This window comes from Oryzias latipes, chromosome 6 (assembly GCF_002234675.1).
Source record: "Oryzias latipes chromosome 6, ASM223467v1".
In the NCBI taxonomy this organism is placed as follows: Eukaryota; Metazoa; Chordata; class Actinopteri; order Beloniformes; family Adrianichthyidae; genus Oryzias; species Oryzias latipes.
Window position 1 is genome coordinate 14,623,614 of NC_019864.2, and position 123,717 is coordinate 14,747,330.

At 38.9% G+C, this 123,717-nt stretch overlaps 2 protein-coding genes across 6 annotated transcripts; both read left to right on the forward strand.

Annotated features, from left to right (window-relative positions):
- Positions 1 to 712: 712 nt before the first annotated feature.
- On the forward strand, positions 713 to 58,149 carry tp53i11 (tumor protein p53 inducible protein 11). Of its 3 annotated transcripts, XM_020703927.2 has the most exons (8): positions 713 to 863; positions 956 to 1,087; positions 39,538 to 39,675; positions 50,962 to 51,020; positions 51,158 to 51,206; positions 51,493 to 51,589; positions 54,939 to 55,040; positions 55,713 to 55,961. In XM_020703927.2, the coding sequence occupies exons 3-8, from the start codon at positions 39,547 to 39,549 to the stop codon at positions 55,844 to 55,846; spliced, it is 570 nt and encodes a 189-aa protein (XP_020559586.1). In that variant the 5' UTR covers positions 713 to 863; positions 956 to 1,087; positions 39,538 to 39,546; the 3' UTR covers positions 55,847 to 55,961. The 3 variants fall into 3 exon arrangements, with proteins under 3 accessions (XP_020559586.1, XP_004069599.1, XP_023811472.1); XM_004069551.4 differs by lacking the exon at positions 956 to 1,087 and having other exon boundaries at positions 743 to 863; positions 55,713 to 58,149; XM_023955704.1 differs by lacking the exons at positions 713 to 863; positions 956 to 1,087 and adding an exon at positions 3,103 to 3,199.
- A 2,881-nt stretch (positions 58,150 to 61,030) lies between these two features.
- Positions 61,031 to 80,007, forward strand: cd82 (CD82 molecule). 3 transcript variants are annotated; one of them, XM_004069552.4, is made up of 9 exons: positions 61,031 to 61,163; positions 64,845 to 64,953; positions 65,963 to 66,035; positions 71,268 to 71,392; positions 72,739 to 72,813; positions 74,178 to 74,276; positions 75,330 to 75,503; positions 78,200 to 78,283; positions 78,489 to 80,007. In XM_004069552.4, exons 2-9 carry the CDS (start codon positions 64,891 to 64,893, stop codon positions 78,564 to 78,566), a joined length of 771 nt encoding a protein of 256 aa, XP_004069600.1. In that variant the 5' UTR covers positions 61,031 to 61,163; positions 64,845 to 64,890; the 3' UTR covers positions 78,567 to 80,007. The 3 variants fall into 3 exon arrangements, with proteins under 3 accessions (XP_004069600.1, XP_004069601.1, XP_020559588.1); XM_004069553.4 differs by having other exon boundaries at positions 64,881 to 64,953; XM_020703929.2 differs by lacking the exon at positions 61,031 to 61,163 and having other exon boundaries at positions 64,885 to 64,954.
- Positions 80,008 to 123,717: the final 43,710 nt, after the last annotated feature.

The window sequence follows — 123,717 nt, forward strand, 5'->3', positions numbered from 1 at the left end:
GACCACGAACTTTTATTGAGGCATCTGATTGGCCAGTCTAAAACTTGAATAATTTGCACTACAGAAAAAAACATGGAAAGAAAATTGAAATTAGCAAGAACATGTTGAAAAAAATGTAGTAGAGCAATGGTTAATCTTACATACAAAATAACTGAGTAGTAGCTGTTTATTTCTCAATATAAGTTTATGGGATTTTGGCTTCTTGGAACCAGCAGGTTCTTCGTATTTGGAAAGCCAGGGGAAGGGCCACACAATCCAGTTACTCTGTTAATGGTTACATCTCTTTCGAGGTCACCTCTAGCATCATCAGAACTTCTCTCATAGAAACCCAGGGGGAAAGAGAAGATGTGGATACAGTTCTGTTTGCCTGCATTCAACTGGAAAATTAATTAAATGCTTTTTGAGACTTTAACCCTGGGGAAACCACAGGGGGGAACAAATAAAAAAATACAAATCTTATTTTATTTATTTTTATTTTCATTTCCATTGTTATTACCCGGCCGGAAATGTCAAGTTAACTTTTAACTTTAAAAGCCCAGAAGAAATGTGTTAGTGGGTTCTCCAGGGTTTAAAATGACTTATACTAATGTAAGAAAACCCGGAAATATCTACTATCTTTTATTTTGAATTATCGACTCAAAAAATATTGGTTTTCCCGTTAGTGGAAGTATTACGGTAGGAACATTTGCGGCTGCGTCGCACAACGGGCGCCTGTTTTTACGGTAGCACATTGTTCACTACTCCCGGGTCTGCCGCGCGGAGCTCTGTGATGAGCCTGCCCATTACCGCTGCGCCCACTCCCGGGAACCACGGCTAATATTCCGCTCTGAAGCCAAACTCTGGACACCGCGCCGCTTCCCGCCGTAAGTTTTGACACAAACCCTTTGCTTCCACCACAGACTCGCTCACGAACGACACTTCTACTTTACTAGGCTCCGTTTTTTTCTTGCTTTAGGATGTCAAACGTCTGTTGGAGTTAATTATTCACGGCTGGCTGAAATATAACTCAATGAGCGCGCGCGCGGGGGAGAAGCTTTCTGATGCCGCGCTGTGCGGGGCGCTGAAGTTATTACTTGAAACATAACTGGTTGGTGTTTTATTTTCTTTTTTAAGCACAAATAACAGTGATGCGGTGAGGTTGAGCTCGGTCCAAACGTGCCTTTTTATAATTGTCTCTCAAAGCAACCGCTTATTTTCTCTGTTCAAAAACGACTCTTCATTTTATGAGTCAGTGTGTTTTCTGACCATTTCCACCTTTAAAAAATAATTAGAATATTTGTAGTTTATCCGAACAATTTAGTATCATTTCAAAAATTCTAAGACGTCACTACACTTAAAAAATATGTAGGGTTTGTGCTTTTATTCCTGAAAAAAAGAGAATGATCTGTCTCTGTACACTTTTCCGTTCTGATAAAGTAGCCTTGCTAAAATCCAGTAGGTGTTGTAACGTCTGTTCAGTCCTGCGAGGGATAAATCATTTATCTCATTGACCCATGTGGTTTGTCAGGACTTGTCTAAGTGTTCAGCAATTCTCCAGCACCATCCTGGCTCCATGTGGGGCTGGAACAGGTTAAACATCTCTCAAATCTCCTTTTCATGGAGATCTATCTCTCAGATCTTGAAGCTCAACTTGTTTTTCTTACCAGAATATCGCTCTAAGGGTTTGGTTTGCATGAAAAGACAATCATCTATTGTGATTTTACCTTTAAAGTCATGCTGGCTAGGCTTTGACATGCCTATATTTGCAAAGCTGAATGAAGTTGAACTCGCAACCGTTTCTGACTGGCTGAGCTGTCAGCCATATAGATGTTTTTTTTTTCCTTATAACGTGAGCTTTATTGCCATGGCAGCAGTAAAACTCTTTCCCTCAAACTAGCAGTGGTCATCAGATCTCTGTGTGTGTGTCCCAAGGGTTTACTAATTGGCAGAAGAAATACACAGTTAAAAAGCGCTTCAGTTGTTTTCTCCCCATAGATTTTTGAAAAAAGTCCATCAGATACTAGCCGAGCATCCATTTCTATTTTAGGTAACTCTATCCTCTTAACCGATCCTATCTTTCCATGTGAAATGCTGCTCTGACAATTCTTTGAATAAAAAATAATTCACAGGTTTACCAGTGCCCTACCTGACTTGTATTCTCTCACATGAATGGCTCTTACAACACATTTTTTTTAGCCTTGTTAGTTTTTTCATGCTAGTTTTTCCACTAATGGGTGTGAGGTATGAACTCTACGCTCACTGTCATCTAGAAGTAGTAATGTGTAGTCGTACAACTTTGCTTTATATTTGTGCAAAACAAAACAAAAAAAAAAACAGAGCTGCACCGTGACCTCAGATTGGCTGCACAGCAGAGCTGCTGCGTCGGGATGTTTTGTCTGCACGTGTGCAGAAGCCCCCTCTGGATTCAGAGCTGAAGCAGTCTCAGTGGAGATGGGTGGTGAGGCTGAAATGCTCCTGTGAGAGTTGTTGCAAGCATCAGCATCTGTGGAGGATTAGGTATCTGCATAGTTTAGTCTGAAGACCCGGAGATGGACCGGATCACATCTTTGGAAGTTTCACAGGCTCTTGGACACTACAACATGCTGTGGAAGATTTTGTAGTGAAATATTTTTCCAATCATCTCTGGTTATTGTAGTTTGGTGATAATTATGAAAGAGAATTTAGTGCAAAATCATGCAAACATCTTTTTAAATGTACAATTTTTCTCAATAACTCCTCCATACTCAGTGGCTGCATGCCCTGCCGGTTTAGCTCGTGCTGGTCTGCGGCGCCTTCCGTCCGTGAAACCCGGGTTCGACTCCAGGCTGTTCTTTGTTCCCTTCTCTACCTCTGTGCCGGTCCCAAGCCCGGTTTGAGAAGGTTGCGTCAGGAAGGGCATCCGGCGTAAAACATTGCCAAGTTTCCCATGCGACTTGTTCGCTGTGGCGACCCCTGATGGGGAAAGCCGAAAGAGAAACAACAACACTCAGTGGCTGCATCTGGGCAAAGCAGAAAAGCAGTTTTATTGTGGAGGCCTGGCAAAACACTAGTGGTTATTTTCTTGTGTATATTTGGGAGATGATTTCACTCTGCCTGCTCTAACTGCCTGCATAAACTGGCTAATTGAATTCTCAGTTGATTATCTTTGATCAGCACTTCACATCAGCAGTCATCTGGATGGTGTGGCCTGCAACATCCCAAAGTCATAACAATCTTGAAGGTAATGTGGCTGAATTGCACTTACATAACTTAAAGTTTATGTCTTGTTAAATTCTTGCTCTTTAGAAGATGTGCAGCAGAGACGGGTTGTGTTGAGCCTGTTTAACGTTCGCAGTGAGAGATGGTGAATGTTTTAGCTGCTTCTATGTGAGGTACAGAAATAATATCTTTTTTTTTAGTTCAGTTTCACCTTTCCTGTTTACCTCCTGGATAGAGTGGTGTTTTCCTTTGCAGTGCGTGTATTTTATTTCTACCAATTTTACGTTCTGTCCAGGTTGACTTTTAGTAGTATTGAAATGTTGAACATGAGTACACAAACCATTCAAATATCTTAAGTTCTAAATGCTTTCATTTATTTCTTTTTTTCCAAATCCCTCACATCCTCCTTCCTATTATAGATTTACAATTCTGTCTTTGTAAAAATCTGTTATTTAAATAGAACTGCTGATTTTTAAAGGCTAAAGTGGTGTAATGTTGCGCGTTCTTGACTCAGCCGGTGAGTCACAGTCGAGTCAGTTTAGTTTTACACTTATCAGCTTTTTTTATTTTTTATTTTTTCTGTGCATATACTGAGATGCTGGAGGAACCTCTGGCTTCACACTTATCTTGCTCTTTTTTAACAAACAGATGATGTCAGGTGAAATACAGATCTATGTTTCTGATGATGAAACAGAAATGTTGAGACTGCATTCAGAGTTTCAGAGTTTGGCTTCACAAAGTGTTGTTGTTTTTCCTGTAAAGGCCCGTACACAACGGGACGAATATTCGCCAGGTGTTATTCGCCAGCGTTTTTCACCACGTTTTTTGTGTTCTCACCCAGACGATTTTCGCTGACGATGAGCCGAGCGAACATGCAATTTCATTCCCTGAAATTAGATAGCGCTTAATGTAAAACAGAAATACTCCTGTACACAAGGTGGCGCTGCACAACTTTACGCTTCTTAAAGTCGCTTTTCACTCAGAAGAAGAGAGCAAGTATTTACGCGCTTGTCAGAATCATACAAAGAAAACATGAATATTTCAAGCACCAGTTGCTCCAACTGGTGCTTGGTTCAGGGATATTTTAGAATGTCCGTCATTATTTCTTCACGGCTGTGTAGATGCAACTCGGCGTCTATCTTCTTCGCTGGTATGTGTGCTCAGCAAGGCAGTTTTGTGTTTGAGCGCCCCCAAGTTGTGTTTTACTGTTAATTCAGAGGCTCCAGACACGTGTGCAAAAGCGCCGTTCTCATTGGTCGAATAGATTTCGACGCGACGCGTCAAACCAAAAAAACGAACCCGAGGCGTTTTTTAAAAAGTGACGCTTTGACGCGTGGCGTTTTTTTCGCGTCGGTGTGCACACTCATATTGGTGCCCTTAGTTTAGTCACGAGGCGTTAAACGTCGGCGAAAATCGCAGGCGAAATTCGTCCCGGTGTGAACAGGCCTTGAGTTGTTTGCTTGTGAGCGTAACAGATACGCTTGTGAAGTAAGCCATCTGTTGGGCTGGGGTCACTGGGGGATACGACCTTCTCCCTGACCTGAAATTTTTGAAAGACATGCTCGGCCTTTCGGCGTGCTATTGGCTGCCCATCCATCGGAGCTCCGCTCTCTATAAAGACTCACTTCAAACATCTTTAATCTATTTTCAAAGCGTTTCTAGTGGTCTTGTATTTATGGATATGCCCCTTTTAGCTAAAACATAAAAATCTGTCATTTTCTAGGACAGTTTTTGCAGCAGTAGTTCATTAGAAATTTGCTTTTGAGTTTTGGGGACTGTTGTGGCTGAGCACGCCAGTCCCCACTTCCCATCACCTCTCTGTTTACTTGCTTTCCTGCTAGCTTACAGCCGCTCACAACCCCAAACTAACACTAGCAGTGCAACAAAAATGACGAGCAATATTGGAGCTATCCAGCCATACAATTTTGAGCCAAATGTCAGCTCAGACGAGCTGAATCTAGTCGTCTACAAGTGGATGTGTAGGAATAGAGCAGAGCAGGGAGCTTATCTCCCTCTCATTGTAGTTTCTACATCATAACTACAAACTGGTTCAAACAGGATTTTTTTTGTCTGCTCCTGATTCACAATGATTTGAATAAAGACATATTCAGAAATGCAATTTTAAGATTGATAAGAAAAATTCCACAAAAACATGTTAAGAGCGGCCAAAGCGAAATATTCATCAAAGCGTGTCTTAAAATGCTACTTTCCTCACTGACCCTTTATTTCAATGCCCTCTTAAGGATTTCTTGTCACAGAGCTTCTGTTGCTATGTCTGTTTAAGAAAAATGCTGTCTTCCTGCTTTGTGCTCTGTTCTTACCATTTTTGATCTTTTAATTCAAGGCTTATTGTTACAAAAACACTACTGTTTTCAAGGGGGATGCTCCTCACACAAGTTGATGTAATCTGTTATGAACACTTAAATGGTACTGAAGTCCTCTCCGTGTGACTCGGTGTTTGTCCAAGAGTGTGGTCTAAAGCAGCTCAAGAGTTTTTTCAGCTTCCTGTATGAACACACCGTTTTTTTTGTGGATGAGTACAGTTGGGTTTGGTTGATAGAAATAAAAGCAAAACTGATTTCTCAACATATGTTGCAATTTTTTTCCTGATATGACGAAACTAGCCAACTGTTGACAGTTGACAGCCTAGCAGAGGGTAAGGCGTGGTCTAAGTCACTCTTTTATTGTTGGTAACCTGTCATGACTGAAACAATGACATCAGATGCTGTGTCAGCAAAGGCTGACAATGGAATATAAACCATCAACTGCAGCCGACACATGAGCTCTCTTTGTAGATAACCTTGACAAAACTCCACTCCAAACAGTTTAAACTCAGTATTGCAGAATTTACTGCAGATGCTTTATTTATCAGCAAACACTTCAGAAATGGGATTGAAGACTTTCTTACAACCTTTAAAGCTCAGATTTGTCGCTGCAAGCTTTTTTTTTCTTGTTGGTGTGAATTCAAAGAAAAAACTCTTTTAGAATATCCAGACAACTTCAACCATAAAAGAAGAATTCTTAATAAGCATATCTTAATGACAAATGTATAGTTAGAAATGTGGGGATTCAGTTGTTGGATTCCAGTACATCTAAACAAAAAACTTTTACTTTTTTTTCTTCTCTTTAGTGACATACTACAGAGATGTGAGCATATAAGCATTACCAACATATCCTCGTTGTAAAACACATCCCAAGCAAACAGCTTTATTGCTGTTAATTATGACAATAGAAAAACTGAGATTTTGGGGGGGATTTAAGTACACAAAAGGGCTTTTTTTATTTTAAAACAGACGAGAGTCCTAATCATCTCAGTCAAAACAGAATTTTGGGTGCAAATGTCAGACTGTCCTCTAGCTAGAGCAGATTGATGCAACAGACTACATAAATGTCAATCTTATATGCTCTGCCTCACCTGGAGCTGTCAAGCTTTGTCTTAACACAGTGAGAAGCTTCTGCTTTTCTTTGATTCAGTGATTTGTATTTTATCTATGGATTTATTTGTCATTATTTTGGTTTAGTCTCAGTTCAGATCTTTGTCTAAAGACAGCTGAAATATTCTTTCGTGAACTCCTGGAACCCTGATTAGGAAGTAGTGGTAATATTTACTAAGTAAATGGTTTCAGTGGAACCCACAGCAATAAACAGTAATACATCTATACAATTTTGATAGAGATTGCGTTTTTTTTCTCTTTCCTGAGTTTTCCCTCAAGTACTAGAGCAAAATGCTTTCACACTGATGTCAGTGTACAGTAGGCAGACTTCTCTCCTGGGTAACATTCACTCTGTGCTGATTGGTCCAGCAGGGCTAACTTCTTTGGGTAGTCCGCCTGTATTTTGCAAATATGAAAGTTTCCCTGATTCTTGTAGATACCAAACAGGGGAATACTGGGAATACCAGAAATGAATCATGGTATGGTTCAGCAGCTGTGTGAAAACAAAGATGGATCAAAGAGAAAAAGTTAATTAAATAGGAATTTTCAGGAAAACTTGAATCACCAAAATAAAAATCACAAGAAGATCTGGTAAGCATAGATAGTAGAGCAAAGAGGTGATGATTAAGCGAACTATCTGGTTCCTTCTGTGTGCTTTTTTTCCTTTTTCTTTCCAGCCATATCTTTTTTCAGACGATACCACACCTGGTTGAATGGTAGAAGTGTGGTCTGCTTTTACATCTGCTTCATTCTCAAGAATACAGTGTTACAGTTTTTCTCAGTCGCTTTAGTACAATTCTCAGATCAGAATGAAATTCCCAAAACTATTTGTTCAATCTTCACATCATGATGTCACTTGTGCACATCATATAAGCAGTTTCTCACTTCTTTGAACAAGTTGCAATTGCTTTGGTACATCCATGCAAATGATTATGTACAATTCTCTGCTCTTTGCTACATTATCAATTGTTTATGTCATGTTGATCAAAATGTATTATATAGTTCACTGTGCAATAGTCTTACTCCTCAAAACACCTAGTCATTAGTTCATCGTATAAGTCATTAACGGCAAAATTGTTGACCAAGTTGTCATAATGTGACAAACATATTTTGCTGCATTGCAAGAGAGGATATTCGCTGTGATGTGGATGAGAATTTGTGGCCTAACAGGGCTCCAGACTAACTTTTTTCACTAGGAGCACAGTGGCCCCTAACTGAAAATTTTAGGGGCACAACCAGAAAATTTAGGGGCGCATCCCGTAAATCAACATTCTAACCAAATCTACTAATTTCCACTGTATTACTAATAAGTGCTTTAATAATAGATGCAGAAATTACAATGTGCTGTTTCAAATTCAGTGTCACATTTTATTCTGCACTTTTGAAGATGCAACAAGAAGGTAATCTGACATCGCTGTCATGACAGTACAAATAGTAAACAAAATACCATACATTTATAATTTAAAAAAAGGTTTAATAACAAAGTAATTACTGTAGTAACCTTTCGGTCATTTCACAGTTACAAACAATACTTAAATGTATGTAAACATTCGGGGATGGAAATTTATCTTGGTGACACCAAATCGGTGCAGCCAAGATGCACAATAAGCGTGTTTGAGATCACCCAGGTGAACTCAACGCTGCGCAGATCACCTGGTGTGTGACATATATTTTTGTTTTTGCTCCAACATCAACTGTCAATCATCACAAAAATATCGCAAGAAAGGGGCGGAGCAAGGGGCAAACCTACCCGGACACAGCTGGAAACTGAACTGACTGAAAGCTGCCCTACAGACTACAAAACAATGCATTATGGGACATGTGCCCTGATGGTTTTTGTAGTTGAGTGATTAAATAAAATAATTTAAAATACCAATTCATTAAAAAAGGCCACATACATCACAAAACATTAAAATAATCATAAAATATATAATAACACAGATCATACTAAGGGGGAGAGGAATATTAAAACTAAATTGAATGTTATGGACAACTCCATCTTCCTGTCCTCCTTCAGTCTTGCTGCAGATTCGCCTTCATCTCACAGCCCCCCCCCCCCCCCCCCCCCCCCCCCCCCCGGTTCATCTCAAACACGTCTATCGTTGCATTTTCCCCACGTATTTTCAGTGAGTCTAAAACCAATGTTGTTTTTGCTCGAGCGTGTTTAAAGTTCAAGCCCCGTTAGCTGTCACGCATGTAGGTGTGGGACATTTATTCTCCTCAGCTGACCCGACTCCCGCGGGACGGGAGCGGTGTGCTGCCGTAACAGCCGTGCATAAACCGTTTGATGCGCCGCCGTAACCGTAACCAAAACCTAAACCTTCCTCCGGGTCTGTGCGGCCCATAGAAAAGTTCAGGACGGACTGCATGTATTTAGAAAAGCACGAGCGAATAAATACGTTCTAAAGGAAGGTAAGGAACTCCTTAATGTGGTCCGGGGAGGGGGCTGTCAGGTGTCCTGCTTTCAAGCCCGGTCATTGTCCCGCCCCCAAGAGTCGTATACCCCACTGTGATTGGTTGGTCAGCTCCGTGCACGACGATGAAAAAGTGTCATTCATACAAACTGGCGTGCTGCAGTAACATTAAACTTTCATATTAAGGCGGGGACCGCAAAATATCATCTTGGGGGCCGCAAATAGCCTGCGGGCCGCGAGTTTGAGACCCCTGCTGTACACTCTGGCACTGGTACACTAGCCGCAGGTCGGAAGAATGAATCAATAGTTCACTTACCCATAGTTCAGACGCACATATGAGGTTGTAATGATATTTGTCTCCGTTTCCATCCCACAGAGCGCGCTCGATTATCTCTAGGCCCCTCCCCCTCCACGCATTTTAGCCACTTACAGTGGCATTCCCTATTCTTCTCACACGCAGTGGCCGCCTCACAGACAGGCATCACGCGAGAGTGTACGTGCTCGCGTTCCATGAGTATGTGCGCGAGTGTGTGTGTCTGCCTGCGTGCGTGTGCGCTCGAGTCTCATTGATTATTTCATTGATCATTGACGTGCCCCTTCCACGTTTAATGTATAAAAAATCACGGAGGGTGGGGGAGGCAAATTTACTGGTAGCACATGTGCGAATGGATGTAAAATTCAGTCGCACACTCTCAAATTTTGGTCGCAAAATGCGACCAATTGGTCGCAGTCTGGAGCCCTGCCTAACATACAGGAACGACAAGAGGTGTAGGAAGACCACACCAATTCCTACTGCACTGCCTGCACTGTTGTACAGAATATTGTCCTATCTTTTTTTTCCCTTTGTGTTACTGTTTGCAGTGGGTTTTTTCTATGTTGGTATGAAATGGTCTGTCAACAAATTACAATATGAACAATAAAAGTGTAAATGTGAATCTTGTCCAGTCTCTTGCAATCAAACAGAAAAGGTGTAACTTGCATTTTACAATAATTGTCATCAAAACTTTAGCCATAGTTTACATCAGAACCTCCCTCTAAAGTACACAGTTATATTGACAACATGACTAAGTCATTTGACTGTCTTGTTCGTAGACAATGACAGAAGGACGTGACATTCTGATGGCACTGACATGTTCAATGACATAAAGACTTAGTTTTGAGAGATGAACTAAAGATTTTGAGCAAGTTACAGGCTTTTGCAAGAAATCCATAGTGTTTTGCTGTTTGTACAAATTGTTTTGAGAAATGCACACACGTATTTGCAAACTTCAATTCTGATCTGAGAATTGTACTAAAGCGACTGAGAAAAACTGTAACTTAGACCAAACCAAATGACAGTGTGCCCTTTTTCTATACTGCTAATCCTAACTCAACTGATTCACATAACTAGACTATCCTAGTCTGAAAGCAACCTCACTCATGCTCTGCCTTTGTTTCCACGTTTCTATGTTTCCTGTGTTGCACTGTCTGGAATCTGGGAATTTGCTCACAAAGTCACAAACTAATGTTAATTTCTTCTCAAAAATGTTTCTTTCATTTCTAATGCTTGAGGTTTGAAATTTTCATTTTAGAGTTTTCATTTTTTTAAAAAAAACAAAAACAAAAAAACATTTTAGAGTTTTCAAAAAGCCTCTTTCTTGGTGCTGATCAGAGCTAGATGTATTTTGTTGAAAGTTAAATAAAATGTTTGTTTTATTAAGCTGAGTATAGTTTAACAAAAAGTCAATGTTTTGTCCAGGTTTAAAAGCATTCTAAGGAAGTCCAGTAAGTTAATTGTTTTACAATATAAAACATGCAAATATTCATCTGTCAACAGAGAAACGCCTAAGAAAATATTTGTCCTGTATTATTGAAGACTTTCTAAATGGTAGACTTCTGTTATGAACCCTTTTTCTGTTCTCCTAACAAGTTGGTGTTGCTTGTTTGTGTCCCTGTCATCCAGAATTTCTCCTCTGGCAGGATTGTTTGTCTCCTCATGTCTCACATCTTCCCTCTGGTTTTGAGATAGAAGGCTTGCAATAAAGCCCCTATCTTAGATTTTCAGCTTCAAAGGCTCTTTATTTCTGTCTTTAATGTACTTTATGCTGTATGGTTGTTGGGGAAAAAACCACATTAAAACAAGATAAAAAGAAACTGTCTAAAGTTAGGGAGTGTGAAAAGCATGCTTCCCCAACATGGAAATGAATATTGAAGGAAAAACAAAAGCTTTAACTTCACTTAAAACCAATGCTGACATGCTAATATATCTGGAACGCATATATATTTTTTTGTTATTGTTTTTTGTTTCTTTATCAATATATGGGTTTGTGTTTTATAGCGAAGAATCACAGAATTTATAATGAAGACAAATGATTTTATATTATCAGTGGATTTGAACATCAATCAAAGTGGTTCTTTGTGGCGGGTTGATCTGAAACCTATTTCCTGTTTCAATGTGTTCTTGTCAGTTTTTGTTGAAACATTTTTGTTTGGAAAATTGATAGAATTAATTAAAACACTTACAGAAAAAAACTGCATTCATCCATTTTTAAATACACTGTTTTTTCAAAAGGCAGTTGTACGGTTGGAGTCAGAAACTTGTTTCCTCTGCTATCTGTCAGATAGGTGTAAAACATACATCTGCTCAAAAAGTCACGTCATACATGTGGAAACACTTTCACTGCTAATTCAACACAGAAGTAAAGATGTTGAAACAAACTACTGAAGAAGCACATGCAGTTTTTCTTATTTAGTCTGTGTTCATGGCTGTTCAAAAACAAATTCAGGTCTTTTCCTCAGTGATTCTTAACTTACTAGTTAGTTTCTCCAGTGTTTCATAGTACAAGCAATTCTTTTTTTTAAATGACTGACTAGAGCAGGCGTGGGCAAACTACGGCCCCCGTGCTGGATCTGGCCCACCTCCATGTTTGATCCGGCCCACTGAACAAAATAAGAGACCCATGTATTTTTCTTATTTTTATCTGGGCACATGATCAAGACCCGCATAGAACGTGACATTTGATTCCACTCTTCTGCAGTCTGTACTCCAACCTGAAACCCTCTAAAATCCCTGTCAAATGGAACAGAAGACAGGGAGAAGACACAGTCTAACCTTTCTACGTCGCAGTTCATCTTCCACAGTTTAGCTCATTCTTTTAGAGCGATTATGCTGCTTTTTTTTTTTAAACGGCGCACCCTGTTCTGTGTCCTGATTGGCTGGAGACCTTGTCAATCAATCTCCTCCGTGTCCTGTCTCCTGTACAGAAACGGGGAGCTCTTCAGATCTGCAGAAATCTTTGATCACGATCAGATCTTTGTTTTCATTCTCAGACCTAAGACCCAATTTCTGTAAAGGATTGAGAATTTTAACAAGAGAAAAAGGGTGAAAATGTTCATGTCTGTCTGAGAAAAGTGTATTAAAGGTGCAGTGAGGAGTTTTACTGCCATAAATGTCTGTAATCATACTCCGTGGATTTCACCGATCACGGGTTATTTTTAAATTGCAGTAAACGAGGGAACCGTGTACTGGTGAAAAGTTAACAGAGATATATGCGGCGCTGCAGCAGAAGACATATAAATGTGCTTTTTTCATTATTACTGGATGAAAAACAGCTGCAGCGCTCAAAGTCTCAGCGGGACAATGATGGGAGAGGATCCACTATTTATTGGTTTTTCTTTTTAATGTATCATAATATTTTTTCCTGACATTTTGTCTTTGAAAATCACAGAGAGTTACTTGGTCATTTTTTATTTCATTTATAGTGTTATTTATTTTATCAAAAGGATCATGAATTAATAAAACTTTATTATAGGGCTTTACAATAAAAGGAAGATAAAAGAAGTTTAAAGTTTTAAAGAAAGAGTTATTATGGCCCTCACAAGAAAAACTTTGGGGACTCTGCTCTAGCATCCATGTGGTGTTTGTAGATTTGTTGTTTTTCATTCTTTTGATCATTCGAACACCACATGAACGCAGCATTCCTCCAAGTTTAACTCGAGGTACAATTGGTGCAATTGGCTCTAAAATGAGAACAAAAGTTTTAACCAAAAAACTCTAAAATTCTCCGTTTTAAAATATAATTTTCAATCCAAATGTTTTCATCTAGATTCCATGGTATTTGCCCATCCCTGGACTAGAGTTTTAAGCTCTGACCTACAAATGGCTTTACTTCTCAGACAAACATTTTTGTCTACCCAATTTACCTTAATTTAATCTAGCAGTACATTGGGATAAACTTTTAACACAATATGAACAGTTTAGTATTTGGATATGTTATTCAAACTGACAGAGCTGTTTAATAAATTGTAGATAATGACTCTGACACTGGATGAACTTGTGGCTATTTCTTTTTTTTAATTTAGAAAGGGACCGTTCTTCAAATTCAAGATGAATTATATTATTTTATTTTTTTAAGTTAATCCGTAAACTTTCATATTAATTTGTCATTTCAAAGCAGCATTCAGCTTAACAGTTTGACACTGATTACAACGTTGCCAACTGCATAAGAATGGGAGCTCATCTATATCCTTTCAAAATCAATAGAACTAAGGTAAACTGGACCAGGAGACAACAGCCAACCTGTGCAGGCATTGATTTGCTGCTGCCTGAGGTTGATTGCCTTATTTGTTTCTGTATAAACTCCGCTAAGCCTGCACTACGCCTGTGCTTGCTAGTCAAAAACCAGACTAACAGGCTGCACAGGTGATCACATGTTTAATGGGAGACAGTAATGGCATTTGGAAATAATATTGATTTAAGAAAAATATCATTATTAAGACCTCAAGAAGTTTAAAACTTTATCTGTTAAAAATAATGCTACTACAATACATTAATTTCAGTTTCCTTTTGTCTGTGAAACCCCCACCCGCACAATTGTTCTCATTTAAAAAAGAACCTTGTCTTGAGAGATGCTATTGCATCAACCGCCCCCTTTTTTACAGCTGCCTTTCTCATCTCTTATCTACTTAAATCCTTCTTTTAACAGCATCCATTTTGATTTGATGCCTGCTGGGTAATGGAAAATAAGACCCTTAAGTCTTGCTTTCAGTTGCCCCTGCAATTCTCCTACATATTTGTATATCTTGTTCAATAAAGTGAAGTTATTTTTAACCACTGAAAATGTACCCAACTTTTCCCTTTTAGTAGTATCTATGCTTCCACATTTGTTGTTGTGCAGAAGAGAAAAAAAAGCAATGTCAGTTTGTAAATTCATAAACACCAATGGCAAGATTTACCATGTAAGTACAGTTATTGCTACATTGTTACATTTTTGGAGAACATATCTTTTATCATTTATGTATTCTAAACATTTATCTTACACTGATTTACTATTTAACAGCAACCTTTAGTTGTCATTGAGATTTTATAAAATGAAGATCAGCTATGAATAAGCTCAATAAGGCGGGCAGTGATTGTAATAGCACACAGAGATGAAAGATTACATGAGTTGAGTGGAGTTTTGCTCTGGAATGTGTTTTATAATGGAGAAACGTCAAAGGTATGACAGAATCCAGATTTCTTCTCCACAAAACAAAATAGTTTTTGTGCTCTGCCTTGGCTGGGAGCTCCATCAGTTTTTGACATTGATTGGTGATTTTTAACACTGTTTTTCTCTGCAGAATGTCATCTTTCAGACGAGCTCAGGTTTGTTTTTGTTACATGAGTTCTTTAAAAATCCTTTTTAATATTTTTAGATCTGTTGTTAAGCTGCTCTGCATTTTAAACTTAAATGGTGCGTTTCAGTTCTGCCGCTCAACAGAATGCAGCATTTTATCGTCTAACTCATGGTAGGTGCAGCTCATTTAAAATAACCCTTTAATGGTCATCTTAGGAACTCTAATATATGAAATTTGGGGACTTGATTGCAATTAGACAACCTTTGGGTTCCACTTATTTTGTGATTTTCTTTTTTTTTTTTTTTTTTTTTTTTGAAACCCCTCAAAATTTTGTGCTGCTAATTGTGGGTTTACTAAACATTATAAAGATCCACTCTGATGAAAATTGTGTCTTTTGGTGTTTAATGTCTTGTGTTTGTCATATTTCGGATGATGAAGGAAAATTATAAAGACTTTTTAGTTTAAATTTGCGTTTCTGCGTATTTCTTTATTCAAATCATTGTAAAATTGGGAGCAGACCAAAAAATGCCGTACAGTTTTTATTACATAGAAAATTCGATTTCGGGCTACAAGCTCCCTTGTCTTTTCCATTCTGATGCATCAATTTGTAGACTAGACTAGATCCAAGTATGCCTTCATTTTCCTGGTCTGAGCTGACATCTGGCTCAAGACTATACGGCTGGATAGTTCCGATATTGCTCCCCATTTTTGTCACACCATGATTGTTAGGTTGGAGGTGTGTGATAAGGTATCGGGAAGGCATGTAAACAGAGCGCTCAGTTATGGGTGATGGGAAGGGAGGGGTGTTGATCCGGACCAACAGTTACCAACACAATTTGAAGATGAATTTCTAATGAACATACTGACGCTCTGCAGAAACTGTCCTAGAAAGAGACGCAGGTGTTTTGATTTTGGCTACAAATGGCAGAATCATAATTAAAAAAACAGTGGGAGCTCTTTGAAAACAGATCAGAAGGTGATCGGAGAGACTTTAAAAGGATGAATGTAGTGGTACTGACCTGTGTGATATTTGGAGAAACTTGACTTTAATCAAAAGCTGTAAATTAGTTTGACTTAAAAAGATCAAAACCATGTGTACATGTTTACCCATTGAAGATGATGAATGACTCTTCACATTTATTATTTGTGCATTCATAGGTCAGTAAAGCAGAAAAGTTCAATTTTTCTTGGGTTTTCACACATGTCTGTTGTTGAATCAACCTTAAATGAAGCAACTGTTCTTTATCTGACACTTTTAGAATATGTCTTGGCTAAATACTGAATTTCCAACATTATGAAAATACATGCACCCTATAATGGGGCAACGTGGTTTAGAGGCATTTTTAAGATTGATAGCTGGAAGGGGTTTTATACTACAAACAACAAATGTTTATCTCTGTAACAAAGATTGTATTTATTCATGTGTTTGCTTGAAAAGTGGGCTGTGTCCATTATCTGTGGAATGCTGAAGGCCGAGTTCCATTTCCTGTGCTTTTGACCTTGCATTTTCAAAAATGAAATTCAGAAGAAATGATTCTATGGTGCATTATTCAGCAGCTGTGTAACAAATTTTACTCTGTGTTGAGCTAAATTGTCTTTGTTTGGCAGCATGCTGACTTGCACATGACATTTGAAATGGCTCTGTTTTATTTTCTACAGACAGCCGGGGGAAGTTGGGGTTTTGAGCTGGTGGTAATATGGATGCTTCCAACTATTGATTTCCTGTCACAGGGAACGTGCATTATTATTTTCGGCTTGTCTTCTGTGAGGGAGCACACAAGGGAACTTGAGTCAAAATAGTAAAAGAAATAGTGTGAATCTTGTTGACATGGGTCCAGATACTGTATGAATATACAATTATTGGTCCCAGGCTCTTTTGTTTGTTGATGAGAAAATTGGTCAAGTGTCAGACATGATAAAAGCTTTAATGTTGCAGAAAAAGAAGTGAAATGAGGCATGGTTATGAGAAAGCTGTATGCAATTTGAATCCATTTAGAAAAAATACTCCATGTATGGTATGCTCCCTAATTTTATTTTTCTCTCAAAATGCTCGGATACTTGCATAACTGCATAAAATGTTTAGTGTGGAAAATTTGATATGGGTCATTTAAAATGGTTATCTTGATTTGGACTGAGCACAGTTGTTAGTGTTACAGAGTTTTAGCCAATCTTTCTGTGTTTAGACCCTTAAATATCTGTGTGTAAACATGGCTAAAGACAGTAATCTATGCTTAGTTTATACATGTAAGTGGTTGGTGCATTATGAAAATATATTCTGCCACCAGATAGGCTGCTGAGAAAGAGCTTTAAAAATAAGAGTAGATGTCTTTTTTTCTTCTTCTGATGATTGCATCTCTGATTGCAATCTCTTCTGGTCATGGCGCCAGCAGTGTGAGTGGTATGCCATCTCTTGTATCGCCTTCCCTCTTAATAATTTTTTTTGATAGTGTTTGATTTGATATTGTCCCTGCTGAACTGTTGTCTGGTTGCCAGTCACTCAGTATTCAGATGGTTTCTGAGTGATTATTAAAGCATTATTTAGAAAATATTAGTATATGTCCTCCTCTTCCATCATCTTCACTTCTATCAGCAGTTCCGGCTTACCTGCGTCGCAGGAAGCTCGCCAAAAAAGGAGCGAGCATGGGTGGTGTTTTGGCTCAGAGTTCACCTGTATTCCTACCACGAAGCTCTTTGACACAAACTGTGTAATATCTTTACCATCCGTCAGACTGATTAGTTTGGACCCTGTAGTTCCTGTTCTTCTGCCAGGGAGGCATCTGGTCACCGTTGTGGCGGCTCCTTGTTTCCGCTGGCACATGGTTCACAATTCATTTTCTAATCTTCAGAAACTTGCTGATAGGAATTTAGGGGTGAATAGGGTGTTGTTACTGACCTGGCATTTGCCAATGCAAGATCACTGACAAAGAAAACGTTCTAGCTCAGAGATTTCTTTGAATTCCAGAAAATTAGATTTTATTTTTAGTAGGAGTTCTACATCTGGGCATCATGATGTTGAGTCTGCTGGTTTTTCTGAGCTGCTCTTTCTTTGCATCCCTCGGATCATTGGCAAAAGTGGAGGGCTACCCTTAAAAAAAGCCACAAGAAATGTGTACCATACCAAACAGGATGCATGCCATTACAGTATGATTCATCCCTCTGCTGTGTGGGAGAAAATTTAGACAAAGTCTTAAGTTTGTGGGTTGGTACAGTTGCAACTATGATACCACATGTTATGGTTTTCTGGCATTTTGCCTTGAAAACCTTGTTCTTCAGTTTTATTTAGTGTTGGCTTCTCTGCAACAATAGCTGCTAAATGGTGACATTGTTACAGTGTCTTGGTATTAGATGAAAAATCAACAATATCGATCCTCAGATAACTAAAGCCTTGAATGATTGCTTAGTAAAACATAATTAAATCTCCTTTTTTTTTTTTTTTTTTTTTACTAAGAACATGACACGCACAAAATGTAGATGTCTTCTAACAAAGATACATAAACCTTTGAATGGATTTGTATTGGGAAGATGCGTATTCAAGCAACAAGTTAATTATTTTTCACTTTTAAATTCCTTAATTGTTAGAAACCATATTGTAAGTAAAAGGTATAAGTTCTGCACAATACCAAAACATTCAATGTTATTAAATGTCATAAAGGTGACTTGGACATGATATTACTCCTTTCCAACCTCTATAAAGCACCAGGAAATTGAGGTTTTGCTGGAAATAACTTTAAACCAAAGGTGAGTGGAGTTTGGGATCATGAATGAGTAGCACAAAAATATCAAATTTTGCAGCTGTCTAAACATTCTGAGAGAATGTTTTTCAAAAACATTGACATATAGGGGAAATTGTACCAGGTCAAACAAACAAATTAATGGGTTTGGGTGAAAAAAATACTTTAACAGTAGGGTTTCCCTCCCTTTATCAAAAATAAATACGTTCATAAGTATGGAATACTACAAATGAATGTAAATTCCAGCTTTTATTGTCAACCAATAATGAAAAACAAAAAACTTACCTTTTACAATTTTTTTGGTTTATATTAATTTAAGTATGCATTGTTCATACACGTAAAAAAGTTTATTTTTTGTCATTAAAATTATGTCACTTGTCATCAAACAATTGTATCCCTTGTTGGAAAACAGAATTCAGAGAAGGTGTCTCAACTCTCCCACAGGGATGTAATAGTCTACAGAGAAACACTAAATTAGCTTAACCCACGTTTGTACTATGGCTGAAAGGCCAAACTGATTTGTTTAAGGTCAGCCAGCATACTTAAGTAATTTTATCTGGCTGTCGAGACGGCATTCATTTGTAAGAACGGGAAGTTCGCAAAGGAGCTGAAACGGACTAGAATTCAATCTGGCTGACAAATGAGCAACTCAATTTTTTAAAATGAAATACTGAAAAAAGGTAATGTACCTTGTTCTTTAGGAAAACCAAATTGACACCAGACCAATTAAAAAAAAGAATCTCCTTGCATTTCAACTTATAACTTTTATCCCTATATTTTTTTTACAAACCTGGCTAAACAGCCATGAGGATATAAACTGAGAAACGAGGAGAAATGTTGTCCTGTTTTCTATGTTACTGGTTGAGAAATTTCCAGTTGTTTTGTCTGTGTGCACTTTAATTGTCTGCAGAAACTATACATGTGTAAGTCCGCATCACTAATCCAACCCCCACGTGAAATTGTAATTGGATATCTTTTCCAAGAGCAAAAATAAGATGGCAAAACACAGCGCAAAGCACTACATGTTGTTAAATTGTTACAAACAAGAAAAAATACAATCTAAGTGGATATTTTAAGAATTATTTTTGACCTTTAAAAAGCAATTAGTTCTAGCAGAAAGGTGACGTGAGCCAAGCCCTCAAGTGTCCACTCTGATATCGCTGCTTAGCAACCAGGTAGTACTTTAGCAAACAGGCCAAACTGGAAAATGATCATAGTAGGCTTGAAAGTAAGGCTTGAAATAGTTATACTGTGAAAATTCTTGAGTTTGTGCTCAACACAGTCTCCTTGGTCTAATTTACTTCAAAAGTCATACAGCAAAGTTTTTCAAAAGATGACTATCAGTTTTTTAGATAAAAAACAACTTTTTTCAGAGAAGTTGCCAAAACAAATGGCACCATTGTTTGTGTATTTTGAAAGCCAATATGATGGTGTTTTTTGAAAGAAAAAAAACTAAAAAGAGGGAAAGCCAGGAATATTTTCTCAACTTTTCAAATTAGTGTTCCTTCCCTTTCATTTTTGACCACAACTTTTTTCCTCTCAATTTTCATATCATTTGTAGTGACTGTTCCCCCCCCCCCCCAAAAAAAAAGTATTTATTTATACATATATATATATATATATATATATATATATATATATATATATATATATATATATATATATAAATATATAAATTTTTATTTTATTTTCCATGACAAAAAAGACCTACGACCTTTACTGTATACCTGAATTAATGCTGGAACCCACTGTGGTACCAAACCCCTTTGAGCCTCAGTTAAACAGTATTGTACTGCTTAGGGTTGGAGGGGGGAGGGGGGTGGTGGTAATTTTTTCTTTATAATTATTATTCGTTATTTTACTTTATTACTTCGTTTATTTTATTTCCCAATCAATGACTCATCCGCGATGATCCAGTATAAACTGAGGGAAGTGACAAAAATATAGAAGAGAAGAAGTCCGCTTTTGCACTTGATTAGTCAAGTGGATCGAGCGACTGTGTCTCTGAGCAGAGCAGACGGACTTTGTGTTTGAGGGGAAGGAAGGATGCTTTGTTACGTGTGTGCTATGTGTGGGGTCTTGGGACTGCGATCTGTCCCGCAGCTCTAGGTGAACCAGCTGCTAAACTTAGGAGAACCGGGTCTTCTGGTAAAAGTGTGTGTCGGGCAGAGCTCGGACTGCCAGCACACACAGTGGCTTTGGGGCGGTGTTAGCCTCTCTTAGCCCTGGCTTCTTCCGGCTCCGTTCTTCCACACAAAAAAGCACTGACCACACAGATTAAAATTAAAATGATGAGCGAACAGGCGCTTCATAATAACCGTAACATTAATAAAAGCACGTTCAGAAGATCATCTCGTATATTACGGAGCTGCCAGATATCTATGTTTGTAGCCTCGCAGGGGAACTAATTTCCTCTTCCGGTATTTCAAACACTACTGCGCATGTACGAATGATTTCTTCCGACCGAAAGTGTGACCCATGTGAAAGTTTATAATCGGAAAAAGTTTTTCTGGGCCCATGAACACGGTTGAATTCTAATCCCGACCATTGATCCGATCGAGATATTTTACACATGTAACCGCAGCTTATGGTGTCGACTCGCAGCGTGGCGGGGGCGTGGCATCACGATGCTGTCTCTCCATCGTGATGTCAGTCAGCCATCACGAAGATGGTATTGTCCATCGGCACAACCGTAGTACTGCTGAAAGTTTAAAAAAATTCTGGAAAAAGGCAGCTATATTTCAAATTCAGCCAGTCTCAGTTTTAACTGTGGAGGGAAGACAATGAGCTGGAATGTTGACATGAGTTATAGCAAGAGTCTTGGCTGAGTGAGGGATAATCACTACTGGACTACTGAAGACTGGCTAGTCACCTGTACAGCGTGAGGCATCCTGAACCAGGGCATGACGATGACCCTAACCACAAGTCTAAACTACGACACGACGTTTTATATATACTGCTGCAAGCATGAGCTGTTAAATATTTTAACGGTGGCTACCGTAATGAATATAAAGTTTTAAGTACCGTAATTTCCGGGTAATAGAGCGCTCAATTTCAGGAGGTTCGACCACTATTTCCATACATGAGCCACAGCAGTGTATAAGCTGCATGTTGTTACCAACACGATCAGCCCGTCAAGCTTCGGTCTCACTGAGGAAGGAGTCAACATTGTGTCAGCCCATGTATTTGAACATACCCACATAAGCCAAACAGCATGCACTTGACTTCTGTTCACAGGTTCCTCAGTTATGTTTTTTTTATTTATTTTTTTTACTTATTGACAATTGAGGGTATCATATATAAAATAACAAACAGTAACCATATAATCAACATTACATCCCTCAGTTATCGTGAGGAAATTTACTCGCGCGATTCCCCACTTCCCATTAGTTTTAGGGGCTTAAGGCGAGGCTAACCCCCAGGCAAAATGCCGCTCAGTCCTTAGAAACCGTTCAAACAATCACGTGGATTTGTGTTTCCAGGTGTGTCCTGACAAAATAAAGGCTGATGTTATTCCCACATATTTACGTGCAGCCAAGCTGAAGATTGCGGCATTTCCCGCATAAATTTATGTTCATCCAGGCTAAATGTTGTTGTTAGCGCATGTTAGCCTTCACCTAACTAACCCTTCTTCCGGCTTCGTTCTGCCACAAAAAAGCACTGACCACACAGATTAAAAATAAAATGATGAGCGAAAAGGCGCTTCATAATCACCATAACAATAATAAAAGCACGTTTAAAAGATCATCTCGTATATTACAGAGTTGCTAAATAGATGGGGTCGTGTCACTCTGAGGTAAATTCACTCCTGAGCATGCGCTGTATTTTAGTGGCGGTCACGTGCACGTTGGCTCTAATGGCACCAAAGGAGTGTGGGATGCGGCTGGGCATGGGTGTTTCTTTTTGTTGAACCATGACTGAAGTGTGTAAGACCTGAAGTGAGGGCCATGCTGTTTGGTTGCTTAGAGGTGTGTTGAAAAATAAATGGCTTGCTGCTGGAAGTTGGATCATGCATTCAGTCTCCGCTTTGAGATCGAAAGAGCGTTCAAGGCGGCCGTCAAATAAATCCTTAAATTAGCCGCGTCACTGAATAAGCCGTAGGGCTATAAGCGCATGACAAAAGTAGCGGCTTATAGTCCGGAAATAATTGTAAATTTTTTGCTCTAAATTTCAGAATTTCTAAACTCCAGTTGCTTATTTATACCATCATGTATTTCATAGTGAAACAAAACATTACACTGAATACTTTATAATATAAAACTGGAGATTTAATCATTTTTTACAACTTTTGACAGGAAGTGTATACAAAGTTTGGACAGTTCCGACTTGCTCTTTCATTCAAATATTCTGGCTGTTATTCTATTCCTATGTTGAACTAAGCACAGTTGATCAGCTCTTCACTGTAAAATAAATGAATAATTTCTGTCTTCAAATGCCACATCTGTTCGTTTAAAGCTTTGAAAATGCACATTCTTTATAGTGTTCACATATAAGGATGCAAATGTCAGACCATATTTTGTAAACAGGGTTCCATGTGAAGTGCACTCTGTAATGTTGTGTAACCATTGCTGGTTGTGTGCTTGAGCCGGAACCTGCAGCCCTTAAATGGCTTTTTTAAATATGTTAATGGTTCCATTATTTAAGCAATTGACTCAGGTAACTTTGTAGATTTTTTGTTTTCTTTTAAAATCATTTTTGCTACAGTCCTAAGCAGAAAATTTAGGATTTAAAATTTAGAAAATTTAGGTTTTTGGATGTAGCTTTTTGATGGCTGAAAAGTGACACAAACACATTCAATTCAAGTTTGAAAACTGATACAGTCCAAATTCAGTTGTGCTGATGCCTTGTTGTGCGTCAGTATTTTTATTTTTTTATTGGCAAATGGTTTAGTGCTTTACTATATTGCTCCTATTTTGTGTTAGATTATGGCCCATTTTAGCATTTTGCTATTTTGGAAAGTTTCTATGACAGGACAATTAACACTTTGTTTTTTACAAATTGATTCGCTGTCCATCGGTGAACTGGAAAACATTTCAATGCCCTTGCATTTGTTTTTTCATTTCTTTTTTGAAAGGTTTTATGAATGATTTGAATGTATGTTATCTCCTCTAGTTATTCAGTTGTTCCCATCTTTATCTGTGACTTCAAGGCCAAAGCACGTTTGGTGTAAGCTTTCAACTTCAGATAAACGTCTGTTCTCAAAGTTATGGACAATAATGGGAAATGACAAGAGTTGGTCAGTTTTGAACAAAAGGCTGATTTGAATGACGTCAACATTATATTGGTATGCTAGTCTGACTGTAAGTCCGTCTGGGAGTGTTGGTATGCAGTGAAATTTTATTGAAATTATATAAAGATATGCTTTAAAGTCCCACTTCGATCATGTTATGATCCATTTTAAAAGTGTTCCCAGCTGTGTTTTAATTATGATTATGTTGTTTTAAGGCAAAACCTTAAGGCAAAACCTAGGACATAGTTTATGCAGAGTATCAGGACTCTATCAGAAATTTGCCTCCAAGTTGTGGACGGGAACTGTCGGCGCGGAGTAAGCCTCTCCTCATTTCCCATCATTTCTTTACACTCTCTCTTGCTACCTTACAGCCGCTCACAACCCCAACCTAATATTATTAGTGCAACAAAAATGGCGATCAATATTGGAGCTATCCGACTGTAGAGTTTTGATCCAGAAGCAAGCTCAAATGAGGAAAACAAAGACAGAAAACAAAGTGGATGCATCAGAATGGAGCAGAGCAGGGAGCTTGTGGGCCCACTGACAGTAGCACCTATGTCATAGCTAAAGGCTTTTTACACAAAGGCACTTCTTTGTCTGCTCTTGATTCACAATGATTTGAATAAAGAAATACTCAGAAGTGCAATTTTAATATTTTATGCCCTTCATCATAAAAAAATGCCCCGAAAACATGTTAAAAACATGTTCATGTTCATTAGATTAAAGGGTAAGAAATCAAATCACTGTTTCTGTCATATCTTTTCTGATGACTTTACAAAAATCTTTTATCAGATATAAAATTGCTGAACATTGCCATTTTAATTTTCCACTTTTCTCTCTATAAGACTGAAACTTTTAGCAGGCAGTTATACATTTGCTTGGTTTTCTCCCGGCATTCATTGAATTACAACAAATGAGGTGCAATCGCAGTAACACCAGGGATTATTGTACATTTTCTTTGACAAATAGTTTTTTTAATCTATATTTTTTTAAAGCCTGATCTCAAAGAGCAAAGCCCTTTTACCCCAAGTTAAGCATCATACCTTTTTTGTTAAGCGGATGTTTGTAATAAAGAGGATATAGATGCTAGAATATAGCATGCCAGTGGCTTAAAAGCGGAAGTAATTGTATTGCAGAATTTTATATGCTTATAACCATTTGTTGTATGTCATTAACGTCTGCTTCATTAGACGATTTAATTAGTTTTAGCTAATGGTTACCCTGGACAACAAGCATCTCCATCTGGTACTTCGAGCTACCTGTGGCTGCACTGCACCAACAGGGCTTCACTTCCAGTCACATCCAATGCTGCCTAACCTTTGGCTGCTACTTTATTAGGAGTCTGAAGCAGTTGTATACAATATTATTTTGATGAAGTGCTGCTGCAGCATTTGGAAATAAGCAAAGTAAATACAATATGCACGTGCAAGTAATAATAATTTCTAGTTTGTTATTTTTCCTGTCATCCAGACAAAGAGGTATGAACGTGCCACTATTGTTTAACTGCAGATAAAGGTGGGAGCTAAGTCTTTTGTTTCTTCTCTCTTTGTGCTAAATCCCTGATGACTTGTGGTGGTTTTGCTGCTTAAGAGATTGTTTACCTCCCAGCTGTGCATGTGTGCAAAGTGTCAGCTCTGTTCTACCTCACAGCATCTTTAGTGCTGCTGCGTAGGCTTCACAGTGAGCCTGCTGGGTCAAGATGTTTCCAGAGATAGACACACCACACAACAGCTGGGAGGCCTCTTAAACTTAATACCTTTGCAGCCTCTCCTCAATCCTTACTAAATGTGAGCTAAGTGTTGCATAGTATAAAAATAAACTGTTTCATCAAACAATAGGGTTTTTCTTTTGTTTGTTTTTGTCATAAGGATTTTTCTCCTGTCTTGCTGATGCTGTAGGTTTTATGTTAAACAAAGACTTTGGTGAGTGTATGGCCACTGTAAAATAAGTTACCCAAATTTGCTTGTAGATGTCTAGATTAGTTCCAAAATGCAGATTTAATGTTGTTCAATTTCCAATTTCACTATAGTAATTTTGATTTGTCTAAAATTTATTCTTAAACTAGTTTACTTTTTTTAACTGCCCTAGCCATCACATAAGTGTCTTTTTGATCAAGATTTTTGTATCACATACTAAGGTTTTCCAAAATGCAGACCCCGTTTTTCTATTCATGTATTTCTTTCCAGTCACTCACAGCTTTGATTTACTTCTCAAGGGATCTTATAAACATTTCCCTCTGAAAGTATTCAGTCTTCCAGAACTTCGATTGCCCTCTGCTATTCCTTTCAAGTCCCACTTCTTAATTACATTACAGGCTTGTGGAAATGGTGACCTTAAAAGCTTTGCTCTTGTGGCATTTCCTGTTTTTTTTTTTTTTTTTTTTGTGCAACGATTAATTTAGGATTCAAAATACCAAACAGATCTTATTGAAGGAGACCATAAGCTTTCATATTGGTGTTTGAGTATTTCTAAAGCTTTATGATGCAATATATCTATAAATTGTATTGGAACCGCCCTCTGCAGTATTTGGGTTACTTCCTGAGAACTACGGATGGTTCATACTGCTCAAAGCTCTATATAGTTTAACATTTTCTGTAGTTTAGTTCATACACTTTTAGACATAATCTTCAAAAGTATGCACTAGGACACTTATTCTGCTTGTTGTGTGCTTATATGGAAGCAAAAAGACTCATTCACACAGAGTACTGGTGTGGTGCAGTTGCAGGGTGCAGCTTAAGCAGCCATGAATAGAACTCATTCTAGTGCATGAGTGTAGCTACTGGAGGCGCGTGTTTCTGGGGTGTCCCGAAACCAGCACTGCACGTGGGTGCACTCAACATTAAAATAGTCTATTGTGTCACTCTGCTGGAGCTGAATTATAGACCCCCAATGTATGGAGGGCACTGCACTGGACTTGTAATCAGAAAGTTGCTGGTTGGAGTGCAGATTCAAAGATCTGATTATGTCAAGAAGAGCATCAGTGTAAAACCCTCCGCCTTATTCTTGTGCAAATAACTGTGGTGACTTAAAACTTTAAAATTGTAAACGAGTTGATTCAGTTTAAATAAATGAATTGGACAGGAGACCTTTTGTGAGTAAAAATGAAAAGATTAAAAATGAGAAAATCTTCGTTTTCTGTAAATAATTACCAAATGTAGCTTTGCTTGTTTTTTCAAGATTCCATGAGTCCTGCAAGATGGATGGTCATTGGTGTTGCTCTTCTAAAACATGCCCAGTAGGACTTTTGGCTGGAGCAAAACCTCTTTGCACATGCCATGTATTCCCATCTAAAAGCATTGGCAAACTTCCCGAAGGTCCATATCTTAGAAAAAAAAAGGCATTTCATTCAGTCACACATACATTTGTGCCTAGTGAGCTAATACGCAATCACATCTACCACCCAGACCAGGACCAGCAGGACCACCACAGGGGCCCCCCAATGCCAAAGACCAAAGAGTACAAACTCCAGCCTAGCCAGAAAAATACCCCTCCCCCGCTGCGCCCTTGTGCCCAGAGCCGGGCTCCACCCTGGAAAGACACCCCAGCCCCAGACAAGCAGCCCACCACCACCCAGGAGTTCTGAGCATCCCCCCCTCCCCAACTCCAGGCACGAGCCAGGGCCCCTCAAGGTAGACCCAGCCCATGCTCCAGGCAGCCACCCTTCCACTCCACAGGAGGTCCAGGAGAGTGCAAGGCAGAGGCCGCCGAGGATGAGGACGCCCAAGAGAAGTGTAAACACAGCCTGACCAGGCTCACCGACTGTTGGAATTTTGGCACTCGAGGGCAAGGACCAGAACCCTCACCACAGGGACACGGACACCCCCAGGCTCAAATGTGATGTGATCCTCAGCTCATGTTCTTGCCAGGGAACTCAGGGATTCCTCTCCCTGCGTGGAGAGAGGGCCGCCGGGCCCAGGAAGCCAGCACCCAAGGGACACGGCCGCCGTTGCCAAGGGTTCTGCTACCCTCATCAAGGATGGAGTATGGGACAGAAGGTCAGAGGCCCCAGCTTCCTTGCATGGTGTGTGTGTTTGTGTGTGTGTTTTGGAGTGTATGTTGTTGCGGAGTGAAGGGCTCAGTTAAGATTGGTGGGTAAGACACTGAGAGGACATGTCCAGTTTGCTGGAAGTGATGTCCAAGCACCCCACCCCCACCACCAACAAGGCTCCTACATGTCTAAGGTGCAATTAAAACCAAGAGGGGAGGGGTCCAAAGTAGCATCGCAAGCTGACCCCCCTCCCTCAGTTTGGATTTTTGTCAGTTCAAAGGTGTTTAGACAACTTTCCTGTGCTGTTTGCTGCAAGTTTAGGTTTACCCGTGTCTTACAACAACAGAAATACATTTCCATTTCTGATTTAATTTGTTTTGCGCCTGTCAATTGCATTTGGATACTTTATTGTATATACAAAGTTGCTGCATAACTTTCCTGTGCTGTTTGCTGCAAGTTTAGGTTTACCCGTGTCTTACAACAACAGAAATACATTTCCATTTCTGATTTAATTTGTTTTGCGCCTGTCAATTGCATTTGGATACTTTATTGTATATACAAAGTTGCTGCATAAAAAATATCCAGTAATAAAACAAAAAACACCACCATTGAAAGATTGTAAAATATCACGGTAAAATAACTGCGGTGTGGAGAAATGAGACTGCTCTTTGTCAAGATAGGGAGTCTGCAATGTTTCTTGTTATTTTTTTCAATTTATGCATAATTTTCTTTGCAGCTGAATGAACAAAGGAAATCTCCAGCATTTATTTATTATTTAAATTCATTATATATATAAAGAATTATACAATAAATAATCCACTAAATTAAACAATTCAAAATAAATAAAAACATCAAAACTTTTAGCACAACATTTTTATTTACATTCGGTAAGAAGCTTCTCATTACCCTTCCTGTTGCCATCTTGTTGAAACTTATTTAAAGGTTTGGAGTCACCGATCAAGGAATACCAAAACAAGACCTTACATCCCTCTTGCAGAAAAATGATGCAATATTTGAAGATTAGGCAAACTCCAAATCTTTGCAGTTGTCATCCTCGTTCAATCTGTGTGTAGATTATCTAACCTCTTAATCTGTATTGCTCAACACTATAATCCATTGAGAAAGGAGGAGTTGACTACTCATTTTGCATCACTGTTGTTTGCTTGATTTCTCTGTAAAAAAAAACTGAGTCTTATCTTTATTCTGTAAGGTTCTTGACAACTTATTTATTAGAAAAAACCTTTTTGGTTATATTGAATAGGGTTGGATTTGCTGCAGTGTTATTGGGCATATAGTGAATGAAAATCTTGCCCTGAGTTTCTGGTTCTCCAGAATGAGATGTACCATGATTTTCTACAAGAAAAGCCCTATTTATATGTACTTACGAGTGTTAATCTTCCAGTTGTTTGAGGTCTTTTAAGATACTCAATTTATGATACTTACGTTTTTCTTTGATCCTCTGTCTGTTTTCAAAGCCGTTGTTATCCTCAGCTTTTTTTTTCTTATTGTTAAGAAGTTTATGTAATTAGTTCATTCTAGTCCTACGTCCATTTTAATTCCATGCTATCTCACTGCAGTTGTTTTCTGTTCACTGCACTACATCAATTGATCAGTTGATGAGAAGTGAGGAACAGTTTTCACTTAATCAACTGTTTAATAAAGATCCTCTTTGTTTTGCAAAGCCAAGATTTTCTACAGTGTGCATTGGTGGCTTGATTCGTGTCAGGGGAAGACTATACTATCTTTGTTGTCCATTGTTCAACACAATTGTTAGACCTTTTTTCTATGTCCATGTGTTCTTCTGTTTTTTTTCTACATGACTGATCCCTGTCTGTCATATGCTCAAAACCAAGACAGTCTGATTGGCAGATTGGTTCGGGTGACTTCAGACCTCCAAGTTTTAGCACCTTTGATGGCTTTGTATATCAACAATTTTTCCATTCACACAATACAAGGGACCTGTCGTGTGCTGCTAATGCCCTGTCTTGACTTAAATCGTGGAGGGGAGGGGGGGGGGGGGGTTCTTCTTTTGTATCCATTGCACAACTTTTAATGATTAAAGACTAAATTAGTTTTTTTCTAAAATTACACTTACTTGATTTGAACTTCTTCGAACATTCTGATCGGACTGTTTGCTTTCATTAATTAGGAATAAAACTACAAATTAAATTGACTCTGAAAATGACTCAAAACTTCTCTAAATAATTGAGTAAAACCTGATTTAACAGCAAAACAAGAAGGCTGTTAATTTTCAAATAAATGGTTATTCCTGTTGAAAGCTTTGTTCAGTTTCACCTAAAAAGAAAAAAAAATTTTTAATAAAATGAAATTAAAAATATATATATATACTGTATATATTACTATAGCTTTACACTGTTGGGCAGTCCTCACTATCAAATAATTGAAAACAGGCTGGGTTTTGGGTTTGTTTATCGTAGAAGACCTTTGATGTCTTAGATGTCGAAGAACTCTGAACTGTTGTCATTTTAACTGCTATGGATTTTCTTTAGCTTTCAGCACTTCTGCTGTAATCTTGCAGTTGTCAGTGGGCAGAATTCTGAAAAACACCAGGAACTCTGAGTGATTGTCAGAACTAGTGTTGGCTTTTGGTGGTTTCTGAAAGAAAAGGAAAAGAAGCTGTGTTTTAGAGATGGTGCAAACGGACAGGAAACTGGATGGCTGTCACAACATGGCTAACAAAACTGTTGAAATTTGTTACAGACTGCTCAGCCATCATGACCTGAACAAAAAAACACACCTGGAATAAAAGTTACCACTGACTGAGCCCGTTTATGTTGATGAAGGTGAAGTTTAAGATCTTTGTCAATATTCAAATGCAAAGTATGACGCAGAAAAAAAGAACCATAAGACTTAACAAGGGTGGAGGGATATCCATTTGCAGTAACTTCTAAACTGCGTCTTCCTATTTCAGAGATGATCGCTGCCATTCTCAATCTCTGCTTGATCTCTGTCTTTTTCAAATCTCCATGTTCAGCTTTTCTGAGAGCGTTCACAGCTGATCTCTTTACAGGTATTTTGTCCTAGGTGTGTGTGTGAAAAGGCACACTCAAAGATTGAAACATTTCCTCTGGAGTGCAGTAGCAATCACAGTGTTCTTGAAATGTTCAAAGTTTTTCCTAATTTGATTTTTTTTTTCTTGCTCAAAAGCTATGTAAATGTGGGTGCCTGATAGATGAGCTGTAATTTCCTTACTATATTCCATTTTTCCATTATTCATTAAACCTGTGCTAAAGATAGACACTAAAGTTTTCTGACTTATAAGATGTTCCTAATTCTTTTTGTCTGAAACTTGAATTGACAGTGATTGGAGAGAAAAGTATACCTGCGGTATATTGGACAAAAACAGATTCCGAATCAGATGAACTAGTAAATAGGAAATTGCAAAAGTTGACTTTGTCTTACTGATTGCGTAAATGTAAAAGTCCTGAAAAATGAATGTTTCCCCAGTAGGTTCTTCCTGGTAATCTGCTTTGTGCTTAAAAACAATGCATAATGGTAGACTGTGGCAAATGTCTATTTCTATGCACAAACATGCTTGATGCGCTCCAAATGAAGACAGGAAGGCTTTTTGTCTGAAATAAAGAAAAATGCGTTAAGAAAAGGAAGAATTCTGTCAATTTCTCAAATAATAAAACGTCATGTGGGGGACTCCTTCTTTTCCTCTGGGTAAAGTCGTGATCTCACGAGTCTTGACAAGAGAAGAACACTTGGTTCCACTGCACATCTGTTACATGCCCAGCGGGGCATAAACACAGAGCAAAAGACCTCCTCAATAGCACCACTAGTTTTTATTACAAAAGTCATATATACTGTTTATGTGGCAAAAACACAGAATAATGCAGAAATGTAAGTTTGAATTCTGAAGAGCAAAAAAGGAAATATGCATGATGGCAAGAAACATATTTCTGGTGGCATAGATCAGTGTTTTTCAACCTTTTTTTGAGCCACGGCACACTATCCTTGAAAAAAATACCGCGGCACACCATCATCCAAAAATTAAAAAGAAAAAAAGGAGAAACTCATAGTCTGTATTGATCTACAGCCCCTTCACAATCTCACATGCATTTTTGTGATATTTGTGGGAGAAAAAGATGGAAGTTGCAGCTGTTTTTACTAAAAGATGGAATAAAAGTTAACTTAAAAGACTTAAAAACTGTTTGTGTGTTCGTTGTGGTTTCAAGACGTCAAAGGAAGACTCATTGTGTGCTGAGATGGTGTCACTTTAACCCAATGCCTCATGGGAGATGCAGTGCAAACAGCCGCCAAATGCAAACAGACTCGCTTCTCTGAGCTTTATTGTTTTGATCACGTTCCACGATTTGATTCCGGATTCTGTGGAAAGCTACACCGCTAAAGACGAGCTGGTATTTTTGTTAGAGTGACTTTATGAGCAGAATCAGAACAAGGAAGTGAGGACTTTAACCACTTCTGATTGGTCAGACTGATGACGTAGGATTAAGCATCCAAGAATGATTGGTGGAGACAGTTAAAGGGACGGAAAACAGCTGATGCTACGGCTAAATCGCGGTACCATCATTCTCATCAAAATGTATTTAATAGAATCAAATAAACACACAGAAAAAAGTATTTTATGATCTTTCATATTCCTAACTACTCAGTGTTTTATCAGGGCCTGTTTGGATGAACACAAAGCTGATATCCTGGAGATGGAAAATGTTTTTAGATCAGTTAATGAGGGCCATTTTCCATGGCACACTGGTTGAAAAACACTGGCATAGACATTTATCATTTAAAAAAAGTATATTTGCCATGGACTTGAAAGAATCGCACATCTAGACTGTCATTGAGATTGTGAAACCTGAATCCCCAGATTGAAGTAGATTATAGGTGGTCTTGTATGTCTTCCATTTCCTAAAAATTGCTCCCACAGTTGATTTCTTCATCCCAAGCTGCTTACCTATTACAGGTTCAGTCTTTCCAGTGTTGTACAGATCAACAATTTTGTTTCTGGTGTCCTCAGACAGCTCTTTGGTCTTGGCCACAGTGGAGTTTGGAGTGTGGCTGCTTGAGGTTGCGGACAGGTGTGTGTTTATATGAAAGTCAGACAATGTGATTGTCTGGATTTTTTTTTCTCATTTTGTCTCTCATTGTTGAGGTATTCCTATGATGAAAATTACAGGCCTCTCTCATCTTTTTAAGTGGGAGAACTTGCACAATTGGTGGCTGACAGGGCTCCAGACTAACTTTTTTCACTAGGAGCACTGTGGCCCCCAACTGAAAATTTTAGGGGCTCAACCAGAAAATTTAGGGGCGCATACCGTAAATCAACATTCTAACCAAATCTAATAATTTCCACTGTAATACGAATAAATACTTTAATAATAGTTGCAGAAATTACAATGTGCTGTTTCAAACAATACTTAAATGTATGTAAATATTAGGGGATGGAAATTCATGTTGGCGACACCAAATAGGTGCAGCTAAGATGCACAATAATTTGAGATCACCCAGATGGACGCAACGCTGCACAGATCACCTGGTGTGAGACATATTTTTGTTTTTGCTCTAACATCACCTGTCAATCAAAACAAAAATATCACCAGAAAGGGGTGGAGGCAAGACCCCAACCTGAGCGAACACAGCTGGAAATTTAGTACTGAACTGACTGAAAGCTGCACTACAGACTACAAAACAATGCATTATGGGACATGTGTCCTGATGGGTTTTTTGTAGTTCACTGATCAATTAAAATAATTTAAAATACCAACTGATTAAAAAAGGCTACATCAATTACAAAACATTAAAACAATTATAAAAGATTGAATAAATTGAATGTTAAGGACAACTCCTAATTCCTGTTCTCCTTCAGTCTCGCTGCAGCTTCGCCTTCATGCCCCCCACCCCCACCCCCAGGGCGCTGGTTCATCTTAAACACGTCTATGGTTGTATTTTCCCCACGTGTTTTAAGACTAAATGTTGTTGTCGCTCACACGTGTTTAATGTTAAAGCCCCGTTAGCTGTCACGCATGTAGGTGTGGGACATATATTCTCCTCGGCCGGCCCACCTCCCGCGGGAGCGGTGTGCTGCCATGCATGAGAACAGTGGTTTGCTTCGCGAGTTTGAGACCCCTGCTGTAGACTCTGGCACTGGTACACTAGCCGCAGGTCGGAAGAACGAATCAATAGTTCACTTACTCATAGCTCAGATGCACAAATCAGGTTGTGATGATATTTGTCTCCGTTTCCTTCCCACAGATGTTTACGCGCACTCGATTATCTTTAGGCCCCGCCCCCTCCACATATTTTAGCCACTTGCAGTGACCTATTCTTCTCACACGCATTGGCCGCCTCAGGCATCACTCAATGACACGCGAGTGTGCGCTCGCGCGTGCTCCAGTCTCATTAGTATTCGCGCGAGTGTGTGTGTCTGTCTGCGTGCGTGTGCGCTCGCGTCTCATTGATTATTTCATTGATCATTGACGTTCCCCTTCCACGTTTAATGTATAAAAAATACGGAGGGTGGGGGAGGCAAATTTACTGGTAGCACATGTGCGACTGGATGTAAAATTCAGTCGCACACTCTGAAATTTTGGTCGCAAAATGCGACCAAATGGTCGCAGTCTGGAGCCCTGGCTGACTAAATACTTTTTGCCCCACTGTACATTATCCATTTCAGGAGAACAGACTGGACTTTTCTGACTTCTTCTCCTCAGTTAGATTGCAGTGTTGCAGTTTCAGTATTGGTGATGACAGTGAGTTTTATCTAGGAATTTCAAATGTAAAAGTTATTTACTAGCTTGAGTAGGTGCCTGAAATTAAAACCCTGTTTCTTAGAGGAAATATTCCTTTCCTTACTTTTCTCCATATGGCATTGTTGGAAATCCAAGACTCAATTGTGAGGTGAGATAGACTGTTAAGCTAAGCTGTGTCTTCTGTTGTTTCCGTGGAAAGAAAAATGTGTTGAATCTTCTGTTTTCTTATTTTCAACACCACTTTTGAGCACAGTTGTTCCTCCTCACCCACTCACTGCTTTGTTCCTGTGACACAATTACTTTTTGCAGACCATCTTTTTAGTCACTAACTAGGGAGCTTTTAAAGGTTGCCCCTTTCCAACGATACCCTCCTGTGTTTAGCAGCTTTTCAAAGCTGTAGCACATGTTCGGTTCCAAACAAAGCCTGTGCAGTCTGTTTTACATCTTGGCATTGATATTGGGCATAGTGGATTACTACAACGTTTACTAAAACTCTGTTTACCTAATGTGACATACGTTCTATATCACAAGTAATATAGTTACATCAACCAACACATATTAGCCTTTATGACCTTTAACTTTGTGACTTTAAAATGATTCCTTACTTAAATTTTGTATTCGTGGAAGGAAAAAAAATGCAAGTACCTCACTCTGTGGCATAATTTAGAGATTTTCTCTCACATGGGACTGTAATGCCAACCACCCATAATGCCGACAAAAAAGTAAAAAGATCAGCTTCCAAAGAAGGATCACAGTCAAAGTTGGTTTCAGTCATGAAAGGTGTTTCCATTTAGGAAGTGATGTCCATTGGCAGTTGCTAGGCAACTGTATCATATTACAATTCCAAGACGAGTAGCAACAGTAGGGACATGCAATGGCATTTCAGCATGTATGAGATATATGGACTCGATCAACATTATTTATAAGATCTTTTTTTTTTTATTTCTACTGATTTTCAGCTGCAAATGTATTTTTGATTTTTGCCTATTTCATGGTTGATGTACAGTGTCCCATCAAACATGATATTTAGCCTAACTAGGTTTTGACATCAAGAACAACTTGAAGTTCATTGTTCTGTCAACAGTTTTAAGGCATAATATTTATTCATTCATTCATTCATTCATTCATTCATCTTCTTTACCGTTTATTCCCTTTCGGGGTCACGGGGTTGCCGGAGCCTATCCCGGCCACTTGGGCGTAGGCAAGGGATGCCCTGGACTGGTCGCAGGGTAGAATATCCTCAATCACACATCCATTCACTCTCACACTCACACCTATGGTCAATTTAGAGTTGCCAATCAACCTATGAAGCATGTTTTTGGACGGTGGGAGGAAGTCGGAGATTCCGGAGAGAACCCACGCATGCACGGGGAGAACATGCAAACTCCACACAGAAAGGTCCCCCATTGATGTTGTGTTTATCATGTCCCCCAGCCGGGACTTGAACCAGGGGCCTTCTTGCTGTGAGGCAAGAGCGCTAACCACTGTGCCACCGTGCAGCCCTGCATAATATTTAATCAAAGCAAAATACACTTTTACTCGTTTCAATCGAACTAATGATACAAGTATTTTTGAGCTTTTGCTAATTAAATGCACTTGAGTTGCATTTCAGGAAATGTTTTACATGAGTTTAACACAGATATAAAACTGACAGTACTTTTTTAAGTGTTTTTTGGGCAATAGTGTGGACTATATTATATATTCTTTTATCATTAATCTATTCTATATCACTGAACGTGTTTGTTACATTTAATAGAAATAATTGAAAATCAAATGTTATATAGTGAAAAGTTATTTGAAATCAAGCAGCTGTAATGTTTTCGTGTCTCTTTTTTATTTTAGTGTTGTCAGAGAAAATTAATTGTTGGTTTATACTAACTGCCCATTATCATAAAGTCGGGTGTTTTCTGTAGGAAAAGCTCCCAATTAGAGATGATGTTCTCATCCTTGGGAGAGAAGTTCAATAAGTCTCCTCATTTTTGTCTCCCCTGAGACCAGCCCAGTGGAGTAGCCATCAATTCAAGACTTCTCTTTTGCTGACTGTGTGCTTCCACAATTGTGCCATCTTTTACCGTTCATTAAAATAAGGTGTAAACGAGTAAAACCTTGATTTGACTATTGTTGCTTATTGAATTGACAACTACAAAACAGCTTCTATAGAGCCATTGTTATCATTTAACAAATCAATAAAGAAGTGTTTTTTTTTTATATTTCAAAAATATTTTGACAGTATCTTAAGGCATATTGTTAGAAGTCTAAAACATACTGGTACCAGAAGAATGTGGGCTGTACCTGAATGCCCAATGCTAAATTATTACACTTTCTATGCAAAAATGATCCAGTGCCTAACAAGAATCGATCAAATGTTACTGAAAAGTCCTTCAAAATGATCAAAAGGTGACTGGTGTTGAAAATAAGTTGGAATCATCAAAATGTGATAAATTCCCATTCCAATCATATTTTTATCTATTATAAAGATGTGGTCTTTAGAAAAACAGTGGTCTTGTAAATATAATAATGCCAGTATTAGGAAAATATAAAAAAAAAAACATTTCTTTTACTAGGATATAGTTTTGCGCGGCGGCACTAATCCATCAGAAAACAGATTCAGAGTTGTGAGCAGGACTGTTTGCACTGAAGCAAACTTCCGCTGATATCCCATCATCCCTTTGTTTACACTCTCTCCCGCTAGCTTACAGCCCCTCACAACCTCATTCAAACATTACTGGTGCAACAAAAATGGCAACCAATATTTGAGCATTTCCAATATTTGAGCATTTTCAGCTGTACAGTTTGGATCCAGATGCCAATTCGGACAAAAATAATGAAGACATGCATGCTTCTATTTGTCTGCAAGTTGATACATCAGAATGGACTGTAGCATGTTTCAAATGACAGTTTTTCACGATTTATCCTGATTTTAATGAAGAAACACTCAGAAATGCAGTTTTAATCTTAAATTGTTTTATATATGCCCTCGATAGAGATACATGCTACAAGAAAATGTTAGAGAAAACCCAAAAACACGAATTTTATCAGAGTGGGTCTTTTAATAAATTAAACCCACGAAGTTGTCGTAAATGTGCCCTCCTTGTTGGAGAGAGCTTATGCAACCTTATTTTTCAGTTGGGCAACCAAATAATTTGAGGTATAAAAAACATTTCCTCAACTCTGAAAGTTGTCCTGTGGTTCAACAACAGTTGGACATTATAGTTCCATATCATGGTCTAAATCCGAGATTAACGGGGTGGATGTTGCTTGAAATGAGAACAGCTGTAAAGAAAGTTTGACCATTTTTTGTTAAAAATGTTCAGGCCTGACCTCTGTGAAAACAATAAAAGACCTGGTCTTGAACATGTTTTGACAGTGTGAACCTATAGGGGTGGTGCTTCAATTACAAACCTTTATAGTCAGTCAGAGCAGGTCCAGTCAAAAAGCCCCATGGCACAGTCCAGAGGCTGCCAGCTGGACTGCTGTGGAAGCAATCCATTGTGGTTCTAGTTTGTTAGCATGTTGATTGTAATATGCAGATTGTCCCACAAAATTTGTGGTTGTTGCAAACGTGGTCGAACAGCGCTGACACTGACCCCATGAGGCGCTGGGAGCGATACTGCACACGTGGTGCTTTAGCAGTGTGAGACAACGGTTTATTGCAATTAATAGGAAGACAAAGTAGTCCTTTAATGTGCTAATATGCTTGTTTTGTTTCAGCATGCATAACACAGAGGGACAATTTATTTCATACAAAGCAGTTTTGAGTGTAAGCTTGACAACAACTTAAATAGGCTGAAAACACGTTCAGTTCAATTCAATTTTATTTGTATAGCACAAAATCACAACATCAGTCGTCTCAATGGGCTTTGTGCGGATAAATGTAGGGTAAAACATAAATTAAAAAGGATCATGAATACATACAATTCAATTGAAAAATTCTAAACTGAACTAACTACACTAAACTGGACATTCCTACCTTTAGGCCCTCTTACGCGGTAAGGAAAAACTCCAAAAAAAAAAAAAAAAAAAAGGGTTCCGGAAATAACAAATACACCTATAGAGTGGATTGAAATAATTTGAACACAAACAAAATCTTGTATTTAATATTTTCTTTGTTGCATTATTTATTTTAAAACCAAGAATGCACAGTTGATAATTGTTTTTGGATGAAAGACAAAAAAACCTATTTAAAAGTTGGTTTGTTCATTGAAGTTAATATCGTTATTGGAGCTTGTTTAAACTTAGAAAAACACAAAGTTATAGTAAACAAAAGGGAGTTTACATTCTTAGAAGACTTTCACACAATTAAATTCCATTGCTCAGATTCTCAATTCTCTTGTCAATGGCAGTATGGATTAAAAGGATTGTTAGTGCATCTTTATTAAATCCTACCAGATGTAGTTATACTACACCACCTGCTGGAAACGGCACCCAGCAAATCAAAGTACCAGAAGCCCGGCTTTACAAGTGTTTACTCTGCTTCACTACGCTCAGGTGTCTGCTTTTGTTTGATAAGAAATGCATGGAAGTTAGCACAATGACAGCCTTAGAATCTGGCAGATTTTCAAATGGTAACACCAGAAACAAATTATTTCTTAGGCATTTAGTGAAAATGGGCTCATACAGCACAGAGGAAAGTCACAAAGTAAATTCAGTATCTTGACAACATTTGAAGTATTTGGACATTGAAAAACAGTCCATGATAAATGGATCAAGAGTTCTTTGTTTACCTCATTGTTCTGATTACTGTATAGAAGATGGTGTGTTCTTGTATCATCTCCTCCATTTTGGAGATTTCAGTTAAATTGATCAAACAGGTAGTCCCGTCAAGCGGGTGGGAACCTGAAGTTGAACTGAGGTTATAGCAAAATTCTTATGTGGCTGCTGCTGCTGAAAGGACGATCCATGTGTGAGCAGGCACCTGTGCCCTGCTTTCACTCAGTCTGACAGGGTTACCTTCATTTTTAGGAGCTAAATATGAAGCTGGATAACATAAATAAAGACATTAAGGGAGTCACTTGTAGTTTTTTGGATACCTCTGTCTTACTCGATGTCTGGCTTTGCCGTTGTCTTAAATACTGCAAGAAAATGAGTTTCATCTCTGACTTCCTGTGTAAATAGCTTCTGGAAATTGAAATGTCTCCCTCCATTTCTATTTTTCATTATTGTAACTTGTTTATTGATTATTTTATCTTCTCAGTGATGCATTTCATGGGTCTTTTTCCCCCCCTCTTGTCCAGGTTTGCACCATGGCGTCCAAACCTCAGCCTCCGCTGATGAAGAAGCACAGTCAGACAGACTTGATAAGCCGTCTGAAGAGCCGCAAGATCCTCGGTGTTGGTGGCGAGGATGATGATGGTGAAGTGCACCGCTCAAAGGTCAGATTATATGAAAATCAGTCATCTTTTTCTATGTGGGCAGTAATCAACAAAAGACTGCAAAGGAGAGTGGATTAGTGCAACCAGCTGCTTGGTTATAAGCGATCGAAGTATTTAAGGGAAATTGTTATTTGTCAAAGGATGAAACAAACCTCACTAAAATAAACATGCATTTATTAGCCATTAAAGATGGTATTGATTTTTTTTGTTTTTTTCTTCAAAGCCACAGTGGGAAAATAATTAGTTCATCTTTCATGTGCACATTTGCTGCTTCTGCTTCAGTGAATCTAAAGTATATGTTCTCATAAAATGCTCAATCTCCACTGAGATGTGACTGACAGCCCTCTGGGACTGCTTGTCTTTGTCTTTTCATTCAAAATAATCTTTCTTCATCTGTCTTTGTACATAAATATCATGAGTAAATGCAGAAAACACTACACACATTCAAGAAAAAGCCCAAAGAAAGTCCTATTAATGATTATTAGGAACAACAGCAGGAGATTTAAATCACAATTTCCCTGACTCATCTAGGTATAGATTTCCCCCCCCTTTTTTTGAGATTGCATTTCAGCGAGCAAAGGAACACAAGGCAGTTCCTCACTAAAATATTAATCAGGCACACGAGGAAAGGGAACAGACAGAAGGCAGAAGGCATACGGTAGGGTGGTGGCTGATAACTTGTGATGAGATGTCAGCCCCCTTTTTCTCAGCCCTCTCAAAGTGTTTGTTTTCTCTCTCAATGTTTTAGCACAAAGCCTAACCCAGGCATCTGTCACCTAAATCTTTCTAATGCTGTACCCATGGAGACGAGAAACGCTCAATGCTCTTCTATCCTTGATGAGGATAGTTACATTGTTTACAGAAAAATGTCCATTTTATGTAATAAAGCACCAATGGAGAGTAGCATGCAATGTTTTCACCATTATTTAAGAGTGATATTAACCTTATTTAAGTAACCTCTGCCCCCATCCACCTATTTTGCCTTAATATTTTCTTTTTCTTCTCTGTTGCCAAAAGAAGGAAGTGAGAAGTAAAGTCTGCTTCATAGGTTGGCGTGCAGAGGAAGCGGTTACCTTTATCCTGGTGATCCTTGTAAACAAAGGGGGGAAACGTTTCTGCTGTCTGCTGAGCGTCTCTTCCTGCCTCACTTTACTGATGAGAACATTGCTCTTACTGCAAACTAGAGAACAAAAGGAGTCACTTGTTTTTTTTACCTTTGCCGTGCATCTGTTAAATTATGTTTAAGCCTGTTGTGTTCAAAATCTTCAAGGGTAATTGTTCAATAGATGAATATATATGTGAATAACATTCAAACTGCCAATGTTTTCTGCTTTAAGGACAGCTGCATTCACCACAACAGTCTGTCATAATTTGTGCAACATCTTGCTGGATTTATTGGAGGACAAAAAGGTTTAGAAATGATTTTCTTTTGGTGTGCTTTCTGTGTCAACTGTCCAGTTTATTATTTGTGCTGTTTTCCTTTTCTCCCAGAGTCGGAGTAGTACTTGTCTAAGTTCTTCTTTTTCCTGTTTCCCTTTTTAAGAGTGCTTTCATTCCGGGGGAGTAGGTTGGTCTGCTTCTTTGGTCCAGGACAGACCTATTTTCTTCTTTTCAGTTAAAATTCTCATTGCACTTTTTGCAACTGGCCTAAAATTTGTAAGCATAAGCCTGTGCGGGATGGTTGCTGTTCCCATTGGCCAGAAATCTTAAGAGCGGGAAAACACAACTTTGAAAATACAGTCATGACCTGCTGAGTATTTCTTGATGTTGGCATTTACTCCCTTTTTACAATTTCAAATTTCTAAAAATTTGAGAAGTTATTTAAAAAATCTATTTTGTCCATTTCATTTAAAAGAATTTCTATTTATTTATTTATTTTTACATAACTACCTTTTCATGATAACTTGTTAATTTTGGTATGGTAAACTTGGCAATGTTTTACGCCGGATGCCCTTCCTGACGCAACCCTCTCAAAGCAACAGGGCTTAGGACCGGCACAGAAGTAGAGAAGGGAACAGGGAGCAGCCCGAAGTCGAACCCTGGTTTCACGGACGGAAGGCGCCGCAAACCAGCACGAGCTAAACCGGCTCCCAATGAGCATAAAGACAAGTGAGCGGGTTTATTCAGGAACTGAGTGAGCGAACCTTACAACTGCGCAGGTGCAACCCTAAGTGAGCCGTGATCCTACGCGGCCACTTCCCCTTTGCGCCCTCGCCTGGGTTTGCACGCAGTGTTAAGAAGGGTTTTTGTCACTTGGGGGCGGTAACTTTTCTGGTTGATCTGATTGGCCGACATTTGCATGTCAAATCCAGCAAAGCAGCGGGGTGGGACTTTCATTTTTTAGAGCAAGGGGTGGCTAACAGGCGGCTTTTGAGCTGCATGCGGCTCTCTGCCTTTTAGCATATTTTCTATATACTGTTCTTTCACGACCATAAGGTGCACTTAAAAGTCTTAAATTTTCTCCAAAACGTATGGAGCGGCCCTAATGAGTTGGTGTGTGACTTCGGTAATAGGACCTAGGAGAGAACGGTACGGAGAGAAGTGAGGACGTGAAAGAAGACCCCCCCATAGTACAACGGTGCAGATATGTGCATGATGCAGAACAACTCCGTTTGGGAAACCCTAGAAATGCAAAGAAACCCGATGACGAAAGGGAAGCTGGCGTGTTTGATAGAAATGTAGCCCGGCTTCATTCCAGATACAGAGGATGAAGACTTTGATGGATTTTTGGATGCTGATTGATGACTGGAAAAAAAAATCACAACCATCTCAGTTTTGCGCTCGCAGCCTTTTAAAAATACACAAACCAGCATGCATGTTTTTACTGGTATGTTTTAATGTTAAATACAGAAAAAAACACCCAGAACTGAACCTGCACCCTTTAATCCAGGGCTGTTGTGTTGTGAGGAGAGGAGTGTGTTGTGGGAAATAATATGGCTTTAATTGAATGTTTGTGTGTGTCTTGGCAGGTAAGTGTGTTGTGTGGCTGTTTGACTATCACGGTTAAAAATTTTGGCTCTTTGTGTCAAACTTGTTCGCCATCCCTGTTTGTGTCAGAGGCTTTAATAGAAAAAAAACGACGGATGTAACATGAACTAAAACGTTAACCAATGACCCAAGACCAAGGTAAGAAAGTGCAGCGGGTTTTTTGCGCTGCAAGTTTTGTCATGTGAAAATCACTGCATTTGTTACCGTTTTTATCCACGTTATACGTTTCTTGTCTATTAAAGCCTCTAAATGAAAGTCCCGTCCTGCTGACTCGCCAGATTTGACATGCAAATATCGGCCAATCAGATCAACCAGAAAAGTTACCGCCCACAAGTGACAAAAACGCCCTCTTAACACTGCGCACAAACCCAGGCGAGCGAGCAAAGGGGGAGTGACCGTGCAGGATCACGGCTCAGTTAAGATTGCAGGCGTGCAGTTGTAAAGTGCGGGGTCGCTCAGATAGAAATGCACCTGCGTGGTTGTGAGGTTTGCTCACTCAGTTCCTGAATACACCAGCTCAGTTGTCTTTGCACTCGTTCAATTTATGGCAGCGATGAAACGCCATACTCTGCTTGTTTAGTTTCTGACACCTGCACACTTGATCTAGACCAGGGGCCTGCAACCTTTGGCTCCGGAGCCACAGGCGGGTCTTTTATTCCTCTGTTCTGGCTATTTGGCTTTTAATAACAATTTACATTGAAAACAGGTTTGTATTTTTTGGTTTGATTTGTTTTAGCTGAGTTGTCATTTATCATTATATTTTAACATGTCAGAAAACTAAGCAAAGTGATGGTAAAATGTTTAATCCGCGGTCAGAGTGGTTTATTACTAGAATAAGCTTAAAGCACATTTTTTTTAGCTATGTTGGACTTGACTTTCCTGAAATTTTATTTCAAGTAAATCTGCTGCAGCAGGAGGATCTTATTCGACACGTGTATTTTATTTTAAAAGGAACTTAATGTGGTGCAAAAGTAAACAGAAAAAAACTGTAATATATAGAAAAATATATCTCATTATCACTATTTATTTCTCAGTATTATTCAGTCATTGTAAATATTTAAAAGCTGTATTTTTTAAATGAATGGTTTAATGGCCACTGGTACAAAGTGTATTTTTTAAACAGTGAGGGACTTTGCAGCTCTCGCTGGGTTTTGGTAAATAAGAAAATGCCCCAAATTGTTTTTTTGACCGTTAACGATTTTAAGACCCCGATCTAGACTATTATGCGAAACAAACTTTGATCCAAACCAAATGAGAAAAGGCGTGAAAAAACTGAGACATTTGCTCTAACATCACACTAAAGAGCACTCATGGAGTTCTTTTCTTAGCTTTCTGTCCATCACTTGCAGATCTGATATCTCCAAGTTGAGGGGAAAACTCCCTGTTTCCACCCTCTGCAGCTTTGCTGCACATATGCTTGTCAGACTCTGTCTTTCAGCCTCAGATGTGCTGTCAGGTTTTTTTTGTAACTTAGATAATTGAGGTTTCATCAACTTGTTTTCTTCAGTTAATGTAGGTGGAAATGTATCCAACCAGAGTGTCAGTGGGTTCTTAAAGTCTTAAATATTATTAACCTAGAATATGGCCTTATATATATAAGGCAGTCAACGTTCCTAAAGTTAGTCTTATTTCAGTTGTTCTGTCAATGTGATATAATTTTCAGTCTCCAGAGCTAACACAAAATATCTTGTTTCCTAATGCCATGAATTAATCATAAATCAGTTTTCCCCGCCAGCTAATATGTCTGTTCCATTATCAGAAACAGCAGAATTGATTTATGCTCGCTGTTTTCAACTCTAAGCCACAGCCCCCTAAAAAGCATCATCACCAACAGAACCCCACATAAAAATATGGGTTTCAGCAAACATTAGCCGTGGGAAACAATTTGGTAAAGCTGCAGGCTAAAACCCCGATCTCCAGTACGTTAGCTAAATTAAATAAGACCTGATGGATTTACAGGATCTGCTGGGGGAAACTGTGTTTGTGAATGAAGTCGTGCTTCAGAGCAGGCATGCTGAGCGCTACTATGGCCTCTTTTGTGACTGCGTTTTTGTTTCAGTCCGGACTATATCAACTTTCACCTTCTGGTGTGAACACAGCTGATTATTTCCATTTAAACAGGATTCAATTCAATTCAATTCAATTCAATTCAATTCAATTTTATTTGTATAGCCCAAAATCACAACAACAGTCGTCTCGATGGGCTTCGAAGTAAAACATGAAATCAAAAGGATCACGAATACAAAGAGTTCAATAGAAAAATACTAAAATGAACTAACAAACTGACTAAGCTATACTGGCATCCCTGCCCTTAGACCCCCCTTCGCGGTAAGGAAAAACTCCCAAAAAAACCGGATTCCGGAAAAAACGAAGAAACCTCAGGGGTGCCCACATGAAGGAGGGATCCTCCCCCAGGACGGACAGGCGATTTACCAGAAATCTTAGAGAAGAATTAACTTATCTAAATCTACAACTACATATATAAAAGTCCAGCAGACGAGCTTCATCCAGCCGTGGTTATCGGGACAGTCAAAGGCGCGAGTCGAGCCGGAGACAGGAACCACAGCCAGGTGTAGGAGCAGGAGCAGAGACGAGGTACTCGGTCAGGTACAGAGCAGAGACGAGCCGGAGATGAGCCAGAGGCAGGATCCACAGCCAGGTGTAGGAGCAGGAGCAAAGGCGAGGTAAACGGTCAGGAACTGGAGCACGGATGAGCCAACTGGAGTCTGGAAGCACTCCCACTCCCCAGGAGGGGAGAGGAAAAGAGGGACAATACATGAATCGCACTGCACCAAACAGAGGCATGGAGAACTAAATGATAAATTATGATCAAGAATAGAGGAGAGGAAGGGTAGAAGTAAAAAAGGAAAGAGGACAGAACCCCAGTGTACCATAGTTACCCCAGCTTCAACTTCTAGCAGCCTTTTAAAAGAAATAGTTATTATTAAGTTTAATTTAAACAAACTAACATTAAGTTAAATAATCTCTGAATACTAACTAGTCTGACAATAAGCCTGTCCAAAGAGGAATGTTTTCAGTCTAGCTTTGAATGTAGAAACTGAGTCGGCCTCTCTTATATGAGCTGGGAGTTTATTCCATAAGACAGGGGCTTGGTGGCTAAACGCTCTACCTCCAACCGTACTTTTACCAATTCTAGGAACCACAAGCAGTCCTGCATTTTGCGAGCGAAGTGTTCTGATTGGTTGGTAAGGGACTATGAGGTCCTTAATATAGGACGGGGCCATTCCATGTAAGGCCTTATAGGTTAACAGGAGGATCTTGAACTTAATTCTAGAATCAACTGGGAGCCAATGGAGCGAAACTAACACAGGAGTGATGTGATCTCTTCTGCTGGTTCCAGCTAACAATCTAGCAGCTGCGTTCTGAACAAGCTGGAGACTTCTTAAGGAACTCTTAGGACACGCTGCTAACAAGGAGTTACAGTAATCCAGCCTCGACGTAACAAATGCATGGATGAGTTTTTCAGCATCACTCTTAGAAAGTATATTTCTGATCTTAGCAATATTCCGCAGGTGAAAAAAGGCAGTTCTACACGCCTGAGATATATGAGCCTTAAATGATAAATCCTGGTCAAGTAAAACCCCAAGGTTTCTAACTGTGGAATTGGGGGCTATACTTATACCATCCAGGGAGACTATCTGAGCAGACAGAGCATCTCTGAGGTTTTTAGGACCAAGTATAATGACCTCAGTTTTTTCTGGGTTCAAGAGGAGGTAATTAATTGTCATCCAGGTCTTGATGTCACTGATGCAGGCGTTCAGTTTCTCTATCTGGTCATTCTGGTCAGGCTTCATGGATAAATACAACTGCGTATCGTCGGCATAACAATGAAAATTAATGCTGTGTTTCCTGATTATGTTTCCTAGGGGTAACATATAAAGCGTAAACAGGATCGGTCCCAAGACTGAGCCCTGTGGGACTCCATAGTTGACTCGAGTGCACTGAGAGGAATGGCCATTTACATTAACGAACTGATACCTATCAGACAGATAGGATTTAAACCACTGGAGAGCAGATCCTCTGATCCCTATGTCCTGCTCTAATCTATGGAGTAAAATACCGTGGTCGATAGTGTCAAAGGCAGCACTGAGGTCCAACAGGACCAGAATAGAAAGTAGTCCCTTTTCTGAGGCCAATAACAAGTCATTAGAGACTCTAACTAGTGCAGTTTCCGTACTGTGGTGAGGTCTAAACCCCGACTGAAAGTCTTCAAAGTGGCTGTTGTCCTGTAGGTGGCAGTAAAGCTGCTTAACTACAACTCTTTCTAGGATTTTAGAAATAAAGGGCAGGTTTGATATCGGTCTATAGTTGGCCAAGATGCTAGGATCCAAACTGGGCTTTTTCAGAAGAGGTTTAACAACTGCATATTTAAAAGACTGTGGCACGTAACCCGTTTCCAGAGAGGCATTTATCATTGTTAATATGGGATCATTAATTAGGGGAAAAGTTTCTTTAAAAAGTCTAGTGGGAATTGGGTCTAACAGACACGTTGAGGATTTGGAGGACGTAATAATTGATGTTATTTCCGCTTGATCCACAGCAGTGAAGCAGTCTAATGTTACAGAGGTTTCTATGGATGCCTCCATTTCTACCGCTTCAGCCTGTTCTGGGCTGATAGTAGGAATAACTTGATTTAACTTATGTCTAATATTTGAGATTTTACTATCGAAAAATGTAAGAAAATCATCAGAGCTGAGAGAAACAGGAACATGTGGTTCTACTGAGCTCTGACTGCGAGTTAATTTAGCTATAGTGCTAAAAAGAAATCTTGGATTGTTTCCATTCTCTGATATTAAGGTTGAATAGTACTGGCTTCTAGCTCTACGCAGAGCTTTTTTATAATTTAATAGGCTATGTTTCCAGATATCCAGAGACTGCTCTGAACCGGAGCGGCGCCATTCTCTTTCCAACTTACGGGTTTCTCGTTTAAGAGAACGAGTTTCAGCGTTAAACCACGGTGCTACTCGGTTTTGTCTGACGAACTTAGGTTTCAAGGGGGAAACAACATCGAGTGTACTCCTGAGGGCTTGTAAGGCATCATTAACAAAGTGGTCATTTATACTAGGACTGATACTATGGGAGCTGGTCTCAGAGTATTTTCTCAGAATATCACTAAGTACTGGCTGAACTGTGTGTTTAAAATCAGACACAGAACGGTCAGTTAAGATTCTTCTAAGCTGTTTCTTATTCACTGGGGCAGAAGGATGTTCCAGTGTAAGCTGGAAGGTAATCAGAAAGTGATCAGAAATGATGGGGTTAAGAGGAAGGACACTCAGCTGGCTGATCTCTATCCCATGGGTTAGAACAAGGTCCAGGGTGTGCTTATGACAGTGAGTGGGTTCATTCACACTTTGGGTGAAACCAACATCATCTAATAAAGCTGCAAAAGCCTTTCCTAGGCAGTCACTGGGGTCATCAACATGAATATTAAAATCCCCTAATATTATAATTTGATCAGAATCTAAGACAATAGTCGATAGGAAGTCGGAAAACTCAGTTAAAAATTCTGAATATGGGCCGGGGGGGCGATAAATAATTATGAGTAAAACAGGTTTTCGAGTTTTCCTGTTTGGGTGACTTAAAGACAATATGATGCTTTCAAATGAATTATAAGCATTTTTAACTTTAGGGCTGAGAAGTAAGCTAGACTGTGATATTACTGCCAAACCACCTCCTTTCCCTGAAATCCTGGATTTCTGATAGTTAGCATAAGTGGGGGGGGTTGCTTCATTCAATCTAACATAGTCATCCTGATGGAGCCAAGTTTCTGTTAAGGCTAAAAGACTAAGATTGTTATCAGTAATTAACTCGTTGACTAAGAGGGACTTGGAGGAAATGGATCGAATGTTTAATAAACCGCATTTAATGACATCATAATTCTGCTTGTGAGAACTGCTGTCTGTCACTGTAAGGTTTCTATGACGCGCTCCTTTCATTTGTCTTTCAGCACATAAGCTAAAGCTAGGACCTGCTTGACTTTCCCTGCATGGGTTTTGCACCGGCACTAACCCTAAGGGAGGCTCAGAGGAGCGTTTTACACTGCTGCTCTGCTGCTCTGCAGGATGCACTTTCTCAATTTTTCCATTAAAAGACAAAAAACATTTCAAAAATATCTCTTTTGTTTAAGTCTGGAAAAAAGGATAAAAACATTTTTATCATACAGTCATAGCTTGTTCGTGTATTTCTAAGTTGACAATTTAAGGGTTTGGATTTTTACCAGTTACTTAAGCATTTAATGTGTTAAACTAAAGTGGGAATACAAAATTATATAATATTCATGTGCAGGTCACAGGTCAGTCCTGGTTAACCGGATCATTTAAGTCGCCATCTAAACGTCTGGGTCATCCGAGGTCAAGGTTGCCACTAAAACGGAGTATTTTTGTCACAAGCTGACAGAAATGCTGAATATCCAGAGCATTTTTTTCTGCTTGGCAGCACAAACAAATGCATCTTTCTCAATGTCTGTTGCTGACTTTCCATGATTTTTTTCTGTCTAAAAATGTCATTGTGCATGCGCTGAATCTTTTCCTGTTTTTCCTTCAGAGCCAAATCAAGCCTGTGGCATCAGTTAACGTTCAGTTCCCAGCGAGCATTTGTCATGCTAGCCATGAATATTTATGTGTTCCTGTCAAAAACAGCCCCTGGAACCATGGTAAAGGAAGGCTGATTCACCTGAGCATGTGATCACAGCTGCTGCAGAAGGATTCATAAACAAGTACTTCAGCTTCAGTGTGGGGAGTGACAGTCAATCTAGGGTTCAACTTCTCCTTTTCCCCTCAAGGATTCTCTTTTTGGAAATATTCAACAAGAAGCTTAAACAATCAAGAATAGATGAATGTTTATAAGTCTAAAAGATTTTTTCTTTATATTTCATTCATATAAAATGTTCTCACCGTTCTCACATTTTCTTTTTTAATACTTTGAAGTCTCTTTAATGAAGCATGGGGGAGTGAAGGTTAAGGTAACACTGACTGCGAACGCATCAAAATTAGCTGCTGGTGTCATAAACCTTTCAGTGCACTGGATTTATGCTCATCCTTATTACTGATATTTTTCTTTGTCATTGGTATGTCCCATATAAAGTATTAAGCTGCCGTTTAGAGGTAGATCTTCTCTTTGATGTTTATTGTAAGCAGTGTGTATCATGGACACGGATTTTAGGGAGCTGCTTCTGCCTGAAAGGTTTGACCAAAATAAACCAGACTTTATTTTTTTACTGGTTTAAGTAGTTGTAGTAAATCATTTGAGGTTATATTTTTTTCCAGTAAGTTTATGTTCCCTGGGGAAAATATTGTTTATAGAATAATTTTGTTGCCTCAATCAAATGAGTTTAAATGTTTTTCAAGACATTCTTTGGGAAATCAATCAGGAAAGTTCTCCATGACAGATTCTGGTTTCCTGTGAACTTCTCTTACCAGGAAGTGATGAAACTTTGCCTGTGACATTTTACTTCCTGAAAATAATCTCTGGCAAAGATTGGAATTTTTTTTCTCGTTTTTTGCGTTAAGGTGGGTGAAGGAGTGCAAGTAAATAAAAATAAAAGGAATTGAACCTTTAATTTTTTTTCTCAAAAAATATTTCCAATGTCAGAATAGGAATTCTAGCTTTTCTTTTTTTTCTATTTAAATTTTCATTTCAAAAGACATTGTTCTTTAATCCCTCTGTTCATAACTTCATTGTCAAGATCCAGAATGAAAAAAACATTTATTTTAACTGCTTGTTTTATAGTTGAAATGCAGTTTTGTGTGTATTTTCTAATATTGTAAAAGAAATTTAAAAAAAGCTTTTTCATTTGAACAGCTGGTGACAAACTGCTCCAACCATTCTTTAAGTTCTTTTCTCTTTTGTTCATTAAGCTTTTTCAGGTTTTAAAAATAGTATTTGAGTGCTGTGTGTGTGTGTGGGGGGGGGGTAAGTTACTGAAGACATACTCTTCCTCTGGTATATTGACATTAGTTGCATATTCAGCTTGCGTTCTGTGAAATGTCTTATTTTGACAAACACTCAGAACCGTCAGGAGGTCATTAGGGAGACGAGGACGAGCAAAGTCTTTAATTAACATATTAGTCAGCCTCTTTTCCTGTCTCATGCTTCACTTGATGGGCTTCTTTCTAATAAGGAGTTTTGTTTTGTTTTTCTTAAATCCCCTTCAGCATGGTTTATATTTGGGGGTGATGGCTGTTTTCTTTACGGTTCTCGTCTGATAAACATGTCAGCATTGACCATCTCATAACCCAGGTTCCTTTTTGTCTCCCCTCTTGCTCTGTTTGCTGACAGATCAGCCAGATGCTCGGGAACGAGATGAAGTTTGCGGTGCGAGAGCCTGTTGGGCTGAGGTGAGGTTTCAGCTGCACACTGACAGCACATCAGGACAGCTCTTTGTTAACACGGACAACCCAGTAAGGTCATCTGTGTATAATTTCTAGCAAGTTTGCTGTATGATGTGGCACGTAGTGTAATTTCTCCTTTTTAGAGTGTGGATCCTCATCTCAGCTGTCGGTTTCACAGTAATGGCTCTGATGGTAAGTGTATGCTTTAAAATCCCACTTCATATTTCTTTTTTGTGCATTTAATATTATTTGCCATTAGAGAATGCAGGATTACAGCAGGATTCCACTCCAGCTTATCACCCGTAGTCATCTGGAGAGACAGCTCTGTCTTTGTCAGTCATAACATCTAAATTCTCAAAGTCCCCAGTGTTTCTGTGCACACACAGTGTTTCTGTGTAAACCGGAAGCCTCTCTGGAGGACAGAATGCTGCTGTACTGATATGACAGAGCTGTGTTGTGCTTTTGTTTCCCCACACAGGCACTGGTGTTGCCCAACCAGCTATATGAGGTTGTTTTTGAGGAGGAGCTCTCCACGACCAGCATCTCCGTTCGTCTCTATGGAGGAGCACTGCTGAGTACGTCTGGGGAAGGACACTCACATAAATCGCTCAAAAAGCAATTCATGGCCCTGTGGTGCATGGCTTCAGTCAGTAGACCATGTTGATACTCGGTGTCTTCATATGTATTTAAAAAAAAAGAGAGAAAAAAAATTCACAGCTGAGCTGCACGTGTTTTGTTGTGATTCAGGCTTTTAATACGGTCATAAAAACTTGTGTGCGCACACTCATTGAGAGATGGTATAAAGAGCTCTCTTTCTCCTTTTAAACTCTCTCCTGTCACAAACAGAGGCTGTTCTAATCTGATAGAGTTTGGAAAATTGACTGAGAACTGCAAGGGGAAATGTTGGCACAGAAGTGGATTCTCCAGAAATCTGACAGCTAATTCTCTTGTTGCCTCAGTTTCTGTTGGCTTATTTTTTATCAGATCCAAATCTGGTGGGAATTCAATGGGGGATGGCAGGACAGACTTGTTTATGTGTGTTTGTCGGCTGGGAACTCCATGGAGAAAACGTTCTACACTCTATTACAATTTACAGCTTGTATCCTTAAAGCTTAGTAAATACATAAAGCTTGGTATTCCCTCCTTATTGTTCTGCATTATTTAGAAGCTAAATTGGATGTATGCTCTTCCGCCCCACATGTCCCTTTCAGAAAACTTAAAGAAGAGAAATGGGGGGGAAGAGGTATATGTCAGATGATTTACATGCGTGTTTTTGCTATGTAAAGACTAGATGTCAGACTAATACATTCTTCCAGGTTTTTAGAGGAAATTGGAAAACTAGGATGAGGCCAAATCTTTTAAAAGCCCCCTCCAATGAATATTTTTCTGGGGGGTTTTGTTGTGACATTTTTCTTTTGATGGAGGATATACAGTGGGGCAAAAAAAAAGTATTTAGTCAGCCACCAATTGTACAAGTTCTCCCTTTTAAAAATATGACAGGCCTGTAATTTTCATCACAGGTTTAGCTCAGCTGTGAGAGAAAAAATGAGAAAATCACATTGTCTGATTTTTAAAGAATTTATTTGTAAATTAAGGTGGAAAATAAGTATTTGGTCAATAACAAAAGTTCAACTCAATACTTTGTTATATAACCTTTGTTGGCAGTGACAGCAGTCAAATGTTTTCTGTAAGTCTTCACAAGGTTTTCTTAAACTGTTGCAGGTATTCTGGCCCATTCCTCCATGCAGATCTCCTCTAGAGCAGTGATGCATTGGGGCTGTCGCTGGGCAACACAGACTTTCAACTCTCTCCAAAGATTTTTTTTATGGGGTTGAGATCTGGAGACTAGCTTAGGCCACTACAGGACCTTGAAAGGCTTCTTACAAAGCCACTCCTTCATTACCTGGGAGTGTGTTTGCGATTGTTGTCATGCTGAAAGACTCAGCCACGTTTCATATTTAATGTCCCTACTGATGGAAGGAGGTTTTCACTCAAAATCTGACTATACATGCCCCCATTCATTCTTTCCTTGATGATAAGTGATGAGTAGAGTTCTTTCCAAAAAGTTCTATTTTGGTTTCATGTGACCATAGGACATCCACCCAATCCTCTTTTGGATCATCCAAAGGCTATCTTTACTTTAGACTGGCCTTCACATGTACTGGTTTTAGCAGGGGGACATGTCAGGCACCACAGGATTTGAGTCCCTGGTGGCGAAGCGTGTTACTGATGGTAGCCTTTCTTACTTTGGTCCCAGATCCCTGCAGGTCATTCACCCATGTGGTCCTTGGATTTTTGCTCATTGTTGTAGATGAGATCTTGCGGGAGCACCAGATCGAGGTAGATTATCGGTGGTCTTGTATGTCTTCCATTTCCTAATAATCACTCCCGCAGTTGATTTCTTCACCCCAAGCTGTTTACCTATTGCAGATTCAGTCTTCCCACCCTGGTACAGATCAACAATTTTGTTTCCGGTGTCCTTAGACAGCTCTTTGGTCTCGGCCACAGTGGAGTTTGGAGTGTGGCTGCTTGAGGTTGTGGACAGGTGTGTTTTGTATAGCTGGCCAGTTCAAACAGGTGCCATTAATACAGGACATGAGCTGAGAACAGAGGATCCTCTAACAGAAGTTACAGGTCTGTGAGAGCCAGAAATCTTGCTTGTTTGTAGATGATCAAATTTGTATGTTCCACTATAATTTACAAATTAATTCTCTAAAAATTAGACAATGTGATTTTCTGGATTTTCTTTCTAATTTTTATCTCTCTTACTTGAGGTATATCTATGATGAAAAATTACAGGCCTCTCATTCTTTTAGGTGGGGGAACTTGCACAATTACTTAAATAAATACTTTGTTTGCCCCAGTGTATAGAAAGAAAATTAAGCTTAAAGTTGCATTTCTGAGTACTTCTTTATTCAAATTGTGAATCAAGAGCAGATTAAAAAAAACTGTTGGAAAGAGAGCTTAATTTGAACAGAAAATGGGCTGGGTGGGCCCCAGGCTTCCTGCTCTACAACATGTGATAGGAAAGGAGGTGGGGTTGTTCTGCACCAACGTCCATGGCCACAACTGAGGCAAATTTATAAATGAATTACTGCCGCTCTGGAAAAATTATTAGATTTGTTAGAAAATGACAGTTTTTTTTAATGTGGCTAAAAATGGAATAATAATAATGATTTTATAATAGATCAAAAGATGATTGGAGTGGGTCTTTAAGTTATGAATATGCAAAAAGGTTATGTTTTTACCCTCAATCAGATGTGTCAGAGTGTCAGCCTTTCAATTTTTGAGTCCTGCAATCTTAAAGATTCCTACCTAATTCATCAGCCAAGGGAAATCCGAACTGATGAAAATTTTTGGATTACTGCTTGTTTCTTCAAAGTAGAAACCCCTAAACCTGACACTTCACGGGAGGACATGGCTGACTCGGCTTTAAGCTTCATAATGCTCTTCGAAGGTTTGGCTTCATTATCACAAATGTCAGCAGAGCTGTAGGGATTAGCAAAGAGAGAGGGTGATGTCTTACAAGACGAGGTGCAGGAGCAGGGGTGAGGGATGGGGGCTCATCTGCCACACAGATGGATCCTGGCAGGGAGAGGATGCAGTCCATCAGCCCTCCCACCTTCTCTGCCCATCCCTTCTTGTTTCCATAGCCTCCATCGTTTGTGTCAGGGAGAGTTAAAAAATGGACCTCAGGATGGGTAGCAAGGGAATAAATTGAGTATGAGCTCTCATCAAAATGTATGATTTTAAAACATAGTAGCTTTGGCATGTATTTGCAGTATAAAGGACGTTTCTTGCACCTGCCAACATCTTTTTTTTTTTAGTTTCTGCCATAAATGGATCATGTTTTGACATATTTTTTCATTCCCATGCCTCCGAACCTTTAACCTATGAAATCCTTTTAATCATATTCCTCTCCAGGCCTTGCCCTTATTATGTGGAACGGTTTCTACACAGCTGAAAAGGTCATCATCCAGTGGACTCTGCTCAGTGAAGCCTGCTACTTTGCCATTCAGTTTCTGGGTAAATAGTGCACAAATGGGATACAGTTTTGTTTGGTTTTGTTTCCTGTCATGACGATCACTACCTTCACTGCTCCAGTTTTATCTCACAATAACAGTCAGATGGTTACAATCCATTTTGTTACTTATTTGTGCGTTGATGATGCCCTCTTGTGTCTAGTTTGGGGAGTTGCAGTTTGAACAACTTGAACCGTATTACGGTTTTCAGCTTAACGCTAAAATAAATGTTGGGTTCCAAAATGTAAATACATTTAAAAACTTATTTTGAAATGTGTTATTTCAAAGTTATTTTCTTCTGCTTACTGTTACTTACATTTAAATTGTTACCTAAAGTATCTGCAGAAATTTATGTTTATGTTTTTAAGACATTAGAAAATGAAAAGTGAAACTATGAGCTGCAGAGTTTCTGGATATTCTATTTTATCCTCCTTTACTGTTGGATAAAAGTACAGAGTTGCACAAAAATTGCTTGAATGAGACAGTGGTGTAGTTAAGCTGTGCATTAAAGTATGCTGAATGCAAACAATAAAGGAGTTGCAGTTTTAATGACATATTATTGCACATGGGCACGTTAAACCAATCCTTAAAGATTTTTTTATTTGATAATAGCAATGCATTTTAAAATCACCTGCTGCACCCTCTGCCTAAATGTTGAAGTATTCTTGTTCTTCAGTGACATCCATCACCCTAATGGAAATCGGCATCCTGCCCAACACGGCCATTCTCCTGCTCCTCAGTCGGGTTCTTTTCTTGGCGGTCACGATGGCTTACTACTACCACCTGGGACGTAAAGCGAAGAAGGTCTGAGCGGACTGTGTGATCCCTTAAAGATGGGGATGTTTGAAGAATGAGCACAAATATGATGAGAAGGTTTGGATCGATGTTGAATAGGGTTCGGAGCGTAGCATTGCCAGTAAAGCCCCGGCCCCCTCCATAAGAACCTAACATAATCCTCTGTATTTATTAAATGAGTGTCACATTGCAGACTCTATATCAAGAATGGGAAACCTTCATAGTGACATTATGCTATTCTCCATCTGGGCTTTAAGGTTAATCCCCTGATGGCACACATTCCTTATTGTGCTGTGCTCTTTTGCACAGAGCTAGCAGTTAGTCGGTGATGCCTTTGTGTCTCAGTTGGTCTGATTCAACATGTACAGTGCTGAGTGCTGTCGTACTTCTGACAATATTATTCATGTACAGCTACAGGAATTCCCTACTCTGTGTTCAGTGATTTAAAAAAAAAAACAAAGTTGAATTTTGATGTTGGTTTCTTACCTGTGCTTTCATTTATTGATAGGTGTAAAGGCATCATCGTGGTTAAAATGAATGTGCTTGATAGAAAATACATGCTGCATCAGAAGAAATGCTGAATGCCAACCATGAACCCTTAGGATCTGTTTGCTCATCAAATGTGGACATCTGCTCAATCTACTGTAAACATTTCAGTGTCCAATTTTCAGGGCAACTTCTTTCAAAAGAAATTTTCCCAAATAAATATGTTCTCATAATATTTTAATAAATGTAATAAAGACAAGGTATTTGTGATGGTGAGGCTTTAATTTGACTGACCTTTGCAGTAAAGTCAGGGAACTCGTTCAGTATTTCTTTTCAGATTTCCTCCACTTTTAGTTATCCCAAAAAAAGTAACAAGAACTGCACAGAATTTTAGAGCAACGTTTTTCAAAAACAATTTTCAAAAATCTGTATCTTCTCATAATATTTAAATAAATATAATAGAGACTAAGTATTTGTAATGGTGAACCTTTCACTTGACTGACCTTTACAATAAAGCCAGTGTGACCAACAGGTCACAGAACAAACCTGAGCTGTTACCATTCTAGTGATGTAGCTGGTTCTTTTTTTTTTTTCAAGTGTATCATGACCTCAGTCTTGCCTTAAAACTTCTTTCAAGAACAGTCTTCAACACTGTACCCTACCTTTTGTACATATGTAAATAAAAGTATTTGCTATTATATGGCTTTCACGTGTAGCAAACAGGGAACTCGTTCAGTATTTCTTTTCACCTTTCCTCCACTTTAATCCCAAACGCAGTAACACAAACAGCACAAACCTTTGTAGCAACCTCTGTCCATTTACAGAGAAAAAGCTGCTGCACACGAAAAATCAATTGACGCAGCTCAAGTGTATCTCCTGAAATCAAAGCTCATTTGTACAGCCTTCAATTTGTGTACAATTAGAAAATAGACAAAAATTCTTTTCACATTTTCTTTCAGTGAAGTCTATTCATGTTCTACCTCTGAGTCCTCCTAAATCAGTCAGAAAGATGCCACAGCTCAGATTTAGTGCTTTATCAGATATAGAATCCCTCCCTAACTTAATCTGAGTCTCTCAGATCTTAGTTGACAAAAAATGGGAATGTGTTTTAGTCATTTATCTTCAGATCAAACAAAAATCAGATCATTTATTTACAGTAATCTACATCCATGAATTTGGAAAAGGCTCTTTGGACAGAATTTTCCTGATGTCAGACTGAGTGTGGGTATGCAGTTCTGATGGAGAGAATTTAAAACATGGGTGAGGTCTCCTGCCCTCTTGATAAGTAGTAGGTAGCTCTTTTTTTTCTTTTTCAGTGTTTAATTAGATGCGAGTCTCCTAAATCAGATTGTATACCCCAAACTTCCAGTGCTGCTCTGTCTTGACTAGCATGGTAATTATGGAGTTCATGAAAAATGTCATTCCATTTCCGTCACAGCTACAGGCCTCAAATGGGTAGCCTTGTAAAATGTTCAAAGGTCTGCAGGGCAGGTTATTTTTGGAGAGAGGCAATTTTCCAGGGGAGGCAAAAGATGGGAGGCAGAAAGACTTTCATCCTCCTACCTCTCTGTTGTAATATATACCGAATATGATACTGGTTACTAATTTTAATACATTTAAAGAACACGATAACAGGAAAAAAACATATATATTTATCTGTTGGGCCAATCTCGTGTAATTCGGCATCTGGCATACTTTGTATATAAAACATTTTTGTCAAAGTTTTGAGTGATAGCCATGTGTTTTTATGTATATTAGGTATATTGTACCTCAATAAAACAATTATGTAATTACTTAATCATTTTGAAATAAAGAACACTATTGTTTTATTATTTGATTGTTTGACCTCATTTTTGTTCTGCCATTTACCAAAATATCACTGTTAATGCAACATAACTGAAATTGAAATCACATTTTCTATTCATCTATTTTCTTTACTTGATATCAAAGAACAAAAAACGAAAAAGGAAATAAATTGATATTCGTTAAATACTTCTGTTTGAACATTGACAATTTTTTTATACTGTGATTTATTGGTTAATGTTTAATATTTTTATTTCAGATTTGATGCACATCCAGTAAAACCAGATCAACACATCTCAATTCAGATAGCACCCATATCTCCGAAAAGTATTAAGAATGTTAATAAATGATAATGTTAATGTGATAATGTTAATCTGTAATATCCTATATGCATAAACTCAATAGTTATCAATAGAAATGGGGTGGGCTGCACATGGCGTAGTAGTTGACACTCGCCTCACAGCAAGAAGGTCCTTCTTCAAATCTCAGCTGGGAACTTTTTATGTGGGCCACGGATGTTCTCCTCGTACATGTGTGGGCACTCTAGCCTTCTCCCACAGACATGCTTCATAGCTTAACTGGTGTCTCTAGTGGCTTGGCTCCTGAAAGGTCAATTTAGCATGTTCTGAAGATGTATTGATTTAAAAATGATCATGATAAAGTTCTACATAAAAATCTGGATCTTAATGAAATCTTGATTTAAAAAAATATATATATTTTCTTTTCTTTCACCCCTGTCTTGAGTCATGAGTCTTTCTATACAGCATTTTAATTGGATCATTAATAGAAAAATAAGCTAAATATGCAAACCTTTGATACAGGAATGGATGCAAAAAGAAAAGCTTGCATCATTTAAATTGTCAGCTGTGAAAACTGTAGTGACTATAAATTGTAGCTTAACAGTGGAAATGATTGGCAGCAACTTAACCCACAATTACTCCATTCATTCTAAAATCACTCAGGCCCGCGGGCAAGGAAAGCATTCGACATTGTTGACTTGATTAGGTGGATGGGAGTTAGAGCAGTATTAAGTATAAAACTTTGAGTTCTTAACGTTTTTTTTTTGTGTTTTCCAACTATACTATGTGTGGTCAACAACATTATTTTCCAAAATCAAGCAGGAGCCTTCTTTATGAAGGTTAAAAGAACCTGTTCTAACATGCCACAACAAATGCTTTGTCAGTCTTTCTGCAGACCCGCGTCTTGTTTTGGTGTTTCCCTTTTGGTTGGAATAGTGGAATATGTTGCAACATGAACATTTTTGTGTTTACAGAAGAATTTCTTAGGTTAAATGTAGACACAATTGGCCTTTCCTTTTCTCTTCTGTGTTCCAGGACACTCTGAATATTACAGATGCTCTATGCAGAAGGTTAAAGAGTTAGTGTTTGACCCCGGTAATGTATGTTTAGTTTGTGTTATTTATGTACAAAAAGCTCTCAGGTCTCCAATATGTGGAGGCATTCCTTTCATACTTTCTGCCAAATCTGTCAAGCCCTTCTGGTTTTTGGGCTTTTTGGTAAACAGCACTTTTGCATAACTTACAGTTCTAGTAGTTGCTATGTAATACATGGAACAGCCCCATAATAATAATACATGTATTAATGCAAATAACATCAAGGCAACAAAACTCAAGTGCTGATCAGAAATCATCTTTAAAAGTTCATGTATTGTGCAAAAATATTGATGAATGGCATGAGTTAGATGTCAAAGTTTTTGCATTGTTTTTCATTAGATACACAAGGATTTAAATTAACTACTTTTTAGTTTGACGACTTTTTTTTTCATATGCACTTTGCTAACACAGGAGCAGCTCTTTTGCTTTTTTACTTGCAAAGGGAATCTGATTTATATTGGAAATTTATCTAAAATACTAAAAAACAGTTTTTTTTCCACAATTAGTTTCATTTTAACTACTAGGCCTACAATTACTTATGTAAAACCTTTAGATTCTATAATTTTTTAAGAATATGTTTTATCAGTGTGTTATTTCTATATATACATATTCTTTCAGAACAAACTTATTTACTTTATGCAAATATGTTTGGATTTGACAAGCATTGTTTTTTTTATAGCAATTGCATAAAGTATTTAAAATAAATGTATAAGTCCCACTCAGATCATCTTTTGATGTATTTTAAAAGCCTTCCCAGTGACCTTTTATTTACTATTATGCTGAGATTAACAAAAACCAAAAAACGAGTCATTTTTTAAGACATTTCCTGCAGGAGTGCATTAAAAATGTGCCTCTAAGTTGTGGGCTGGACTGTTGGCACGGGGTGTCTACCCTAACTTCCCATCATCTCTTTGTTTACACTCACTGCTGCTAGCTTACAGCTCACATTCCCAACCTAACATTAGAGCTGTCCAGCCTACAGTTTTAAGCAAGATGCCAGCTCAGACGAGAAAAACGAAGGCGTTAATGGATCTATTTGTCTACAAGTGAACGCATCAGAACAAAGTGGAGCAGGGAGCTTGTGGCTTGCCGTAGTATCATCTGCGTCACAGGTACAAGCTTTTTCTAAACGCATTTGTTTGTGTCTGCTCCTGATTATCAATGATTTCAATAAAGAAATATTTGGAAACACAATTTTGAGTTTAATTTTCTTTATGTGTCTTCCATCATAAAAAAGAACATGCTAAAATTTTTTATTGAAGTTGGTCTTTGAACAGCATCCAGCCTATTTAAAGCATGTAGCATTTGTCACAATTTTTACATGTAGTAATTTACCTAAATAACTTTTTTAAATTATTTAAATGTAATTTTATGTAAAGCATTTTACTTGAGGCTTAATTAAACCTTTAAATAATTTATTTGCGTTTTCCTGCGGAGAGGTGGTTGTCATCTTCCTAGCTAAACTCCTGTGGTGGAGAGGAGAGAGTTAAAAAAAAGAAGCTTGTGATAGTCACCGCATGGCGGGGTTGTTTCCTCCACCCACACATCCACCCAAGCACACGCACACCCACACAGAAGCTTTATTTTGTTCCACAGAGAGCGACAAAGCAGACCCGTAGACTCCGAGCCTTTCTGGAGAACCAACTCAAAGTAGGTTTTTCTTTATTTTCCTTCCTTCCTCCCGCTAAAGTAAAGCTAGCTTAAACCCCCGGGATGTTCCGTCTGTCACAGACACACGCAGCCGGCCTAACGGGATCCAAAAGTTAGGTTAACGTGGAGTTCATTTCGAAGAATGATTGATTTTTGACGAGGAGCTTCTAAGTTTTTACAACTTTGGAAGAGAACAAACTTGCAGAAGCGTTGAGTGTTTTGTCGGTTCCTCCGTGCCTAAATTCTTCTGTAAAGAACATTAGAGACGAAAAGTTGAAGAGTTTTGGGGCTAAAATCATTTGGCGATGGCGGACCGCTACTAGCTCATCAAAGAAGGCAGTTTTGTTATCAATTAGTTAAAGTTATATTAGTTAGAGATTGACTTTACTATGAATAGATAGTTTAAAAAAAATTACACAACACAGATCCAAACGCATTGAGTAATATAGGCTTATAAACCACAATTGTGATGCAAGGATACCTTTTTTCTCAGTTGAATTGAAAACACAAATGCCCATAAGTTCTAAACAGTTATTACACAAACTACTTATTGATATTGTTATGTATTTGTTTGTCATAGAGCTTTATAAACTCTAAGACAAATGTAAGGTGAAGCTCCTCCTCACACTGAAGTTCAGAGCTGATCTCATCTTACAGAAGTAAAAATAACTTGAAAGTGAAACTGCGATGAAGGTTCTTAATTTTTTTGTGTTCAATGCATGTATTTTCCCCCTTTAGCTCAAACAGATGTGTAAAGTAGGTCACATAAGGGAAAGGCCTGGCTGCCTTTTTTGACTAATAACAGAATAATTCATCATTAAAATGGGTATTGATGTGTTTTTCTGCTGAATATAAAGGGGAAGGTGACTTATTTTGAAATGTTTAGCTTTACTGGATCACATACACACCTTGGGAATCTTGTAAGCTTCTCTTTTTTACTTAACAATGTCCTAGTTTGGGGATTTTTTTTACTGCACTGTTGTAACATCTCACTTACCACTTGCTTTTGTTTTGCACTGCTTTCATTTTTTCTTCGATTTCTTGGAACAGAATAAGCTTTTATATTCAGAAAACTGTTAACTACAAAGTTATAAAATCAAGCTCTTAACATTCAGTCCCTGTTTCCATGTAATAATTCTGTTTTTATAGAAATGAAGGAATCTGTCAAGATTTGGATTTTAAAGTAAAGTTGGTAAAAGCTGTAGTCTTAAAGTAGAAAATAATAGAAACCAATTTAAGAGCCCTTTAGTCATCGCCATTTTTGATGGCATCTTTCTTCAAACCCTGGCATATAGGGAAAATGGGAAAACAGGCAGCTTATAGTTGTGAGGACACTCAAGTTTAAAGACCATCCTTGTTATAATGCTTTTTCAAAACCTGGAGGGATATTTGTTTTTGTTGGAGAGTTCAATATTGTAGCGTCTCTCGGGATCAAATCCCTGGTAGTTACTTGAAGCTTTGCTCTCAGCTCCAGGTAAGTTTGTGTTGATGGCTTCAATCCACAAGTCAGAAAAAGCTGCTTCTTTCTCAGTAGACTGAGGACACTATTGGAGAGGCGCTTGTCTGTGGCAGAAGAAAAACTGTGAAATCAATAAAAACAAACCCAAAAGCTTTAGTTGGTAAAGATTAACTCATGTAGAAACCATTTGCATACAAATATTTAAAATTAAAACAGTTACAGGGAATTACCAAAGTTCCTTTACTTAATGTGTTACAGATCCACATTGAACTTGCTTACATAAAAATGAAATGAAAACTTAGTTTTTTCTTTTCAGTTTTCAGTAAATTTTGTTCACGTTTTTATTTTTTTTATTGTCTTTTATTCCTGCACACATTATGAGTTGACCTACATCCCATGTCGACTTGTTGTGACCTCTTCTTCCAGCACCAGTGACACACTTCTGCAGAACTGTCAGAACTGAAAGGGAATTGTTGTTTGTTTTGGATTTTCTTTTTATGACGAGGCCTACACTTTACTGTTTTTTTAAATCGTGCTTTATTTAATTTTACTTTGATCTTTGAGTAACTGGCTATAGTTTGTCATTTAAATAATCTGCAGTTGCTTTGACTGGGACATATATTGAAAGGAATACGTTCCAAAGGCTGGATTCTCCAGATCAGATCTTTCTACACTCTGAACAGCTTGTTTTATTTTTTATATTTTTAATTTTGTTAAAGTTTTTTTCTTTGTAAAACTTACCATTTAAAGTACTTTCAGCAGATTATTCGACCTGCTTAAAGTTTATTTCTGTATTTGGCATTTAAACCTTTTAAAAATGAGAACATATGTCAACAATTGGAGACAAAATTTAGTTTTCTCTGAATGTTTTTTTTTCTTTAAAGTTGTTAGAGATTCCTTCAGTGTAAGAAAGGCTCTTATGATAAAGGCTGGTTATCATAACTAAGCTTATTTTAATCCGAGCTGCTACTCAACAATCTCAACAGCAATCTCCTTTGAGGATTATCTACTTAGCAGTCGTATCTTTCTCTGGTTTGGGCTTTGCACACTGTTCAGTTCTGTAAACAGGAAACTGTTGGTATTGAGGCCATACAGTTCGTTTAATAGATAAATAGTTGTGCTTATAAATCCTCAACAGGATCAGAAGTGTGCTGCATAAAGTGCAGAAGGCTTGAAGGCAGGAAATTCAGTTCATCGTGTGTTTAGTTAACAGGTTTTTAAACTAATAAAACAGGATGTTCTAAAGAATGATCACAAACCAGCCCCTTAGTGGATTTATTGAGATTTTGTTGATGGAAAATATTTGATAGATGATTTTAGCTGTTTGTTTGTTTTTTGCTTTTTGATCGCAAGTCGTATCGTCATCAAAATATTGATCGCTAATATCGCACATTGTGAGTTTTCCTCACATCGTGCGGCCCTAATGTGTAGAACAAAGTAAATCTAAAGTCGTGTCAGTGAAGTGCTTTCTTTACCCTGAAATACTGAATGCACTTTACAAATATGAATACAAACCATCATAGGGACAAAGAGAAATGAAAGAAAAAGCCACTGTATGATCGACTGAAACAATTCCCTTTCAAAATGACCACGAAGGGTTACAGTGCTGAAAATCCTATGTTTTTGTTATTATTGTACTTTTGGCCTCTGAGTCCAAACAAAAAAAAAAAGAAAATCTTTTTGCTGAGAACTCAACAACTACAGCAGCTAAGAAAACCCAGATGTGAGGAAATGTGTGGTTGAGTGAAAGTTATTGACATCACCAAAGCAGGCTCAAACACACCGGTGTTCTACCCCAAACCTTTGAACACGTGCTGCACTTCAAGTAGTTCAATGAATAGTAATTACGACTAACACGGAAAAAGGAACATTTTTTGATCATTCTGTTTCCTGTGGTGACAGAGGCAGACTTGACCACAAGTTTCTCACATCATCATCGGGACTTTACCTCTCTCTTTTCCAACTTAGGGGATTTATTGTGTTAAATTCTTGCATACCCCTACCTTTGATATGCAATTAAGCTATGAAGCCTATTGTGGGAATGCTCAAAAAGAAACTTTTGAACAAATAAGGCTTGTGGTGTTGCTCTGCAGACTATCGCTGGGCCTCTTCAGGAATCCAGCTGTGCAGATGTTCCTGTTGGGCTGCTTCCTTAAACTTGGTTCTGTGCTTGAGTGACTACAGTTTTCCCCTCGTAAATCTGCTCTTTCTTCTTTTCCCAGGTCAGCGACGCACTAAAGTATCTTCTCTGTCTGCAGACACACAACCATGGGGAAGGGATGCATCACAGTCACCAAATACTTTCTATTTCTCTTCAATCTCCTTTTTTTTGTAAGTTGTTGTTGTTTTTTCCTGCAGAAGAAAAGAACGTTCTAGTTTATCATCTTATTGGTTTCTCAGTAACAAAGTGCAAATGATGCCTAAAAACCGACATTAAAAAATAGAAGTAAAGATAGCTATGATACGAAAACATGAAGTCATTTTTCTTTCTTTGTCGATTTCTCCATATAAAGGCGTTTCCTGAGGATGCACAGAAAATTGTTTGTTGCTCTGCAACTGCAGCGCAGGCAGATCTAAACATCTGCAGATGCTTTCCATTTGCCCCCCCCTTCTGGTACACCGGCTGCAGCATTAAAGTTCAGTTTGTGCTAAAACTGCAGGCCCTTAAAACTGACTCTTCCAAGATGTCCGGACTTTCTCAGGAGTCTGGGACCATAAACCTGACACAGCCCTTTTGATGTTGGTGCTGAAACCGGTGTTTTAATAGGAAACGTGTGTGTCTGTCAGGTTTTCATCCATGTGGACAAATGCTTCCCTGGCATCAGGGCTGAGGGGAAGCCAGGAAGTGGTGGGCTAATGATGACTGCATTCTGTGCAAATGGACAGCTTTTTAAACCAAGGCACTAATTATTGTTGGGGGCTTGAATACAAGCAGGAAGTTGACGAATATAGAGGACCTCGGAACAATTATACCACACATCCAAACTGGTGCTGGGTTTAACTGCACCTGCATTCTTCACTTTGTAACTTCTTTACGAGCAAATCGGATCATTCCTTTTGGGGCTTTTGTGTGCTTGGCGATTGCTGTTTTTAGTTTGGAGTTGAGCTCCGATATTATATATTTATTTCCTTTGCTTTAAACCTTTCCAAAACTTCTTATGCGTTTCTATGAGCTACGAGTAAACAAAGCCATGTAGAGTAGAGCTGAGACCTGATTACTTACAGATGTGAAAGCTAGGAAGGCAAAAAAAGATCCTCTATCCTAATCCATACCATAACAGATACAGACTTTTACTCTCATGAGCTTCGGTGCCTGACTATTTCCTTTCCTGTTTTACAGATCTTTGGAGCGTTGATCATGGGCTTTGGACTCTGGGTTCTCTTTGATAATCAGAGCTTCATTTCTGTTCTGCGTAAGTGCTCTCATACCCGAAAGCACTCGCTGCTTTGCTTCCTGGTCCAGGTGTCATAAATCTCTTCACAATAAAGCTTTGTGGCATTTGAAGTGCCGCCAAAACTCTAAACGGAATAGATTGTAAAATTAAGGAAATCCTGAAATTCTTGACCTACCTAATGCATTTTTAAGTGGATGATGAATCAAAATATGTGCCTAAGCAAGACTTACCTTCCTGGTATGAAAAGAAAGAATTATATTGAAAAGGTTGGTCAAAAAGCTGTTGAAAGTCAAGAAATCTTGACTGTAATCCTAAATAGGAAAGTTTTTATTCATCCTACTGTCCAAAGAGGTTTTTTTTTACCATTTCCCCAGTTGATGCACATATGAATTCTTATCTTCTAGCAGATGTTGAAACAAACATTGACTTTGTGTCAGAAGGAGACAAAGCATCCAAATAGCATGCTGAAATAGTCGACCATATTTCCCGTAATTATTTATTTATTTATTTATTGAATGACTGTACATCCTCTGGGAATGCATCAGAGACCGTCAGATTGAATCCAGGTCTAATCCTTTCTTTTGCAAGGCTGGAGAAAAGCAGCACCGCATGGAAACTTTTAGTCGCCATAAACTCTGTCATAAATAATTTTAGTGCGTTCAAGCCACATGTTGTATTTTCAAGAGCTGCACTTTTAGTTTCGCCCTCTTTATTTTTAGGACTCTTGCAGTTTGATTCTCTGGTGACTTGAGAATTTGTAAGCCTGCTGTCCTTCCAGACCAACATTTGTCAGCTTCCCAACTCACAGCAGTCACTAGTTAAGACTAGCAACACCACAGGAACATGCACAAGTTAATGGGCTAATAGTACATAGCTGAGTAAAAAACAAATCAGAATAATGAATGATTAATTCATTAGAAGTCTTGCAGACACTTGAAATGACACGATAACCCAGGCTGTGCCTGAGACACATCGTGTTCCAGCGACCCAGAACCGCTTTGTCTGCATTGATATCTAGAAACACAAGCTGCTAGTCAATCAATTACAATTCTAACAACTACTTACTAATTAGCCTGTTTAATACTAGTCACCAAGATAGAGAGGAGAAAAAGTGAAGTGGAGGAAATGGAGAATGAAAGTGAATGACAGACATGCCGCAGGAAGATAGAAAAAAACCAGACTAAATTCTCCATCCGGTTTAGACTTATAGGCAAAAGCAGCTTTCACTAGAAGAGATGAGGAAACACAATGAATAAGATTTAACACACCAAGACATCAGTTAAACAATTTTCACAAAATACAACAACTGATGAGGCATCTCTCATCTCCCATAAGCCTCAGTTAAACCGCCAGGCCCAGTAAATTCATCAATACCAGAAAGTAGGCTAATAGATTGATCAATGGACAGTAAAGCCACATGAAGAGGATTCCCCAATCCTGCATGATTGAAAGACACAACCCAGACTAATAAACATGTCAGTGAAATGCAACAAACTGCCAAATGTTCCTCTTTTTCACATATTTTATTTTATAACATTTCTTTTTACTAAAAGAAAAATATTCCTATTCTTTCAGAACATTCATCCTTTGTACTTTTGTAGTTTGTACTCTTCATTGGTCATCTTATATTCATCTCAGGATTGAGTGGGAAATCTCTAGTGGAACAAGAGCTCAAGGCTGATGGCTTTATTAACGTTTTGTGTTCCTCTCACAAGTTTTGTCTCTGCCTGCTCATAAACAGGATCTCTCTTTTTTCACTTTCCATTCTCTGAGCTCTGGTGAAGCAGACCTTTGCAGGTGTCCTCACAGAGGTGTTTGGATTCTTAGGTTTGACTTTCTGTAGAGGAGCTCTTCTATATCTGTGCCTCCCTACATGTGTACTGGGATGTAGACAGCTGGCTTTATATGCATAGAAAAGTGCTTCTGTCGTTCTTCTGTTGACCAAAATGGAGCGTTCTGTGTTGATGTACTAAAAGACTGTGACATTTCCCTTTTTGGCAAATAGGCTTCATATAAATGAATTAGCACTGCAAGAAAAATCACCAGAAAAAAAAACACTCATCCTTCCACATCTTTCCATTACCTTTAAATATAGATGTATAGTCAGGTCTGTGTTTTTTTTGTTACTCTATGAAGGTAATCTGAATGTGTGGCTCTGGCCATGTTTACAGTGAGACCTGCAATGCCAAGCAGTCCTCCCCCAGTCCTCCCCCAGTCCTCCCTCCCTCACAGCAGCCAGCTCGAAGGACAAATCATTCTTTCCTCTTTTATATGGAAAGTTCCATAAAGACCACACAATGAACTATTATAGAACCCCTGGCAAACGCCTGAACAGAAATTTATTATTATACATCAGAGAGCTACACAGTAACCAGGTTAGAAAAAGTCAAGAAAATATGTTTGCATTGACAGAAGATACACAATAGAGCAGAATGAGGGATATCTGCTTCATAAGTACTTTCATATGCCTGAAGAGACCTTTCAAAGTAGACATTTATAAAGAATTAAAAGCAAATGCTAGGAAAATGAAAAACTTGTAATGGGTTCCATCAAACTGCCAATTCTCCAAGTTCCCGCTGTTGTTTTTTTTCCCTTTTCTACCGTCCATTTCCTTTGAAAAAAAAACGCCCTTCATCAACAATAGAAAGATAAAAATTGAGTTTATTTATAAAGCGATGATTCAAACTGATATGTGTCAAGGCTCCATGCAGAGAGCTCAAAAAATATAGAAAACTCTGATAAAATGTACTTCATTTTAGCATATATTTAAAATACAAAGTTATTTATGACTATAATCTAAAAATCAATGGTAGCTGTAGAAATGTCAGAATCTTAGTTAGGTATTTTATGGTCCTAGTACTTAACATTTTTTCTACTTCATTTTTTTTTCTCTATTGTCGACGTTTACGATTTATTTTAGTATTTTCTACTTTAGTACACAGCAAAAACTTTAACTCAACAACACTCATTCATGTATTTTGACTTTGTCCTAACATTGTGTTAGGAAGCTGCTTTTGTGTCAACATTGTGGGTCAAAATGTTTTCGACATGCGCTGAAATTGTGCACTCAGTTTGTGTTCTGAAAGCGTTTGCTACTCTTGGCTTTACAGAAACTAGCTTCTTGTTCTTGGGCCGTACATGTATACAAAGACTGAACTCATGTGTCAGCAGTGTTCTGCATATAGAACATGCAGTGTGCCTTACTTTAAATGCCACCCTGTTACCACATAAACACTTGGCACATGTTGACGCGAGTCATGTTGGCTTTCAATTACGTCCAGAACCGCCAGCGTAGACTCACAGGCAGACTTGTGGAAGCACTTGACGATGTTTGAACCGCCATCTTAAGTGTTTCAACACTTGTTTAATGTCACATTTTTTGTTGCTGAATTAGGGTTGAAGCTCTAAATAACTTCCTATCATGTCAAGTAGTTAATTTTTCAGTTTTGAAATGGAAAAAAAAAGACTAAGTGATGCAGTTTGACAGTTGGGTTATGTTGCAGCCTTCATCCAGTGATTTAAATGTTTACAGAGCAGCATAAACAAGTGAAGAAGTATTCCCAGAATGCTCTCCGATGTCTTTTAAGAGTTTTAATAGCATCATTTAGCCAAAGAGAAATCTTTGGGTCTTAAATGTTAAAGCAGTTTCTGCAGTTTCTTTTGACTTCTTCACCCTGGAGTCTGGAAACAGAGATTTAATGGTCCTACAGTTTGCTCAGGCCAGGCGTTTTTTTGTTACTTGGAGTCACTTCCCAAAGCTCAGACTCTGGCTTCATCTGCAGACAGAACTGTGTCGCTGTGGGGCCCCCGCCACACCAGATAGCACTATTGTGTAGCGGCTCCAGTTGATGTCCTCTCCAACCTCGCCATATTTTTGAGTCCCTGCCCCCCTCCTTCCTCCACCTCTTGAATCTCTCCGCTGCACATACCAGAGACAGAAATCAGTTCATCTAGCCAGAGCCTGGCTTGTCCTTCTTTCACTCCCTCTGGTGGTTTTCTGTTCTAATATAGTTTTCCAATGAAGAGAATATTCTCAGTGCTCTGAGTTAAGCAGAAACATGGCTGCACTGTGAGTAGCTAAGCCATTTGTTTGCATATGAGCGTTTTTCTTAACATCCTGCTCTTCCTTTTTCCAAAGCACTATTACTGTTGGCAGAGGCGCTGCTAGGGATGTTGGGCTCCATGTAAATAACTTTTACAGGACCCCTAACACAGTGGCAATTTATTAATGCTGTTTTTCATACCATCATGCATTATGATGGGCTTTTTTTACTCTCATTATCATCTTTGTGACAAAATAAAATGACGACTGACAGGTACAGTATGTGAAGAACTGAGCACTAAATACTATAGAATTTATTTTGTTTTGGATATTCACAGCAAAACTGATTCTTAAATAAGAAATAAACTTTTTTTCATGATATATTATAATGGATGTAAAAAAAATGTAGAAAAAAAGTTTGTAAAAGATGTAAAAAAAAACGTCAGCTAAAAAAGGCACCATCAAAATACAAAATGGCCATTTATGGTTTATCATCATTTAAACGATCTGCTGATGCTGGTGCACTAGAGTCTGTTCCAGAATTTTCAAAAAAATAATTTTGACAGAGGGGATGTCAACTATTATTGGATAAGAACAGCTTGATAAATGTTTGAAAGGAATAATTATTTAACTAATATAATAGTGAAATGTAAAATTCCATTTTTCTTGAGCTAACCATCATTGTCGACCGCAAACCCACCTTGTTTGTTTTTTAAATACTGGGTGACATATTTTCGACCCTTTCAACTCCTTTGGCATCCTGATTTTTGAGGCATGTCTTCTCTACCTCACACACTTTGGACCTGTCTGTCACACACTGCTTGCCTGCGGAGTTTCAATCAGTTGGACCAAACCATTTTAAAAGAAATATGGGGTGTGACAGGTGGCTCCTGCAGACGCTGTTTCCAACACAAAAAGAAATTGTTACAGTGACATTGAAAATAAAACTTTTGTGATGATATATTGGTTAATGACTTATTGAAATTATTATTTTTTGTTTTGTTTTTTCATTTTATCATTGTAAGGGGCCTCTATAGTCTCCCCTCAGTCTGGGCCCCTAGAATCAGCCACCTTTACCTCCCATTTAAATTTAAAACACCCCAAACTGTTGGTGTTGGCACTAAACTTCAGATTGTGTGTCTGGTTTGCTTAAACAGTCTATGGATGTAAAACTCTTCATGTTATCTCTCCATTGATGTTTTCTCTAGATGAATCGTCTCACACAGTGAAAGTGGCTTCTTACATTTTCATTGGTGTGGGCTCCCTGTCCATGGCCATGGGCTTCTTTGGCTGCATTGGTGCCATCTATGAGATCCGCTGTCTCCTGGGTTTGGTGAGGAACTCTTCTCTCTTTTAGAAAGCTGATATCACAGAAAGGGAGGAAAGAGCTCTACATGGTCAGGTCTCACATTATAACGCTGAGCCTCCTGGATTCCTCAAATCATCTTGTGCTCTTAGATCATCAGCTCAGGTTTGACTGGTTTTCTGTCGCACACAATTGAAACTAGAGGGGACTGAACAGTCCAAGCGATGGCTCCCAAACCCAGGAAAGCTCTGCCACTGTCCCTGGGCTCCTTAGATTTGTCCCAAAGCTGAAGGCTGAAGTTCCAAGTCAGAGAGAGGCAAAGAAGTGCGAGTTCCAAGGAGGTCACTCCCCAAGAAGACCCTTTCCTCACCTTGTCTACAATAATGGAAGATAGGAAAGAAAAAGCACTCAGCTAATCCAGTTGGACTTCAGAGTCTAAGTTTGGAAAAGTCTGGATTTATTTGGTGAAATGACAGAGTAACATCTTTTGGAGGATTTTGACGCTTGTGAGTGCAGTCCTCAGACTCAGCTCTGCCTCTAGGTCCACAAATGCTCATTCCTGACAAATCTGGCACCATTTAAAAGGATAATAAACAGCCTTTCCACTATGAAAAGATTTATTGCAATGAAGCTACGACAAAGGCACACATTTCTTGACATTTGTTCTAAGTTTACATCCAACAAACCCTTGACTTGCAATTTATTAATAGCACACTTTGTTTTACACTTTGCATAGACAGTTGAAGTGAGGAAATGTCCATCCAGAAATGACCGAGCGGGCTCTCCAGCTTGGGCAATAGCACATGACAGATTCCTGCTGACAGTTAAGCCTTTCAGCATTTTCTGCTAATGTGTTGGAGTGGGAGCTCGCAGCACGCAGGGATTTGCTCAGAGGAGGGTGGCGCGACAGATAAAGCCAGTGAAATGCATGGGGAGGGGGGCTTCAACAAGAGTGGGGAGGGGTGTCTGACCTCCACAGAGTTAGACCTGTGAGGGGTTAACAGGAAAACCGCTGTGACCTACTTATCCCAGTGATGGTAGACTCCAGCACTGCACACAAACACACAACTCTGGGGGGCCTTCAGTGATTTAGGTTCTTACAACTGAGGAGAATAACAACTTTTAGTCTTAAAGTAAAACACCTTTAGGGGAAAATAATCCAAATTTCCCAATAATAAAGAATAATGAATTGACATATCTGTTTGTATGATGTAAGCCTTTGTGTCGCCTTGAGTATGAAACTTAGATCATATAAGTGTTGATTTAGACTTCTTTTTAACATGTTTTCCCTAATATTACTTTGATTTGTGTTTCCTTATTTAATAAGTGTAAAGAGCTTGCTTAGTGACATTTTTTTTCCTCTCCTCCTCCAGTACTTCACCTGCCTCCTGCTCATCCTCATCGCTCAGGTCACAGCTGGAGTTCTTATTTACTTCCAGAGAGATCGGGTAAAGACAGCCGCTTTCATTTGGCTTTGTTTGTTCTCCATAAAGTTTGGGTTTTAGTCCTAAATGTTTTTCTTTTAACATATTTTTGTGTCTAAATTGAGCTTCTATTCAATCTTTTTCTCTGGCCTCTTTTAGTCCATCTCTGTACTTGGTGTGTGGTTTCCTCCTATTGGTTCTTCTCACAGTTTTAGGTGTCTTTTACATAAATCCTTTTTATCTTCTGATAAAACACAGTTTCAGTTCATCAAATAAGTTTCAGAGGTCAGTTCAGGACCCGTGGGACTTTAGATCCTCAAAGAAATGAGTCTGACAGACAAACATGTGACTGCCAATCAGGCAGAGGCTAATTTGTGATTTATTTGGACCATTTTTAGAAGCTGTTGAAAGAATGTTTTTCTTTGCTGAAAGAAAGTAGACAAAGCTCTGGTCACATACTGACATTGACCTGTAACACAGTTGTTTCCTAAACTCTGTAATTCATGAATAGAAAAAGTTCACCTAAAAAACAAAACACACCCAGTTCAGTTTAAAAGTACGAGTAAAAATCGGGTTTTGTTCCACACATAAAACTGTAGCTCAAACTTATGATATTATTTATGTTAAAAACACATTTTTTTAGTTCAACAGTATAACTTTAGACATTTTACGGAACATAAGATTTTGTTTACAACATTTCAAATTTGCTCTGCTTTCCTGTTTTTGTTGTTGTTTGTTTTTAGCTTCCTTCGGTTAGAAAAAAGCCTGAGTGTAGCTAATAAACTGAAGCAGGCTCCTTCTATTTTCTATTCCTATCACAGGATTGTTCTGGTCGACCTTAGGAGTTTGTTCAGAAGGGAGGGTCTGTTTGCTTTTTTTCCTCTCTAACAAAAAATGCGAAAGCAGCAGATAGTCTGGTGGTTGCAGCAAAGCCTGCAGCGTGACTGTACGTACGTATGGAAGCGTGCGGGTCTCTGTGTCAGTGTGAGTCCCTGATAGCACTGCGTCTTTAGCCTCCCTGTGTTTAAGGCTCACCACAGGGCGGGGCGGTGCCCGTTCCCAGAATAGGGTGAGGTTCTCACTTAATTTCAGTAGAGCTGAGAAGACCCATCAGAGCCAGCTCTCTGCGGTCTTCTTCACATGCACACATTTACTTTTTTAAAAGCTTTCATTTTCGTTTGCTGGGTTTATTCACAAAAATAAAGTTTAAATGTTGTTAACAAATTGTGGAAAAAGGCCTTGTTTGTTTTCTTGTCCCTATCTTTGTCTAAAATGCACAACTGTAAATAAATGTTCAAAACATTAATGTAGAAAAGTGAATTAAAGAAATTCAAAAGTTGCTCAGGACTAAATAATGATGGCGCTCCTTTTCCCCCCCCCTTCTCCAGCTGAAATATGAGATGTCCAGCATCATCCAGGGCATGATCATCAACTACACCGGGCTGAACAGGACCACAGAGCACACATGGGACTACATTCAGAAAACTGTGAGTCTAGGCTTCACAGTTTGGCGTCTCCTTTATCGAAACAGTAGATTTTCATCAAAAAGTTGTTGAATCCTTTTGGCATTTGCAATTTAAAGTCATGTTTATTTTTTTAAAGAAACAAAAACATCAAAGGTAGAGCTTGGTTTTTTTTAGTCACTTTATACAGATTCTATTGCTGAACCTCAATTTGACCTATCACCAATCATAATACTGCCACCACAGCTATACAATAGTAATTATGCTAGTCGATTTTCTTCTGGCACATTTCCATTTTATTAATCTTTCTTCTTCTTATCTGGAGAACAAAGCTTTTACTTATATTAATATATTTTTCTCTAAGTTAGATTTCCACATATTTTAAATTACCGTATTTTCCGGAGTATAAGTCGCACCCCTTACCAAACTATGAAAAAAAGGGCGACTTATAGTCCGGAAAATACGGTAAATGCTTGTAGGTAAAAATAATGTTTTGATTTCTTCAAATCTACAGCCACGCTCGTTTTAGCAACATTAGTGTTGGGTTTTCTAAGCAGCCGTATGAAAACAGAAGTATGATTTGTGTTCCTTTTTTTGTTTGAGTGAAGAAAAACCTCAAAATAAACAATATAACGTGACGTCATTTGCCACAACTCACAGGGCTAAAAAGAGCTGCAGTAGTTTTCTTATGTAACCCATCAAAGCTTTCAGGATCAAAAGAAAAAATGACCTACTGACCAAATCAACTTCCTGTGTGATCGTTACACAGGAACACTGTTATTAGAGGTAGCTTGTACTTTAACTAAACCAAATGCTTTTTCTTTGTTGCTCCAGTCTTTTGAAGAGATGGAGAAAACTGACATCATCAGAGAGAAAAAACAGGATTTTTGAATTTAGGATGAACCCACTCACTTAATAAGAAAAATGTCTCCTTTTTCTTGCCAGGCCTCTTTTCTTCTAAAGCTTTTTAAAAACATCTGCCAGTGAGATCTTTCCTGATGTGATGTCACCATCTCTAAATCTCATTAGGTTCCATCTGTGTCTGTGTCTTATGTTCCCATTTTTCTCTTTTTTCAGATGAAATGTTGTGGATGGACTGGTCCAGGGAACTGGTCTGAGAACCTTCTGATCAAGAACAACACCCAGAAGCTTTACTCGTGCTCCTGCCGCAACGAGTCCCTCCCTGGCTCTGATGTGAAGAACGTGGGCCTGTGTGAGAACCTGTCTGATGAGCTGCCCGTCTATGAAACGGTACGTAACACAACACAAAAATAAAAAAACGAGCTTCTCAACCAAGGTGGCAAAAACACAAACAAGGTTGATTCATTCTGAAATTTAAACTTCATAGGATTCCCATTTGCTAAACCAGTGGGAAGTCCTCCCCATGCAGAACAATCACATGGGCTTTGGATTATAACAGGACAACAAAAGCATCACAATGCAGTCACATGCAGAGGAGAACATGAGACTTGTCTGTCGGGTCACATCACACGTTCAGCTTTCATCAGTCCCCTTTCCTCACCAACCTGCCCCATTTCTCCCAAACCAGACGAGAGGCGGGGAAAAGTTCTGCTAAGGCAATCCAGAACACACTGTGAGAACTCCAACATCAAAGGATGAGAAAAACAAATAACAGGATTTTCCTATCGCTGCCCTGTGCGGATCAGTCACCAGTGGCTCCAAGAGGCTCAGGTGTCGGAGCTGGAACTGAAGTCTCACTGACCATCAGCAGTCAAAGGGTGATGACTGGAGCAGAAACGGTTGTTTTCCTCAGTTTTTGCACAGTGAGGAATACTGTGATATGGATATTTTCAATGGTGGAGTTAGGATTAAGTTTAGATGCTCAAAATACATTTCAAAATGAAAAAACATGTGCGGTCTGACTTAAATGAACTGCTAACTGGTGATGATCGGTCAAAGGAAAAGGCTTATTGGTAAAGGTTTCTGTAGCAGTTTCTCAGTTGTATGACACAGTTCCTGGTCATTCCCATTCCTGCTCACCACATCTCTGCTTTCATTTCTTGCTGTTTCAGAAGTCTGGTGGAGTTCTTTTGGTTCCAACATGCAAACCTAAGCTTTTCTTGGGTTATTTTTAGAGAACATGTTTTTCAAAGCACTTGAGTCTTTTTACTGAAATAACAGCTTGATCTTCAGCATATAACATAGTATTTACATCCCATAAACGTTCTAGTTTTCCTCATTTTTCCGAGGTTCTCTTTCACCTCTGTAGCCCCTCTCTGAATGCAGGAAGCTCACAAACCCTCTGCTTTAATAGAGGTTTTCACACCAGCTGCTGATCACTTTATCAGCTAGGCTAGGTTTTTATTAGCAGCACCTGCATGCAGTTTGCCAGCTTCACGGCCTGGTTAGTCCTCCAGCCGACAGGAGACCACCTGGGATTAGCAGCTTCTGCAGCCCCATGTACGCCTGTCCTAAGTCCAACAAAAAGGACGGAGTCAGGAAGGTGGAATCTATCCCACGTGTGAGGTGCACTTTGCTGTGGCGAGACGTCAAACAGTTTGAGAGCTTAAAACTCAGTTTATGTCAAGTCACATAACCCTGTTAAGATGCTTTTGTTTGTATATTTTAAATGACTGACTGAACCTGTTTGTGTGAAAAAATATATGGATATTTTTTTCTCCTCTTTTTCTACACACCTCGAGTCTGGATCATTGCTTCCCCACACCTGCTGTTTAGAAATGTTGCTGCATTAGTTCTTGAGGATTCTCCTATGACAGGAGTTCACACATGAATCTGTCTGCCTCTGGCTGCTGTTGTCCCCACAGGCTGGAGAAAGCTTCTCTGTATTTTCAGCTTCTTGACATGACTGGTGGGTTTGGAGACCTGGTCTTCCTGTTGGTCTCTGTTCTTTAGTGGATGTTGTTTCTACAGATTTTCTCAGCTGCATTTACAAATGTTTTTAGAAAGTACCCACATGTTTGGTTTTCCCCAAATCCTTTTTCAAAAGTACTGTCACTATATAAATAAAAAAGCAGCTTCTGTTTTAGTATTTTTTGCCCTGAAGTTATTATTTTGTATTTTTATCTTTAAAGACCCACTCCAATCGTTTTTTGATCTGTTTTAAGGAGGATTATACTAAATGAATTATGATTGTTATTTTTAGCCAAAAACCTGTGTTGTTTTCTAGGACATAGTTTCATCAGAGCGCCAGGAGTTCAAATTTACCTCATTTCTAATGGCTTAATTGATCTAGTCGTCAAGTTAATGCATGAGAATGGAGAGAGGAACTTATGGCCGCTTAGCAGATTTTCTATACAATAATTATGACCTTTTTCAAACAGCCTTATTTCATCTGCTCCTAAATCACAATGATTTGAATAAAAAAAATACTCAGAAAAGCCATTTTGAGCTAAATTTTCTTCATATGTGCCTTCCATCATCGGAAAATCGTCACAAGAAAACCCAAAACTTACATTTTCGTTGGAGTGGGTCTTGAAGGTAGAGCACAAAGCACAGGGATTCCTGTAGATCTCTAGTACTTTGTATTTTAGCCTTGTTTCTCTTCATGCTTTAGTTCTTTCACAGGCTGTCTGACACCTTTCAAAACATGTTTACATATCTGAGACTAATAAATTGTGTAATACCAACCTATTGTATGACTGAGTTCAATCTACTGAACGTAGTGAGCTGCTGACAGCTGAGACGAGCCGTTTGTGCTGAGATTTGTTCAAACACCGGGAGGGAAAGAAAGAAAGAAAGAAAGCTCTCCTGTTCTTTTGTTTATTTCAGAAACTCAACACCCTCTCAGCTCGGCCAAGCTTTGTTTTTCCCTCCCTCTCTGACTCGATCCAAAGCCAGCTTTTGTGCCCGTAAAAGTCTCCATGCACGTCCGGCTGGGATGACACGCCGTCTTTGTCTCCCTGCATGTTCCATTGGGACTCCTCCTCCCTGTTTTCTAACCTCAGTGTCTTTGTTTTTTCGTGTAGGGTTGCATCACTTCAGTGGAGAAGTGGCTGCGGGAAAACTGCGCAGTGATTCTGGGCATCTGTGTCGGTGTGGCAGTTGTGGAGGTATACTTTTTTTCATTTTTAGGACCACCTTAAAAGTCGTGTTGGCTTGCCTGATCTGTATTTCATGTATTTCTGCTAAAGTCTGCCCCCTACTGGTAGAAATTCTTTGGTGAAAAACAAGTTCAGTTTTAAGTTTGATGCAAACTTGATTGTATGTGTCCAGTTTAAACGCTCATGGCTAAACTGACATCTCCATTTGCTCCAGCTGCTGGGGATGATCCTCTCCATGTGCCTGTGCAAGAGTGTGGTCCAGGAGGATTATACTAAAGTACCAAAGTACTGAGCTGAAGATGAAACCCTCACACAGACCAGCAGACTCTCTGTCCCTCCTTGCCTCATTTTTTTTTTCATTTTACACACATGCATATAAACCAGCTGTCTGTGCTGTTGGGGCCCCTGAAATCTTCCCAGCTGTGTAAACGTCTCACGCCCAACACAGCATGTCCCACACGCCCAACTAAATCAAGTTTGACACATGCTGGAGATAGATTCTCTCTATTATTTTTCTTCCTGAGAATTTTTTGAGGGGTAGAGCTCCCCGTTTTTTACTGTGTGACATTATGCAGATGTGTGGATTCCTCCTGGTTTCTTCCTGTCTTTGTCCGCTCATTTGTTGTCCGTGAAGCCATATTCCTAAGAGTGAGCATTTTCCAGCCAAATGTGTGTGCGCGTGCAAGCGGGAGACCCTCTGAAAGATTACAGCCTCCTCTGATCCTGAAGCTGGTATTTTTGGTGCTGAGGGTGGAGGAACGGCCCAGGGCAGGGTTGCTGCGGTGGAGGCTTTTGGCTTCTTGTCATCGACCCCCCCCCTCACACACACACACACACTTACAGTCACCCTGATGTTAAGCTCAGCTGAATCTCACCGCCGCCACCACCTCCTAACCTTTATCATCTGTAAAGCGTCTCTAAATCAGTCCTCCTGTTGGGAGTGCACAGCTGGCAGCCAGAAGCTTCTAAAAAAAGCCAGATCTGCTTGAAGTTAGTGTGTTGATGTTCATTTTTTCACCTTATTTTTCCCTTTTTAAAAATAATTGTATTTTTTTTCTGTGTGTCTACGGGATTATAGCACATTGGTGCTTGGTTTTACATGAAAAGGGGTTTACTTACACACTCCTGATTCTTCTTGTTTATGTTTCCCTCTGTTGTCAAGGGTGTGTAGAAGAAGGCTGCATCTGCAGCTTGTCAGCACTTTTTGATGTGAAATAGATTTGAATGAGTTATTTGGCCTGTAAGGGATCAGTCTCATCACTCTCTGTGAGACAGCTGTTCCTAGAGCAAAAGAAAAACTTTACAGATTTAGAGGCAGCTGTTACCTGAAGTATGTTCCATCTTTTAAAAGAAAGTTTATTTTCTGCCTTCCTTCATGTGTTGTTACGCTTCGTTTCCAGTACTCTCTTCATAGATGAATTTAGATCATTTAGTAAGCAGCCTGCACTTTTATCTGACCGTGGTCCTTTTGTGTTTCATTGTACAAGTCTTTTACTCGAGGTCATTTTAAGCTGTTACTGTGAAAGGAGTAATAGTTAGTTACAAGTTCTTTGACCAGTTAAATTGATAATTATTTAAGTTAAGGAAAAATGAAGGCTTCTTGTTGTTAACATATTTTGTACACAATTGTTTAGTAAAACATACAAAACAAAACAACTAAAAGTTATGTTTAGAAACAGTTTTTATTACGTTTTGTTACTGAGAATGACAAATAAATTTAAGTCCACAAAAAGCTTTTGATCTTTTCTTTCATGTTTTATATATTTTTTATATTTTTAACAAAAAAATGTGGATACAGATGGGATTTGTTAAATGGGATTTTTTTTTTGTGTACCTAAATTAGCCAGAAGATGGCGGTCTAGGGTTAAAAAGGTTATCTGCTACTGAGAAAACAAATCTGTGGGAAACACAACATGGTTGTATTACAGTAAAACCATTTTGTTCTCATTGATTTAATGCTTAAAGTTGAGTTCTCCAAGCCTGCAGTTTAATGTTTCTTTTCTATGACAAATATATGATTTCACCAGCATTTTCTCAAGTTAGGTCTGACTGCCTCTGCAAAAGAGGTAACCATGAATGTCAGTGCATAAGGAAACCAGCTTTCCTTATGTGACGTGTGCATAAACGGGAGGAAAGCTGAAGGACTTTGATGTGGAGCTTCAAGCTTCCACGCCATCAATGGCTCTCCTGCCTTCAAGCAGAAGAAGCCGCTTCCAGAGTCCCCACTCTGATTCATAATTATCCAAGACACTTGAGACTGCCATAATGACTACAACACAGAACTTGGATAAGATTGCTTTCAGCTCCATTGACTTTTTTAGACTGCAGTTTTAAATGGTACCACAAGTTTCTGAAAGTGGTTCATGTGCAATATCAGCTTAAAGCTGAAAAAGAGATGAGCTGTCAAACAAAAACTGACTGCTACTTTTGTCTTGTATTAGGAATCTTGTCCCCGGGTTGTTTCAGCAAAATCGCAAGACACAAATATGCATTTTTAAATCTGTTTACTGAATTTATTAACATTTGAAACTTGGTGTCACATTAATTAACAGAAAAGCTGATTTTTTTTCTGTTAACTTTTCTGTCATTTCAATTACCTTTAATTTGATTCAACTGAGTTTTTATTCATTCTAGAAGTGAAGAAAAAATGCCTAATTAGCCCTTTTTCTTTCCCATAACTTGGTTCTTTTAACCTTTGTTGAGATTTTACGAGCTTCCAAACTCTTTTCTGAGCCCATAACCTGTTGAAACTGCTGTTTATTAAAAGTCTGGAATCCACAGAAGAAGCCCCCGTATGGAGAAATAATCAGTCTTCCTCATCTTTTGGTCCACATGACTCTGCTCAGTCAAGAGGTGCCATTCCATCAGATGGATGGACAACAAACTGGAAGTCATGGAAGAACACTGAAAGCAAACTCAACATTCATCATTGCTAAATACAGACTTGTTAGGTAAAATCCATCAAACTCACAAAAACATAAGATTACAATGAATTAAGTCTCATTTTTGTAAGTGGCAGAGGGTAACTTATCATTTCAATTACTTTTATGTCTAAAACAATGAAAAGGATGCACCGCTCCACACTATCGGTCAGTGAATGCACCATAGGTGGACAGATGGATGATGAGAACCAAAAAAAAAATGTTGAAAATGTGATTTATGAGATCATCGTGCTCATAACTGCAGCGTCCGGTGGAGTTTTAGTTTCTCCTGGCAGGAAGGGTTGAATCCCTCATTCTACCTGTGTATAGTCAGGTAATCATTAAAGAACATTTCAGTTTTAGGGGGTCAAGGATCCGTGCATTGCATTCAAGAATGTAGCCTAATGTGTGCTCTTATTAAATAAACTTTGCACTTTATGGAACACAGATGATGGAGCTGGTCTTTCTGCAGACCCCCCCACCCCCCCCACATCCTGTTCACACTGGGTCATGAACATGTTAACTCAGCACTGGCCAATCCCATCTGCACATTGACTCCTGCCCTCGCCGTCTTTCCGGTTTGTCATACATAGACACGGTATAGATGTTCACTTGGTGTTTGTCTGCTGGATTTATACCTATAATAACACGATGAGCTTGAATTTATCCTGTCTGGTGCAGATAGGGTTTAAAGCCCGAGGTGCTCTAATCAGAAATGAGAGGTATAAGTCCCAGTACCCCCGTGTGGGATGGAAAGAGGATCAGCCTGGTTCCATTAGCTGTTTAAATTGTTTCTGTGATAGGCAGAGGGAAGGCGAGTGGCTTTAGGTCAGTGGGTGTCCTCCGCCTCATTTCCTGCCCAGTGGCTTGTAGAATGGAGAAGAATGATAGACTGACTCTTACAGAGGCTGGATCCTTCCTCTCTCTTGCTCTCTCCTCGGCTCTTTACACCTCTCTGTCCCCCTTGTGGGCAAATCCAGAGCGATAAGGGTGAGCTCTCCTCTCTGCGTGGCTCTGTGGAGTAAAAAGCTGTTGAAATGGTCTGGGGCACTGCTCCACCGCCACGACAAACACTGGAGAGCAGCATCAGAGGCTGTGAAAACACACGGTTTCCACTGCAGAGTTCAGTCGGAAGAAGGCTGTAGTCAAAGAAACTGCAAAAAAAAAAAAATAGAGTGATGGGAGTAAAACACCACAGCTGGACAACTTGGTCTCCTCTTGCCGAGCCAGACGTTGCCTTGGATGGATAACTTTTTAGGTTAGGTTGTGCACAAAAACATCTGCATAACACTGATGAAATGCTGCAGAGAAATGCTCGTAATATTCTAAAATACACGTCTGCTTTACTTTACCAACCAGGAACTAGAAGCTAAAGTATGATGCATTTTCATGCTGTTCCAGAACTATTTGGTGTACTTGCTTTGACAATTTAGTTTCTTAATAAATGTTACATTATCCTAATTAAATACAGAAAAGTAGTACTAGTAATGTGGTTCGCATGATTTATAATTGCCAGCTTCACGAAGGTCAGATTTGCTCGGAATTGTTTTAGCTGTACTTGTTTTGTGCAATCAGGGATTATTTACATACATAGGTAAGTAATAAGTCCAAAAACGCCACAAGAACAAAAAGCTGCTTTCAGTCAAAAGAGTAAATCAGCCAATAATGATGCTGGAGCTGACAAAAGTGGCAAACAGCTCATTATTTTATTGTATCTTTGCTGCATGTAGCGACAGGTATGTTATGGTTGTTATGGGGACAAACTATAAAAAGCAAAAGTAAGTCACAGGAACTCAGATCTCAAGTTTGTAACTTTTTCTGCATTACAAACACATTGTTGATGACTCCTGATGTAATTTATTCTCATTATTTAAAGCAATAATTATTAGCAACAATTTTTATGAAAATAATTTTTTACCAATTCTGTTTTAGGGGTAATTATGAGGATTTAATCACTTTTTTAAAAGACAACAGAGTCTGTCAGCGACAGAAATAAAAGAAAATATTTCCTTTTGATCACTCCTCTTTGTTCAAATGCGTCTCTAGGCACCGAGAAGCAGTAAGCTCATGTTTGGAGCAATATAATATCCTAACAATAATGTGGGATGCTGTCGGTCCAAAAGAGATCTTTCAAAAAGCTCTTTTGTGGGCCTCTCAGGAAGGGATTTTCATACTTCTGGGGCTGTTTTCTCTGCAGAGGTTGTAGACTGTGGTACAGTTAGATGATCACACCTGAGAGCTGTGCCTGAAGTGCTAATTATCTCTCATTGTGTCCATAAATGGCTCCTAATCACAGTGTAATCTCCTGCACCAAAGTGCGGCCATAATGTTGGTCCATCAGTGTAACCCACGAGCTGTAATGATCTACTTCTTCCCTCAAAACTCGAGGGTGTTTCCATACCAGATTTATATATATAATGTCTGTTTTTCTCTGTGTGCGTGTTTGAGTGAGGGCTTCTGTCTGACTTGATTGATGGAGGTGGCACAAGAGGCAGCACTGCTTCCATGATTGCCGCTACAGGCAGTACGAGGCTTCTCATTAACCTATGATAATGCACCTGTCAGCCTGAAAAGCCTGGCAGAGTGGCTTTATGTGGATGACTTTTTTCCTTTTGCCCGACTTTCTTCGCACCGCCTCTTTCCTCATGTGGACTTCCCAGCAAACAAACCCAGCTCACTGTCCTTCCTGGAGAATCTTGCTGACTTTGTTGCATAAACGACTGCAGCAGACGGACGGAGCTGTGCAGGGTTGGAATCCCTCTGCTTTGCTGGCTGCCTCAGCAGCTACAGCATTTAATTGGATCTGTGCTGGCAAAACCCACTGGGACCAGTGGTGATACAGGATCCGCTACTCTCGCTGCCACAGATCCATGTGTGGACTACAAATGAAACAACAACAAGTGTTTTGCCACACAATGATGCTCCTGGGTCAACTCATTTGCTTTCTGGTGTGGGTCTAATTTCCTCCCTTGTTTAGAGAGTTAGATTAGAACTAGAGGACCATTTAAGCTTTCTCACATAATTGAACTAGACGATGGCTAAGTAACTAAACAAATATGGACAGCGCGCGTGAAGATGGACAGCTTTCAAAGCATTCCCCAAAAGTTCTGCCAAGAATGAGCTAAAGATGAATCTCTTGTCAAGCAATAGAAGAAAACCTAAATTCAACTTTGATATGTTTGAATTGCATCCTTTTGTTTAGAACAAATCAACTTTTTTTTAACCATAAGATAAATTCTTTTTTTTTTTAATGTTTCCTCAGTCCCACTCCGATCATCTTTTGATCTAAATTTATTCCCAGTGGTCTTTTTTAATTATGTTTATGCCGTTTTTGGCTAAAATCCAAAGACCTGTGTCGTGTCCTAGGACATAGCGGCAGGAGTTCATTAGAAATTCCCATCCGAGTTGTGGGTGAGGCTGTAAGACCGTCCCTGCTTCCATCTGTTTACTCCCACTGGCTTACAGCCCCTCACACCCCAACCTAACATTACTGGTGCAAGAAAAATGGGGAGCAATATTGGAGCTATTCAGCCCTACAATTTTGAACCAGATATCAGCTCAGATAAGAAAAACAAAGACCTACATGGATCTAGTAATCTACTAGTGGATGCAAAAGACTGGAGCAGAGCAGTATGGAGTTAATTCAGTCTCAATAATCAGAAATGCACACAACCGGTTTTACAAATGCACACGCTCCGATTCACAAATGTCATTTTATGCAAACGTGAAAAATAAATTCGGAAATACACACCCTGTGTTTCACAAACACACAGATTGTGTTTCACAAATGCACACTAAATGTTTTACAAATGCACAATAAGTGTTTCTCACAAATGTGCACACTGTGTTTCACAAAAAACATTTTAGAAATTCACAATAAATGTATCAGAAATGCACAGTAAGTGCTTCACAAACGTGATTTTTAGGTACACATGTGATGTGAACTCACAGATCATTCGAACTGCAGAATGTGCATTCAAAATCCCGTTCTCATTTGTGAATCTCCCCGTGTGTGTGAGAGATTTTTCTACGGTGAATATTGAGACTCATCTGACGGAGCGGGTCAACTAATGTCACCATTGGCTAGTGAATCTGTCAATCAAACTCATCGGGAAAGCAGGCGGGTTCGCTTTTGGCCAATCGAATGGCCCCTTACACTTTCTCTACGCTTTCTGCGGGTGGCAAAAGCCCCGCCCATATTTGATTCTGTACCAGTCGGTCGTTAGCGTGTTAGCCCTAGCATGGCTTGTCGGTTTATTGCCTTCGGTTGTCAAAAATTACTGGCTTGTGCAACTTTTCAGTGGACCTGGAAGCAAGGCAACAGTGGTTGAATGCAGTTGACATAGAATCCATCGAACTCTGTACTGGTCATGGGATTTACAATGAACGTTTCACTCGGGATTGTTTGTACGTTATTCTCTTAGCTTTCATGCTAGCGTCATTTCAACACTCAGACACGGTTTTGATCATATGAAGGTGGAGGAGAAAAATCTTCAACTTCCACAGGTTTTGTGGAGAAACTGGCATCACTTTGCTCCGTACCACGCAGTGGGACTACATTACCTCAAGTTCATCTCACTGTCAATCACAGATACCCAATACACCCCCCCTGCTCAGCCCGAAGTCACTTTGCTTGACCTTAATTTTATTTTTTTAATAACTCAAATGTAATTGATTTTATATTGTAACCATATACATATACACATCTTGGCCAGGTCACCCTTGCAAAAAAGATCCTCATCTCTCTGGGTTTTATAGCTGGTTAAATACTACACAACAAAAGATGGTCATAGAACAACAAAGTGCAAACATTCACCCTTTATTGCAGAGTAAAATTCAGTGAAAACATGGACAGATTAAAACATCAAAATTTAAGCAAATGTGGGATCTCTACTGATTTGAATTTTATTTAAACTGGAACTAATTTTCATAACTTCCTTACATACAATGAAGTCCCTTGAACAATACAGCAGTATTGATTTGAACTCTGTCTTACTCCCCTCAGTCTCTCTTCTTCTGTATGTAATTATGTCACCTAAATTAAGTTCTAAACACACTGGACAGTAAAGATGTAGGTCAACTCCCAAACGGTCTGAATTCCACAATGGATTGATGTCGTCTTGCAGTTCCAACATTTGTGGACCCAAAAGAGGACTGTCCCATACCAGGACATTGATCCCAGGATGAGGTTCAGCCATGGATCCACTCTCCTCCCATTCAATCTCTGGAACCAGCATACCCTGACAAAAAAAAAGATACTGTTTATGAACAGCACTGTTTTTTTTGTGTTTTAGATTATGTAGGAACAGTGACCGACTAATAATAACTTATATTGTTTCTAGCAGGCAGACCTCATATCTCCATAACTGTTTATAATTTGCAAATAAGTGAACCTTAACAAAGTAGTGACATTAGTACATCTGATGGCTCATAATGCCATGCATTGTGATGCATTTTGAACTTGCAGATGTGCTATTCTTCCTACAAACAAACAATTTAGGGAAATTGTTTGCACCACACAACAATAATCCTTTTCATTCATTTTCGATGAAAATTCACTGTAGTCATTATGATTTCATGATACTCTTCTTGATACTTTCCACTTTAGTCAAACTGCACACAAATCAGTTGTCCAGTACAGTGAGATTAAATAAAGCATTTACCCGGGGATCAGAAACAGGGTTCTGGGTCAAGCCCAACTGCCACAGCTGATTTGGCGTCATGCTTTGCTCCGTCCTGATTGGATGGCTGTCCCACGCGTCACTAAAGACATCCAAACTGGCCTGAATGCGTGGTAGAAAAATGTAATGGCAGCAGAATACGTGATGTGACTGATATTGAGCAAGTCTTGGTCCTCAGGAGAGTGCAGGATGTTGTAATATAAACCAGTAACACTCACGAAGACATCACACCAGAAGAGCTCAATCCTGTATTTGGAAAAAAGCAAAAAGAAATATTATATTGTCAGATTTATTTTTAATACATCATTCACTTTTATGTATCAGGGCACGAGACTAACTTTTTTCACTAGGAGCATAGTGGCCCCTAACTGAAAATTTTAGGGGCACAACCAGAAAATTTAGGGGCGCATACCGTAAATCAACATTCTAACCAAATCTACTAATTTCCACTGTATTACAAATAAATACTTTAATAATAGATGCAGAAATTACAATGTGCTGTTTCTAATTCAGTGTCACATTTTAATCTGCACTTTTGAAGATGCAACATGAAGGTAAACTGACATCACCATCGCTGTCACGACAGTACAACTAAGTAAAAATAGTAAAAAAAATACCATACATTTAGAATAAAAAAAAGTTTTAAATAACAAGTGATTACCGTAGTAACCTTTCGTAATTTCACAGTTTCAAACAATACTTAAATGTATGTAAATATTAGAGGATGGAAATTCATGTTGGTGACACCAAATAGGTTCAGTCAAGATGCACAATAAGCGTGTTTGAGATCACCCAGATGGACGCAACACTGCACAGATCACCTGGTGTGTGACGTATATTTTTGTTTTTGCTCCAACATCACTCATCAATCAAAACAAAAATATCACGAGAAAGGGGTGAGAGCAAGACACCAATCAGAGCGAACGCAGCTGGAAATTTAGTATTGAACTGACTAAAAGCTGCCCTACAGACTACAAAACAATGCATTATGGGACATGCGTCCTGATGGGTTTTTTGTAGTTCACTGATCAATTAAAATAATTTAAAATACCAACTGATTAAAAAAAGGCTACATCCATCCCAAGACAACTCCTAATTCCTGGTCTCTTTCAGTCTCGCTGCAGCTTCGATTTCATGCGAGTTTGAGACCCCTGCTGTACACTCTGTCACTGGTACACTAGCTGCAGGTCGGAAGAACGAATCAATAGTTCGCTTGCTCATAGCTCAGACGCACATATCAGGTTGTGATGATATTTGTCTCCGTTTCCTTCCCACGGATGTTAGGCCCCGCCCCTCCACATATTTTAGCCACTTGCAGTGACTTTCCCTATTCTTCTCAGACGCATTGGCCGCCTCAGGCATCACTCAATGAAACGCGAGTGTGTGCTCGCGTGTGCTCCAGTCTCATGAGTATTCGCGCGAGTGTGTGTGTCTGCCTGCGTGCGTGTGCGCTCGCGTCTCATTGATGATTTCATTTCTCATTTCATCGATCATTGACGTGCTCCTTTCATGTTTAATGTATAAAAAATACGGAGGGTGGAGGAGGCAAATTTACTGGTAGCACATGTGCGACTGGGTGTAAAATTCAGTCGCACACTCTCAAATTTTGGTCGCAAAATGCGACCAAATGGACGCAGTCTGGAGCCCTGTGTATATATTAAAGCTTCTAAAACTAGGTTCAACTCACCGTTGATTGTGTGTACACTTTTCCTGCAATGAAGCTGTTTGTGTCAGTTCTACGTACTGTGAGCATTTACTCGGCTATGCCCACATGTTCTCCTCCGTGATCTCCTCTCACCCTGACAATAACATGAAAATCATGTCTCAAACACATAATTACAAATGCATCGCCAATACGGTACACATCAGTTTAAAATGTAATGTTCTTATGTATGATGCCAATAAGTAGAATTTCTAGGTTAAAAAAATTGCAGGAGTGGGTTACATGTATCTCTGGGGAAAAAAATGAGGCGAGAGACTGAGGGGGGGGGTAAAATGTTATTCATGAGGGGAAAGAGTTTTAGAGTTGCCTTTGTTTTCAGAGGAGTCTAAAAAAAGTTATTTTATTTTTGTACAAATAACCAAGTACTTATACTGCCTGATATGTGAATAAAAGATTTCTTTATGAATGACATGAATACCTCAGAGGAAAGCCATAAACGTTCACAGCGTCACTGAAGAAGGCCAAGTGGGTGTCTGCACAGTTGTTGTCTGCTATCTTCAGGTACAGGATACATGGAATACAAGTACAAATACTTTCAACTGTCAGATATTTACAGGGGCAAAAATGCTAAATTCCCAATTGACAGGTAAAACAGTAATACAACAGGATGATAAAATATGAAATAGAATAGAATAGAAGGGTATTTAATAATCCCTGAGGAAATTTTTTTAAAATGGCCATCTTAAAAAAACACATAAACACACATGCATTACAAATAGAAATATCACAAAATAAAAAGATTGATAAAAAAAAGGTAAATAATTGGAAAATCAGTGGGTAAAATTAAAAGAAATTACTTGTAAGATGCCCTGCCAGAGAGTTGTATTGCCTGATGGCACGAGGAACAAAAGATTGTCACGCTGTCACGCTTCAGTAATTCTTAGAGAATAAATAAAAACACAACAAACATGGATTAGATCATTTAGCTGTCTGATCTTAAATTACATCATTTTCAAATATTTGAAAGGGGAATTTTTTAAAACACTCTTGCTATGATTACTTGAGCTTGTAGTAAAGAACACCTTTAAAAAAATCAGAGACAAGACACTGATCACAGGAAGCCTGTGAGTAATACTTACAGTAACTTCTACTCAAATCACTGTTGACAGCTGATTTCTCCCATCCACCCTTTCTGTGACTACTTATCGACTACAAAACAGCCTAAAAACATAATGTTTGGGATTCTTGTCATTACGTCATTGGAAGTAAAGATACGGGGAATTTAGTGGCTGTCACTCTGACACAATCTCACAGGGCTGGTCATCACAATGAATACGGGTTCTAACGTTAGAAACTTAATGAGGCTTCTTTCATTCAACAGTGGATTCATGTATGTTATATTTAAAAAATGCCGTTTTCATGAATGTCATGAATTAACTTTGTTGCACAGTCCACCCCGTCTTATTAAAGTCTGGGTTGTGAAAATGCTGTGTCTAACTTTAACCCGGATCGCGTTTACATAAAGGCAGCACACGGAACAACTAGCTAGTTAGCATAGCATAGCATCAGTGTTTAAACAAATCGCCGTCTCCAAATCAATACTTTTTATTAAACTTTCTTTGCTGCTGTAAATCTGGCATGCTTTTCCCCTTAGTTCCTTATGAATCATGTTAAGAACCTACAGATCATTGGCTATAGACGCTAGCTTGAACCGACACCGGCTTGAACTTCACTCACAGGCAGACACAACTTGCACAGGCTAAGCAAAACAAAGCTAAGCTAATTAGCGGTGGGGGTACTCTGCAAACGACTCGGCTGCAGTGTTCATAAAGCATTCACACATGTCACTTGGCAAAGGAGAACGCTTCAACTTAGTATTCAATAACATTACAGGACGTACAACGAGGGAATGATCAAATAAATGCATTACTTACGGGCTGAGACTGATCCCGTTCAGAAGACCTCTCCGCCATGTTTGCCGCCCGCGTCCTCCCAACTGCTGTGCTGAACAGCTCCCTCCCTCGTCACTTTGAAAGTGAAGAGTGTAAGGGGCCATTGGATTGGCTAAAAGCGAACCCGCCTGCTTTGCCGATGAGTTTGATTGACAGATTCACTAGCCAATGGTGACATTAGTTGACCCGCTCCGTCAGATGAGTCTCAATATTCACCGTAGAAAAATCTCTCACACACACGGGGAGATTCACAAATGAGAACGGGATTTTGAATGCACATTCTGCAGTTCGAATGATCTGTGAGTTCACATCACATGTGTACCTAAAAGTCACGTTTGTGAAGCACTTACTGTGCATTTCTGATACATTTATTGTGAATTCCTAAAATGTTTATGTGAAAAACAGTGTGCACATTTGTGAGAAACACTTATTGTGCATTTGTAAAACATTTAGTGTGCATGTGTGAAACACAATGTGTGTGTTTGTGAAACACAGGGTGTGTATTTCCGAATTTATTTTTCACGTTTGCATAAAATGACATTTGTGAATCGGAGCGTGTGTATTTGTGAAATATGTTGTGTGCATTTCTGATTATTGAGACTGAATTAACTCCATAGTGCAGGGAGCTTATGGCACACACAGCGTATTTTCTACATAACCAATAAAACCTTTTTCAGACTTCATTTTTTGTCTGCTCCTGATTTACAGTGACTTTACAGCTGATTTACAGCTGAATTTTCTTTATATACATCCTCCATCATCAAAAAAAAATCCCTTAAGAACATGTTAAAAAGACAGTTTTTGATGGAGTGGGTTTTTAAATAAAAAAAAAGGTTTGCAAATGTAAATATCACATAGAGGAACATCATGTTTGCCATCTCTTTTGTTTACGCATTATTGTGCAAAGATGCCTGTTATGAGAGCATTGAGCCGTATGGTGGATAACTGTGTTTCTCTGTTTCCTCTGGTTGGATTCTGTCAGTTCCATGTTCTCACTGCTGCTGTTTGTTTAGTTGTTTTTTTTTTGTCCTTCTCCTTCAGTTCCTCCCGCTGAGCTGTCTAATGCACAGCCGGTTTATTTGTGACTCTTAATTGATCGTAGCATGTCTGTCTCTGTGGTAGCCCTGTGTCGACTGCTGACCGGTCCCGCATGTGCATCACCCTCTCCTTTTGACAGCTGTGACAGGTCCAGGCTCCCCGGGCCTCTGCAGCACAGAGCTGCTGTGACTTAGGATGGTGCTGCAAACATTTGCTTAAGAAACTCCCACAGCATGCATCATTTCATGAAGAGCAGACTCCATCAGATCTGGTAGAGGCCTGTAGAATAAATGACTCGATGGAAAGGCTCCAGTGCTTTCACCAGATGTTTTTTTTAAATTCCAGACTGCACGTTCCAGTCGGTTTCTCTGCTCTCAGGGGAGCTTGAGCGTGATTCATTTGTCCTATCTGCACATTCGGCAGCATGCTCTGAGAACATCGCTTTGAGCAGCGAGAGTGTTGAGAAAAGGACAGAACAGATTCAAAACCAGTGTGGACACAACGATGAGCGTCAGAAGTGATGCATGCGTCGTGGCGGCTCCTTCAAACACTGAAAAGCAAGAGACTTGGATTTCTTGAGGGTTTGGGGGAAATGAGGCTTCAGTAGGACCCATTAGTAATTCTGTCAGTTTCTGGAGAGATGCAGTAGAAAACTGTTCTTGTTCCTTTTGATGCTGCACAGATTCTCCCAATATTGGCAGGATTTGATTGTGATTAATGAGTGATAGCGTGTGCTGTTGAGAACGTCTCTGACACGTCTCTGCCTCCAACCTCTAATCTGCCCTGTTTCATCTAATGCCATGCTCTTTTCTCAGGGGACAGGAGGATCCTTCACACACTCTTCATTACTCCATTGGATGCCAGCTGCTTTAAAAAAAAATCTAAATAAGGGGCAAAAAACAAAACAAAAGAAGAAGCCACTTTGTGGGGATAGACCTTGATGTTTTATAAGCCCACAAATTTCTGCTGGAAGCCAATTAGTTGTAGAAATCCAAGACTCTTTTAGCCTTTTTTTTTTTAAGTCTCACACCAGTCCTCTTTTGATCTACTGTAAATGCATTCCAAGTGGTCTTTCAATTATGATTATGCCGTTTCTAGGACATAGTTTCTGCAGAGCGGCAGGAATTTGAAGTTTGCCTCTGAGTTGTGGACAGGACCACTGGCCCAGAGTAAGCCTGCCCCTACTTCCAATCATCCTTTTGTTTACATGCTCTCCCGCTAGCTTACAGCCCTTCACACCCACTATCTAACATTACTGGTGCAACATAAACGATGAGCAATGTTGGAACTACAACGTTGAAGCCAGATGGCAGGTCAGATGAGGAAAACAAAGACGTACACGGATTTATTTGTCTGCAAGTGGATGCATCAGACTGGAGCGGAGCAGGGAGCTTCTGGCCCCTTTTCTTGGTACATGTCCTCCTTTATGAGAAGAATGTCACAAGAACATATTAAAAAGACAATTTTCATCAACACTGGTTTTTAAATTATTAGAATTCTTACACCAAAGGACAACAAAAACCTTTTAAATTGAGTCATTATATAGTTATTTCTGCAACTCTAATGAACAGAGTTCTAAAGTTGTGTTTTAACACAGGTTTTCTTCAGCCCACAGAGTAGCAATGATCAAAAACGAGTTTCCTGGGATGTGGCAAGCACACAGAAGGTAAGTTAACATGGCATCCTGCTGTGTCCCACAAGAAGAAAAAAAAATCAGAAAACTACAGAAGGCACAGTCTCAAGAATTTTATCTCCTAACAAAATGGGGCACAGAAGTAGATGAATGCTTCATATTCATGATGTGAGGAGGAGGGGGGAGCTGGGCAGCAGAGTGGACGGCCTTCAGTGGAACACGCTGTCAGCTGCTGATTAGAGAAGCCATGCTAATGAGATTCATTGACAGTCTAATACGCAGAACAGAACGACCCCCTGCTGTTGCTGTCTGCATCCCCCCCTTCCACCTCCTTCTCCCGTTTTGCTCTTTTTCCTCTGCTTCGTCATCTCCGCTCGCCTCCTCCTCACAGAGGGGATCATGTTTTCACTGGACTGAGACAGCAGGGGGCCTGCTTGTTTTCCCCACACATTCTGTAATGAACACAGCCGAGAAGCCTCACCTTTACCATCACAGGCTTCTCACAGCTCGGCTGTCTCCTCCTCCTGAAGGGCTTTAAATGGGCTGAGCTGCCTGCCAAGACACACACAAACCCCAGAACCCTTTGGGATTTGGGTACGGGTGGCACTACGTGAAAGGCAGGCAGCTGGGCCACATTAGCAGGAGTAATGACAAACGCACCACTGCTGTAGGTTTTTCCCCTTTACAGGCAGAAAATCACAGCCTCTTAGTAGCTGCCACTCAGCAGACTGCTCCTGTCCAGAACAAATCTGTGCTACAGCTCCCGAAGTGAGGATCCATCTCCTGACTTCGGAAAAGCGCTCAGAGAAAGTTGAGGATCATACGGTGGCCCCAAAGGTCAAATCACATTAGCAAATCACTCTACACAAAAACATATCAAAGATCACAATGACACTTAAAAAAGTGAAAGAAAACCAAAAATTTCATTTTTGAAATTAAACAAAATTTTAGAAACCGAAACACAATCCCCCCCCCAAAAAAATGGAAACACTTATTCACTGGAAGTTATTTTGCAATATCTTCCAATATTCTTTAAGCTTCTGGCCAGAATCACTGCAAAAGTTTGGTGATGCTCAGTCATCTTTTTACCACAGTTCGGGCCAAGTATCATTCTGCTTTCCCTCTTCTTCAAAACTCAAACATCATCATCCAATCAATGACCTCCCATAATACAGTACCTACCTTCTCCAGTTTCCTTTATAACATTTCATTTTGATTTCTGAAAAGTATTCTTTTTTTCCCCCGAAAATTTTTTTTGTTTGTTCCTGGAATTTTGTTTGATTTCAAAAATGTAATACTTTTTAAAATTTTTCTTTTTCGTCTTTTTTATTTGTTGTTGTGATCTTTAATATGTTTTTGCACTGAGTCATTTGCACTTCCAGGCCACCGTAGGTTCTATATGTTTGGGCTGAGGGATGAAGAAACACCAAAGACAGTTAAACATATCCCTATTGCCTTAACAGAAACTAAAACCTGTCCTATTTAAAAAAAAAAACAAAAACAAACATATACTGAAATTAGAGCCCTTATATATTTAATGCAAGAGCTTGTTGAAGACGTAACATCATTCATGTAAAAATTCCAAGAATAAAGGTGAAAGAGCTGTGAAAGGAAAGCTGCGATGTTCTCCTGTTGGCCTCCAAAAGGTCAAACACCTGCTTGGTTCTGTTAATTGCATTGTCCTGCCTGCATGCTGAGACAAAGTGGGGGGGGCTGGAGGTCAGATGGGATGGAACACAGGGTGTTTTGTCTCCGGTCACCCCGGTCACATCCTCTAACCTCCACCATCTGGGGGAGAAACAAATGTTTAAACCACGAGGGAACATTTCCTTTAGAGCGTGTTGCTGAACACGGCTGCAGTCTAGAACAGCTGCACATCTGTGGCCACAACTGGATACTGTTGGATCATTTTGAGTTTTACGCTGCTGCAGGGGCGCACTGTATACGTTGTCAGAATGGGAATTTTAAAAGAAGCAAAATAGCCTTTTTAGCCTCCTTCTCTCCATCACTACTGTGAATGTCTCATAATGAATATGTTTAGAAAAATGCTCATTGTTAATAAAGTGGTTGTTTATTCTAGGTGGTAAGTAATAATGTGGCATATTTATAAAATTTTTGTGTATTTTTGTTGACACTCATTTTTCTCTTTTTTTTTCTTTGTATAAAGCCAAAAATGATAGACAACATCTTTTCTTTTGCTCAAAGGGCCAAAATTCACTTACAGGTCAAATAAATGTATGATTAAAAAAAAAAACATTAATATTTGAAGATGTCCAATCGATAAGGGCTGGGATGGCATGATAGTAAATGGACTGAAAACATAGATGATTGATTACCTCTGATGAATAAATGAATGATATAAAAAGAGGAGCATTGCTTGGGGATAGCCCACTCATGAAACATTATATCAAACTAAAATAAAATAAAAAATGTTACTGGGATGTTTGCATTCTAAAAGGGACTTTATCAAACCTGCAGAAATCAATTCAGTGACAGAAGGTCATGATCTAAGTCTGCTTTACTTTGCATCTGTGACTAATTTGATTTGATTTAACTGAATTTGAATAAACATCACGATTTGTCCACAGTTTGAGTTTTGGCTGCACATGTTTTGAGGGAGCATTTTAGTATTTATTTCTCCAATTATTACAGACTTCATACTTGCATTTCAGTAATTATTTGATAATTAAGTGTGCTATGAAGTAGGTAAGAACAGAACCCACACTCTTAGAGATTTTGGTGACATCCCATCAGTAAGTCTTTGGGTTGAAAAGTCATAACCTTAGCAGCCATGATGGCTTCTGGGAAGACTTTTACTTGTTCAGGAGTGTGTTTATGGAAAGTTTGACTATTAATCTAGTAACATTTTGGAGGTCAGGTCGAGCCTCCACCTTCCATTCCTAAATTAGGCATACATTTGTAAGAACCATGTATTGCAACGTCCTAAAATACCACTGGAGGTGGGTTTCAACAGGGACTAACTTCCTGTTTACCGGTACGGTAAATGAGACTACACTAGAGTGAACTTATTCACAGTGGGGTTTATATGATTGGAATTAACTTAATGCATTATTTTTCATTCATGTCAAAAGTGAGAAAAGGTTTGTGTTGGCGGGTAAATAAGCTATGTTTTCATTATTGTATTAACTCTTAAATTTGTTTTTCTTTTTTTTAAAACCTAATGCTCTCTTTAGAATGGGGTCCAAGGCGGACGGAATTAACTCTGTTAACATCTCGACCCACGTCAGACTTCATTGTTGTTGTTCAGAATGCTCTGGGTGACATCAGAGATTATTGATTCAACATCTGCATCTCTGTCTGTGTTTTAGAGACTGACGTTGGATGAGAAGGCCTGGAATGCTCTCATTTATCCCAAAATCTTCAGGTGAGCTGAAGCATTAAAAAAATGTTCTCTCTAGAAATGTGGGATCAAGCCCAGCTCATGAAAACAACCCACACCATGATTCCCCCTCCACCAAATGTCACACCTAATAAAAGTTAAAAGTACTACTCTCCTGCCAAGTGACATCTCCTAACCGTAGGTCAGATTACCTAAAGGAGGAGTGTAACTCCAGAGAACATGTCTCCTCTGCTCTGGAGTCCTGTGGGGTTTAGCATTGTTTTGTGAAACCTTAAATGTCTCCAATGATTGCTCTGGACCTGAGCCAGGTAAGATAAACACCTGGATTTGTCTCCATGCAGTCATTATGAAACAGGTGTGGACTTTTTCTATGCTCTTAAAATGCTTGGTATGTGGATTGTGTGTGAGGCTTCCAACTTATACGATATTTGATGTTTTATACCACAAACAATGATTTTATTCAGAATTTTAGGTTTTGATTGACCTTTTCTTGTTAGACCAAAACGATAATCTTTTAGAGCTGATAAGAATTTAAAGAGTCGGAATCTTTTTGGTCTGCTGCATGTTTCCTGCTCTTTTAAGACTCGCCAGAAAGAAAAAAACGTTTATATGAAGAACATGTTTTCTTTCTTCACCATTTTCCATGTTTTTTTTAAAAACACATTTCTTGTTGATCTTGAATTGTGAAGAACCTGAGGTGGAAAGCATGAGCTCATCTCTGATGCAGCGAACCGCTTTGTCCTTTATGGCCACACTCCAGCCTTGTAACAGAAGGTTTAGCCAATGATAGCTTTAGGGGGGGTCATGGCAGACCAGTTATGACTTTACGAGGCCATACCAGACAGACAGGGATTTGTGAGGAGTATCCTGTTTTGAAGGCTTGTTTGGGATAGTGGCCTTCTATCTTAGGACCCTTAAAGGCCTTACAGCCTTGGGGGGTGAGGCTCGCCACACCTGGACGCAGAATAAGGCATAGTTTAACCCTTTCCCTTCTCTACCTGGCTAACCCTGACAATAACGTTCTCCCTCCAGTGCTAAGATGAAACGTTTTGACTTCCATTAATTTTAACTCATTTCACATAAGCTTCCAGATATATTTTGACCAAATTTGGCTTCAAACGTTGAATTACCTGTAAGAAAAATCCACAAATAAGTTTCCTTTCACTGAAGCTCCGCTTTTTTCCTGTTTGAAAAGCCAACGATGGGGCTCTGATGGGAGTTGAAACAAATGACAAAACTGTCTGCTACTTGAATGCAGAATGAGTTTACCCTGTTGGGCAGCCCAAGCATCAGGTGAACACACCTGGTTCTTAACCTTTACCTTTCTTCTAAAGCGCCTTTATGACCCACATGTGACCTCTATAGAGAAAACTCTTTCTGTTAACTGGAAATAAGGCCAGATCAGGTGTCAGAGGTGCTGTTCATATAAAATAATTTTTAATTAACCCATTTAAACCAGAAGAGACTGCTGTAACACCTCCATATCTACTCATTTCTCCTGAGCCTCATCTGAGCAGTTTTCAACAGTTTACAGTTAGCAGAAAAGAAATGTGTCTCTGTTTTGGTTTTGTCATTTTGATTCATGCGAGGCTCACTCCATACTGTAACAGTCCAAAGATAACTGCTGCACCACGCCCACTTTCTACTGTTTTGATTTTGCTGTCTTCGATTGGTCCTATGGGAAATGAAAAGACACAGAAACCAGGAAAGTCTCATTTGGTTTCTTCTTGGCAGTTTGATATGTTTCCCTTTATCCCACTGCTGAGCATTGTGCTACTTAATGATCTTTGCTGTTTTCACGGGCTGTACCCTCTGCAGGAAGCTGAAGGTGGGTGGATGACAGGGGAAATAACAGGAAGTCAGGATGCATGTAAAGCAGCAGCTGTGATTGTTGCATTTGGCTGTAAAGCATGTGCAACGTTGACCTTGTGAGTTGTCTGCTGCTTTAGGAGTTTTTCTCATTCAAGGATGAAGAGGAATTAAGTGTTTTCTCACAAAAAATTAAAAAATATCTTGGTGAAAAATTAGGAGCACCCATATCTGTCCATGTCAGACTAGCTTCTGTTTAATGAAGGGATGGTATTTGAAAGAAAAGATGCAAGATAGGTAAATCTTATTTCAAACACAACATTTTGACCTCCTCCTGACCTAGTATGTTTCAGGCAGAGCTTCCGGTCTTCTGGATCCGGTCTTTTGTCACTTCCTGGAGTCAAAACCAAACATGGAGAAGCTTCTATACTCTACATATCTGGAATAGACTTCTAGAAAGCTGTAGATCAGCTGAAACACTCAGTTTAATCAAATTCAAGTTAAATATCCACTCCAATGAATATGGTGTTTTTAACATGGTCTTGTAGCATTTTGGGGATCACATATAAAGAAATGTAATATTAAAACTACATTTCTGAGTATTTCTTTATTCAAATTCGATGGACGACTACATCCCCATCTGAGCTGGCATCTGGCTCAAAACTGTACGGCTGGATAGCTCGAATAGTGCTCACTATTTTCATTGCACTGGTAATGCTAGCTTTGGGGTGTCAAGAGCTGTACGCTAGTGGGAAAGAGTGTAAATAAAAGAATCATGGGAAGTTAGGAGGGCTTACTCTTCAGAAAGTATGTCCTAGAAAACGTTTTTCAACTCTGGCTATAAACAGCATACCGTTATCCTAATTACAAAATCACTGGGAGCACATTTGAAATAGATTAAAATATGATCAGAGTGGGACTTGAAGCTTACTTCAAATGTAGTTCTTTTTAACTAATGATCCCTTCTTTAATATATTTCTTTGAGTGTTACTTTTAATGTTTTATGTAAACCATTTTAATTTGTCTTTGTACATGAAATATATTTTACTAAACTCACCTTGCCTTGCCTGTAGGACCACCACATTCATAAATACCAGTTGTCCTTAAAATGGGGCCAATCTAACTTACAGTCCTCAATCAACACTGTCAAAAGCCTGATCTAACACAAATTAACATTAACATTACATTGCACAGAATCAGTAATGAGCTGAAATTAAGTCACAGGCGGAATATTCAGGACAGAATGAAACAATCCTCTGCATTTCTTTGTGTCATCTTCTTCGGCAGTGGAGCTCAGGTCTGGAGGACAGGCTGAATTAAAAAAGACTCTGAGACACTTATTTAAGTGAATGGCAAATAGCAACTGTGATAGTAATAAAGTGAAACCAGGTTTGAGCACAAACATGGTGTAAATACATTCCTCAAACAATCAAGGGAACTACTTCTAAACTGAAAGAGACTATTTCATGCTTAAAATTGTTGTGATCAGGGATGATCTCAGCCAAAAAATTACATACAATATTTAGATAAATGTGGTCATGAGAACACTTTAAAAAGCAAAAAAAAAAGAGGTCTTCCAAAGTGTTTCTATTTTTGCCTGTCTTATTCCCAGACCTGTTTGCTCTGTGTTGGCCTTCACAAGTCACATAAACAAGAAAAGACAGCCAAAGTCCCAAAGAGACGTGCCGTCCCTCTTCCTCTGCGGTGAAGGAGTCCTCCTGCATCATCGCAAAGCCTCAGTCTAAACTCATCATGACAGGAAGGACAGAACCCCGGCTCAAACCTGAAGCTGCTCATACTCTCTCTTATCTGAGCCCTGTCAGTCCGACACGCAATGCCCATGTGATAGGAAAAAAAAAAGAGAAAAATCTGATTGCCCTTTCAAAGGAAAAGCTTATGTAATCAGGCTTTTGTGATGAAGTCTTCCCAACAGGTGCCATTAGTCTGGCTCTGAGCCACAACTCAAGAGTCTCCTTTGAGAAGACAGAAGATGACAGCTGTGACGTCAGTGAATGTCTTTATAAATCACTCATAGTAGAGTCGCATTTGATTTCTTGTCTAAATACATGTGCAGCCGGGCTGGTAAACTAAGGCAGTGACCGCTCTGTGGTCAGCCTTACATACTGGGCCCTTGGTTAATGGAAGAATCAAGGGGAGATGTTTTTTGTAGTTTGTCTGGCTTAGATTAGCTTGGCTTAGATTAGCTTGCATATCCTTAACTGTCAGTATTTTAGATGGTTTTCAGTCAAGCAGAAAGGCCTTGTTTAACAATGATGCTGGAAATGACCTTTTCTTGAAACCTTGACTGAAAAAGAACCCTTTTGGTTCAGGGACTTATACCAGTAATATGATTTTGTCCTTGACTTTTCCTTGCATACTGACCACCCTCCCTTTATAAAGTGACGACTCTAAACCCTCTGTACCTTCTTAACATCCTTCTTCCTCGACATTCTCCTCCTCTGCTCATGACCCTAAACACCCTGATGATTTCTAATCTAGAAATGAAGCAAACGCAGAAACTAGAAAAGAAAAAATACAGAAATCACCTACTGTAGGTGGACTTTTTCATGGTTTCCTAGCTTTTTGTGGTGTTTCACAGCCAACTCAGTGATGATAAATCCACCCTTATTTGTCAGTGTACATTCCTAGTCATCATGATCATGATCAAATGAAAGGTTAAAAGAAAACAACTAGACAAAATTTCTGGTTTAAAGACATGTTGCACAGTTTTAAAGAACTGAAGAAGCCGCTTGGATAAGAGGTGAAACGTCTTCAAACCAGAAATTTTGTCCAGTTGTATTTTTTTAGAACTTTTTATTCCACTAGTGTTTGTTTTATTTTTCACTGTGTGGATTTTCTGAATCAACGCCATGGTTGAAGAGGTTCTCTTTAACAGCATTTTCCGCCCGTCTGTCCGTATGTTGTCTCCTGGTTGTTTGTGAGTTAATCCAGGCTTCAAGAGAGAGCTGGGCATGGGGATTTGGGTATCTTCCTCTTTAGCTTGTTGTGCACTCTAAAAACAGATGAGCTTTGTAGGTCAGCCCCGCTGGATGGCCATCATGAACAATGAGCGGAGTGTGTTTAACAGTGATTTTGCTGTCTCACTGTCCACAGGTACGGCTGAAACTATAAAACATTGTCCTATTCCTCTAATGCTCTGTTGTGGCCATTTTTTTTCGTGCCTCATGGGTTTAAAATTCAGCTTTGTCTACTTCTGTGATTATGTTTTGCTTTTGTTATTTATTTCCTTCAGATTTTCTCCTGATTTGATTTCCATCTTGCTTCCGCCAAACGCAAGAGAAAAAAAGAGTGAAAAAATCTCAAATTGCTGAAACAGGTGACACCTCACAGTGAAACACTTGAACATGTAAAGCTCATGAAGGAAGAGGTGCAGTTGGTGATGTGACAAGAAGACAGAAGTGAGCAAACAGCACAGAAGGAGAGACCAGGCTATGCAAACACCCTGAGAGCAAGCTAAACAGAAAGAACGGTGAATGAAATGTTAAACTAACACAAAAAGGAGCATATCAAAATTTTACTAAAACTAAAAACTAAATGTGGAAAAGAAAAGCTGACAAAACTATTTCACAAAATTTTAAAAAACGATGATTACAAAGAAAAAAACTAATAACTTAAAATATTACCAAAGAACTGAAAGGATTTTCTTCAATCTGTCTTGGTGACATCCACATTATAAAAAGTGTTGTTTTGTAGCTATTCCTAACAAAAAAACAAAAACATTGATAAATCTGGGACACAACACTTGTGCTCAAAATGAAAACCCAAATATCCATAATTCTGATGGTTAATGTCAGGCTTTGAGCAGTTTGCTATGGTAATTTCATTCATTTCTTTTCACATCCCTTTTATGAAAGCTGTTTTTTCTTCCCAAAGCTTTACGTTATAGATTTGAACCTTGCTCCCATTATAACTCAAGAGAAAACCATCTCATGATTGACATAAAATATGGTTTCTCTAACAATAAGAAACACCAATACTTCCCTATGAAGGGCAAACTTTTTTTCTAAAGATTTTTTAAAAGTTTTAATTAAATCAACCTCTAAGTTTAAAACAAATGATGATTGCCTGTAAGCTTTTTATTAGAAAATGCTTACTTCATCCATTTTCATTAAGTTCTGTGTTGTGTGGTGGTGGATCAGGAGAAAAGTGAAACGTGCAGGTTGCCGCTCCATCACTGGTCTGTCACAGAAAGTCATTTTAAAACCGTTTGCTACTTTAGTGTGTTGTCACATTTCAGCGTTTGGGTCCAGAATGTTGAGAAATGAAGTCTTTCACACCCAGGGCAACATAGAAATTACATTTTGTGGTCGCTGGGTTGCAAGAAAAAAACAAACTGTTTTTCCAGGAGAGCAATTTCTTTGAAATGTGGATTGGAAAATGGAAATATTTAAGGAAAGCTTTGGGAACAGACCCTTGGCATGGCGAGATGTGCTCGTCTTCTGCAGTACTACACAATGCAAACCATTATCTATCCATCCCTTCTGAAAAAAAGTGTATTTTTCATGCAATAAGCAAATACAATTGTTAATCTTTAATGGAAAACCTGAGAGTCTGGAGGTAAAAACTGCCTTCTTGAGCAGTCAGAATGCTGGAACAAATCTCTCTTGCAGGGTGCCCTTCTAATCTTTCATGGAGATGTATGTGTACAACACAGAAACACACACACACAGACAATAACTTTCTGTTTGTGCTTTGTGACACACGCCTCAGCTTTATTGGTGTTTCCTGTCTTTCATTTGGGTTTTTGTTGACAGAAAGAATCCCCCATTGCTCTCCATGCATCTTCAGTCCCAAAGGAGATGTCAGTGTAAAGAGAAATCACGTCTGTGTGCAAAAAAATGCCAGGGCTTTCGACAGTGTAAAGCCCAAGGCACCAGCAGCAGCGTAGAGTCACAGGTGAGTGGCTGCAGTTTGTCAATATCCAACATTTGAGGTCATTTTCTTCAAAACAACTGTCTTTTTTATTTTTAAAGACAAAAGGATCACCCCTTTGGATGTGATCACTTCTTGCTAACCCAGTATTTACATCTTCTGTGCCCCTGCATTATATAAAACGTCTGAGATCCTCTGATCCACATTTTGATGTGAACGACGCCTTGTGTTGGCAGAGGATGTTTCTCCATCACGTTACCCAAAAGCCCACTGCAGAGTGGAGGTGGCTCTGAGTTAACACACACATTGTTGATGTGGGAAACCCACTCAATGAGAACATTGTTTCATCTCCATGAGAAGCATGCTTCTTCTGTCTGAGCAGACCGACGGGGCCAAGTCCTGCTCTACTTGTGAATTGAACCCCGTCGTCATGGCGACGGAGACGTTGTGGCAGTTGGAGTGCATCTCCCTCAGAAAATAAGACCAGCATGCAGTGTTGTGCCTCTTTTCGTGCTGCCTCTTTACTATTAATGGACATTAATATTTATGTGGTCTTGGAAGATTTTTTTTCTTTCCACAATGAGGGAGAGCCAGAGTCCTGCGGTGAGATGATGAAGTGGTCTGTGTCTGGCATTTGTGCTCATATGTGGATGCACAAGTGCACGTCGCACCAAGCTGTGTAAGAATAATAGAGCAGGATTTAACATAAGAAGTAGCATGCTTTTATTGTGCATTACTGAAAATTTAAATCGGACTATAGTGGTGCCCCAAATTTTAATCTGTACTTCCTGCAACAAAGAAGCAGCACTCACTTTGCTTTAAATGTCCTTTGTTGCGTTTGAGGAATTTACTGATGAAGAAAAGAAAATTAAAAGCAGAAAATGAGGACAGAATTGATTTGTGCTTATCTTTTTGAATGGGGTTTAGAGTTTTGCGACACAAACGGATCAGTTGAACAAGAGTAGATGTCTCTTTTTTGGTTTAACATGAAGCAAAGAAGCCCTTGGCATGAGCTTTGATCTAACTTCTACGTTTTTTGTAGTAACTTAATCTTTCTTTGTGCACTTTTCAAGCACATTTAAGGTCAAGCTGTGGTCCTTTTGTGTCTCGTTTCATCATAGCACTTTTGATCTGAGTAAAAATGAGCGCAATGAATTAATCTTCCATTTGGAACCTCCTCAGTTGTCAGGCTCTCCACAGAACATGTTATCCAGTTTGAAAAGCAGCAAAAATAGAAAAATATGAGGAAGTCGAACCTATTTACTGTTATTCTGCTGTATGAAAAAAGTGACATTCATGATGAGTGGCATTTTCATGGCTTCAAGGTCACCCCGTCATCTCAGTGTGATGTGTAACATCTATATTTTATTGGTTCCTGTGCTGCAGCTTTTCACACGAGTCTCCTTGCTCCTCCAGTTCCCTGACTTTGTTCCCTGGCACACACATCCTCTTTTGTCTGCTGTGTTTCTCGAGGTTCTTTCAAGTATTCCTACTAAAAGTTCAACACAAAGGCTCCTGCAAGGGGCTCGGTTTTACAACCGATTCAATTTTGAGTTAAAACCATGAAGTCTGCAGGAAATGGGAGAAAAATCCTCCTCTTGATTTCCCTTTCATTTGCACGTTTCCCTCATTTTTCCTCCAGGAGTTTTGCTTGACGGGGTCGAGCTCCCATGGCTGCCTCAAAGCCCGTCCTCTCTGCTATGATTAATTCAAATGTCTCTGATAATCAGTTGAATTAAGCAGACAACAGAGGAAGGTTGAAGCTGGAAATGGCCAAAGTTGCAGTTTCTCTTGTTCTAAGCATTTCTTAACAAAATAGTACAGCTTTTTCATTCCTTTTAAAACTTAAAAACATCATTTAAATGTCTTATCACCACCCTTCCATGTATACCTGATGATATTTGTAGCTGTTCAATCGTGTTTGCTCATTTTAACCTGTACTTTCATGTGTTCATACACAGATTTAGTTTAATTGTAGTTGTTTTACTTTCTTGCAGATACAGGTGTTTGTGATGTTGTTTGAATCTAATTAACTTTTTCAGTAGTTTTTTTTCATTATTTAAAAACTAAATATATAGTAGGCTTTTACTTTGGAAGTCTCTATGATTATTTCTTATGATTTCTCATAGAAATTAGGTTTGACTAGTACAGGGGTCTGCAACCTTCAGCTCTATAGCCACATGAGGCTCTTTTGACCCTCCATTGTAGCTTTTTGGATTAAATAAAAACTGTTAATGCTTAAAAAAATTGGTTAGTTTTTTGACACAGGGTGTGTTTTATTGTGAAAGGAACTTGGATGTGCTGCTGTCTAAAGCAAAAGAAACTAAAATTGTTATATTCAGGAAAATGGAACATTGTTTTCAAATATTGTAAACGTTTAAAAGACAAATTTTGTAAACAAAAGACTTAATGGCAACAAAAACATAAATGAAGTGTATTTTTCCAAACAGTGAAGTGGGACTTTGTTGCTCTTGCTGGGTTTTGATAGCTAAAAAATTGGACCAAATGTCTCCATTAGGCGTTAAAGGTCGCAGACCCCTGGGCTAGTACAACATCTTCTTTGTGTGACCTTTGCTTTGCCTGTAAAGGTCTAAAAGGATTTTTTTACTTAAATTAATACACATTTGAGTTTATGGCCAACTGCAAAAGCTGTCTGAAACGATTAAATGCATCATATGTGCTGCCATTAAAGAAATTAGAGTTGTGCTTCAGACTGTGCCATCATGCTGCTGGTACCAGGATTTTGGCTGTTTCCTGATAGCTTTAATTGAATTTCGTGAGCTCTGCAGACATGCTTGACAGAATCCCAAACGAAGTTGGCAGACATTTTTAAAGGTGAGGGCTCTCTGTCGGTCCATTACTAAAGGTTCAACATGGATTTAGAAGAAAAATTACTGGACTTCTACATCCAATGAGCCATTATCTGCCTCTCATTATGGATGGTCTTGGGAGGCCAACAGTTCAAACTAGAAAAAAATAAAACCTCCTTCTCTCTAAGCAGGATTTCTGGGAGGTTTTGCCTTTTTTGGGAGATGTTATCTTTCCAGTGTATTCGGGGTCCTTCCATAAAGTCTCCTCCTGGTTGAACATTCCTGTAACACTTCACCAGGAGGGCAGAGTGGACTCTTGCCAAAATCACCTTTACTAACTCTTATTGCTGTTGCTCTTTGAGCTCCGACTGGATTCCTGCTAGAGACAGCAGGCATTGAGGTGTCCCACTGATCCCAGGTATTATGTTGTTAGGGGCAACTATCTTCTAAGACAAACTGACACAGAGGTTGTCAGGGCCCCACCCAGGAGCCCCAAAGGGTCCAGCTAAGCTTAACCTAAAGGGTTTACTCAAAAACAGGCTTACTATCTGCAGAAATCAAGGAGTTGGAGTGCAATGTGGACCTGTGCTAGTCAAAGATGGGGCCCTGGTCTGATCCATCCATCCTTTTATCAAAACCTGCTCCACTTTCAGGGTCACAGGAATGCTGGAATGCCTCTGTTGGGTGAAGGTGGGGTACAAAATGGATGGTTTCGACAGTCCATTGCAGGGCAACACAGAGAAATGCGAGCACACACATTCACACCTAAAGGCAATTTGGAGTCATCAACTGACCAATGATGCATGTTTTTGGACTGCAGGAGGAAGTCAGAGTGCACGGAGAAAACCCACGCATGCACGAGGAGAACAAACAATATCCATACAGAAAAGACCCAGCTGGGATTTAAACTTGCTCTAAGGAGAGAGTGCCAACCACTGAACCACCCTGCAGCCCCTGGTTCTGACGTTTGCTTTCCAAACCTCACTCTTGAAATAAAAATGGGTAAACTACTGAACTTTCAATAAGATCCCACATCAAATTAATGCTAACTTTTTAGGCTCAGATAAAGATCTTATTTGACAATTCAACACCGAAGCTTCAGCCCCAGTGTTTACATTGTTTTGACCACCGCAACTCTTCAATGGTTTATACAATTAAAGTAATTCCAGCAGATTCTGAAGCAGAGAAAAGCGGTTTTGCACAGATGTGCAATACTGTTCTGTAGGACAGTAGTCCCATAACTCTTCGACCGTTTATCCAATCAACATAAATCTGCTGGTTCTAATGCAGAGAAAAGTAGCTTTGCACCAAAGTCAGAATCCATTGGAATTGCGTTAAGTGTGTAAACAGTCAAAGTCACGTTAGTTCAAAGAGCGTGTGTTATTTGCAGTCGCCGGTGACAGCTCCGGTGTTAAAGGGTTAAAAAGGTTGTTTTAACTGTTGCTCTGGGATCTGCTTGTACAGGATAAATTAAAAAAAAATCTTTAATCCTGTCACTGATCTTGTCATGCACTCAATGATCAAAATTCCATAATCAAGATAAACCATATTTCAAATTTCTTATTTCAGTTCAGGTGTTTCGGCATTTGAATGGAAACATTTCACCAGTTTTGTCCTTGAAGAAATCCCACCAAAAAGTATTCCACTTTGCCTGCAGCAAGAACTTTGTCCAATCCAGAGAGACAGAAGAGACAGAAAGATACTTTTACTTTCCAAAAGTCCTTTGGCATCAAACATCTGCACTGTTGGCAAAAATGAACAAGCCGCGTTTCTTCAGAATAACAGTTTACACAAAAGATGAAAAGCAGCTGAGCTGAAAAGTCCTGATAGGAAGTGACTGGCTGGAACTGATTTAACAGAAGTTTTCCTGTAAAACTCAAACAGCGGGAGCTGATGGAGTAGTTCTGTGTTTTTCACACAAACGTTAAAGTTTTTGTCTTTCTGTCAGCCACAAATGAACTTTTATCCTGCGGGAATGGCACATCAAAGAATCGGTTCTTTTTACTGAGAATATTTACACTGCCACTGACGAAAACTTTGAATCTCCCCTGATAGACTCTGGTTCAAAGAAATACAATTTTAAAATGCAATTTTGTATGAACCTCAGCAGTTCTGCTTCTCCCCTGAAACCACCTGCTGACTTTTGTCAAAAGGAAGAAAACTAGATTAGAATTGCCACTTTTTCCCCCTCACAAATCCATTAGTATCACACGCTGTTTGTGCCATGTTTATTTATTCTCTGATGCTTCAGCTGTAACATCCTGAGGAACATTTCATTCCAAAGCAGCACACAGCTGATGTTCAGGGGGTTCACATCCTGAGCTCAGAGTAAGCACGATGAATGACATTTCAAGGTCAAATCTTCTCTCTTTTTGTCTATTTTTCTCCATTTCTGGAAAGATTTGTGGCCCCTTTCTCGTGACAGACACCTTCAGTCAATCATCGGGGTAATCCCTGCAGCATCACTAAATGAATGTGTCACATCATCCTTACACAAAAGAGATCATTTTTGTCTCGGTGCATGAATGTATTTCTCCAGCCTAACTCTTCTTTTACATTTCTGGATCTTCTTTATTGACAAACTTTCCACAACCAAGGTGTAATCCACAATTTTTTTATTTAGATTTGTATCAGTCTGTTTGGAGTCTTCTACAAGTGTCATTTTTTTAAATATATGTAAATGATACATTTGGTAAATAAACTAACCAAAACAGAATAAGCACAAACTGGACTAAATGAAATTAGAGCAAAAGAAACCTTCAAATGATGCACATTCAAGGTTATCAAACATAAAGCTATGGCCAAAAATAAACACATCCTTGCAATTCTGTTAAAAAAATGCAACACTTTTCTCAAAAATAATTTTGAAATTGCCAGTGTGTTGGCATTAAAGTCCCATTCTGGTGATCTATTGTCAAAGCATTCCCAGTGGTCTTTTAATTTTGATTGTGCAGTTTTAAGCTAAAATTTAAAAAAAGTGTGTTGTTTCTGGATTAACTTAGTACAAACCATTTTATAGGCTTGTTTGGTTTGACTTTTTTTTCTGTGTTGTTCCAGTCCAAGTCATAACATCATTGCATATAAATACTAAAACATTTGCAACTGGAACAGTTCAAGTGTTGCCTTTTATTTCAGAATATGTCAGAATTCCAACGGTGCCCGTATTTTAAGCTATGACTTAATGCACTGTACTGATTTCTCATGCATGGGAGACAAAATGGCTTCATTATTAGTAAACCTGCTCCAGGATTCCTGATTTACCCAAAATTATTGAATCAACAACAACAGAAAAGTCAGGAAGGCTGACAGCTGTTTCAGGGCATGTGACCTAAACAAATTGTCATCACTTCATTCAATGGCCGACTGTAAACTGCTAAAAAAAACGTTTGAGCAGACAATTTTTCCCTGACTTGTATGATCCGGGCCAGCTGGGCTCCTTTTAGGCACGGCAAGGTCCTGTGAAACATATGGAAGTGATTGTGTAGCATAATTAAAAATAAAAGTCAAAACCAGAAATGCTTTTTCATTTTCAAAATGAAGCTGCATTTTTTTTAATCAAAATTAGAATGAAAAAGCAATTTGACAACATGCTTTATTCATTTTCTACTTCAACACTGCTTATTCTGTGACTTAATTAAAATGATAATGAAAATGGTATTTGACATTTCATATTCAAAAGGTTCTCTGGTAAATTTGTAGCAAAATTCATTTAGAAATGTCTAATTTGACAATTAAAATGGATTAACAGAAATTGCTTTTCATTTTCAAAATGTAACTGCATCAAATGACTCAAAATTCAAATGAAAACTCAATACTTCAAATTGCTTTTGCATTTCTACTTTAAAACCGCTTATTCTGTCATAATTAAAACGAAAATACAAAGAGGGGATTGCATTTTCATTTTCACATCCACCCTGTGAACATTGTTGCATTATTCAATTCCACTTAGCATTTCCAGAGGGGAGGCGGGGCGGTGACGTCAGTGCTATCTCCGTGTGTCCGGCTGCTAAAAGACACAGACACTAGGAGCAACTTTATCTTCGGACCGGCAGCCAGACTGCCGAAGGCGGAAGTGCTGCTAGTGCTACGCAGACCTGAGAAACTAAACCATCATATGAATTTCTTGGCTGCAGGGACCCGAAAGAAGTGGAATTGAGAAATGCAACAATGTTCGCAGGGTAGATGTGAAAACGCAAATGCAATCCCCTCTTTGCATTTTTGTTTTAATTATGACACAGAATAAGTGGTGTTGAAGTAGAAAATGAAAAAGCATTTCTGTTAATCCATTTTAATTGTCAAATTAGACATTTCTAAATGAATTTTGCTACACATTTACCCGAGAACATAATAAGCAGTGTAGAGGAAGGAATTGAAAAAGCACTTTGACAGATTGCTTTTACATTTTAATTTTGAGTCAAAAATGCAGCTTCATTTTGAAAATGAAAAAGCATTTCTGGTTTTGACTTTTATTTTTAATTATGTTACAGAAACGCTTCCATAGAAACATGTCTGTACTATCTCTGCTTTGCCGGAAGGCCCTCCGTCACCAAAAAGCCTGGACACACATCCACAGGCCATGAACCCCATCCATTGTGTAAGGAGCTACAAGGTTCTTGCCCCTTCCTTCCTCTCCACACAGGAAGCAGCTCAACAGTTAGCTGAGTGCTGCTTCATGGTGCCCCCACATTTTTTTGTCTCCATTCCTGGAAAAAAAAAAGGAAACACGATGGAGCAATTACAAGATTCTGCAGCTTGATAAAAAAAAAAAAAACAAGCAACCTGGGCCACATATGTACCCTTATTTTATTCCTTTAATTGATGCAATCTATCATAGAGTTGTGTTCTGCTGATTAATTCTAGACAAAGAGGCTCTCTTTGTTATTGGTTTTATATTTCACAAGTGGGCTTTCCTATTTTTTTCGCGCTTCGTTTCCCTGCGTGTCTGTATTCTCACGTCCATAATAGAAGAAACAATTCAATTCTATTCAATTCTATTCAATTCAATTTTATTTGTACAGCCCAAATTCACAGCAACAGTCATCTCAGTTGGCTTCGTACCGGTAATTGTAAGGCAAAAATACAATCAAAACGGATCATAAATGCATAGAATTCAATAGAATAATACTAAAACTTTAACTAACTAATTAACTAGCATAAGGGTTACAGAGGAGGAATTTGTGAAGCTAACCAACCAGCTTTGGGCTCCACACTAGTCCATGCTTGAACAAATCAGCCTCAGGGTGCTCTGCTGGTCTCAGTCAACATGTATCTCGATTCAAATGCAGAACTGACTCAGTGCTTGAAACAGAATTTCTGTCCAGGATCTCACTTATTTTAAATGGAACAAAAATAAAAGCTAAAGCTACGATTTGGTTAAAAACAAAATCTAGTTGACAACCTGAATTCTGGAAAACACAGAAACCTGTTGATTACAAATGAACTTTTTTAGCATCTTATCAACCATGAGTTTGCCTTCAACATATATAGAAAATAAATTAATTCACACTCATCTTTTTCTTAGCTTATTTTTCTGAGTAGTCCTTGCAGAACAGGTGTTTAGGGTTAGCGGTTGTCCATTTTGTATCTCCGATCAAATCGTTTTTTCACTTGTAACATATGAACAGTGTCTATCAGCAAGATGTGCTTACATTCCTGAGTGATTTCATCTGGACAGTGAACGAAGGGAAGTAAAACGCTCAGTTTGCCAGCTCAGATTTCTTCTCTAAGTAAAACAGAGGTGTTTCCATGGAGCGTGCGTGTCCGCCTTACTGGCCGTGCTGTGCAAACACACACACACACATATATATCCCTGATGGTTTGTCTGAGTCCTGCTGAATTTCACGTAGACCAAACAGTAATGAGAAAAGGAATAACAGCGCTCCATCAACAGCTGAGCCCTGCAGCTCCTGTCAGTATTTAATGCACACATATCGTCTGGCTGCTAGCCATGTACTTTCCAATGAAGCGCCAGAGAGAAATTGGCAAAAAATCTGAATTGGCTGAAACTCGAATCAACAGATCAAACGCAGCTGGAGTTGATTTAAGGCTGTTCATTAGCCAGACTTCTGTACAATAAGTGTTAATTCTTGAAGATTTAAAATAAACTGTGTGAACTTTACAGTTTAAATGACTTTCAGGACCAACAGTTGTGAGATGAAGCAGAGAGCATAGGGAGGGTCTGGAGAGACTTTATAAGAACTGCTTTAGCAGGTTTCCACATTAACTTAAGTCAACAGGGTCCCTATGTAGCTTTTAGGAGAAATAACACAGACCACCATGATAGTGTTGTATTTGTTCCACTGTGTGTAGATGTCCAACAAAACCAGAATGCTAACATTTTATAAAGCTTCTCACTAGAGCGACTTGTTGTCTTTCATTTGCTTAAAAACCCACACACATGGAAATTGTGTTTTTAAAAATGTTCTTGTGGCATTTTGTCTGATGGTAAATGACATAAATGAAGAAAATTAAGCTTCAAATTATATTTCTGAGTATTTCCTTATTCAAAGTGCTGTGAATCAGGAACAGACGAAAAAATGTTTGAAAAAGAGCTTATTGCTGTAACATAAGTGCTACAATCAGTGGGCCACAAGCTCTGTGCTCTGCTCCATTCTGATGCATCCACTTGTAGACAAATAAATCCATGTACGTCTTTGTTTTCCTCGTCAGAGCAGCTGGCTCAAAACTGTTCACCTGTATAGTTCCAATATTGCTCACCATTTTGGTTGCACTGGTAATGTTAGGATGGGGTTGTAAGGGGCTGTAAATTCGTCTGAGAGAGTGTAAATAAAGGGATGCTATAATATGTAAATAAGGCAGGCTTACTCTGTGCCAACAGTTTCGTCAACTCAGAGGTAAATTTCCAATGAACTACAGCTGCTCTGCAGAAACTATGTCCTAAACGACTCAGGTTATTTGATTATGGCTAAAAACGGCATAATCATAATTAGAAGACCACTGGGAACACTTTGAAAATAGATCAAAAGACGATTGGAGTGGGATGTCAAAAGTTTAATTTTTTTTAGAGCAAGGGTAGTTTCAATCTTGTTTCACTGGTAACTTTCTTTTGACTTTTTGAAAAACCATAAACCAAACACAATGTTGTAGCTTGTTTCAGGCCACAACGCTTCAATTCTCTGATCGTGATTAAACTTTTAAACTCTTTTTTAGCCCAAAGTTCCAAGACTCGCTGACCAGAAAATGTGTTAGGGCCAAACCAACAACTGCAGGGCTTCATTCTTGCTCTGCAAATTTAACCACTGCTCTCTCTGAGGCAACAGAGCTTGTTTGAATGATGCCTGTCAAAACACAAAAAGTGTGGAGCACACACTGGAAGTGGAGATTTTGTCTGAGATAAACAAAACTCTGCGTGAAACTAAGGAGCAAAGTAATTTGTTGTGGCATACAAATGGATTCCACTCTCCGAGAGAATCCCGTTTCTTGAAGAGAAGGAAAAGGATGAGGAGGGAGGGGTGTAGCGGTGGCCTACTTTCCTCCATTCATCAGCGACTTCTTCCTCATGGGAACACAGGAGGTACAGTATATGGATGGAGTTCAGGCACGCTTGGCCAGTCACTATAAGACACCACTAAATGGCTGCACTCAGGCAGGATAGATGAAGGGTCAGCAGCTCGAATCCAGACATTCCTTATTTCCATCGCCTGTTTTTCCTGCAGCATGGTGTGTGGCTATGTGTGGGCTCTGCAGATGTTTCTGCTGTGTGGATTCCTGAAGGACAAGGTGGGGAAAATATCTGGAGAGACTGACACCCTCCTCTCCTCCTTCACCTTCGCTACCCCTCTCCCTCCCTTACCCCCCCCCCCCCCTTTTTATCCTCAGGCTCCTGTCACTGACTAGGCTACAGCAGATAGGCATCTGTAATTGCATAGGTGGAGGAAAGTACCATGTTACAATGCCTTCAGGTATTTTTGATGCTGAGGAACACGCGCGGAAACAAACACCATCCAGCGCAAGCCTAAAATAGAAAGCATACCTGTAGAAGTTCTCCAGATTTAGAGCTCTTACAATTTAATTTTAGTTTGAATGCTTCTCTCCGTGATTTGTCCAATTTCTCCTCTAAACATCACATGGGGTCTTGTTGCTAGGTTACTGACAGGTACAGTTTTCTTAGACATGTTAAGATGAAGATGTCTCCAAGTAAAAACGATTTCATGGTAAAACTGCGGTATGCACAGTGCTGTCACCTTCCTCTAACCCTTCTCCATCAGCTCGGTTAATGTGACAGATGCAAGCAGGCTCGGTGAGCCAGATGGAGCTGCATGAATTCACGCAAAATTTCATGATTTTAAATGGTGTTTTAACCAAGTCTTGAGGGGCTGGGAGTTGTCTGTTCAATGTTCGCTTGATAGGAACAGTCTACGGCTAAATTTCCCACAAAGAGTCGTTTCTAAAAGCCTCCCTGGGGACATGAACATGCTGAAGTTAAGTCTGGAAAACTGGATTATGACTCATATCCCACAATGGAAAATTAAAACAGGAACTCTCTTCAATTGCAGTTTTTGCTAAATGTGTGTTACAATGCCCTACAGGGCATCCAGGAGATGAGTCTTGCACAGCTACACCCCCACTCACAGTTTGATCTGGCAGTCCTGGAGTCATAAAGGGGGAAGGAGCATGGCACGTCTCTCCTGGGTGCCATCTGATGCCCCATGACAGATTGAGGCTGCAAAGATGAACTCAATGTCTGTGCTCATGTCTGTGTTTGTCCCTGTGCGTTTTGTGTGTTTTACGTGAATCAAAATAATTTGAGACAAAGTAGTTGGCTACAAGTCTGCATCGCATTTTCCAAAGAGTACTTTTTGTAAAACTGCAATCAAAAGCTTTTTGAAACTTTTTGACCTTTAGGAAAGTTGTTTCCTAATCAGCTTCCAGAAGCCAAATCAGCGTTATCATGATTCAACAAAGACAACAAAAAACATTTGAAGCAAACGTGTTTTTCTGTTTAGCTTTGCTGTTAAATTTGATTTAATGTTTTAAAAAGTTTGTACAAGTATTTTTCCACATTTGTTTACCTCCAAACATAAATGTTTTAAATAATTTACTCTTGAAAGCTGTCAGAACTTTTAAAAATAGTAGTTTCTCTGGTGTGATGTGGGTTTGCTGTCCACTAAAATTTGGAGTTAACTGTTGTAGGGAAGGCCGTACAAGATTACATTTTTGTGAGGTGTAACCCTTGTGCTATCTTAGATGACCCCACCCTTACATTGACGTGTTATTCCTTCCATGACAAAGGTGGATAAAGGTGGAAAGATTTCATGTAATCCATGGACACCAGTGAAGATCACAAATCATTGAAGAAAAAATGTTCAGAGCACCGTCTAGTGGGTCTAGATGACCCAACTCCCAACGTTAAAGTGCCTAGGATAGCACAAGGGTTATGTGAAAGGTCAGAACAAAAACAGGAGTTTATTTTCTCCTGTCTGCCCCTTTCCGATCATACTTTGATGTTCAGTTAGTGTTAAATACATTGTAAGTACTTTGGAAGTTGTATTGAATTCATATTGTGTGGTGTTATTGCAAAGTTCTTCTAGTTTCTGTATCTTCTTTCAGGAGTTTGATACTGTATTTTCAGTGCATAACCTAGAATGACCAATGAAATACCAAACAACAAAATATGTATAATAAATGAGAAACAACATTTAATTATTAGTAGTTTAGGTTATGAAGTTACTTTTAAGAGCCTTCAGTCTAATTTATTTTATTTTCATTTAAGGTCGTCACCTGTTCTCCATCTTTATTTTCTACATTGAAATGCTGAACATGTATACTTTTTGTCAAATATGAATGTCTGAAAGATTTATCTCCCATAATTAATCATATAAAGCTGCACTAGAGTTTTGTTTTAAGTCATTCAAACCTATTATACAAATAGTTCTGTTCAGTGGTGGAACATTTTATTTGGGGAGCTTGAGAAGATTTTGGACTGATTCATATTTAAACAACAGTTCTTTTAGCTGAGGTGCTTTGACTGTTGTAAAACAAAAGTAAAAAATGTGTAGAAATCCCTGAAAGCTCAGATGGGTCAGCAGGGCAGAGATTTCATATAAACATGTTGCTTTTGTTTCGTTTTTTGTTTTTTTTCTGCAATGCTTGAAGAAGCTAGTATCAGTGATTTATTAATCTTTGTCAATAATAATATTAATATTGACTCAAATATTAGGGGGAATTTGGGGGATTTTTGCCAGGGGGGGCAGCTGGCCTCCTTTCCTCCTGTAGCTCAACGCCTGTTTCAGTTACATTAAAAGTTACAAATTTAGAAAACCTAGACACTGAAAACATGCACAAACTTCACCTTATAATGTGGTAAAGCTTTACAATTTAGAGTGTACACAACTCAATCCTTTAATTATTTAAAAAAAAAGCTTTCCAGTAAGGAGACTAAATCAAGCAAACAGCTACAGCCTCAACCCTTAAAATGTTTACTTTGTCATGCTCTATAGACTTTACTGACACAAAGATGAAGTGATTGGCTCACAATCAAATATTTCATGTTTGTGTTTCCACGTCCCCATTCAGTAAAAAGGGTCAACAAAAAGCTTTAGAAACTCTGAATATTATTTTATTTCATTCTTGTTTATTATGTTTGAATAAATGATTAAAGCATGTGACAGATTCTGGTTTTTGGGTTGCATCAGTCTTATCAAAAAAGCATTTATTTCATATTTGGCTACGGAATTTCAGCCTGTAGCGCCACACATTTTCACACAACACATTACCACAAAATGGAATAAATGGAATAAATTTCATTTCCCCACTTCTCTTTTGTAAGAGAAGGGGGAATTTCCCTACAACCTTGTCCCCGGAATCTATGTGTGTTTATGTGTGTTCGTGCCAAACAATAAGACCTACTGTTTGAGAGCTTGTGAGGCATGACCGTAGCCTCTTTAATGAGATAGCATGTGGTAGGATGCCGAGCGAAAGAAGCCATGGCAGTGTAAATTGAATTAAACAGGCCAGTGTGCTATAAGAATGAGCATGTGAGAAGCAGCAGGCATAGCCTATGTCAGTGTGTGGATAAAGGTTTCCTGTGTATGTTGATCTGATTTGTGTCTATAAAGAACAACAAGTTTGTTTTCATAAAATAGTACCTGAGTTAAAGAAACAATATTTGGATTTCTTTCTTTTTTCATTTACGAATTTTTTTAAAGCAAGTTGTGAGATTTTCTGTGTGGTATTCTACTGTGTTTTTTAAACATTTGCTCTACGTATTTGGCAGAACAAAAAAAGTGCTTATTTACTTTGCAGATGCTTGTGTGCGTTTGACATTATAATTTGCAGCGCATAGAAGTCCCTGTATTTACAAGAAGGCGGGAATAAAAACTCCAGCATGGGGGTCTGGAGACTTAAAAAACTTTTTTTCTTTTTTTTTGTGGTTGTCTCGGCTGTTGTAAACTAGAACTCAAAACAGCAGTGTGTATGTGTAAATCTGTTTGTTTAAACTGGAACAGTAGAACTAAATCTCTGGTTCCGACTGACTGTTGCTCTGCAGTTTAGGGGATTTGTACTCATGATAAATGTGCTCTAAGGCTGGGCTGCCCAGCCCTGTAGTGTTTGAGATCTACCATTCTGCCTTCTTTACACTTCTGCTGATTTGTTAACTCGGGACGCTGCTCATTCTGATTGACTGAACACACCTGATCCAGGTAACCAGCAGCTAGAAATGCAGGGAGAGCTTGGAAACTGTCAGGGTGGTAGTCCTGAGGACCAGGGCTTGAAAAGCTTTCTCTGTAACGTAGCTTAAGATCTTACATTCAGTGACTTGAGACATGACCTCAAAAGACCTGACATTTACCAGGAACTTAAAGTTTTTTTTAACTTCTGACTGATATTGCTCCCATAATTATAAATCTAATAGTTTATTTTTATCTGAAGTTTACAAGGAAATTTTATTTATGATTGGGTCAAATATACCCCCCAAAAATGTTTATGTTCAATCCAAAGCAATTTTTTTTAATAGTAAAAACCAATTAAACATAAATAGTGATTATAACTCAACCAAGAAAACAATTACATTAATAAGATTATAAATTTGGACATTAAAAACAGATTTTAAAGCTGTTTTTTTCCAGAGGAAATGCAGTAACTTGTAAGGGAAATGGATCCATGGATTTAATTCAGTTCCATTAACTGAATTTTAAACAGAGCCCTTCGTCGTATGTCATTTGTTTTACTATATTTAACTTGTTACTTAATTTGACATGTTTTGGTAAAATCTGACAAACAGTGGCTGCTTTGGATTAGAATTTTTTTACAGAACATTAAATGAGATTCGTGCTTGGAAACCAAAACCCTTACTATAATTATAACTTTCTCCAGCTTCACTCGTAAAATTTACGGTTCATTTAAACTGTGTCACTTGAACCTTGACTTGACAGAGACACATGACCGGAGAGCTGGGACTTAACTTGGTTTAAGCTTGTGAGCATGCCTGTGTCACAGCCTGTAAAGGGCGTGCTTAAACCAGTTCATACTTATCATAAAAGCTTGATTTATTGGCTTTTCTTTGGCAAGCAAATCAAAACAGTAACTTTGCTCAAAGCCTGTTGGAGCACAAATTCAATGTGACAATGCAGATGTTGCTCAGCAAATGAAAATGTTCACACAAGTTCTTTGTTTGTATCAGAAAATGGGATGAATGGGAGAAAACCTGCCTGATGATAAGTGTAAGTGATAAGCCAACACAAGACTTTACATCAAGTTTCCACATAGATTGTAGTTAGAAGATGAAAATCATTCACATCTAAACTCCTTTTTTGATCATTTTTAAAAGTATTTCCAGTGGTCTTTTAGTTATGATTGTTGGTTTTTAGTCAAAACAACTGTCTCGTTTCATAATTTCTGCAAAGCGGTGCAAGGTCATTACAAATTTGCCTCTGAATTTTGGTTTGGACTGTTGACGCAGAGTATGCCCATTTCCTGCCATCCCTCTATTTAGACTCTCTCCCGCAACCTTACAGCCTCTCACACCCCCAACCTAACATTATCGGTGCAACAAAAATGGCGAGCAATATTGGAGCTATCCAGGCGCAGAGTTTTGAGCCAGATGCCTTCTCAGACAAGGAAAATAGATCTATTTGTCTGCATCAGAGTGGAGCAGGGAGGCCATGACCTGCTGACTGTAGCACCTATATATGTCCCCCATCATGAGAAAAATACCACAAGAACATGTTAAAAACAGGATTTCCATTGAAGTGGGTCTTCAAACAGAGTGCTCTCAGGAACAGGCAGTTTCAAACACTTGGTCAAATTGACTAACCTTTCAACAACAATAAGTTGATTCCCAACAACAAGCTGGACAAGTAATTGACTGAGTGAGAGAATAAACGAATGGGAAATCTAGTATTAAGGATCAAATAAGTGGAAGTCCGCATTCATTAAGTCAAATCCACAGCAGAGGTACAGCTTTTTGTCCAGCTGCCATGTTTCCTTATTAAATGTTTAATCAGACGGTTTTCTTTTCATTGAAAACCTATCCAATCGTTTGACATGTTAGGGAAAATTCAGATTAATCATTTGTTTAAAAGTTTAAATCAAATTTATATGGGTTTTATATATTTTTTAAATGTATTGAGGCTTTTTAAGTAAAGTTTGTTTGCTGATCCATAGCTGTTTATTGGCTGCATCCCCAACAACAGCAACACAACCTTGTTGATCCTCCTGATTAAATCAGAAAATAAATACTGTCTGACCTGAACAGTGTCACCGCCTCAGGAAAAAACTTTTCCTGAGTCCGGTGATCCAGTCGAGTGCCCAGGAGGGAGGTGGGGCTGTTTAGCCACTTCAGCTTTTCTTTACACTCCAAGGCCTCTCAAAACACCCAAGGAGCCAAAAAGAAAATACCTCACAGCTGTTCTTTCCAGTGTTGAGCAACAATAGTTTTCTAAACCCAAGCCAAGACACGATTTAAAGCCAGACATACTTACTTTGATATTAGCTGTATCAAAAATAAAATGCTTATATGATCAAGTTTTGTCTGTTTTTTTTTTGTCTCTACAAAAACTCTTTAAAAGTGCCAATGAGAGAGATCAAGAAGAAACACAAGAAGACTGGGGGTTGGAAGGATCACATTTGCCAGGGAGAATGTCAGTGTCACGACCTCAGAGCAGGCAGGAAAAAAAATCACTTTCTGGAGGTTTTATCTGGCTCTCCATCTGTAGTAGATTTGTGACAAAAGGACAGAGGAGGAAAACACCTCAAGTCTCTTCAACCAGAACAAATGGTCTCCTCCTCTTTTCTGGAGGAGTGACAGAAAAGCATTCATGATGAAAAAAGAGGGAAACTGTAACAACAGGAAAAAGTTCTACATGTCGTGTAACTGTAGGGGGGGATTAACACAATTTGTCTAACCTGTCATGCAAATTTTATAATGATGCTGTGCATCAAAGGAAACTTTCTACTTTTTCAATTTAAATACAAGAAATGCATTTTCCTGATAATCCCTTTTCAGATGAGTTTGTTTAAATGAACAGTAAACTATCCAAGAATGTTCTTTTAAAATCAATGCAAAAAAGCAGACCAACTTTCTGTCACATTCCAGTTACCTTCTGTAACCCCTCAAGAAAAAATGAGAGATTTTTGGGAATTGTTTTGTTCATTTTTTGTGCCTAAAGTTAAGGTCATTTAATGACTTAGTAATGTAATTTGTTGCTGCAGTGCTGCTCTGGAAGGCCTCTTTGTTGTTCTGTATTTATCCACGCTGATGCTGCCTTTTCTCCACAATGCAACACAAACTGAACTGTTTCTTCAATCTGGGAAAAGCTAGACTTTTACAATACAATCAAGCATGTTAGAAGGCTGAAGTCAAACTAAATTGAGGTTCTCATTGTCTGACTAACTCGTCCAGCGGCAGAATAAACGTGGCTGACAACTGAAATTCTCCCTCCTGCTCATACAGCTTCAGCAGCAGGCTTCCCCGTGTCTGCACCAGGCTTTGATCCTGATGTAACACAACAAGACAAAACATGACAAAACACTGGTACAAATCGAGAGGATACCCACAAGGGATGGCGTGTATTACGTTTCTCAAGAGTAAAGAGTGCAGCACATATTCTGAACAGTGTGGCTGTCCAGTTCCATGAAATGATAATAAGCTCATTAATTGTTAAATTGCTTTTAAGCTGGGAAAAGCCCTATAAATTGACTAATTTTGGTCAATTTATCCCAGAATATGCTTAAAAACAATGACAAAACTGTTGAACTGGCAAGGTAAACAATATTTAACAGAAAACTACATGGAGATGTGATGCTATGTTCACACCGGGCATTGGTCACAAGTTCTGGAACACGGGTTCTTGATTGCTACCCGATACTAGTGCATGTACTCACAGCTGGAAGAGGCTGGGTCCAAAATGTCTAATTATGCACATTTATATATATAGGTTTAGGGGCTGTCATCTGGACTTATTTTTTTTGTTTTTAAAGTTAGAAGACGTTTCACCTCTTATCCAAGAGACTTTGTCAATTCTGAGGTGAAGCGTCTTCTAACTTTGAAAACTAAAAAACTAAGTCCAGATGACAGCCCCTAAACCTACTACTACTATGATGGAATCAACCTGGATGAAGGAGAGTCTTCATAGGCACATTTATATGGACTTTTCATTAAAAGTTTTCGCTTGAAGACTGGTGTGAACATAGTATTAGATGTTAGTAGCAGCTGTTTGCATAGTTTCAGCATCAAGAAGAAAACCAGCTGGTCCAGCTCACTAAAATAAACTCATATGACCAACTTGGTTTATTTCTGCTCTTAGTTTTGTAGAATAGTCTGTTTGAAGAGTTAAAGAAGCTTCAAATCGGCAAATCTAAGCACACTATCCCAGTAAACAAACTGCTGTGGACCAAACAGCCTAATGTGAAAGCAAACTGACTGATTTTTAACTCGGCAGTTGGTTCTGATTCAATATTTAAACTGCATCAACAAACAACACAATACCTCCAGACTCCAGGCTCATATGGGCGCCTAATAGATGATTCTGGGTAAAGTTACCTCACAGCTCTCTGGAACATTCCTCAGCTTCATTTACCTTTTAAAAACAACCGACGGCCACTTTAAACACAACGCCAGGTTTTTAAAGAGAAGGCAGCACTATGTGTTCAGTGGTATCACAGTTCCACCATTTGGAAAACCTTTTTTGACATGAAACTGTAAATAAACAGATTGATGCAATTCATGGCATTTCAATTATGACTTGAGTACATGGTCTTACATATTTCTACAACTGAAGCTTGGATTTAAAACAGGACTTGTGGTACAAAATGAGTATTTTCACATTTCTTCATTTTTGTAACTATCCTCAATTGGTACAAAATAAACACTTTGCTGTCTTAAAGTAGTTTGTTCAAGTATCTTAATAAATAGCTAAAGCCAGCATTACATTTTAAGTAAGAAAGCTACAGTTAAACTATAGAGGTTCAAGTTTTATTTCCTTGGGGAAAATTCAGATTAAATATCCTCCCAGTCTTGAGATTGGGGAATCCTCTACTGTGATAGAATTTGCCCCGCCTTGAGCAAACATCACTAACCCACTCTCATCCTTAGGATGTTTTTATTAAGAACCTTTTCACCAGTGAGGTTCAGCATCACCCTTTAAATGCAATTTAGTTGTCTGCCATCATCTTTCCGTCAACTGTGAGTGTCAAACCCATGACATAAGCATTTCTTTTTAGCAGTTTTTTCGTGTCTGGGCCAAGCCCCCTCCCCCTTTGTAATTAAAATTCCGCCCCTGTGTGACAAAGACAAGCAGAACATCAGGATTTATTAGAAAGTCTGGCAAACTGTGAGATATTTTTGGTGGATTTAGATCTACAGATGAAACTTTATGTCAAAAACAAAGAAAGATGCTCAGTTATTTGGGGTTTAAATGGGTCTAAAGAACTATATCTGTGGGGTTGGTATGGATTATCTGCTTTCAAAAACTTTTTTTGCGTTTGCAAAGCACACGTTTTTGCATGCGTTGTTGTCAAATCTCGCTTTTTTCCTATCTGTGATTTTGCTGACTACTCTGAGCGCGACTTAGCGTGATGAAACTGCCGCAGCCAAAAAAGTTTTCGCATGCGTTGTATCATATAACTTTTTCCTGTCTTTTATTTTTCTGACATTAGTTTCAGTTTGACGTGACAAAGCTGCCATCAAACAGCTGCTGATTGCTCCAGATTCTAACCAATCAGGTGTCTTTGTCTCATATTGACGGTGCTTGGAGGCAGACATGGACTTTGGGCTTTCTGTCGGTTCTGTTCGGGGATTCTGCTTTTTTTAACTATTCTGGCCTGTTTCTCTCAGAGTAAAACCAAAAAGGAGTATCAAAGCAGCTAAAGTAAAACAGAGTTTTGTCGGCAGAGCTCAGACTCTTTCCAGCAGGAAGTAACTCTTTTTAAGATTTGAATCTGAAATATTGTTTTTATCGTAATTAATAAATGTTGAAATATTAAGAGAAAAAAAGCATTTTTTCATGAGTATTTTTTTTTTATTGTTTTGTTTTAACAAACAGATCTTAAAGAAATTCACACTTTTTACCAATATTTTGCTCTGCAGGATTCACAGATCACACACAGGCCTGTTGATTTAATGTCAGCAGTTTCTTTTACAGTTTAAGGAGATCCTCCGCCATAAATTAACAAATCTGACTTATTAAAAATTAATCAATGGTAAAAAAGAAAGAAAGTATG

What these genes read in the sequence shown, in the direction of transcription:
- cd82 (XM_004069552.4), top strand. Translation starts at nt 64,891, where the DNA reads ATGGGGAAGGGATGCATCACAGTCACCAAATACTTTCTATTTCTCTTC. An exon ending in GGGACTACATTCAGAAAACT is followed by an intron (nt 74,277 to 75,329) that starts GTGAGTCTAGGC and finishes CTCTTTTTTCAG; the next exon opens with ATGAAATGTTGTGGATGGAC. An exon ending in TCGGTGTGGCAGTTGTGGAG is followed by an intron (nt 78,284 to 78,488) that starts GTATACTTTTTT and finishes CATTTGCTCCAG; the next exon opens with CTGCTGGGGATGATCCTCTC.
- tp53i11 (XM_020703927.2), top strand. Translation starts at nt 39,547, where the DNA reads ATGGCGTCCAAACCTCAGCCTCCGCTGATGAAGAAGCACAGTCAGACA. An exon ending in CGAGAGCCTGTTGGGCTGAG is followed by an intron (nt 51,021 to 51,157) that starts GTGAGGTTTCAG and finishes TCTCCTTTTTAG; the next exon opens with AGTGTGGATCCTCATCTCAG. An exon ending in TCACAGTAATGGCTCTGATG is followed by an intron (nt 51,207 to 51,492) that starts GTAAGTGTATGC and finishes TTCCCCACACAG; the next exon opens with GCACTGGTGTTGCCCAACCA.